At 32.7% G+C, this 144,179-nt stretch overlaps 15 protein-coding genes and 1 pseudogene across 17 annotated transcripts; 1 reads left to right on the top strand and 15 right to left on the bottom strand.

The window, feature by feature from the left end:
• The first annotated feature begins 12,624 nt into the window (after window positions 1-12,624).
• Window positions 12,625-17,580, top strand: LOC101205599 (auxin transporter-like protein 2). The gene is made up of 8 exons (XM_004147021.3): window positions 12,625-12,958; window positions 13,045-13,233; window positions 13,367-13,479; window positions 13,586-13,769; window positions 13,956-14,053; window positions 15,723-15,930; window positions 16,704-16,961; window positions 17,063-17,580. The coding sequence occupies exons 1-8, from the start codon at window positions 12,779-12,781 to the stop codon at window positions 17,315-17,317; spliced, it is 1,485 nt and encodes a 494-aa protein (XP_004147069.2). The 5' UTR covers window positions 12,625-12,778; the 3' UTR covers window positions 17,318-17,580.
• A 2,625-nt stretch (window positions 17,581-20,205) lies between these two features.
• On the bottom strand, window positions 20,206-22,583 carry LOC101216019 (hypothetical protein). Its single transcript, XM_004146980.3, has one exon. The coding sequence runs from the start codon at window positions 22,382-22,384 to the stop codon at window positions 20,447-20,449; it is 1,938 nt and encodes a 645-aa protein (XP_004147028.1). The 5' UTR covers window positions 22,385-22,583; the 3' UTR covers window positions 20,206-20,446.
• A 2,799-nt stretch (window positions 22,584-25,382) lies between these two features.
• On the bottom strand, window positions 25,383-25,736 carry LOC101205363 (chaperone protein dnaJ 11, chloroplastic). Its single transcript, XM_004147020.3, has one exon. It carries the CDS (start codon window positions 25,734-25,736, stop codon window positions 25,383-25,385), a length of 354 nt encoding a protein of 117 aa, XP_004147068.3.
• Window positions 25,737-28,912: 3,176 nt separating this feature from the next.
• Window positions 28,913-30,160, bottom strand: LOC101215777 (PI-PLC X-box domain-containing protein DDB_G0293730). Its single transcript, XM_004146979.3, has one exon. The coding sequence runs from the start codon at window positions 30,044-30,046 to the stop codon at window positions 29,090-29,092; it is 957 nt and encodes a 318-aa protein (XP_004147027.1). The 5' UTR covers window positions 30,047-30,160; the 3' UTR covers window positions 28,913-29,089.
• An 11,328-nt stretch (window positions 30,161-41,488) lies between these two features.
• On the bottom strand, window positions 41,489-42,397 carry LOC101215541 (dirigent protein 23). Its single transcript, XM_004146978.3, has one exon. The coding sequence runs from the start codon at window positions 42,311-42,313 to the stop codon at window positions 41,759-41,761; it is 555 nt and encodes a 184-aa protein (XP_004147026.1). The 5' UTR covers window positions 42,314-42,397; the 3' UTR covers window positions 41,489-41,758.
• A 4,690-nt stretch (window positions 42,398-47,087) lies between these two features.
• On the bottom strand, window positions 47,088-47,752 carry LOC101215304 (dirigent protein 4). The gene has a single exon (XM_004146977.3). The coding sequence runs from the start codon at window positions 47,750-47,752 to the stop codon at window positions 47,177-47,179; it is 576 nt and encodes a 191-aa protein (XP_004147025.1). The 3' UTR covers window positions 47,088-47,176.
• A 920-nt stretch (window positions 47,753-48,672) lies between these two features.
• Window positions 48,673-51,041, bottom strand: LOC101215057 (probable amidase At4g34880). Its single transcript, XM_004146976.3, has 5 exons — window positions 50,460-51,041; window positions 49,925-50,136; window positions 49,598-49,837; window positions 49,310-49,505; window positions 48,673-49,220 (listed from the first exon to the last, which is right to left on the bottom strand). The coding sequence occupies exons 1-5, from the start codon at window positions 50,997-50,999 to the stop codon at window positions 48,861-48,863; spliced, it is 1,548 nt and encodes a 515-aa protein (XP_004147024.3). The 5' UTR covers window positions 51,000-51,041; the 3' UTR covers window positions 48,673-48,860.
• A 3,218-nt stretch (window positions 51,042-54,259) lies between these two features.
• Window positions 54,260-56,870, bottom strand: LOC101214819 (probable amidase At4g34880). Its single transcript, XM_004146975.3, has 5 exons — window positions 56,242-56,870; window positions 55,455-55,666; window positions 55,128-55,367; window positions 54,837-55,032; window positions 54,260-54,742 (listed from the first exon to the last, which is right to left on the bottom strand). Exons 1-5 carry the CDS (start codon window positions 56,779-56,781, stop codon window positions 54,386-54,388), a joined length of 1,545 nt encoding a protein of 514 aa, XP_004147023.1. The 5' UTR covers window positions 56,782-56,870; the 3' UTR covers window positions 54,260-54,385.
• An 819-nt stretch (window positions 56,871-57,689) lies between these two features.
• Window positions 57,690-61,523, bottom strand: LOC101205119 (probable amidase At4g34880). The gene is made up of 5 exons (XM_004147019.3): window positions 60,830-61,523; window positions 59,673-59,887; window positions 59,366-59,599; window positions 58,912-59,110; window positions 57,690-58,293 (listed from the first exon to the last, which is right to left on the bottom strand). The coding sequence occupies exons 1-5, from the start codon at window positions 61,424-61,426 to the stop codon at window positions 57,904-57,906; spliced, it is 1,635 nt and encodes a 544-aa protein (XP_004147067.2). The 5' UTR covers window positions 61,427-61,523; the 3' UTR covers window positions 57,690-57,903.
• A 1,892-nt stretch (window positions 61,524-63,415) lies between these two features.
• LOC101204870 (protodermal factor 1) lies at window positions 63,416-64,813 on the bottom strand. Its single transcript, XM_004147018.3, has 3 exons — window positions 64,612-64,813; window positions 64,033-64,525; window positions 63,416-63,951 (listed from the first exon to the last, which is right to left on the bottom strand). Exons 1-3 carry the CDS (start codon window positions 64,766-64,768, stop codon window positions 63,597-63,599), a joined length of 1,005 nt encoding a protein of 334 aa, XP_004147066.3. The 5' UTR covers window positions 64,769-64,813; the 3' UTR covers window positions 63,416-63,596.
• An 8,517-nt stretch (window positions 64,814-73,330) lies between these two features.
• LOC101214573 (eukaryotic translation initiation factor 4B3) lies at window positions 73,331-75,741 on the bottom strand. Of its 2 annotated transcripts, none has more exons than XM_031881224.1 (2): window positions 74,454-75,741; window positions 73,331-73,802 (listed from the first exon to the last, which is right to left on the bottom strand). In XM_031881224.1, the coding sequence occupies exons 1-2, from the start codon at window positions 75,629-75,631 to the stop codon at window positions 73,796-73,798; spliced, it is 1,185 nt and encodes a 394-aa protein (XP_031737084.1). In that variant the 5' UTR covers window positions 75,632-75,741; the 3' UTR covers window positions 73,331-73,795. The 2 variants fall into 2 exon arrangements, with proteins under 2 accessions (XP_031737084.1, XP_004147022.1); XM_004146974.3 differs by having other exon boundaries at window positions 73,331-73,766; window positions 74,454-75,737.
• Window positions 75,742-78,943: 3,202 nt separating this feature from the next.
• On the bottom strand, window positions 78,944-122,685 carry LOC101204633. The gene is made up of 32 exons (XM_011650982.2): window positions 122,355-122,685; window positions 122,110-122,283; window positions 121,085-121,180; window positions 117,128-117,197; window positions 116,833-116,963; window positions 115,536-115,676; window positions 115,310-115,467; window positions 114,532-114,700; window positions 114,344-114,442; window positions 114,102-114,179; window positions 106,165-106,224; window positions 105,891-106,048; window positions 102,645-102,846; window positions 99,981-100,097; window positions 97,981-98,066; window positions 97,794-97,898; window positions 97,605-97,676; window positions 96,208-96,296; window positions 94,242-94,390; window positions 93,509-93,652; window positions 93,330-93,437; window positions 89,584-89,694; window positions 88,881-88,985; window positions 88,689-88,799; window positions 85,682-85,860; window positions 84,952-85,426; window positions 84,598-84,705; window positions 84,452-84,510; window positions 81,740-82,124; window positions 79,870-81,378; window positions 79,511-79,715; window positions 78,944-79,422 (listed from the first exon to the last, which is right to left on the bottom strand). The coding sequence occupies exons 1-32, from the start codon at window positions 122,463-122,465 to the stop codon at window positions 79,325-79,327; spliced, it is 5,862 nt and encodes a 1,953-aa protein (XP_011649284.1). The 5' UTR covers window positions 122,466-122,685; the 3' UTR covers window positions 78,944-79,324.
• Window positions 120,631-120,744, bottom strand: LOC116402317 (annotated as a pseudogene).
• Window positions 122,686-123,929: 1,244 nt separating the features above from the next.
• Window positions 123,930-125,822, bottom strand: LOC101214334 (eukaryotic translation initiation factor 1A). Of its 2 annotated transcripts, none has more exons than XM_004146973.3 (2): window positions 125,662-125,822; window positions 123,930-124,578 (listed from the first exon to the last, which is right to left on the bottom strand). In XM_004146973.3, the coding sequence occupies exon 2, from the start codon at window positions 124,555-124,557 to the stop codon at window positions 124,120-124,122; it is 438 nt and encodes a 145-aa protein (XP_004147021.1). In that variant the 5' UTR covers window positions 124,558-124,578; window positions 125,662-125,822; the 3' UTR covers window positions 123,930-124,119. The 2 variants fall into 2 exon arrangements, with proteins under 2 accessions (XP_004147021.1, XP_011649283.1); XM_011650981.2 differs by lacking the exon at window positions 125,662-125,822 and adding an exon at window positions 125,535-125,557.
• Window positions 125,823-127,798: 1,976 nt separating this feature from the next.
• On the bottom strand, window positions 127,799-130,664 carry LOC101204386 (extensin-1). Its single transcript, XM_004147016.3, has 2 exons — window positions 130,407-130,664; window positions 127,799-129,657 (listed from the first exon to the last, which is right to left on the bottom strand). The coding sequence occupies exons 1-2, from the start codon at window positions 130,576-130,578 to the stop codon at window positions 128,180-128,182; spliced, it is 1,650 nt and encodes a 549-aa protein (XP_004147064.3). The 5' UTR covers window positions 130,579-130,664; the 3' UTR covers window positions 127,799-128,179.
• An 8,096-nt stretch (window positions 130,665-138,760) lies between these two features.
• LOC101214090 (translocon-associated protein subunit alpha) lies at window positions 138,761-143,813 on the bottom strand. Its single transcript, XM_004146972.3, has 8 exons — window positions 143,567-143,813; window positions 142,935-143,102; window positions 142,794-142,844; window positions 142,111-142,199; window positions 140,746-140,823; window positions 140,401-140,604; window positions 139,173-139,244; window positions 138,761-139,082 (listed from the first exon to the last, which is right to left on the bottom strand). The coding sequence occupies exons 1-8, from the start codon at window positions 143,631-143,633 to the stop codon at window positions 139,029-139,031; spliced, it is 783 nt and encodes a 260-aa protein (XP_004147020.1). The 5' UTR covers window positions 143,634-143,813; the 3' UTR covers window positions 138,761-139,028.
• Between the last annotated feature and the right edge of the window lie 366 nt (window positions 143,814-144,179).

Below are 144,179 nucleotides of genomic sequence, written 5' to 3'. Positions count from 1 at the left end.
TAAAAGTAATGAGTTGAGTTGATAATTATTGTTTAAAGAGTAATTATATGATGAGTTAAATTTATGTGTTTAAAGTGTATAGTTGAGTTGATATTTACTAATGTGTTGGCGTACTGAGTTGAATTAAGTTGAACTATTTGGTGCTGTTGTTTTTATTTTTAAAATGAAATTGATTTTGTATTAAATTTTGTTTTCTATTTTCCAACTATAACCACATTTTTCTAAACTTTTCATCATTAAAAAATGCTTTGTTTTTTTATTCCACTCTTAAACACAAAAAATTCCCACAAAGTAAACATATACTATGCACAAATTTTGAATTCACTTTTTAACACTCAATTAGATAACATATCTTTTTGGAAAATTTTGATAAATCACTCTTGTTGCATTCAACTTTTAAGTTAATCAATTCCTATTCCTTTTTAATTAACTTTTTTTTAGTACAAATTAACCATTACTACTTTAATTATGATTATGATTGGAACTTTAAAATTTAAAAAAATACAAAAAATTATTCTTTGTCGCCTCATACCCCTTTCCTCTCTCCTCTCTTTTCTCCCTCCACCTTCCATCTCCATCTTCATACTCATCTTCCTCTCCCCCTACCTTTCCCTTTTCCTATCAACTTCGACTTCCACCTTGGTTAAAGTCGGTCATCGGAGGTAGTTGACAAAGCTCAAAGTTAGTTGTCAGAGTTGGTCACGTGAATGTCGAAGTCAAAATATGTTTTCGGAGTTGCTTGTGCAAAGGTAGTCATTAGATCAGTTAGTCACTAGAGTTGTTGTTGGAGTGGTTGACAAATCACAAAATTGATTGTCGAAGTTGGTCGTACAAAGGTGGAAGTCAGAGTATGTTGTAGTTGGTTTGTACAAATGTGGTAGTCAAAATTGGTCGTATGAGTTATCATATGTTTCCAGAGTATGGTAGCAGTGGTTGCCGATGGTGGTCAACGATTGGAGCTATTAAAAGCATTGAAGGATAAAGAATTGGGATGAGTTAAGAGTTAAGTTGAGTTGGTAAAACAATCAACTCACTCCATTAAAAGTTAGTGGGCTAAAGGTTGAATCAGTAAAAAATATCAACTCGTATAGGTAATTGGCAAATACTTCCTAAGTTTTAAAAAATAAATGCATTTGACATCCAATATTTAAAATCATATGCTTTTAGTCTAAGAGCTCTTTAAATAGATTAAAAATGTACATGTGATACTTTTTGAAAAAAATTGTCGTAAATGATAAAACTGCTAAAAATATTTACAAATATAACATAATTTCATAGTCTATCAATGTAACACACTGATAGACATTTGGTACATGATAGTAGTCCATCAACATCTATAACTGATGTTTGCTATAGTTGTAAATATTTTTTTTTCATTTTGTTATATTTGTAAACAACAGTTTCTTCTATTACTTTAACCAAATATCACTTCTCTTTATAATTATTTTTAAACTTATTTTTTTAATTAAAAGAAATAAATAAATTATTTTAGAAACATTTTAAATCTATTCTTAAAATCATATTGATAAAGAAAAGAGATAAAATTTATAGAACAAAATATATATATTTAAAAAAGAACTCAAACGTAAACACAACTAATTTTTGAAACTCAAGGGTGAAATGGTAATTTCCCAAACTTATTATTTTCTTGTACATAATATAATATTAAAATTGGGCCTTTGTTGGATGGGCCTTCACAAGGTTCAATCTTCTTTAAGCAGCCCAGCCCATCACAGAACACTCTGGTCTCAAGTCCACTCATTTTAAATCTATAGGAAACTCAGCTATATAACCCTAATTACAATTCCATTTGGACAAAATAATTAATATTGTTGAAATATATAAAGCCATACAAAGTCCATATAATTAAGTGTAACTTATATCCAAATTAAGTATTATCATTAAGGGTTCATTAGTTCCTAATTATGTGTTTTATTGGTTATAGAATTAATGGATATTTTGCAATGAATATGTTTAGAATCTTATTACACACAAAATTAAATTCTCGTAAATCTATAATTTTTCAAGAATGTTTAGTGACTAATTAGATATAGGATAGCCTACATTTATTATTACACTAACACTTCAAATAATAAAATATAATCCTAATTATGGATAGATAGTTTTATGTGAGAGGGTTACTAATTTAGTCAACTCAATCTCTAGTAAGGTATAATCCTTCATATGGTACAAAGTATAAACATAGCAAAATTATAAACAAATTAATTACTTTTTATTATATATAAATGTATAGGAGGGTTACTTAAGGTAGTGCTGGGAATGGAAGCTTGCATGGAGGTCCACATGCCCCAAAATCAAAAGTAACCTTTGGATTCATTGTTCATGGAGTTTCACCAAGAAAAATTAAGATGATCGGATTGAGCTTATATCCATACTCGACAACCTTAAGGTCTATATCATTTTGAACATTTGTACCTATTCCTATAAAAGAGTCATATAAATAGTCTCACACTAACACCCTCAAGGGCAATTAATCGTTTAGTTGTGTGCTTACTCAAGCTAAATATTCTATCTACGAACTTAGACATCATTAGTATATCTAGTTCGACACTACACCAGTGCAAGTTTTCTTACAAGTTAGATCCAAATTACTCTTTATTAATCAATGCATTATCTTTGAAACTCGTTAATGCGTCAATTCTTACACATGTGTAGATTTCTTAAAATGTCAAATTAACACACAAAAGTTGATGTGCTTGTATAAGATTTAAAATAAATTATAGATTTTTTAACTTTTAATTATGTATGGGTAGATTTCATACCTTTTAAAAAAAATGTTGAAATAGATCAAATATCCTAAAATAAAACTAAAAGTTCAAGAAGAAAGATTTATTTGATACAATATTGAAAATTTATAGATTGGATGCGTTTTTCGTTTTTAAAAAAGATATGTTGTGAAGTAAATAAAATAAAAAAACTGATATTATAGTTGATTATATGTAAAATTGAATTATACTTATTTTGGTTTTTAAAAAAATGTAATTTAACTCAAACTGAACACATAAATGATGGAATAAAGATGATTGATGAATTTAAGAGTGTTTCCAAAAAGCAAAGTGGTTTTTGGGAGAGACATGACATTAAAATAAAGGCAAAGGTATTAATTGCAATTGGGAGTTAGAGTTTTCCATATGTAACAATGTAACGTTGGGTTGGACCATTGCCATTTTCTCCAAGCTTTTTTTATTTTTAAAAAAACCAATATTAAACACGTAAAGTACCAACCTAAACTCATTCTAAAAGGATTTCTTAATTAGATTATCTTTTCGTTATTACAAAGATTGTAGTTATTAAGTATCCAACAAATACTATATATTAACCTTTTTAGCAATTTAATTTTTAACTATTTGTTTAAAAAAAATAAAGTATTTTCAATTATACAAGTATTATATATATATAGCCTTTTTTTTTCATTATATATGTATATACTTATAAATAAAATAATGTATAGCAGATACATTTTTTTAAAAAATTTAAAATGATATAACATGATAAACATAAAACATATTATTGATTAATCGCACAATTTATATGTAACGAAATCAAATAAATATCGTTCTTGTTTACCCGTATAAAAAACACAAAAAAAAAAATAATAATAGAAATATGAAAAAGAAAAGAAAAATTAAAGACTATCTCTCTAAAAAAATTCAAACTTTGATGGGAATTAACACTTTGATCTTCATTCATGTCCATGAGGAAGAGAGTTAAAAATTACAATGATTTTAGGAATTGAAGTGTGCTTCAAAGTTCATATTTCCAAGAACTTTGGTGGAAAAGAAGAACTTTTCCAATGTTTTTTGCTTGCATATAGTTAGATTGTTTGTTCTTCAATTATTTGCTTCACCAACTAATTAATCAATTATTTGTTATATTTAGATTCTTTTAAAATAACATTGTTATATATATATATATATATATATATATATTAATATTTTAAATCTAATCATTATACTACTTGCAACGGTCTTTTTCTTTCTTTAAAAATGAATTCTACCTGGTTCCTAAGTTTAAAAGTGTTTGAAAGAGACTTTAATTTTGTTTTAATTTAATTATTAGGTTTCAACATTTTACAAATTTATTTCTTTTATTAAATACTCATATTCAATAGTGAATGTCAACACCTATTAAGTAAAAAGTTCCATTTTAATTTGAATAACGACGAAAAATATTAAAAAAGATATTGTCAAAAATAGCAAACATGACAAAATATTCACAACATGTAGCAAAATTTTCAAATTCTATTAATAATAAACATTGGTAGCCACTCATATACTTTTATCAGTGACATTGATAAATAGTGATATAAGTCTATCAGTAGCTATAATTGATAGAATCTAAAATTTTGCTGTAGCTTGTATTTTAATTTATTTTACTACTTTTAAAAATGTCTCGTATTAGAACTTAATTAATTAATAATTCATTTAAATATATTTTAAATCTATTAACTTACTGTAACTATAAAAATGAAAAAAAATGTAAAATCTTAAAATCGATACATGAAATTGAAACAAAACTTAAACGTCAAATGTAAATTTAAGGATTAGAAATTAAAACTGAACTGCAAAAAATCAAAATTGGAGGACCAAAAAATGTAATTTGATTTGAATTTTGAACACAAATGGCCGTTTGCGAGAAAGAAAGGAAAAGAAAGAAAATGAAAGGAATAACCTTAATCCCCTTTATTCATTCTCATTCCTCATTTATTCCCCCACTTTTCTCACTTAATCATTTCATTTTTTAATATAATCCTTCTATTTCCCAATACAATCATTCTCTTTCTTCTCCTTCTTCTGTTTCCTCGTTTACTTCTTCTTCCTCATTTATTTCTTCTTCTTCCTCATTTATTTATTATTCTCTCCAAATTAATCATTTTATTTCTTCTCTTTCCCAAACAAATTAACTCGCCTCTCTTCTTCTTCATTATCTATGTGTCAAACGAATTACGAATTAGTCATTTTCTCGTATGTTGCTTATCGTTTTCATGAAGAAAAAATATTAAAAACGAAAGAAAAAATATTAAAAATGAAGGAAAAATAAAAACAACATAATACAATTTTTGTATTCTATTTACGATACAACTTGAATAAACATATTTTTCATAACCAAAAAGAGTAATACACCTTATTTTGTGCACTTGATTTGATGTTAAAAAAGAAAGAAAAAACTACTATACAAATGAGAAAAAACTACTCTACTTTTGAAAATATATTAGTTGTACGTTACATATAAAAAAAAAATATTTATACAAAATCAACAAAAGAAAATCAATACATTTTTTTTTGTGAAAGGTTGGATTACAGTACAACCTAACTAAAAAAATGAATTTGAATACAATTGTCGGTTGCATAGGTTTTATGGTACGAACAATTTACACAAATGCAAAAAATATTATCACATTTTTCATTTTGTACTGGATTCGCGAAAAAAAAAATCATTTTCAGGAAAAAAATTATGTATCTTTTCCCATATTAGAGTTAACGTACAAATAAAAAAATTATATAAATGAAAAAAAGTACAAATTTTTTTTGACATAATCCTTCTTCCAAACAAGAATTATAATAATCCTCCATAATCCTTTCACTTAATCATTCCCCCAAACAAAGATTATAAATAATTTTTCATATTCCTTTCACTTAATCATTCCCCCAACCAATGGTTATAAATAATTCTTCCTATTCCTCCACTTAATCCTCATTTTTTCTTATTCTTTTTTCCCCTATTCCTTTTCTTCCCTCCAAACGGCTCCAAAATATAAAAGAAAAAGAAAGAGAAAGAAAGGACAGGATGATGTGTGCATAAATTGGTCCATTTGGAAAGTAAGTTTATGGTTCTCTAACTTTATTAATTTGCTGTTCATAAACGAAACCAAAAAGCAACTTTGAATCATTATAATGTTGTTTTCTTTCTTTTCCTTTTCTTTTTAAGTTTATCTCAATGACCAAAATTGACTGTGGTTTCTTATGGAGTTAACATTAAATTCACTTTAATTTTTTTTTGTTTGAAGAACCCAATAAATTCACTTTATGACAAAATATTGAATTTGAATGAATTCATTCCATAGTCAGACTACTAAAGCTTTATTTGGTTACTATTATTATTAGAGAAATGGTTATTTTGGTCTTTCCCATAAGATTTTTGGGTGAGTTTAATTCCATATTTTATGTATTATTTGTTTGGATAAAACTACGTCATGACAAGTTAAAAATATTTATAAAATATAGTAAAATTTTAGATTTTATTAATGATAGTCTATCAATGTCTATCCATAATAGATCTAAAATTTTTGTATATTTTATAAGTATTTTACTATTTGAAATTGTTTTAATTAGTAAAGTTATATTCAATTTAATTTGTTTATAAGTTAATTCATAATAATGAAAGCTTATTTTTATTTAAACAACATATTATATATAAGGTAGAAATTAAAAGTAGTTTGAGATGGACGATATATATTGTAAGCTAGTTGAGCTATGCAACATAAAAAAAACTATATATACAATTAATTTAATTAAAAAAAATCCGAAGTTTTATATATGAATTTTTTTTTTAAAACTCAATAATAATTATAGGGTTGGAAGGAGAGCAAAACAAGTCACAACTTGAATTAGTTTTGAAAAAAAACAATTAGAAGAAAATTAAACAAACATAAACTATTTGAGTTAAATCATGAAATGAGATGAAGCAAAATTATTAAGTTTATCATTATGAATGAGTCAAAAGAGAAAAAGGTACACACAATAAAAGTTTTGTAAGGATATATAAAAGATTATGTCTCAAGTTTGACCTACATATGTATGTTTTGTAAGATACATATAAATAACAATGAAGTGTTTAAGTTTGTCTATGTCTTCAAAGGGAGACATTCAAATATAAAAACTTGTCCCTTTCTCACTACTCTTATTTTTAACCTAAGTCCCACAAGAAAAGAAATAATGAGTTTGTTTATAATTAATATATAATAATAATAATACCAATTCATATTCAGAAACTTTATACTTTTTCATTTATTTTTATTTTGTATATGTGTATTTATATTTATTTATGTTTGCTATGGGTTTAACATCATCATGTTATGGTATGTATGTATATTGTTTGTACAAAATAACTCGCACTGAACAAATTACCACGTGATTAGGGAAAAGAAGAAATCCTAACTAAATCCATGATGTATAATTTAGTTAGGATGATTAATATATCTCCATTTTGTTTGGAAACAAAAATAACCATCCACTTCTATTACAGCACTAAACAAAAGTAAAAAAATTAAAATAAAACAAGAAAACATTTCACTTTCAAGAAAATCTAGGAGTACTCTCTCAAAACTTTTATACAATGTGATGCATGGGAATACATCTTGATCATTCGAACTAGATGCATAAACTTTCTTAATTTTTTTCAATGTGAGACAAATGTTCTAACATATTTTGTCAAAATTCAACACATAGAAATAAGACATTTTAGCTAATTTTCAAAAAACAAAAACCACGAGGACCTCCGTTGAAAGGACAAAAATTTTACAATTGTAAACATAAATATGGAAGATCATTTGTCTCTTAGTGAGTACCAAACTCATGTCCTTGACATAGTAGCATCACTAAATACCCTTTTAATGATCACTAGCTAATTTATCTGTTGGGCTGGTTTCTTTTTTTAGAATCTTGCTAATTTATTATGATTTTTTTTTTTATCGTGCTATTTAAGCTCAAGAAGCATGCGTTGCTAGGGGGAATGCCGTAAATAATTTTGTTTTTTTTACTTGTTTTTCCATCAAAAGTTTAATAGAGTATTATGTTTGAACCAGAAGATTTTTTTTTCTTTTCTTTTTTGGTGTGGTGACAAATCCTATGAGCAATTCGATGCGGAGATTAAATTGATTTCAATTAGATATATATATTACACTGCTTTAGAGAGCCTAAAGTTGATTCAATTGAGAAGAATTTCTCAATCTTAAACGGAGCCTTAAGCATGGTTTTTGTGAGATAAAGTTATCATATACATCTAGGGAAAAAGCTCAAGTTTTTCATCACTAATAATCATATACTTAACAGAGTCTTAAGTTTTAAAGATCATTCTCGCATCTAGAAAAAACCTAAGTGGTCATATGAGTTACAATCTAGAGTTTACGGATGTCATTGTAATCTTGATAGCATACATATAAGAGTACAACCTTTGTAATTTTATTTAATCTTACTTGATTGATGTACCTCAAAATTATCATTTAAATATAAATTTTATTTAAAAATTGAAAGAAAAAAAAAAGAGATAAGGATGGAAATTAAAGAAGAATAGAAAAGGTAAAAAGATTTAATAATGAATTATTAATGTATATATAGTGTATGGTTGTATGAGTTCCCCACATATATAAATTTTTGTATGAATTATGAAACAAAACGTACACGAAAGGCCCATTTAATTCACTGCATTGCATGCAATAATAACACACACCACCTTTTTTATTTATTTAGGGGGTTTTCATTTGATATATTTCATTAATCTTAAAGCTAGAAAAGTAAATGTACATTATTCTGAAATATATTTATACATTTCCTTTCATCTTTTTATATTTGTCATTGCCCAAAGTCAGACATTTCTCTGCTCCAAATTAAAAACTTAGGCTTTTCAATTTCAATAATAATTTCTCACACAACCATACACACCAAACCAATAAACTTTAATTACTTGTTTGTACTACACACATCCATACTTTCATAATTTTATCTTATATATCATCTCTGCCATTTCTTTTGTACTGATAATTATTCCATTGTATTCTATCTGTGCTTAATTAATTTATGTAACCTTCCAGTTTTTTCTTTATAAAATATATTCATAATGTTTCTTTCTTGTTTTCTATTCTATTAAAAAAAAATTAGAAACCGAAAAATGTTTAGGGACTATTTTTTTTTATTATTTTTTTTATGTTATTGTTTCTTGAACAAAAGAAGCTTGTTTCTAACTATGGTTTTTTTAAAAAAACTTTTTGCAACTTGTTTAGAGCTTAAATGTAATTGAGTTATATAACATTGAAAATAGATAATTACGTCCAATTTGAATATAAGATAAAAACATATATGAAAAAAGGTGTGTTATTAAAGAAATAAATGCTCTCATTTTAATTTTTTTTGTTTCAATTTAAATTAGTTTAAGCATTGAAAATACCCTTTATTTAATCTGTTGATTATATTCGGTTGCATATTAATTTTCTCATTTAAAATAATATAGAAGAATTGTGATGAATAGTAAAAAAAAAAAAATACTATTTTGTGCAAAATTTTTAAATGAAGTAAAGTGAATACGATGAATTTTGTTATTTTTTAAAAAAGGGTTTCAATATTTTTCTATTTTTGTTTTCTGTTTTTTATTTTGATTATTAGATAAAAGTTTGTTGCAATTGATATATATAATAGCAATTTTTTGTAGTGTAGAGAAAGGAAAAGTATGGATTAAAAACACAAGGCTTTGCATATATATTTCTCCACCTTTTAATTATGGTCAATCATTGAAAGAAAATTAGATTGTTTTTGTTTGGTCACTCTTGCACCAGCAAAAATCACTTTTTAACTGGTTTAACAACTTAAACAATGTGATTTTAGATAAATAAGAGATCATCAATAATCGAGTTCTGGAATATCACTTCTCTCTAGTGATCGTGGGCTAAAATTCATTAACTAAAAATTACCACCTTATTTTGTATAGTTTTTTAAATATCAAAAATACATTTTTTCTAGTAATTTGATAGTTTTAAAATCACTTTTGGTATTAAACAAGGATTGAAAATCAATTTTAAGAGTTTGTTACTAAACATAAATTTTATTGTTTAAACATTAATTTATAAAATCAATTATACCTAAATCCTTTTTTTTCTTTTCATAAATCACTATTTTCGACCGTCACTTCCAAACACACCTTTAATGAATATGTTGATTTTGCACATATAAATACTATAAATCTTCCATGCAAATGTGTACATTATGCCATAGATACTTCTTTCAGGTAAAATCTTAAAACTATTTTTAAGGTGTAAATTTTCTTTCTCATATATCAACTTTATTATTATTATTAATTCATATATCTACAACTCTACGAAGTTGATATCAACTTAAAGGATTAATCAATATTTCTTACATCATATAAAAATAGATGAAACATTAAAAAATTGCTAACGTGAGTTTAGTAAAGAAAATAAGTATTTTAAATTATTCAAGTAAATATGCAAATCATATATAGTAAAAAAATATATATATTTTAAAGATATATTATTTTGAGGATGACTGATATATCATACACTATACTATACTAATTAATGACACGTACTATTATGTTATCAATCTAGATACTTCCAACCTTCGATTAATGTACTGATTTTTTTAAGATGATTATTATTATTGCTATTATTAATTGATTATTTCGTTAAATTTTTCAAAAATACATATGAACATCAATACTATATTGATATTTTTTTTTCAAAATTTTAATATTTTAATCCATTATAAGTGTTGTTTACAATTTGTGATGAGAATTAAAAAGTAGATATACTAGAAAATGATTCTCTTTCTAATTTATATAGACATGATATAAATTTGGTAACATTACAATTCAATTTGAATATAATGCCCACAGTATCTAAATCCTTGTACCCATTATTTATGGACAACAAACATATGGGCCCGTGTGACATATAGCATCACAGTTCTTAATACTAACTGTTGGCGTTTCCTCGTCGTTGTTGGTTGTTGTATTACATTGTTTACCGTCTTCATTGAGAGAAAAAGAATTTAAGCTAGCTAGACCTTACATGTAAGGCGGTCATTCAATTATGTACGAGTTTTATAACCCTAGATAAAATTTTGGAAGACTTCTCGGATAACCATTTTATTTTTTTAGATGTTTTTTGTTCTTTAAAATTAAATCTCTTACGAATTCATTGAAAGACTTTATTTATCTTTCAAAATTTTCAAAAAACAAAACAAAAAATTTTAACTTACATTTTGTAGTTTTTAAAATTAGTAGACAATAGAAGAAATGAAACACGGAATTTTAGAGGATGACAATATTTGATGTCAAACTAAACCATGTAATTCTATCATAATTAAAGTGAAAATTCAAACTTTTCTTAACCATTAAGATGATTATATGAACTATATATTCAGAAAATAATTAGAGAATTTATACTCTAAAGATCAATATGGTATTACGCCAAAATTAGACCTACGTTTATAAATTAGAATAATTAAGGATAAAATATTATTTTTACCTCGTAGAAGTCCATCTAATTCTAGTGTAGACTTTATCAAATCCATTAAATAATAACAATAATTTTATATAATATGCTTATAATATATTTCTCTCTTTTTTTTAGAAAATCGAGAATGATGTTGATTGTGCAAAGGTTTATTTTTTTCCTTTTTTATTCCTATTACTATTTTTTAGGTATGCTGTCCATAAAGTTTAAATGCTGTGACGTATTACAAGAAAAGAAATATGTGAAAAATTCCAAATACAAATAACTAATAAATAAAATTTTACAGTAAATTAGGCTCGGATTTAAAATTTTCAAAAATTTAGTTCGTAGAACTTTATACAAAAATGTAAAAAGTTCAGAACTGACTACCAAATGTACAATCAAACTAGCTAACAATTTTCGTATCAAGATATTTAATAATACACACTTGAGTTCTTCCACCTTAACTAAGTCATCTCCACAATTTAGAAGTACAATCATAGTTTATTATATTATTATATTACTGTTTTAAATATATATATGTATATTGTTATTGTGTTACTTACTGATTATACTGTTTTTTCTTACATTAATTATTGTCTCACGTCCTATGTTTTTGTACTATTAAATTAATCATATGGTCCTTCATAAATTCATTATGAGAGCCAACGACACATACATCTATTTTGAATACTAATTTCTTAAACAACATAACTTTATCATTCAAATATATCTCACCTCAAAGCAAAGGGAACAATGTTTTAACTGCTAAACCATGCTGATATTTAATATTTTTTTAAAAAATATAAAATAAATACGAATTCTATTTACAACCCTTAAAACATATTTGGAAACAGTACACTGAGGAGAGACAAATTTTCATATTTCTTCTTAATGTTTATATAAATATAGATTCCAAAATTTGATTGTAGGTACTAGGCTCTATATATTATATATAGCTAGGAAGTGACTTTTAATAGTGGTTATGTTCCCCAGTGGTCTTAAGAATCCCTTACAAGAGGAATCACTATGTTAAAACATTCAAAGATGTCGTATCAAATTTAATTATATTGATGGTTAAATAAAAAATGAAATCATAAATTTTATTAAAAAGTTGACTACCTAACAGCCCAAAAGCCTTTTTCCTTAACATAACATTTAAATCAACAAATATGAAAAGTGCCATATTTTATGCTTTATAAAGTTAGTTTTAATTCTTCTTAACGTAATTATCTTTTGGTATTTCAGATTATATATATATATATAAAGATTCATTATTTCCTCTTTTGATCTTATTATATTTTTGCAGCAGGTCCCTCTTCATTTTTTTTTATTTTTTTTTTTGGTTTTAAAGTTGTCAACTTCCCCTTTCTGATAGCAATGGGCAAAAAAGGGTATATGTTTCTTTATGTTTGGCAACGTAGCTTTCAGTCTCCTTCTATATAAACATCCTAGGGAGAAACCCCATACACATTAAAACAATAATCCAACGAACTGTCCATTTGAGAGAGAGAGACACACACACAAGAGAAAATGGAGATGGCGGAGGCAGCTGCCGAGACGACGACGACAATGACAACGACAACAGTGATAGTTGGGAAGAATAGTAATCATAACAATAATGAGCCAACCAACGCGAAAACGAAGCTCTCGAAGCTGTTTTGGCATGGGGGTTCAGGTTATGATGCTTGGTTCAGTTGTGCTTCAAACCAGGTAAATTATTATAAGGACCCTAATCAATTGAATGCTGATTATAGTAATATGGGTTTTGAATTTGGGTTTTTAATGATGATGAACAGGTTGCTCAAGTTCTTCTTACATTGCCATATTCATTTTCTCAAATGGGAATGGTTTCTGGAATTGTTCTTCAGCTGTTGTATGGATTGATGGGAAGTTGGACAGCTTATCTTATTACTTCACTTTATCTTGAATATAAACTAAGGAAACAGACTCAAAAACCTCAATACTTTACAAATCATGTCATTCAGGTCTCAACACTCTTCTCTTTAGACAGATTCTCCAGAAGTCATTTTCCTTCCCAATTAATAATAATAATATTACAACTTAAGCTTTAGGTTAAACGTTAAACAATACAATTTTGTTGTTATGATGATAATACAGTGGTTTGAGGTTCTAGAGGGGCTACTAGGGAGGCGATGGAGGAACGTGGGACTAGTGTTCAATTGCACGTTTTTGTTATTCGGGTCAGTGATCCAACTAATAGCATGTGCAAGGTAAGATGATGAATAGTATGGAAATTAGTTAAATCTTAACATATTGATATCATTATCAATTAATATTGTGGAGTAAAACAATATTTATATATATTTTGGTGTGTAGCAACATATATTACATAAATGAGAAGATTGAGAAGAGGACATGGACATACATCTTTGGAGCATGCTGTGCAACAACTGTGTTTGTTCCTTCTTTTCATAATTACAGAATTTGGTCTTTTTTGGGTCTTGCAATGACCACTTACACTGCTTGGTATCTTGCCATTGCCTCCTTCCTTCATGGCCAGGTAAATGCTATCAATATACCAAAATATCATACAGTTTATAGACCACTTGCTATCATCTATCGATCTGTATGATAATAAACACAAAGATGGTCCTATATTTCATAGATAGATTGCAGTAGTTACTATGTCTGTAAATATTTTGAAAAAAAATGTGATTTAAAATAAGGTTTGGTGGAACACATTTAGGTTGAAGGAGTGAAACACTCGGGTCCGACCAAGATGGTCCTATACTTCACAGGGGCCACTAACATTCTGTACACATTTGGGGGACATGCCGTCACTGTGTAAGTAATTAAAACCTATACTTTTAGTTTTTCATTTTACTCTTCATTTTTTCACCCCTAAAAAACTAAAAACTTTTCTTTTCTTTACACTTGAAACAAAATTGTTCACATCCTAAATTATAATTTTAAAGTTATAATAATTTAGGTTTGGAATGTAAGGTAGGGTAGATTATTTTAGTTTGGGAAGAAAATAATTAATTTTACAGAAAAAAAATTGTAATAAATAATATATGTAGGATAAAAAATTGAAAGTTTTGAAATAATGTGGAAGATAATTAACTAGAGATTACAAAATTTTATTGTAATACAAGTTAGTTTGAATAATATCTATCCTAAATGCATTCCTTAATTTCTAAGTTTTGAAAATGTTTAGGGTTTATCGTGGAATGTTTGAGTTTATATTGTTTTAGTTGGTTAAAATTTTGTGAAAATTATGAAACTAAATGAAATGTTGGAACTTTTACTTAGTTTATTTAACAATGAAAATTTAATATCACTTAAAGTGAGTATTAAAATTAAGAGGGTAACTTTTGAAGTCTTACATACAAAGGGAATATAAATGTAAAAATATAAGTGTTTTGTTTGTATTATTAGATATTTGTCTTTATGAGGTGTGATTGAAAAAAGTTTTAATTTTGGCATGGCGTCTCTCTTCCTTTTTTGATATTTTCTCTTCTCACTTCTTCTATCAAAAGCACTTTCTCTATTTGCTTTTTTACCCTTTTTTATCCATTCCACCATCTTCATATATTATCACTAACATTATCTTTTCCTTTACATATTTACTTTAAACGTTCTTTACTTTTTTACTTTTTTACTTTTTGTCTATGATAATTTAGTTCATTTTATATACTTTTAAAAGTGAAGTTTTATAAAGTCAAATTAGGAGGTAGAGTAAAAATAAACATAAACGTGTTTGAAAACTGAATTCAGATTTATTAAAATGAATTATATTGGAATATTTCAAATAGAATGTTGGGTAGACAATAGCCATAAAGAGTATTAAAAAGAACTAGCTCTACACGTGAACAATCAATCACTTCTTAAAACAAAAGCTTTTAATAATATGGTAGCATGCATCATATATGATGTCATTCATTTATTATTATATCTTGAACAACATTAAATGACACATAAAGTATTAAATATGAAAGAACTTTATTGCATAAACAAAATAAAAAATTGGTGTTTTAATGTGAAAGGACTACTCAGAAGAATGGTTTTGAAAAATGACGTCATTCATTTACTCTCTTGGCTAAGTACAAAATGTGAAAATTCAAACTAAATCTATATAGTTTTTTTAGTGGTTTTTTTTAAACTAAGAATTACTATTACTTTTATTATTATTCTTACTGTTTAAAATGTGAAAGATTTATTACAAACACCTATAAATGACACTTAAAAGCAAAAAAAAAAAGAAAAATCAATAAAATATATAACAGAGAGATAACATGACATTAATAGATGCTATTAGTGATAGCTTTCAACGTGAAAAATGTGTCATTGATAATTGTTAACAACAATAGCTTTTATGAGTAATAGTCACAACAGAACAAACTTAACGTTTAGAAAAATTTGATTGATAGATAGACTGTTTACTAATTTTATAAGTAATTTTTTAGAGTAAGGGTGATGTTTGGTGTAACTTTTTAAATTTATTAAATTGTAGAGAAATAATGGATGCAATGTGGAAGCCAGAGAAATTTAAAGGGATATATTTGATGGCTACGGCTTATGTATTGACATTGACACTTCCATCAGCGGCGGCTGTTTATTGGGCATTTGGAGATTTGCTTCTTAATCATTCTAATGCCTTTGCTCTTCTTCCTAAATCTTCCTTCAGGGATTTGGCTGTTGTTTTAATGCTCATTCATCAGGTCATTTTTTTCAACTTTATCATTTCATTAATTTTCTTTTTATGTCAGTTTTGTAGTTCTGTCTATTTATTACATCCAAGTGATTAATTATCAGTTCAATTGAAGTGGTTTTTTCTTATCAAACTGACTTTGATCAACTGTATGCATGAATTCAGTCTTTTTCTAATTCATGATATTTTTCTATAAGAAATGAGAATTAGGTTAGAGATGTGTTCGTGGGTTATAGATCAGGTTGGATTGTGTTTAAGCATTTTGTGACAAGGAAAAGGTAGGGACGTAGCATTTTGAGAAACGAGAAGGAGCAATGGTTGGTGACATGTATGAACCATCTTAGAGATGGGAGGAACAACAGACGGAGACATGAGAACCTAGGAGGAAAATCATAAAACCAGCCGCCTAAAAAGACCGAACTTGTTTTGTTACTAGATAATAAATATAATTAGAAACTTTATAGAAAAAAAAACCTCAAGTTTGCTTGATTGGTTTTTGGTGAGTGAATTGAATATTACCCCGTCCTTTTCAATAACTTTAAATATTTGTTTATTTATATAAAGGATAACATGATTTGAACCATAAATTTTTTGGTCGTCAATGTACAGTATCAACTGAGTTTTTTTTTTTTTTTTTTTGTGTGTGACTCCATTAGTTAATTGACAGTATAGACTAATAACCATTGATGATTGATATTTTCATCAAACAAGTGAGTTAGTAAAGTTGAATTGTTAGTAGTTATTTGTTTTTACTAATGGGGTTTGATATGTGGGGGCATGCAGTTCATAACATTTGGGTTTGCATGCACACCATTATATTTTGTATGGGAGAAAGCAATAGGGATGCACAAATGCAAGAGCTTATGCAAACGAGCCGCAGCTAGATTGCCTGTCGTCATTCCCATTTGGTTTTTGGCCATTGTTTTTCCCTTTTTCGGTCCCATCAACTCGGCCGTGGGTTCACTCCTCGTTAGTTTCACCGTCTACATCATCCCCGCCCTTGCTCATATGTTCACCTTCAAATCCCCTACTGCAAGAGAGGTTAGTCGTTTTCGTGTGTATCTGATCACTTCATTTGTCTATAAATCTAACTGCTAATTTAAGTTGAAAGGTTTGGATAAATTTATTCTTTTATGTTGCAGAATGCTGTCGAGCAACCACCTAAATTTGTGGGCAAGTGGGTGGGGACCTATACTATTAATGTGTTTGTAGTAGTATGGGTGTTGGTTGTAGGGTTTGGCTTTGGTGGGTGGGCGAGTATGACGAACTTCATACGACAGATTGATAATTTCGGCCTCTTTGCCAAGTGTTATCAATGCCCACCTCCTTTGCCTTCGCAGCAACATAACTTCACAATGGCACCCCCTCCGCTACACCACCACCACCACAACCACTAACCGTCGTCTTCTTAACGTTTCAATTTCCTTTCTTTTTTTTTTTTGTTTGGTGATGAAAAAGATAGAATGATTCAATATGCAATTATTTTTCATTTTATGAAAATTTAATACAAAATTGGGAGAGAACTATAGTGTAAACTAATGTCATTTGAAGTAGTGTGGCTCAAGGAGTTGCGACAAGTTATTTGTAAGAACTAATGATATATGATGAGTTGATATTGAATTAAATCATATTAACTATTTGAAAAAGGATTCCATGAGTTCTATTATAGTGCATGATGATATATCTTTTCAATTTAAGCTTTATATAATTCGAATTTCAATTATACTCTTTTAATTCATGAAAACAATACGTGATTTTGGTTAAAAGTTAAAAATAATCATGGAGCCTAAATTTAAATGAATTTTAATAATGATGAAAAAAATAGAAACTTAATTAATTATATATTCTTTTAAATTAATTAATATTAGACATTAAAAACAATTATTGCAAATAAGTACTTAGTGAAAAAATCTAAGTTAAAAGTGTATATTTTGAAATTTAAACTAAATTATATTATGTAAATATATATATAATCCACAATAGTACTAATATTATATATGTTACATAAACCATGCAACAAAGGATTGAAAGAAAATGTGTTCAATCTATAGTAACCCAGACATTTGAAGAAATTGTTTGCTTCCCAAGTTCAAATATTTATATATATATACCTATTATATTCAACTTTTCTAGTGTGTGTGTATAACTATATATATATATATATGTTTCCATGTCAGAAACAAAAAAGAGAAGAAAAAGAAAGCAGGAGAAATGGGTATGACATGACGTAACAAAGGTTATAAGATCTAAGAAGAAAACGATTGAACATTGAAACTCTTTCAGATGAAAAAGTAAAAAGTAAATAAAAAAGACAGTAAATAAAGGTTAGGTTAATTGATAGGAACAGCCCGCATTCAAATATCTTTTCAATCATATCCTATTTTCAGCATGAAATTATATTGAGGTTTTGATTTTTCGTTTATCCTCTCTTATAAATTTATGATGATTTCGTTATTAAATTGATGTAACACTATCACAAATATATAATTGTTTTTTGCTTTCGACCCCTCAATCATTTGACAATAAATAATTAATAATTTTTTACAAGATAATTTCAAATGACAAAGAAAGCATATGATTTTTTAAAATAATAACTAATGTAAGTTTACTTTTTTTTTTTCTAAAAAGAAAATTATTAAAAATATAAAAATTGACCAAATATTTAGTGTAATGTATTTGTTTTTTTAAAAAATAAAAAAATCTTTAAAAGTGTTGAAAGTTTGTTTGTTAATTTTTTTTTTTTTTTAAAGTTTAGGGCCTTTTAAAAGAATTCTCTATTAAGATTTGGATCAAAGTTTAGGAATAGTGTTTTTTTAAGAGTAATGATAAAATTAGGATGGTTTAGAAAAGATAATACATAAATGAGTTTGATGTACAAGCTATGGTAAACAACAAAATAGTTTTAGTTTTCAAAGAAAGTCATGAATCCAATCACAAATATTTTGATCAATTTGACTTAGACACGCGAGTCAAGTCGTGTACCTGATACATACACGACTTTAATGTCGAACCGTAAACTTGATCCACAACTTAAATACACGATATATATACGACCCGCTCTCTCAAGAGATTGATTATAAACAATTTTATTATACAAACTGTTATGAAAAATAAAGAAAGGAAGCTTAACTAACCTTAACTACTCTCTAGATTGATGATTTGTAATGAATTGAATCGGTAGATTAGCATAGAGTAGTATAGTTGAATTTGTTTATAATAAAGAAGAAGATATATTATTATCAAATCCCAATGCAAAGTTTGGATGATGAAATTGACAATATATGTTCATTACTTCTTGTTTCTCCAACCACTCTATATTTTAAAAACTCTTTTTCCCATATTTCTCAAATGAATAAATAAATACAAATTATTCCTATCTCCTGAATTTATTGTTCATTCGACCATTTTGAATCTGAGAGAATCCAAATATGTCAACTATTATCGAACTAGATATGAATATACAAACTTTTACAATTTTTTAGATGAGATCATGTATGTTGTTACGAAACTAACAATTAAACAATACAAAAAAAAAAAAAAAACGTATAGAGATCGATACATAGATACGTGTGATTCATTAATAATGTGTATGTCCATAGTTAGAAGAAGAACAACATTATTAGAAAGAATGTTTTCAAAATTCAATACGATACCACTGAATTAGTGGGTTTATATGTAATCTGCTTCTCTAAGTCCTATGATCAAAATTGTAAATAACTCATAAATAAATGCATATGCTCAATATGCAAATGGACTTATATTCTATTTGTCTCTTTGGTATAGTGTGTATTTTTTTTCTACCAATTTGTTAAAATAGTTTGCACCCAAAACACATATATAAGAGTTTTTCTTTTTACAAATTTGACAAAATAAGTTTTTAAAATTAGGCTTGTCCAACCCATGAATACGTCAAAAAGTATAGATACACCTAATATACCCAACACACACGATACACATAATAATCTTGATATACTTGATAGTGATCTTGTTATACTTTGATACACTAAAAAGTGTTATATCTACTTAATGAAAAAAAAATGTGAGTTTTTAATATCATATTCTCAATCCGTCACTCGTTGCAATTTCCTCTATTGACTTTTAATAATAACACCTCAAACATGCAATCACTTCCAAATTGTCTTTCCCAGCTTTATTCTCAATTAACGTAGAAGGAAGCATAAGGCAATTGATCAAGAAAGGGCTTCCCTCTTGAATCAAGGACGACAACCGCTAAAACTTCCAAGTTAAGAAACAAAACGATGACGAACAAAGAGACAAAGGTAGATTGAGATCAAAAGTTATCATATATATGGAAAAACAAGAGGAAAAGAAAAGTTACAAAAGGCTAAATGAACTGTTAGAAGGCTTTTTCTAATCCATTACCAAACTAGTTTACATACAGTTTTGTCAAAGATGAAAAACTTAAAAAATGAAACAAAAAAGAAGCAAAAAGAAAAAAAAAAAACCTCATTTTGGATATTTTTGAACAGTTATTATACAGATTTTTGTAAAGAAAAAAAGAAGAATCAATGAAATCCTCTTGAACCTCTTGACTGATAAAGCTCCAACCTACTTTTGGCTTCTGGCAATAGATTTTCCATGGTGGGTTCTTCCACTAAATGTGCCTGTTTAGATGACCATTCCAGCACTATAAGTACTTCTTCTTGGGCTAGTGTCTCACTATCAGGAACATGTAAAGCTATATAACAAAGCAGAATCAATGAAGGAATTTGAACCATTTGTTCACCAAAATATACTAATTGGATTAAGTGCTTTGTCCCTCCTGCTTCGATTATAGCTTTGCAATGATTGTCATGTAAGAAATTGTCTGTACAAGCAAATTTGTTAAGTGCAATCACAGCTTCCATTGAAACCTCAGCTTCCCTTTCGTCCAACAGCTTAACAAGTGGTCCGATTATCCTTGTTTCAGTTGCTCTAAACGTCCTAGCCAAATGACCAATGGCTTGAATTGAAGGTAAAAGCAGATCACAATTTGCTTTCTCGATGATTTTCAATAACTGTTCGACGACAGCCTTAGCGGCAGGGGAGGTGGGTTTGAATCCAGTACGACGTAGGTCGGAATTCTGTTCGGCAACTGCGGTGATTTCCATCAATGCCATGGCTGAATAGTACTTAACATCCTCAGGACCTTTCTCTAACAGAACAGCAAAACACAAAAGGGCTCTTGACTCTGTAATGTTTCGACAAATAGTAACATTCCCTTTGCATAAATGCCATAAAGCTCTAGCAGCCATGGCTTTCATTTGAGCTTTAGTGGCAGGATCTTCATATTCCCTTCCTTTAATGCTAGCTCCGGATAATGCAGCACGGCCAGGATTTTGAATGTGATGAGTAGTCTTCTGAATTTCCTGTGTATTGGATTGACCCGTAACAGGATTCTTCATAGCCATTGTGTTGGTAACTACGTTATGCATTTGGCTAGACAATTGATTCCCAGTTGGGTGATTGACACTATTAGCCGTCTGTTTAGGATCTTCTTCTTCATACCCATTTTTCACATTTTGATCAGAACCATTGTTATTAGCCATAAACACAGAATGAATCGACATTTGATGTTTAGTAGCAATGGTGTACCTACTATGTTCTTGAATGGTTTCAAAGGCAAGATGACTAACCAGAAGACGAATCACATTGTTTTGAGCAAAATGATCTTGACATTTAGGATGATGAGTCGCCATTTCCGAAACAGCCCAAGCTACAACAGATTGAACCTTCATATGCCCATCTTTTAGAATCTTAGCAAAAACAGAACAAACCCCACAATTCACAATCTGTTCAACGCTCTCTGAATCTCGACCCAGAAGTCCAATCGCTCTAGCGGCATGTTCTTGACCTTCCATTCTCCCTTCCTTAGCCAATTTCAGCAATGGCACAACCCCACCTTCTTCGATAATCAATTTCCCGTACCGATCATTATCACGAGCCAACGACGCGAGAGAAGCAGCAGCGTCGGATCGTTCCTCTAAAGTACCGGTATGAAGAATAGCGACCTGTTCCCAAATCAAACCCAAAATGGGTTCGTTGGAAGCAATGGGAGGAAGGCCAAGATATTCATCGTCGCGATCTTCAGCAGGGGCGGAGACACGGAGGAGCCAAGAGACATCGCCAATGGAATTTTCAAGCTGGGTGGAGGTTTTTTTGAAAGCGGCGGCTGGGATAATGGTGAACATACGTTTCATTATCCCATTGGCGCGACATTTGATGACGAGGGTTAATGCTTTGTCGAGAACTTGTTCGGTGTCGTCGATGATCCTGCGAGTGGGACGTTCGTAGAGATCGTTGCTGGCACGGGCAGCCTGACGGAGGAGGGCGGCGAGCTTTTCGGTTTTGGTTTTGAGTTCTATGCATTCTTGTTTGAAAGATTGAGCGGAATCAGCGTTTTTGGTAACCTGGTCGGCCAGTTGGATGGGCCTTGCCAGGATTTCCTTGACAATGCCGGCCATGGCCAGACTGAAATTTTGACGGAGAGTTCCTCTCTCTCTCTTTCTTTTTCTTTTTTTTGGAAAAAAGAAAAAAAGAAAGAAAGAGAGAGAGAGAGAAACAATGGCGGATTGAGAGAAAGAGAGGCCATGGCCGTCCCTGATTTTCGCTCATTTGTGTTCTTATTAAATCAAAATAATGCATTTCATCCTTTTTCCTAAAAAAAGACTTTTCATCCCACCTTCTCATCCTTTGGTCGAACCCGATTTTCAGACCAAACAACCACGAAATGAACCCGGTTTTGTAAACTTCCAACCATTCAAGAGTGAAACTGGCATCTCCTCATTCTTCCACCCACTCATTTGCTTACTTTTTTTACTTATCATTGTTTAGTTGATTAACACCTATAATGTTGATCAAGTTAGAACCGCCAGGTATAGGTTTACAATTTAGACATATATAGTAACAAATTTTGTGACAAAACAAAAGAATGAATTAAACTGTACGATGATCGATAACTTAGAGGGCATTACTAGCTTGTTATGTTTAAGTCTGTTATGAAACATTTTGTTGAATGACATATAAAGTTGTAGAAATGTGTTGCATATGTTTATATTTATTTTAGTTGTAATTGTGAATTGTGATTTAATTATTTGTTTAACCAAACAATTATGTTGGACACTTTTATTCTCTAAAGATATATCCTAAATATATCAATTTAAACTTTCAACCTTCGTAAGAGTATTCAAATAAAACATAACGGAGGGTTTAGAAAAAGAACAAAACTAGCTAATACCATCAAAACTATGAAAAAAATAGGAAGAATGACATACTAATCAACAACGTATTGCGAGATATATTGAACAACAAAGGAGGGTAAAGAAGAACTTTCTTCGAATAGAAGATACGCTATACAACTTGCATAATAACTCCTCGCCCATCTCCTCCAAATTAACCAAATAGAACTATATTAAACTTGCATATAGCTCCTCACCAATAAGAGCTTAGCTAACCCATATGTGATAAAATACATAATTGGCAACTCATTAATTAAGTAACTCACTGTATATTAAATATAAAACCATCCTAATGTATACGTGTGTTTTAGATAATTTCAATCATTTTCTAATTAAGTGTTACATGTTTATCTTTAAAAGTAGTCAAACACATGATTCACGTGGATAACTATTGTTGAATTTACTTATAGGACAATGATATCCCATGGGGCCATGCCGTTTCAATCTAGTCTCATTTTTGTGACATTTAACAAATTAAATATGACAATGAATGATAATTATATTAACTTAACTTTGTTGGTAGTTTAATTATCATCGTATCTATCAAGTTTAAAAAGAATATATGTTGATGTGAGATCACCAACTTTATAAGTAAATGAAAAAAATAATATACAATTTAATAATGTTTTGCGGTGGAAATGGTGTGAGAATGAAAATTTTAAACGGTAAAAAAAAAAAAAGAAAAATTCATATCAATCAATTTTGAGGTGAAATGATTGTGGTTTTAAAGAAAAAAAAGTCTCCTAATTATTTTTGTGATTTTTTTTAATTCAATTTTTTTATAAATGAAAGTTTTAGATCAAAAATAAAATTGAAAAATTAAGAAAAATGAGGAATTAAAAAAGTAGTATATGAAAAAAAATTCATATTGGTTTTTGAAACTATACAATTATGTAATTAGAATGATGCATTTGAAATTTTTTTAACGTAGTTAAGTTAAAATCAATATTATGAAATTTCTTTAATTTTCGTCAAAATAGAAAAAAATCAAATACAAATTTTTTGAACTTTTTTAAAATCTCGAAAATTTGTAGACGTGAGAAAAAACCAAATTTATCACCTATTGAAATTCCAAGGTTTTGATGGAAGTTTTCCACCATGGAAAAGATTGACAAAAATTATTGGTCCTTTAACCATTGCAAGTCATTGTCGTTCATTGCATTTTTGTCATGAACATAAATATTTTGTTTTTTTTATTATACTTGAAAAAAAATCTTTTACTTAATCTTGTTACCATTTTTTGGCTTGATTTTATTGCTCTCTTTAAACCCTAAATTTGTTTTGGACGGAAAGATTCCAAATCATAGCATTGCATCATGAGATTATTTTAGAAATCAGAAAGAAAAAAAAAAAAAAAAACTAAAGCATATAGGAATTGACACCCTTATCAACAATCAAATCACGATAAAATCACGATAAAAATATAATAGTATAGAAGAGAACGAAGAATGAAGAACTTTTCTTCTCAACTCTGGAAGATCTAAAATGATACGACACTAAAGACGAAAAAGAGAAAATTTGAACTTTTCATAGAATTTCTTATAAATGACAACTCACCAAGTAAACTAACTAATGAATATAAAATTACCTTAATACATCTATTTCGAATTCTTCACAATTTTAAAATAATCCTTATTTTGATCGTTTCTCCAACAAGTGCACGTCCACTATGCATGCAAGTAAACGTCGAAAAGTAGTCAACATGCATGATACACATCGAAAATTATACTAAATTTACTTTCTCGACAATAGTATTTCTATTTTAAAACTCATAAATCTAATTCGGGTCTTATCTAAAATAGATATTTATTTTAATATAAATAGAAAATGATGAGATATAAATAAAAGGGAAATTAAATTCTAAAATTGATCATATTTCTCAACCATACACAAAACGACATCGCTCTCTCTTCACCACCACCACCATAAAATTATTCACACCAGATATTAAATAACAATTATTAAAATTGTTCATTGATGTCGGAGGTTAGATCTTTCCGATCATCATCATCATCATCATCATCTTCTTGATCTTCTTCTTCACTCTATCTTTTTTCTTCATCTATTGAGCAGTCCTCGAATGGCGCAATCATAATCCCATTTCCAATTTTCTCCAAATTCTTCGATATTCAGATGGAATCAGATCTGTTTATATCCAAAACAGATCTCCTCAAAATATATATCCGCTTTCCATTTCTGGGTCACATTTCAAATTTCAATTTCACTACCAACATTGATCCGATTCCCAATTTCGCCGTGTGTAGTAACCGGAATAACCCGAGACAGGCGTCCGAGACGACAACCCCGAAACCGAAAGCAATTGAGCTCTGCAAATCTCCCTGTCGTAATCCGCCCTTTTATCCGGATCCGACAATGTTGAATACGCCGTTTGAATTTTAATAAACTCCTCCGCTGAATTCTCGGCCACAACGTCGGGATGACAGGTTCTCGCTAGCTTCCGGTAAGCCGCCTTGATTTCCCGGGAAGAAGCTGTCATAGGAATCCCAAGAACTTCGTAAAAGGAGGAACGGGTGAAGCGAACCCCGGTTGTGGATGCTAGGACTGAGGAAGTGGGCATGTGAAGGGAAGGGGAGGGGGAGGAGGAGGCGGGGGTTGGGGGAGAGGAGAGTGGGTGAAGGAAGTGAAAAAGGAGGAAGTCATTTGGGTATTTTTGAATGGAAGGGGATGAAGAAATGGAGGATGGTTTTATAGAGAACGCCGCGAGGGGAAATGTACGGTTCTATTTTTACACGTATTGATGATGGATATATGTTTCCAAGTCTTATCCATTTCAAAGGGCAAATTTGAGATTGTATAGTATAAAATAATGAAAAACAAGATTTAAATTAGATCATGCTAAAAATATCAATTTATTATAAGAATGGTTTAGTGATATTTATTTATAACCTAGTTTAACCATAATAATATATAATTCTATTATTGATAAAAGGTAAAATTCAATTTTCCATCTACAAAAAGAAAAGCTCAATTTGGCACAACCCAATTTGTAATTGAAATGAGTGATTGAATGAAGGTAAAAATATAGTTGATATTATTAATTTATAGGAATGAAATTCTCAAAATAAAAAAATATATTTGAATGGTGGGAAGTGGGAAGTAAAAACAAGAGATGGGAACATGTGAGTCAGCTTTCACAATGAATATGAGGATAAGGGAAATCAATTTATCCACAATACAATTTAGCCTTTCTATTTCATGACCCCAATTGTGTGGCTTTAAATTCTACCTCCAATGTTGGAATCAATGTACCACCTTATGTTTTTTTTTTTCTACATATATATATTATGCTTTTTCTAAAATTAGATAGATAACTATCCAAAAACATTATCTTAATATTTAATTTATTATTTTTATTTATTTGAAATAACCGGTAACAATTTAATCAAAATTAAGTCTAATATTTTATTGACAAAAAACAAACAAACTATACCCGATTAAGCTAATAAAAGAATGAGTTGATATTATAATTGAATTAATTACTCTCTATTGTTATCACTTTTGGAACTTTTTTATTCATCACTTCCTAGTGAGAGTGTAAATAAGTTGAGTTGGATTGGAAACTCAAATAACATTTTCAATATAACCTAATCCTAAAAATATTAGTTGAGTTGGGTTGTCATTTATCTCTAAGTATCAACCAACTTTTTCTTTTATCTCATTTTCTTCAATTAATAAAATGAATGATTATAACTAATGCATACATGGTTTTAAAAGAATTATCAACTAAAAGCTTAAATTTATTCATGTGTGAAAGCTTCAAGATTTGACGGATAAAACTATAAGGTTTTGGAGTATTATGAGAATGACCCATGCATGAAGAGTAATATAAAATTTGTAAAGGAATGTAAATATTGGTGTAGATTTGATGGATATTTGTATGAAATTGAGTTAAAGGATGTAGATAATAATTTAGGTAGTGGAGTGGGCGCGTAGATTGGAGCAGAAATAAGGCACATTTCATTTATGGCTTACTTCTGCGTGTGTGTGTGTGTCCACCGTCCACCGACGTTGCGAGTGAGAGAGGGCAACCAAGGACTCAAGAGCCCACAACTCATTACTTCCGCCGCGTTTGGCTAAAAACCAAATATCATTGCCGACTACCACCACAACTACAACAAAAATATCCAACCAATGGTTTACTTTACTTTCATTTTTTAGTATAAAATTGGACACTTGGGCTTTTTACTTTTAAAAAATTCTTGGATTGTATCGTTTTTCTTATTGCTACTGAACAAAATTGAATCAATATATACCCTTGTAAATTAACTCTTCTAGACTTTTTTTTTTAATTATTTAGAAAAGATTAAAATGTCAAATTTCAATATTTATGTTAAAAAAAAACCGAAAGGGGAAGACTGATTTTAGTTTAAAAACTGAAAAAGTGACTCATTAAACCAAAGTGGAAATAATAATAATAAAATTGGTGAAAATAATGAATTGACTTATCACCTCCCTATACACTTTTTTTTTGTTTAACAACCAAACTCAAAATAGATAACAAAATTTAGAGTTAGTTCTTGAAATTTATCAGTGATATATTATATCGCTAGTATAAGTTTATCAATGATAAAATATATCGTTGGATAGTTTATTGTTTAATTAATATCCATTAAAGTGCTACCTAATGCATAGTTTAGTTACTTGGATTTACCTTAAGTCATTCAAATTGATAAATGAAAAAAATAGACACTTATTCTCGATCTGATTTTCTCTTTTGTGTTAATCTACATTGAAGATATTTTAGCATAAATGTGAAATTACATCAAATAATATATAATTCAACAATCAAAATGGCCCAAAATGTCATTGGTTGGCCTTCCATGAATATGATTGTAACTTACACAGTTAAGTTGAAGTATATATTGAGGCTTCTTAGTGATCAGTTAACAAACTTTTCTTTTCTTAAAAACAGTATAATTCAACCTGAATTTAACTTGAAGAATGATCATTGTAATGTATAGAATGTAAACAAAAACAAAACTTTTGTATTTGGTTTTTTTTAAGTTAAAGATGATAAAGATTCTCATCCAAAAAGTATTAAAGAAATAGGGTAGATAAAAGAAAACAGAAAGAAAAGAAATTGAAATGACTCCAGTAGACAAGTTGGATGAGTAATGATATTGAAGCAAAAATCACATTTTGAGTTCATTGACAAATACCTAAAAGTTGTTGCATAACAATTATATCCTTTTTAATGTGGATGACATTAAAAGTGATCCAAACATACACAATCTCTATGTCTATACAAATATTCAAACTTTTTCGAAATAAAATAACTAAATAAATCATTATTGTTATCCATCTCACATTTGCTGTCTAATATATTAAAAATTTTCTCTAAAAAATTTAAATGCTACTTTCAAATCCGGAGAATAAAATGATATAACTTTTGAATATAAACAAAAAAAAATATATATATATTATAAAAAAACTAAGGAATTTGAAACTCATAATTCTCAAACCTTTAAATGCAGATTTTTTAATAAAAAATATATAAACCTTGTGCACGAACTTTCTAATTAAACCTACAAGCTAACCATAGTTTTATAATCTCTCAACTCTACTTCTAAACTGGTTCGAAAGTACTTAAGATATGGATGTCGAACTTGGCATGACAAACCCCAAATCCTATGTACACCCACAAACTACCAGAATTTGTGGAAGATTTTGTATTAGTCCCCTAAAAGTATATGCCCAACAATCTATATAAATTTCACTCAATGGACGTAGACGAGCTTCAAAAAATCAAAACTACTTAATCATAGGCATAACATAATTACCCTAACTAAGTACAAATAAGTATATACGCTTATTTTCTCACAAAAATATATCCAGATAATTAATCAAACAAACAAACACTTACACACATTGATGATATTATAACACAAAACACAAATTTTAAAGAAAAAATTAGGCCTTCCCTTCGATTCTTGCACTTGTAAGTCCAACACAAGCATCAACAAAATCCCCATCAATGAAATCCGTCGACAAAACCTGCAATTTATCGGCCACTCCTTTTGCAAAGCTCTGATTGATAAACAACCGAGCAAATTTATGAATCCTCCTCGTCACCGGTTTCACACACAATATCGGATTATCCGCTTTCGGCGTCACCGTATTCTCCACTCTATAAAAGTACTTCCTCTTCGTCACCGGTGGTTGCTCCGACAAGAATTTCAAGTTACTGTCAAACTTCGTCGACGGCAGATCCGTATCAATCCAATTATCCTTCAAATACCCACCTCCCCACAACGGATCTCCGGCCTTCGGCGCCGGCGATTTCCTGGGTTTCCAAATGCAAATCACTCTCTTCGGCAACAATTCCGCAATCGTCTTCTCAAACACCCCCTCATCGTTGTGAATCAAAAACTCCCCGATTTTTTCAACGATGTACTTGTCGAAATCCGGCGGATCCTCGTGGCCAAACTCTGTTCGGATCTCGACGATTACGATTTCAGATTGGGTTTCGGCCAGGAATTTCTTTATATCGGCGAAAACGACGTCGACGCTGTACGTCGAGAGGATTCCATGGCAGACTAAACGATTTTCTTGGATTCGAATGTCGAGGAGGCGCGTACCTAACACGAGCTGTTCGTAAATGGAGAGTGATTGACACTGGGCGAAAGGACGGGTGATGAAGGGTATTCCGATGACGTTGGTGGCGGAGTCGTGAGTCCCTGGCCATACGATTTGGTTCACGCGGGTTCTTTCGGTGCCGAGATTTGACATCCAGTTTTTCCTGTCCGGTGACCGGTATTCGGAACCGGGGAAATCTTCTCCGGCGTTAATTCGGAGGTCGGCTAGAACCTTCTTCTCCGTGGTAATGGATTTCCGGCGTTCCACTTGTTTGGATACCTGAGAACCCATTGTTATTTTTCAGAACTTCCCGATGAATTTTTGTTCTTTGAAATTATAGAGATTTGATGTTTAAGACAAATCCATTTTGGTTATTATATCTTTTGATATTTGGTGATTAATTTGTTTCATTTTTTTCAAAGTTTGGTTAAGCTGTTATTGAATTTTTTATTTTAAAATTTATTTTTTAGTGGAATTGAGATAGGGACGTGGTGGTTGTAATTTAATCTTATACGTTAAAAGTACTTTTTAAAAAGATGGTTAAAAATATCATTTAAGTTGTTGTAATGTTTAATTTTAGTTATCATAGCTTTAATAAATCCTAATTTTAGGATATGTTTGAGTTTAATATTGAAAACAAGTAAAAATGTTAACAGATAACAAAATGTCATTGAAAAAAATAATATATAATTAAGGATAAACAAGTAATAGTTCATACGTAAATTAAAATTTTAAAAAAAAAAAAAACTTGAAGATATATGGACAAACATTACGATGTGTATTTGCATGCTAAAAAAATTAGAGCTATATAAATATTTTAGAACTTATTTGAAGGTGTGGTTGGAACAAACAATAAGAAGGAGGCTTAGTTGGAGATGTAGCCAAATATTTGATATTCATACAAATAGTTGATATTGATTACATTTTGGAAACATTTGTATGGTTGGTGGGTACAGCCTTTGTTGTGTTATTATTATTGGTGGAGAGTCAATGTCAATGGTTATGGGCCACTTTGTTTATAGCTGTCATCATCATTTTAAATATAAATCAATAAGTTTTGTTACATTTTTCCTTTTCTTTTCAGTTTTTGTACAAAACTATTTAATTTTCTCCAACATTATTTTCACCATACCTAAGTTGTGATCTATATTCAGATTATCATACATGCCTTGGACTTTTCTCAATGGAGGCCCATAACAAACTCACAGAACTAATATATTTATAAAAAAAATCTGATTTGGTTCGATTTTAAATAATTATAGGATTAAGAAATGAGTGTTGGTTCAAATTGAATTACGTGTTTGTGAGTTCGTATATTACCCTAACTCAACAAATATATTCAAACAAACCCTCAATCAAAATAAATAAATAAATATAATACCCTTTATTTATATACAAGAAATCCTTATTAAACTTTAACTACAAGAAAAATGAATGCATAGGACACTAGTATCAACCTCCAAACTATGTGCATGCATGGTTTTAGTTTTGATTAGGAATAAGTTGCTTTTTTTTATTGTTAGCCAAACAAGAAAATCTGCATTTTGTTGTAAAAAAAATATGAAAATTCTCTTGGGTGTGCTTTAAACCTGAAGTCAGATGTGTTGTTTTGAATGTGAGTTGTTATGAGTTAATATTCTTTGTGTTGTTTTGAATATGGTTGAGTTTATAATTAATTGTGAGTTAGGAATTGTTGGGTTTTGTTGTGTTGATGTTCTTTTTTGAATGTAGGTTGAGAATTTTGAGTTAATTATGTTTATGATGTTGTTGTTAGTCTTTCGAATGTCTGTTAAAGAGATGTTAATTAGTGATTTTTATATTGCTTTTGTATATTGTTTTGAATGTGAATTGAGAATTTTGAGTCGTTTATGATGTTGTCTTCACGTATGTGTATTAAGGAAATGTTAGTTAATGATTTTTGTATTATTGTTGACTGTTGTTTTGAAAATGTGAGTTAATTATTTTTGTCCTATAATTATATGTTTAATGACTAATGTGATTTGCTACTCTTCCTTAATATATAAGTTATTTTGTTTTGTGACTTTTTTTTTGTAAGGATTGATAGTTATGACTATTTAAATTAACGTTTGGATGTTTCATATTGTTTTTAAAAATATTTTGCTTTTTATAGACTATTTGGAAATATTTTATCAAAAAATTTAGCTACAACTAAAGCTAAAAGAGATATATTTCTTTTATAAATAATTCTTTTTTCATTTTTTTGAAAAAAAGACAACATCTATGCCTACACGTTGGTAGAAGTGGTCACAAACTGTCACATTAACATCGACAAATAAACTTTTTCATGTAGTGTTTGCTTAACAGTAATTTCAACACTTCTGACTAAATTATCACATATTTTAAAGTATGAAGACAAAATCATTACAAATTATCAAAATTGAGACCGTAAATTAATATTTTTTTTATAAAAGTTCACAGTATAAGTCCCCCCCCCCCCTATTTTTCACCTTTCTAAAAGAAAAAACTATTTGTTACACATTCATGTTGAGTATTATTTAGTGTAAAAATTCAAGTTTTTACCCAAATTCGTAAAACTTTTAATGTATTTTAAATATCTAAATATTCTCACTTTTGTGATTATTTAATAGTATAAATTAAAACGAACTCAACTTAGAGAGTAGTTAGAAGAAAAAAAAATCAATCAAATTATTTCATTATAAAATAAAATTAGGAGATTTTTATTTATATATATATATAATGGGAGATAGATATTGACCAGACAAAAGGCAAAAGATTATTATTTTTAAAATTGATTTTATTATATGGTTATAAGCAAACCAAAAGTGTGTCATTTTCTTTGAAAATGAAATGTAATAAAGATTAGGTTAATTTCAAGAGGGCTACGTGTAGAACATACATAATATGATTCATCCAATCATTCATAAACATTCCTATCAAAGTGGTTGAGTTGGCTGCCCTTTTGTCACATTTAATTTACAAATATATATACACACATAAATAAAATACCATTTTATCTATAAAAGAAGAAGACCAAAATTTAAAATATAATAAAAATACTTTTCTAAAAATGTTAAAATTTGACCCACAAATGATAAAAAATTAACGCTCAAAATTAATTATATGATCAATACCTATAAAGCAAAGATATATATATGGATATATATGTAATAGAGGTACGATCGAATATGACGATTCATTGATTTATGAAAAACTAATGTACATATATGTCGGTTTATTTAACACATATATTAAATATAATCCACAAAAGCATAAAGTATCAAATTTATGACTACTTGTGTATATATATGTCAGTTTATTCTTGTCTGCTATAATTTCCTTTTGTTATATAATACTCCTACATAAAATTTCTAGATTCGTCACTGGTTTTGTCTGTAGTTATAGCATTTTTATGAAATTGAGTTATGAGTTTTAGAGTTAAAATTCATCTTGATATATATATATATATATATATATATAAATTGATTTGGTGTACCCCTTTCACATATATAAAGGGTTATACGTAACTGATTTTTTTAAGAGAATGGAGAGCTTTGGTGAAGATATCTGCAGGTTGATCAATGGTAGAGATAGATTGAAGACGGAGAGTGTTGCTTTGAAGATGATGACGGACAAAATGACAATCGTTCTCTATGTGTTTTGTTCGTTCATGAAATACATCATTGTGTGCAATCTGAATGGCACTGCGGTTATCACAATGGAGAGTAGTAGATGATGTTTGTGGGGCTCCCATATCAGTAAGAAGCCAACGAAGCCATAATAATTCTGAAGTGGCATCAGCTAGAGCACGATATTCAGACTCAGTGCTAGACCGGGAAACAACAGATTGTTTCTTGCTGCGCCAGGAGATAAGAGCATCACCTAAATAAAAACAATAGCCAGTGGTGGATCTTCTATCAGTAGGATCTCCTGCCCAATCAGCATCAGAGAATCCAGAGAGAACCAGGGAAGACTGTGAGGAGAAGTGGAGACCATGACCCAAAGTGCCTTTAATGTAGCGAAGAATCCGAAGAACAGTAGTGAAATGAATAGTACAAGGAGCGGCAATGAATTGACTGACTATGTGAACTGCGAACGCAATATCAGGGCGAGTTACAGTTAAGTAAATCAAGCTACCAACAAGTTGCCGGTACAAAGTAGGATCGTCAAGGGGAAAACCATCATAAGGAGTAAGTCGAACATTTGGATCCAGAGGTGTTGAGGATGTTGTAGAATCAGTAATACCAGATCGACTGAGTAGGTCAGAAGCATATTTTGCTTGAGATAAGTAATAACCATCAGACACGAAAGTGATCTCAAGGCCAAGGAAATAACTGAGAGGTCCTAAATCCTTCATCTCAAAGTGCTTTTCCAGGTAGCATTGCAATTCAGATATAGCTTGAGGGTCATCGCCTGTAATAATCATGTCATCAACATATAAAAGAAGGAGTACAATACCATTAGGTGTCTGGCGGGTGAACAAGGCTGAATCATGAGGGCTGGAAGTGAACCCAAGTTGAGTAATAGTGGAGCTAAAAGTTGCAAACCAGGCTCGAGGAGCCTGTTTGAGACCATAGAGAGCTCGTCGAAGAAGACATACTTTCTGATGTGGCGGAGTAGTACCAGGTGGTGGTTTCATATAGACTTCTTCAGATAGAGTTCCATTGAGAAATGCATTTTTAACATCCATTTGTAAGAGGGGCCACTGTTTTGCAGCTGCAATGGCTAAAAGACTACGAACAGACGTCATTCGAGCTACTGGAGCAAACGTTTCTTCATAATCAATGCCATATTCTTGAGAGTAACCTTTGGCTACAAGTCGTGCTTTGTATCGTTCTATAGAGCCATCAGAGTGCGTTTTGATTTTAAAGATCCATTTACAGCCAATAGGTTTCTTTCCAGGAGGTAAGTCCACATACTCCCAAGTATGAGTCTTTTCTAAGGCTTGAAGTTCTTCATTCATTGCTTGCTGCCATAATGGGTTAGTGCTGGCTTCCTTATACGAGGAAGGTTCAACTAAAGACATGATAGTGGAGAAACAATGGTAATCTTTAAGGTGAGAGGGAATTTCTCTTACCCGTGTAGATCGTCGGATTGGTGTAGATTCAGGTTCCTCAAGAGGGGCAGATGAAAGATCCGGGAGTGCAGAAATATGGTCCGATTGAGTGGGCTCAGGTATAGGTAACATGCAAGGTGTAGTGTCAGGTGTTGAGTCAAGTGAGGGAAAAAGGTCAATAGAAGGATCGGTGAAGAATGGGTGAGAACTTGAAAGAGATTCATGGAATGAAGAAAGACTAGAAAACATACGATGTTCCCAAAAGGTGACATGACGAGATATACGTAATCGTTGAGAGATGGGGTCCCAACAACGAAATCCTTTATGTTCAGTACCATAACCCAAGAAGCAACATAGACGTGCACGTGGTTCAAGTTTGGTATGTTCATGAGGATGTAATAATACGAAACATGCACAACCAAAAATTTTTAGATTGGAGTAAGAAGGGGAAGTACCGTATAGTCTTTCAAAGGGAGAAACATTTTTAGTGACTTTTGAAGGAAGACGATTGATGACATAGACAGAGGTGAGGGCAGCCTCGCCCAGAATTTTTCTGGACAAGCAGCAGATAGAAGCTGAGCGCGAACAGAGTCAAGAATGTGACGATGTTTGCGTTCAGCTCTTCCATTTTGCTGAGAGGTGTGAGGACAGGAGCGTTGAATCAGAGTGCCTTGCTGGGCAAGAAAGGAAAGAAGATGAGAGTCCTTATATTCCATCGCATTATCAGTTCGAAAGATTTTAATTTTGCTGGAGAATTGTGTGTGAATCATATTTGCAAAATCAACATATATTTGATATAAGGAAGAGCGATGTTTAAGAAAGTAAATCCAAGTAAAACGAGAATAGTCATCAATAAATAAGACAAAGTATCGATAACCATTAACGGTAGTACAAGGAGCAGGACCCCAAATGTCAGAATGAATAAGGTCAAAAGGCTTATTACATAGAGAGGTGGAATTAGGAAATGATAAAGCAGGTTGTTTTGCAAGTTTGCAATTTAAGCAATCAAAATGACTGAATTTTGAGACATTATTCAAATTACCAGTAGAAACTAAATTACGAAGTTTATCAGAGGATGCATGACCTAGACGAAGGTGCCACTGATATATAGTGGTATCGGTGACTGGTGCAGAGATGGGTGGAAACTCAGGAGATTGCTGAAGATATGTAAGTTCAAATAATCGTCCCACCTTCCGTCCCGTACCAATCACTTGTCCCGTTTGAGAATCCTGAACCTGACACCCATGAGAAGAAAAGATAACAGTTAGTCCGAGATCACAAAGTTGGCCAACAAAAGCTAGGTTGAATGTGAGTTTTGGAACATGATAGGTGTTTGACAGTTTTATGGTGGGTGTGTTAACAGTACCAACGTGAGAGATAGGCATATGATTACCATCAGCAGAGTGAATTGAGGGAAGAGATTGAACATGAATAGGTGAGGATAATAATGAAATGTCAGCAGTCATATGATTGCAACAAGCTGAATCAAGGAGCCAAGATGTACCTGGAGTGACGGCAAGAGCAGTAGAGTTGGAAGAGATCACCTGTTTCAGTAAGTCATGAAGATCATTTAACTGAAAATTCTGAGGTGTGGTGATATCAGATGAGGTAGCAGCAGCAACAATAGGTGGAGAACTGTATTTAGTGGAGGACTTGGGTTTATATGGAGCACCAGGAGGGCGGGGTGGGCGGGTGGGACAGTTGTCCAAGATATGACCTCGTTTGTGGCAATACCTGCACTCAATAGTAGGACAATTAGCGAACTTATGACCATGAAGTTTGCAATTTTTGCAGAAAATAGACTCATTAGCCGATCGTGAATGGGTGGTTGCAAGAGCGACATCAGAGGGCAGAGAGGAAACAATGCCAAGGCGTTTTTCCTCAAATAAGATTTCTTGAATGGCAGCATCAAGAGTCGGCAGAGGGTTACGATGTAACAATGCAGCACGGACTGATTCATACTCTGGGCGAAGACCCATAAGAACTTTGATGAGGCGAATATGCTCCGGTTTGATTTTTGCCTGATCTAACTGAGTCCAGATTGGTTGAAGAGTTGCAAGATACTCGTTCACAGATTGTCCTCCCTCCTGATTTAGACTAACAAGTCGAGAGTGCAATTGGTAATAGTGAGCAAGTCCAATAGACTGAAAACGTGTGGACAGAAAATCCCAGAGTTCTTTTGCCGTATCAAATGCATCAAATTGTGTGTGAATTGCTGGAATAGAGGTGTTACCCAACCAAGTGATGATCTGATGGTTTTTGCTATCCCAATCCTCAAGACGTTCAATGTATTTGTCGGTTTCTGCAGTCGTTTCTTGAACAGTGACATCAGATGGGTCTGTATCAATATTTTCAGTGGTGTCCATCGGAGGAGTAGGTTTGACTGGTTTAGTGATATCTCCAGTAACGATACGCCATAACTTTCAACCTATTAAAAAACTCCTCATTTGGTGGGCCCAAGTAATATAATTAGTTCTATCGAGAATGGTGCTAATGGGACGAGCAATTTCATGTTTCTCCATCTAAAGATAATTAGTTGTTGCTGGTTCACAGAATATTGGTTGTTGACGAAGATTTGCTGCTGGTTCGTCGTTATTTCTTTAGATCTAGGGTTCGAGGCTGGAGTTCGCGGCTGGGATTTCACTGGAATTATGTTACTTCACGGCAGTGGGTTACCAACAGGTGAGTGTCTTCACGGCAGGATGTCTTCAGATCTGATGTGAATGAAGACAAAACTTGAATCGGATCTGCGAACGGACTCGGATGAAAACAGACGTGAATCGAAACTGAGAGTGAATCGGAGCTGAGAGTGAATCGGAGCTGAGAGTGAATCGGAGCTGAGAGTGAATCGGACGAGATCGGAGTTGATTATCGGACGAAATTGGAGCTGGGTTCGTCGGACCTGGGTTATTGGACGGGGATGAACGCGTCTGATCTGATTATCGGACGAAATTAGAGTTGTGAACTGATGCGGGCGAAGGCTGACGCGCAATCGTCTGGGTTCGTCTGATCTGCAGTAGACCTACGCGTGGATTTTTTTTTTTTTTTTGGACGGAGGCGATGGCGGAAGTGTCTTCACGGCAGGCGTCTTCACTGCAGGAGGTTACAGCAGGAAGATTGACCGAGGGGAGATCTGGTGTTCGCGGCTGGGTTGCGGTGTTGACAGTAAATCTAGGGTTTTGGCTCTGATACCATGATGAATATTATGGGAATATTCTAGATCTTATTAATTTGTTGTGTAAAATAAAGAATACAATGGTACATATACACTTAATTGGACGACCTATAAGGAAAAGATCAAAATATTCTAATTACAATAATGTATTCCTAGATTATTGCTAAATGACCTTAATTACGATGATAGATTATTGCTAAATGACCTTAATTACGGTGATAAGATGCAATATTAGAAACGTATCAGATTGATACGTATCTAATATAATACTGATTCTCTGCACACTTTGAAATATTGGATGTTTCATGAACAATATAATTCATACAATTATTTAAGTGTAAGGGTCTAATTCAAAATTTTGAATAATTTTGATAGCTCAATTTTTTGTTTCGAAAGTTTAAAGGTATAATTGCAATTATTAATTAACCTAGATTAGATTTTGCAAAATCAAATGACCATGTCATTCGATGAACATATTATTAGGGGTATTTATAAAAATATATTTTAAATTTATAACTATATTTAAAAGGTTACAAATCAATATAAAATAATTGGATGATTTAAAATAAAAATAAATAAATTATTTACGAGGTGAGGAGAGAGTTTGAGAATAAAAGGATAGGAAGACAAGAGACAAAATTGATTCCTTCGAGAAAAGAACATCGATAAGGATCCAATCTTTAATTTTGTTCAACATTGTTTCTGTCAATTATGAGTGAACTAAATTCAAACATTTTGATGAAGATGTTTTTAGTGATATTTATAAAAGAAACATAATTTTAATTTACAACTACATTTAAAAATGTTACAATTTCTATAACATGTTTGGAGAATCGTTAAGAGATCAAAACAAGTTTTCATGAGATGAGAAAGAGACTTTGGGGAAAAATGGATGATAGAGAACGTATTTGCAAAAATAATTATATACCCAGAGGCTTTCTTTTGATGAGTTTTGAATATAGTTTTGGTTTCATTTAATTACTATATGTTTCAAAATGTCGTTATATTTTTATCTTATAGGATCAAGTTGTGTTTTTATTTGTATCTTAATATTATTTCAAGATTATAATTAATGCATACTTTAAAGTTCATTTGATAACGTTTTTGTTATTTGTTGTGTGTTTCTATTTATATATCATGAAATGTAAAAATCAAAATCAGAATATACTATATAAAATATGCCGGCTCCAAAATTTAAAATTAAAAAGATATTTAAATATACATATAAAATATAATAAAAATAAGAAATTAAGAAAATTAGAAAATCTTACAATTTCTCCTTCTTTATGGACAATGTATATATACACTTATAACTCCACTAAATCTTGCTATTTATACGTAATGATATTCTTATAATTGATAGATTTTGACAGATTTTGTTATATTTGTATTTTTTTTTAAAATAATACTCTATATTTACAACTATACCATTTGTGTAAATGAAGCTGTTTAGGTAGAAAGCCTTGGGATGAATTGTGACTCCAAAATGTATGGTTAAGTCATAGAGGGGATGATATGAAGGTTGACTACTTGGGTCAAGTGGCCCAATTACTTTGCCCTCTTTTCCATTCACATGTGATATAAAGAGACCCACAAATTTGGCCTCCACCTCCAATACTACAACTCAACCACTTTTTTTCACTTTTTTTTTTTTTTGTCTTTTTTTTTTTGAGTTCTTTTCAAAATAACAATAAAAAATATTTAAAAAGAAGGTAAATTTTCTAAATATTTTTACTCATTTTACTATATTTAAATATGCACTTTCAATAAACATAAGTTAATCTCAAAACAAATTCACAATAATATCAAGAAGAGTAAAACTCACGTATCTTATGAAGATAGGCGAGATATCCTCATTTTTTATTAATTAATGTGAGATCCTCAACATAATCTTTCAAAACAGTTACTCATTGAGTTTACAATCCTTGAGTCGGTTACCATTTTTTTGAATTGAAAATCCATCCTCACGGATTCTAACGTCATATATTAGGTCAAATATAAAATTTCACCTAAAAATAAATTGATATAATAAGAAAAACAATTCATCTATACAATATATCAAGCTTGAAATCTCCTCATAATTTGTCTTGAAGACCCTTTCTTTCAAGGGTAAAGTTACTCTTTGGTCCATTTTCTTCACTTTTACGCCTTGCCATACTTATGTTGTATTGCAAATTAAAGGGAAATACAAATGAGCATCAACTTCATCATGAGTGGTGTCTTCCAAGTCAAGAGAGCCTGCCCTTCTTCATCATCATCATCATCATATACAATTTTCTTAATACTTTCTTTCTTTCCTGCGGCCTTTATTCCTCTACTCAAAAACAAAAAGAAGAAAAGGCTCGTTAATTGTTAAAAAAAAAAAACGTACTTCTAATAGTTGTAATTACACCATTAACTTTCGATTCTAAATTAATGTTAAATTCTTAAACTTACATAAGTGTTAAAAATGGACTCTCAATTGAAATCAAATGATAAAAATCAAACCCTTAATTCTTTTTACGTTTGTTAACCATCTTCACAATTATATCAATTTTAGAGGGACAAATTTTAACGATGGTATAAGCTTGGGAGCTTGATGTTTACAATTAAAAATTCGAACGTGTAAATGTAGCTATCAACATAGTTTAAATATGTTATGTTATGTTATGACTTATTATAGAGGCAAAATAGACTTTATGGACCTATAAAAAATGAACAATTGCAAATATAACAATTAGATTCAAAAGTATTAGCATATATAACAACATTTTAAAAAATTATAAATATAACAAAGTTTGTTAGAGTCTATCAACGATAGAAACATATCACAAGTAGTTCACATGATAAATATTGATCTATTACTTACATAAGAGTCTATTGTTGATAAACTTTGCTACATTTGCAATTTTTAAAAGATGTTTGCTTACATGTTATCCATTATAGTTACTCTTAAAAGAGTACTTTTTTATTTAAAAGTTGAGACACGAAGCATTTAGTTAACGATAAAAATAATGGGTTAAAATTGAGTTGAGTTAGTAATAATTTAATAAAAATTCAAGAAAAGTACTTAAATTTGATAAGAATGAATTTAAAACGAAATGAACATACAAAAAAAAAAAGAATAAAAGAGTGGGAGAACTGCCAAAGCTAAGTGAAGTTGAGTAGGTTAGCGACTCTACTTGACTAAAATTGGTTACAATTAATAAATCATTTTTCTACCAAAATTTTTATTACATACAATTAATTTTATTTACATACAATTAATTTGAACCATCAAACTTAGCTTTTTCTTTTGCTTTACCTTTTTTGGTATTAGCATCATCTGTCTTCTCATTTTTTTAGCAATCACCAACCCCATTAATTTTACCATTCTCTATATATATATATGATTGTTATGACATATTTGAAAGTTTAATAATTTCATTGAAATATTTTCAAGTGTAGCAAAACAAACTTAAATATTGAAAGTCTATCATAAAGTTATTTAAACTTTATAGGTTTGAATGGAATCACTCCCTCCTCTTAATTGTGAAGAACATAGTAAAACAAAAAAGTATTGGGTTTGTTAGCTAATATTTGAACCCCATGAGACAACTGCATGTGTGAAAATCAACTAAGGGACCATTAGACCAAAGAAAAGATTATTGGGATGTAGTACACATGTACCTAAAACATTATAGTCTACAGTTGTATCTTAGCTTAATAATATGTTTAATATAGATCCTATGATTTTAGATATTCTCTAATAATTTCTTGATCATAAATAGGAGAAGAACAATTAGTATATTATCGTTGCAAATGGGGATTTATCTTAGTGTATAACTGTTACATTATAACCAACAATGGCATCACCAACACTGTTAAGCCAATATGTCCTCGCCTCTGCATACCCACGAGCGAATCGGAAAACTCCCGTCCCTCCAACGATTGGCAACTCACGAACGGTATGCATCACCGAATTCTTCCCCAAAACAACAACGGAACTGCCTTTGAACTTGCCGGCCGTAAACTCGTAGGTTAATGCCATCAATAGGCCCAGTTCCTGCTGCCCTGCGGATCCGTACAGCCCCTGCGCCCGACCCACCTCCTTGGACTTAGGGTCGGGTGATTCTGTCAAAGGGTCGTCGGCGATGAACAAGGCGCCGAAGAGGGTCGGAGATTTGCTGGAGGTTGGGGCCTCGGCGACCTTGATGGCGGAGGGGGTTTTCCCGCTGACGGTGTCGTGGAAGTAGAATTGGATGTTGGTGACGGTTTGTTTTTGAGAAACGTGTCTTGAGATTACGGGTTTTTTTGGGTTTAGGCTTTGAATCCATGGGAGGGTTGCGATTAGGAGGATGAAGGAGAATGATACAGAAAGATTTGCCATTGTTTTTTTGGTGAGGAATAAAGATTTTTACTCTCTGTGTTGTTTGTGGAGAAGAAAGAGTCGTGAGATGGAGAAGACGATGGGGTGAGGGTGGGGTTTTATAGTGAGAATTGACCAAAAAGTTCATAAAAAGAAAGGGCGTTTTTGGAATTATTATAAATGTGTGGGTGAGTATTCTATTTAAGTTTTAAATTGTTATAGAAAAGTGATTTTAGACCATTTATTAAGATTGATTTAACAAATTTCTTATATGTATGCAACTTTCTTCAAACCTTTAGTTTGTAGATTGAACGATTAGAAATGATGCATTAACAAATTTTTCGTTCAAATCGATTTCTTATAAAATTATGATGTTTATTCAAATTGAATATAATAGTTTCTAACTGTTCCATTATTAATTTTAGGTTTTAATTAATGTAACTAAATTTAAGGAAATTAATTTAGATATGATATGGTAGCATTTGTTAAAAAGGTGATATAAATATTACATAACAATTCATTTTGTTTTGAGAAAGAAAGAAAGATAGAGTCCATAGACAGTGATATTGTAATTCATAATATGAATTATTTCATATCGTCTCTAAACACATGAAACTAAACTTAAGAAAGACTTAAATTAAAATTAAGAGTTAATACCTATACTAGCTAATAAGGTACACATTTCTTTTCGATTGCTCGACCATAGAAACTCAAAGTTAAGTATGCTTAGCTCGAAATAATTTTAAGTTGGGTAATCTCTTGGGTTAGGTCGCAGGGGATATAGGGGATATTGAGAATCCTGAATTCTAGTTCAAATCATGGGTGGGCTTGGGGCATCAGATGGTCGTATCGAAGTGAAACCTCTTCCAGTAAGATGTGGTTCGAAACTAACTAAACAAAAGCTAGTATGTATGAATGAACTGATATCACACTTTGAATGAAGGGGATCTTGAGGAAAGAAATAAAAGTTACTATCCATAACAACAAAGTGCATCATACTTTATGCATGTGATTAATGAGGAAAAAACATGTTGAACGAACTCGTGGCTTGTGTTGGTTAGTGAGGATGACATCAACTTTCACTCTAGTAAGTCTTTAAGACAACTAAGAATGATGTTGCCAAATTGGAGATTTGAATTCCGAATCCTAAACTTGGGGCGTTACATACGATAAGTTTAAATTTCTTGCTTTTCTCTTATATATGTTGTTTTCAAAAAAGCAAAGAATTATACTAATTAATGTTAGAGATGTGGCAATTAATTTGTTTATGAACGTATAGAAAGAATCAAACTACAAATTTTTAGATCATTAACAAGCTATGGAGCAATTAGTTGGTATTTCGGTTTCATAGTTTAGTGACATGTAAGATTAATTAGTTTATATTAGTTTATATGAGGATATGTAAGAAGGGGAAGGAATTAAAACTATATCAACTTTCATTGTCCAAATTCTTCTACATATAGTAAAATTTCTTACATATATTTGGATTTTCCAAATAGGAAAGGATAGAATATATATCTTTCTTCTTTCAAATGTGGAATACATAAATGAATTTGGAAGTTTAATTCTCGAAATGGAAGGTTTTTTATTTTTCCATTTGAGGTTCCAAATATGGAAGAGGAAGCAAAGTTTTTCCCTTTTCCATATTAGAGAAGTTCTTCCATATTTGGATTTCTTTTTCATAAGCTTTTAACATCTTCGTGAAAAGATGATAACCGAAAAAAGTGAGTATAGCTTAAATGATATTTAGTATTGTTACAAGAAAAGGCATTTGCAAATATCCACATTCTTTTGATCGATGTCCTCTGCGATTTGATTGATGATAATTTTAAGAATGAACGAGAGTTATTATCACAACCCAACATGTGTTCTTTTGCATTGTATTGTCTTCATTCACGTGTTTCTTTTTTTTTTAAAAAAAACAAGAAGTCATCCAAGCATTTGGGGTTTCAAGCTAAGCACATTTAACTACTGTCGAACTTGGCTTCTAATTCAATGAGCATTCAAAAAATTCTACGTACCTTGAAGATGACTCTCATTCATATATGATCTCGGTTCATTCATTTCCTTTTCTAAAACCATCAAGACGTTGCACTTACACAATGACCATTAGATGGGGTGAATGAAATTCTCAACATTAGTCCATTTTGGTGTTGGCATAGTCATATCTGATTTTTTCGACCTTTCTACCAACAGTTCAAATGGCGTAAAAAAAAAAAAAACTACTTTTTTTTAGATGATCAAAATTATAGAAGTTGAACATATGCTTCAAATGTACTTTTGTTTACCACCAGCAATTGCCTAAACTAGAGTTTTGTAACTTAATAATTATATTCTGTTAATTATAAAATCTAACTTATTTTCTTTTTCTATCAACACAACTTAAGGGATGTACTAAAAAATTGAGAAATACATAAGATTAGATTTATGACGAGAAATACAAATAAATAGATATCTTAAAATGGTCAAACACATATATAATTTTTCAATCAAAAAGGTTACTTTCTATTATTTGTTTATTTTAGGCAAAAGATCCTTTAGACTCTTCATTATTATATTACAAGGCATTATAATATTTTTATATGGTTGACTATATATGGATCATAGTTATTGAAACAAGAAAATTGGAATCATGGAAAAAGTGTAAGAACAACAACTCAACTCAACAAGAAAATAGTTTCAATTTGGTAAAGGGGTAGGGTCCCAAAAATATTATGGTAGTTCACCTATTATTCCAATTTTGGAAAAATGAGGTAGGGTTGTTTGTCCAAATTAATTGCAAAAATACTTCATTCATTTAGAAAATTATTCACCTTCTAGAGGGTGTGTTTGACGTGAAGAATCAGTATACATTCTAAACACTAATTAAACCTTCGATCTTAAACCCTAAACTAATGTATTATATTTCGTAATATCTTTAAGTTTAACGTAATTCATTTAGAAAATGTACAATCTATTTTCTTATATAATAAAAAAAATCTAGCCACATGACATATTTTTATTGACGTACCACCTCGATTGCATAAGCATAGTTGCAACAATTTTTTTTTTTTTTTTTGTTGGTAGCACCTATTTTCTTTGCTCATACTTATAAACTTTTTTTCTTTGATCAAGTAATATTTAATAGCATTTTTAAAAGAGGTTGTCATGACTAACAATGACTTTAGTATACATACTATTAATAACATACAAAAATTTACACAAAAAGATATTGAAAAAAGAAAAGATAATGCTTCACAATATGTATGTAAGACTTAATCTAAGAAATAAGAAAAATATTATTGATAATGAAAGCAACGAACTCACTCAACTATTAACAATCTTTACTATGACTCTTGTAGGAGAGCCAAAAAAAAAAAAAAAAGAAAAAAAAGTAGTTTTATAGTTAAAAATATTAACTACTTAAAAGCAAGTTCATATCTGTGTTGAGTTTAAGCTAACCAAAATGTTACTTTAAACCCTTGACATGATTCAATAGAGACATTCTAGAATTTGATGACATTTTTCCGACTCATGATTGTAAAGAACAAGGCTGTGCATATGATAGAACTAAAAATAGGGTCAAATTTTTGTAATTAAATATTGTAATTGATCGAGGAATTAAAGATGCTCAATCAATTTGACATTTACATGGACCCACTCGCTATTATTGATATTATTATAGATATTGTTAGTGTTAGATATTAGAATCATGAATTTCTCATATTTATTATAGGGTAATTATAATTTATAGTAATTTTAGAAATAATAATTAAGTGTATAACAACATTTAAAAAATTGACAATATAGCAAAATTTGTCAATATTGATGATAAACTTCTATCGTTTAGGATTTATGGTTTATAGTCTATCAGTGACTAGACTCATATTTTACAATATGGTCTATAAGTGATAAACTTATATCGTTAATAGATTTTAACCGATTTTGTTATATTTGCTATTTTTAAAAAAGTTGTTATATATGTTAATATTTTGAATCTAATTGCTATATTTGTCACCATCTCTTTTGTTATATATGTTAATATAAGAATAGGACCTTGATGTTGGGAAATAAAGGCTCGAATGAAAAATAGGTACTTTTTTAAAACCAATGAAAATTGGCATTTTGCTTATGTAGTTCCTATGTAAAATTATCATTTTAGCTTTAAATGTTTTCTTCCTCTTCCCTTTGTGTTGTAATTTTTTTCTAAATTCTTTTAAATTTTTTTATTATAAGTAAAAGTAACTTAAATGGGAGTTTAATGAATTTTCCTATATTTTATAAGTAGTTTCAATATTTTGCTATTTTGACAATACCGATATTTTTGTTTTTTTTCTTATTTTATGATTTTTTTGTGTAGTTTTATTTTACATTTGTTTGGTTTTTACACTTTTTTCATTTGCATCCTTAATATGGATTTCTTCTTCCGTTTCTCTTTTTATTTTGCATTTCTACTCTTCATTTTTTTGTATGTTTATTTTAGTATTGAGCATCAAGTGTCAAAATATATAAAGTATAAGTATTGAACATTGAGTATTAAACACGATTATTAGCATTGAGGATAAAGAAGGATAAACGAAAATCTAATATATAACATATAAAACACAAGGCATAAAGCATAAAGTATGAAATATAAAATATTGTGCATGAAAGTAAGGTTTTGAGTTGCAAGCGCCAATAGTATTGATGGAGGAGTTAGTAAATGCAAATGATAGACCACTTTTAATCCACTTAAAATTTGGATAATTTAAAAAGAAAATCACTTTTCATTCAATCTTTATAATTTGTATCATTTTAGATTCGTATGAATCACCCCTTAATGCTGATATGATGAACCAATTTATTAAAAATGTCACTATCCTCAAAATCACAAATCAAAATCCAACTGCTCCTTTCTTCTCCAATTTAGTAATGAAACACAGTAACATTATACTCTATAATCGCATCGCCATTACTGACATTCAAGTAATGCGTCTTCAGCTTTGCAAACCCTCTAGCCATCTTAAACTTCCCTCTCCCGCCCACAACCGCCACCTCCCGTCGCTGCTCCGTCACCGGATTCCTCGAAAACACGCTGATCGAGCTTCCGTTGAACGGCCCCGTTGTGAATCCGTAATCAATATACATCGCCAAGCACAAGTCTGCGCCTTGGCTTGCCGATACGTACAGCCCACGCGCGTTTCCGATTACTTTTGATTCCGGGTCGGGTCCTTCCCGGAGCGGGTCGTCGACGGCGTAGACGCTGCCGAATGGAGTCGCTGACTGCTCGCCTATGGTTATGTTTGCATGCGCTACTTCGACGGCGCTGGGTTTTTTCCCGCTCAGGATGTCGAAAAGGAAGAAATGGAGATTGGTTACCTTCTCCTTTAACTGAACCCTTGGGACAGTTTTGGAGTAGTACTCGGAACGCGCAGATATGGCGGAGAGGAAGAGGACGAGAACCCCCATCGCTAGCTTGGTAATCTCCATGTTCCTTGTCATTTTCCTGATATTGAATGTTGTGGAACTGGTTCTTGATTCTTATACTGCGTGATTGAAACCGATGGTTCTTGCAATTTAATTGTATCTGCTGATTAGGAATGGTAATGAAGTTTTGTAATTTGTTATATTTGTAATATGAATTATGTTTATTTTGAAATGGAAAGTTAACAATAGCTTGGATTCACCTCTGGCCTTCCTTTCATGGAGTTTTCTATATCAATATTACCGTTGAAAGTCAATTCCAACTCAGTCTTTGAATCCATTTTACCAATGCAAATGCAAATGCGTTAAAAGTGAATTTGTCTTAATAAGATGGAAATGCATTGTAGAGAAAATGGATTTATATAATGAATATCATTTTGGTTATAAGAAAAAAGGTTGGTCAATCTGAGCATAATTTAGGAAAGACACTAATGGGCATGAGATATTGATTTAGCTGAAGGCTCTTTCAATATAGAACAGCATTTTGTTGGCAGACGATCCATATGGATCGGGAAACATATTAATTATACATATCTAGGTTCATTAGAAACGAACGAAGGATCAATGATGATCAATTCTCATAATTGTAAAAGATGGTTAGAGGTTATGCAGAACAGGTTTACTAGCAGGGCTTCCTTTCTTCATCTAGAGTTAGAGAAATTAGCCATAATGAAGTTTGGAATGAGGAAGAATTGTGTGGCTGTTGAGTACCCTGAACTCCACAGATAGATGTTGTTTCTTTTTAAGCGATTTGAATAATAAAATTAGTTTTTTATCTCAAGGGGGGATGGTTGTTGTGAAAGACAGTGTTGATGCTTGTTCAGTGCTTGTAGATGAATGAATGTTTGGTCAGTAAATCTTGAACCATTAGGCTACGTATTGCATTGCTGGCTAACTCACTGGAGCATGTCGTTCTTTCTACAGAACCTCTGGACAAGTTAAACAAGTGTACAGTTCATTTCACGTGCCAAAATATCAAAAGAGAATGTATTAAATTAATGGAAACATTTTACTACTTATTGAAGCGTGTAGCTTTATCATAAAGATAAACAATTGCCATTCTAATTGCTTCTGGTAAACTTATCAAAGTCTGTCCTAAAAAATTTCATCCGTGGTTGAATCACTTTTAATGTCTCCCAAGTGAAGGGGACTTTCTACCCATAGTCAAATGCTCAAACCCATATGCAATCTCTATCAACCTTGGCTCGAACCCTTTTAATCCTCCAAAGCCAATGCCAAAGGGAAGCCCTTGAGGGTTATATCCAGCTGGTACACTAACTCCAGGAAAACCTCCAATTGCAAGAAAATGAGAGATTAACCGACCAGGAGCTGCTATTGCATCAAGCTTATTCTTAATCATCAATCTCTCAAATCCCTCTTTCGACAGTTTTGCTAATCTGGCTAATGCTGCCTTTTCTGCACCTCCGATTCCTTTTGTTGCCTCTGCTTCTAGAAATAACTCCTGACCATACTCCTTTAGCTTTTCCTACTTATGACAAGATTGCAATGTTATGATAGTCCGCTTTTTGCTATGTTGATTGTAAAATTAGAACATAATAGATGATAATTGCTCACAAGTTTTGAGTTCTTTCTGTTGAATTCTATTGCATCTGACAGGGATCGAATTGGAGATGCAACTAGCTGTTTGAGGTATACATTTATAGATATTTTGAACTCAGCAAGCACTGCAGTCCACTCTCCACTTGAACTGCCAGTGATTACATGAAAGCTGTTGATCGTCAAATTGTCTACCAATATTGCTCCTCCTTGCCTTTCATGTTATTGAAGACAAAAGAGTTGGTTAAAAACCTCTAACATGAGTTATTAAGAAATGGTTTATGAAAAGTGAGTTTGATTTCTTACTTCAGGGTTTTGAAAACTTTCTCAAAAGCTCCAATGTAGAACACATCATCATGGCCAAAATCATACAATTTTCTCACGATTCCTATTCTCTTTCCTTTCAGCCCATCTTCCTTTAGAAATTGACCATATCCACCTTTTGGAACATATTTTGATGCTTCAATTGTTGAATTATCATATCTGTCTGGTCCCGCAATGGCATCTAGAACATAAGCTGCATCTGCTACTGTTCTACAAATAGGCCTGTTCCATCATAACTCATTCAGCAGAAAATACTTCCTTTGGATACTTAAATAAATAGCAACAATTCATCAGAAACAAATTGATTACCCTACAGTGTCCTGCCTCAAAGAGATCGGAACGACCCCTGCTCGACTTGTGAGACCTACTGTGGGTTTGATGCCAACTACTGAGTTGAGAGTAGAAGGGCACAATATTGATCCATCAGTTTCGGTTCCCAGGGAAACTGTAACCATATTTGCTGCAACGGATATGGCAGAGCCGCTACTTGAGCCACACGGTTCTCCCATTGTGTAAGGATTCTGCAAACATATGTACTGCTCTTAGTTTGTTGTGGATTTAAATCTAATTTTTGCTGTTTTTTAATTGGACTCTCTAATTGATTGATTTTTTAGAAAAAGATAGCTTAGAGGCTGATATTAACGAGATATTTTTAGTTAAAAACTTGAAAGGATTGTTTATTGGCAGAATCTGAGTAGTTCTACACTTTCAAAATCTTCTGTAATCATCCTATTATTTAAAATATATTTTGACATGTAACGTCCTACTGTGTGCTACAGATTCGTTTTTGTGTGATTTCACTTAGAAGCAGACAATTATTGAAGAATTTGGAAAAGTTGCACACCTTCCCTTGGCCACCCCTAGCGCTCCAACCATTGGGCTGTTCATAGGACCTGAAATCGGACCACTCACTCAGGCTCGCTTTCCCAAAGATAATTGCACCTGCCTTCCTTAACTTAGTCACCACACCTGCATCACGAGGAACAATAGAGCCAAGCAGAGCAAAAGAGCCAGCCGTTGTGTTGAGCTGATCCTTGGTTGCAATGTTATCTTTTACAAGTACAGGAATGCCATGAAGTGGAGACAAAGATCTCGGTGAGCTTCTCTTGCGCTCAAGGTCGGCTTGAGAGGCTTGGTTTAAAGCATCTGGATTCACTTCTATGATCCCATTCAGGATGGGGTTAAATCTACGCACTTGTTCGAGGTAAAACTCAACAAGTTGCGTTGAGGTGAGTTTGTTTTGGTAGAAAGCAAGTTGGAGGTCTTTCAAAGTTGCTTCTTCAATGGAAAAGTTGGTGTCAAAGCTACAACTCCCATATGATGATAAAATTGCCAACAAACCCAGAAGCATGGATATGTAAATGGGAAAGCTTTGGGCAGCCATGGGAGCTTAGTTCGTGAATCTGTTTATTTTATCAGTCAACGATCAAGTGGAGTATGCTCCACTCCTTTGTGGAAATATCTTTTTGAGAATCAAGAACACTTTAATTCTTAGACCCATTTTTTTTTATGGAGATCAAAACTTTTAACTTTGAGTTGAAGATTCATGGCCTAATAAGAAGATTCATGTCAAGTTGAAGTATGCTAATATATGTGTGCCATTTTTAAAAATATCATTTATCTAAAATTTGTAGTGTTAGCAATGACCAAAAATGATTTTTTCTTCAAGAGACACACCCAAATGAAATTCTAGAAAAAGTATGTTTTGACTCTCGAGTCTTTGATTAGGAATTGCTTCTATCCTTGGTTTATATTGATAACTACACTCACTACTACTATTACAAATCATTTTTATAGGTTTTTTTTTTTTCTTTTTTCTAGAGATAGATTATAAAAAAGAAAAGAAAAATGCTTTTATGAGATAATTAACCAAAACTTTTGGAAATAGAAGAAAAATTAGGGCATTTGCAAATATAAAAATATAGTAAAATCTAAAAAATTAGAGATATAATACAATTTACATTTATCTCCAAGAGTATATAAAATAATAGATTTTGTTATTAGTAGTAATAAACTTTTTTGATTGATAGATTTAATATGACACAATATGTAAATCTATCGTTGGTAAAATTATATCATTCATAGATTGTTTGGATGATAGAGTATATATTTGATACTCTATCTTCATATCATTGATAACACTACTAATAAAATAGTGTAGAAATCTATTACTAGGTATGTTTTAAGCTTCAGTTATATATCGTTGATCAGAAGATCTTTTCAATTGGCTAGAATCCGTTACTTGAACGAAACTAGTTGGAAGATACATGAGCAAAACAATCAACCTATTGATATTGGAAGAGCCAAAAGATTCTTCCAATATATCATTTCTGGGTCCCATGAAGTAGTTTAATTATTTCTAGTTGTAGTGGAAGTCACGTGTGTGGACACAAAGAAACCACCTATCTTCATGTAATTATGGGTTCTCTCTCCACGGTCTTTCAATTTCTCTTGCTTTTCACTTTGTGTGTGATTTTGGATTACAGAAGATTAATAAGAGTTCTCCAAGCTTTCTTCTCCTTTCTTTCTTTCCTGTATTTTTCTAGGTTTAGTTGTTTGAGTTTCTTTTAGGAGATGGTGAGATGAAGAGAAGTAGAAGGAGAAGATGAACACACATGATTTTAAAGTGTTTTGGCAAGTGCCTATGTCCATTGTGTTTGGGAACAAGATATTATTTAAGTTCAGTTTTTGTCATCATCAAATATCAAAGTAATACACGGTATTTATAGACTTTCCTATGACTCTTAGTTAAAACTTTAGTTAAATTAGAAGTTAAAATTAACAAATTTAGCTATATTTCTTTTACACATAACTATTTTAGTAAAGAGTTTTCCACGCTAATTTTTATAGTTACTTTGAAAAAAAATTGCATGGAATTATTTTTAATATTTTCTTGAGTCATTGAGAAAACAAAACTGAAGTAAGAAAAAGACATTTGAAATATATCATAGAATACATGTTATGTTAGTAGTGTATTGTGATCGAAATCTAATTGTCAACCATCGATAGATTTAGGTTGTGAATTAAGAGTACGCTAATGACAAGCCTCTAACTACGATTTTTTTAAAATAATAAAAGTCGTCATAGTTTAATTACATAATTCAACTAACCATTACGTAGTTCTTTAGTTTTGAAGTAGTTCTCTAGTTTTTCTATACGAGGAAATTCAATAAGAAGCTAAAATCTCACTTTACATAATTAATTATTTTTTATCTAATGATTAAATGTGAAATTATTTGACATGTTCTATGAGTCTATAACCATCAAAATAGATAAAGAAAGGATAATTAAAAGTTGTTCTTGAACTACAATCTAAATCTATATTTGCTACAACTAACTAACAATTAACTAATTGAAACAATTTTCATGAACTTTCCTGCAGTCTTTAAAATTTTCACCAATATTCATATTTTTTTAAATTGGAGACTTCACGTTTCTAATGTTATCATGATAACATTTTTGCTAATGGTAGGATCTTGAAATGATTTTTAAATAAAATAAAGTGAGCAATTAGAAGTGAAATGAAAAAAGAGTCGAATTTGTGATGATCCAAAAATTGGAAGGAAAATAATTCATTTTTATTTTTTAAAATGTTGAATGATCCTTTGCTGACCAAAATACACTCACGTGCATGGGGAAGAAGCAATCTCCTTTGTCTCCGTCTGGCTCAATCTCTCTTAGTCTTGCATGTTGGTGTCACTCTTCTCTCAGTCTCTCTCGCTTGGTGTCACTCTCGCCCATCTTCAGTTGGTCTCACTCTCCCACCACCCATCTTTAAGTCTCTCTCGAAGAAGTTTCTTGCCCATGCATGCTGTGCTGGAGTAGAAGAGGAAGTTGGAGAGAGCTCGTGCGTGAAGACGAAAGAAGAGGAAGTTGGAGAGAGCTCGTGCGTGAAGACGAAAGAAGAGGAAGCCAGAGAGAATGACGAAGACTGGTTGGACAAAAGAGAGAAAAAATCATAAAGAAGGATAATATTGATATATCGTCCTGGTAATTTCCAGCTTCTTTTTCATTTCTCTCTGAAACAGTATTATTATCAATTCCCTGATATAGGCTATTGTCGACTTTGTTCTTGATTCTCATATTGCATCATTGAAGCCCATTGTTCTTGCAATTTAATTGTCTCTTCTAATTAGGAATGGTATAATGAAATCTCGTTATGTATCAGATTTGTAATCTGGGTTAGGTTCCATTACAGTTTGTATTGAACTGGAAAGTTAATCACAACTTGGATTCACCACTGGTCTGCCTTTCATGAAGATTGTTATATCACTATACCATTGAAGATAATTCCAACCCAGTCTTTGAATCCAATTTACCAATGCAATGCGTTAAAAGTGAATTCATATCAATAGGATGGAAATTCATAGTAGAGTGAATGCCTTCAGTTCAACATTTTTTAGTATCACATTTGTTATACAACATTTTGTGTATCACAATTTTGGGTACCGCATTTTGAGTAACACAACCTTTGGATTTCGCTCTCACATTCTCTTTGTTTAACGTTAAACAAACATTGAGACATTGATTTTCTTCCCTAACATCTATATTTTTCCATCGATTTCATTTTCTCAACAAACAGGTTTAGCAGCAGGGCTTTCTTTCTACACCTACGTTAAATATTGTCAGTTAATATCTTAGAAGTTTTGTATTTAAATTAAGGAAATCATTTTATTACTTGTTGAAACATGTAGTTTCATCACAAGGATTAAACATTACAAGTCTAATAGCTTCTGGCAAACCTTAAGATTTCATCCATAGATGGATAATTTATTGTCTCTTAATTGAAGGGGGCTTTCTACTCTTAGTCAAACGCTCAAATCCATATGCAATCTCTATCAGCCTTGGCTCGAATCCTTTTAATCCTCCAAAGCAGATACCATAGGGATTCCCTTGAGGGTCATATCCAGCTGGTACACTAACTCCAGGAAAACCTCCAATTGCAAAAACAGGAGATATTAGCGAACCAGGAGCTGCTACTGCATCAAGCTTATTCTTAATCATCAGTCTCTCAAATCCATCTTTTGACAGTTTTGCTAATCTGGCTAATGCTGCCTTTTCTGCATCTCCGATTCCATTTGTGGCTTCTGCTTTTAGAAATTCCTCCTGACCATACTCTAGATTTTCCTACATAGTGATAAGATTTCATTGTTATGATAGTTTGCCTTTTGTGTTGTGCGGATTTTGTAAAATTAGAACAGAATAGATGATAGTCGCTCACAAGTTTTGAGTTCTTTTTGTTGAATTCTATTGCATCTGACAAGGATCGAATTGGAGAAGCAACTAGCTCTTTGAGATAGGCATTTAAGGATATTTTGAATTCGGCAAGCAATGCAATCTGTTCCCCACTTGAACCGTCAAAGATTTGCTCTAGGTTGTCTATCATCAGATTGTCCACCAATATTGCTCCTCCTTTCCTTTCATGTTATTGATGACAAAGGGTCAGATAAAAACCTCTAACATAATTATATAAAAAAAAGATGGTTTATGAAAAGTGAGATTGCTTTCTTACTTCAAGGTTTTGACGACTTTCTCATAAGCTTGAGTGTAGAAAGTGTCATCAGGACCAAAATCATAGAATTCCCTCACAATTCCTATTCTCTTTCCTTTCAGCCCACCAGCCCTTAGAAATTGGCCATATCCTCCTTTTGGAATGTATTTTGATGCTTCAATTGTTGAATTGTCATATCTATCCGCTCCTACAATGGCTTCTAGAACATAAGCCGCATCTGACACTGTTCTACAAATAGGCCTGTTTCATCATCACTCATTCAGCAGAAAGTACTTCCTTTGGATACAAATATAAATGGGAAAATTTCAATGATGACAAATTGATTACCCGACAGTGTCCTGCCTCGAAGAGATCGGAACGACCCCTGCTCTACTGGTGAGACCTACTGTGGGTTTAATGCCAACTACTGAGTTGAGAGTAGAAGGGCATAATATTGATCCATCAGTTTCGGTTCCCAGTGAAACTGTAACCATATTTGCTGCAACAGATATGGCAGAGCCGCTGCTGGAGCCACACGGTTCTCCCATTGTGTAAGGATTCTGCAAACATATGGCGCATATGGGTGATCTTTAGTTTGTTGTTGATTCAAAACAAATCTCTTTTCTTTTAATTGGACAGTCTAGCTTACTTAGAGATATTTTGAACTTAAATCACTCTGTTTGCTGAATCTGAGTATGTCAACAGCTCAAAATCTTCTTTTATTCAATCGTGAGAGATATATAAGTATTGGTATAATTGAATTTATCAACTGTAAGCTTTTAGGCGATCAATAGGTGACTTGACATGGTCTAAAAATAAAACTCGGTATCCAGTCCAAGAACACTCAATGCAAAAAGAGTAGCTCATCTATATTATATGGAGTGAAAATTTTCTTGGTTTTTTTAACATGGGATTCTTTATATCTCCAACACTCAAAAGTAACTCCATCTTAATAGATATATTGTGTATTTCCTGAAAAAATGAAAGAACCTCGAAATATTTTTAAGATAGATAAACTAAGTTGTAAGTTGCTCATTATCATCAATTGATTTTGAAATGAAACTCCGCGTTATCTAAAGTGATAATCTTCCTCTTTCAGAAACAGACAATTATTGAAGTTGGAAAAGTTACACACCTTGCCTTGGCCACCCCTAGCGCTCCAACCACTGGGAAGTGCATTGGACCTGAAGTAAGACCACTCGCTCAGGCTCGCTTTTCCAAATATGATTGCACCTGCCATCCTCAACTTAGTAACCACACCTGCATCACGAGGAACAACAGAGCCAAGTAGAGCAAAAGAGCCAGCGGTTGTGTTGAGCTTATCCTTGGTTGCAATGTTATCTTTTACAAGTACAGGAATGCCATGAAGTGGAGACAAAGATCTTGGTGAGCTTTTCTTGCGCTCGAGGTCAGCTCGAGAGGCTTGGTCTAAAGCATCTGGATTCACTTCTATAATCCCTTTTAGGATGGGGTTAAGTCTACGCACTTGTTCGAGGTAAAACTCGACAAGTTGCCTGGAGGTGAGTTTGTTTTGATAGAAAGCACGTTGGAGATCTTTCAAAGTTGCTTCTTCAAGGGAAAGTTCAGTGTGAAAGCTACAACTCCCACATGATGATAAAATCGCCATCAAACCAAGAAGCATGGATATATCAAGGAGAAAGCTTTGGCCAGCCATAGGAGCACAGGTGATGAACCAGCTTTTTTTTCTTTGGTCAGTCAACTAGGAATCGGATAGGTCCTTTCAACAACGTATTCGTCAAATTTTATATGCTCCACTCGTTAAAGGAAACATCTTTTTTGGAATGAAGAATATTTTAATGCTTAGAAAGAGTCTGTTGTCGGTAGATTGATACTTTAATCATTAATTTAAGCAGTGATGTGATCAAGTGTGTTTGGACGAAATTTTCAGCTATACTTGAAATAACCAAACATTTGAAATCGAGATAAGGTCGAATAGTTTTTAAACTGTTATTTGAGAATTATCAATTAATCAAAATATTCCCTTTAGAAAAAAAAAAAATTATAACCCACCAATATTTTATTTAGCAATTTTTTTTTTTTTGAGGCTTGAGGTTGAATTTTCTCTACAAACAAAGAATAAAAAATACCTTGGATGTCTAAATTTCCATGAATTATCATTATTGTTGATGAATTTTATAATGAGCTAAGATTTAGTTCATGAATTTTAAGTTTATAAGTATTAATCTAGTCTATACCATCTACGGTTTGTAAATATTTTAATGAAATTTTTTATGCATGAGATCACTATATTTCAACATTTTAACTATAACGGTTAAGTTATTTAAAATGTATTAGAGACATATACGGTAGAAGTTAAAATATTTATTAGACATCTTTTTAATTTCTTAAACTAAATAAATAATTTAACAAATACAGGGAAGAAAGAAACTAATTGAAATAGTCCAAAACTATGACATATTGAGAAATTATCTAATTTTGCACTAAAAAAATAGTTTCAAAACATTTTAGGTGTATTTGACCAAAAGATTTTAGAAGTATGAAGTTAGGAACTCAACTTCTTATTTGGCCTAAAGAATTTATGGATTTCACGGCTAAAAAATATTAATTTTATATTTTATCAACTACTTGCACTATAGAACTTCACAATTCTCAAAATTTTATAAGTTTAGAGTGTTATCTAAGCTATACTTATAAGTATGTATCTCCTTCAATCAAAAAAACAAGAAAAAGATATATTAAATAGAGATACATCATTAGATACACTCGTAGTATTTTTTTGCATTCAAACCTCTCTCAAAACAAACTAAAAAGATCCTCAAATGTTGCTGTGTGAAACTTGATAATCTATTGAATTTGAAAATGGAGGCCTTCGCATCATAGTGGCTTGCTCAAAAGCATAAGCAATCTCAATAAGCTTTGGCTCTGTGCCCTTCAAGCCTCCAAAACAGATCCCAAATGGCATACCATCGTCTTTGTCATATCCTGCTGGGACAGTAATTCCAGGGTATCCTCCGATCGCCAGAACGGAAATGCAGCCAGAACCCGGTGTGACGATTACATCCAACTCATTTTCTTTCATTAACTTCTCGAATCCATTTCGCGATAGATTTGCCATCGTTTCGATTGCCTTCTTTTCTTTCTCCCCTAACCCATTTGTTTTCTCTGATTGAATGAAAGTTGATTGTCCGTATTCTTTGATTTTCTCCTGCATGAGAGAACAAAAGAGAACTAAATCATTACGTCAAACTGTATTTAAGCTCTTTGATAACCCCTCTTAGTCTTTCAACTCATTTGTTATGGTTTTTGAGTTTATGCATTTGAAAAATCAATCTAAATAGACCTTTCATCATTCCTAACAAAACAATTGAGTTATCTTTTTTTTTTTTCAAATCTAAATAGAGCCTTCACCTTTCCTAACAAAACACTTGAATTATCTTTTTTCTTTTCTAATTAAAAAAAAGACTTTTTTACTAAATTTCAAAACTTGACTCATCCTAAAAAAGATAATAAAGAAATCTGTTATAAAATTAAAAAAACAAAGGAAGTGAACAACATGTAAACAAGGAAGATTGATGAATTTATGAATTTCAATAAGAATGTGTTAGCTACATCCATGAGCAAAGCAAGTAGAGGGAAATTAAGTAATACACCAGCAATTTGACAGGAAAACTTAGTTTTTTTCTTTTTTTGAAACAAAGAAATCTAAAGTGAGTTAGCAACATTCATAAATCAGTAGAGGGAGAAAGTAACTTTGTTTTTGTTCGGAAAAAAACCACTTGGGAGTGATTGTGAATATTTGAAAAAGAATTGAGAAAGTTCTCACCAATTGAGGGTGGTTGTTGTTGAAGGCAATAATATCTGCAAGTGATCTGACTGGGGAACTTATGAGCTCTTTCAAATAATCATTTAGCAAAAGCTTGAAATCAGCCAACATAACTGTTAGTTCACCACTCCTTTTGGAGCTCAATATTGTATCTATATCAGCAATTTCAAGATCGTCCACTATAACACCACCTTTTTCCCTACAAAATTTAATAAAATAAAATAATTACACCTTGTTACAACTCTATTTAATTTTAAGCTTATACACGCTACATCTACATCTTGATTTATTTGTTTCATTATAAACTTTTAGGAACGGTTTTAAACTCAACCAAAGTTTTGAAAACTAAAAAAAAGAAACAAAGGTAGCTTTTTGAAACTTGTATTGAATTCAAACATTTACTCATGAACGATGAAAACCATTATACATAAACTAATTTTCAAAGATTGTTTACCTTAAGGTATGAAGATGATTCTCAAAAACTTGCATTGAAGGGAACTTATCAGCAAATGGGGTTCTAACAACTCCAATTCTTTTCCCTTTTGATCCATTGGGATTTAGAAATTGTTTATATCCACCTTGTGGTATAAACTTGGAGCCTTGCCTTGTGACTTCAGCATCTCTTGGATCATAACCAACAATGGCATCAAGCACATAAACTGCATCCGACACTGTCCTCGTTATAGGCCTATAGATATGCAATTTCAAATATTAAGATTTTTCTCTTGTTCGTGAACATTTCTGACTAAGTATGGACTTACCCGACGGTGTCGTGGTGAGACATGATGGGAATGACTCCAGCTCGGGTAGTGAGGCCAACTGTCGGTTTGAATCCTACAACGGAGTTCCGATCGGAGGGGCAGAGAATGGAGCCATGAGTTTCTGTACCGAGTGAGACGGTTACCATGTTAGCAGCAACAGAAATGGCTGAGCCACTGCTCGACCCGCAGGTCTCACCAGAAGCCAAATAAGGATTCTACATCGTTTCACGAACACCAGCTTGTATTAGAATTTGAGTCATGATTAAGTACACCTACGCTTCAATCTATTCGTTTCTTTCCTTACCCACAAAATAATAATAATAAATAAAGAAAAAATAGCTTAAATGATTAAATAGTTGAATATATATATATATATATATATATATATATATATTAGAGTAAAATTTTAGGTTTTATTAACATTCGTTTGTTAAATATTTTAAAATAATAATTTGTTTTTAAAAATAACTACTACATGAAAATATTTTATTGGATTACTTGAACAAAGATTTAAAAAAAAAAGTAGGTGAAAACAAGAAAACTATATGATTATCATCAATGGACATTTAATATATTTATTGACAAAAAAAATTGTGCAAATTGTAAAAACAAGATGGACAGTCGTTGGCAATATATACCCTTCAAATTTTCAACGGTAAAAATTAAGTAAAAAAATTATACATGTACTAAAATTAGACCATCAAAACTTATATAACAGTAAAAACGGTAACAGTTGAATACATTTGAATCTCTAAATCCATTACATGGAAATCCAATTTCTATAATTATTATAAGTTTGAGGGTCTAATTTAACATTTATACAATATTTAGAGTGCAATTAGATATAACTACTGTGACATCATAGTGGCTTTTACAATTTTTCAAAAAATATTATTACAATTTATTTATTTAAATTATTAAAATGGATTTTTTTTAAAAAATTATAAAAAATAGCAAATTTGACAAAATGTTTACAACATATTACAAAATTTATAAAATTTACAAAAATTTTAATTTCTATCAATATTGATGACAGTCATAACCACTATTATAGAATCCAAAATTTTGTTATAACTTAGTTAAAAAATTAAAATTATTTAGGAACTAAAACGAAACCAATTACATTTATTTATTTACTTTTGTTTGAAAGAACTCACCACTCCTTGACCGGAACGTGCGCACCACCCATTGGGCACGTGACCCAAGGACCGAAACGAGTACCACTCAGTGAGACTCGCTTTCCCCAAAATCACCGCCCCAGCTTTCCTCAGCTTCTCAACCACGCCGGCGTCCCGAGCCACCACCGATCCCACCAATGCGTACGATCCAGCCGTCGTGTTCATCCTATCTTTCGTCGCAATAGTGTCCTTCACCAGCACCGGCACGCCGTCGAGTCCTCCAAGCGACAACCGTTTCACATTCCCCTCTCTCCGCCGCCGGTCCGCCCTGTCCGCGTCATCCCTAGCCTCCGGATTCACCTCCACCACGCTCCTAAGCACCGGATTTAGAGCTTCGATTTGTTTTAAATAGAAATCGACTAACATTCTCGATGTGAGCCTTTCATCGGCAAAAGCTCTCTGGATCTCCTCGATTGTTGCTTCTTCAAACGTGAAATTATGTCCATTGATTTGACTGACTGCGCTGATTCCGACGGCGATCAACAGCGAGATTACCGCGGGTAGAGATAGTTGAAATTCCTTCATCGGGAGATTTCTCTGGGTAGGTCTAAATGATGTGTGACTCTGTTTTCTCATGGGGTTTGAATGGCGTCGTCGAATTTCTTTTTATTTCAATTAAAGAATTTGAAACTACATCGTACTGATCTATTTCCATTATAATTTTTTAAAATCTTGCTTGCACAGAAAACAAATTCTAAAGAAGAAGAAGAAATTTAGTTTAATGTATTAATTATGGTGGAAGCAAGGTTGGTGATCCAATGGATCTTGTTTATTTAACGTGGATAAATTATATAAATTATTGTTAAACTTTGTATTTTGCTTTTAAAGTATCTAAGAGGTTGAAATCCTCACTCCTATTTGTACTTAATATATATATATATATATATATATTATAATATATATTATAAGACTATATATTATCTTGTAAATATTTTCACACGTTTGAATAGAAATTTCAAATGTTTTAATAATAGCAAACTCTATTATTAACTTTTACCCAAAGATTAACTTAATTATATATATATATATATATATATAACTACTTAGTTTAGCGGTAATTGAGATAACTTTTTTATAATATAATTATAGTTTTATTCATTTTCTATCCTGACGATTGTTGTACTAAAGAAAATTTTGTTTTTCCTTTCTATATTTTCTTTATGACCCTGTTACTACATCGAACTAATGTATATAAGTTTGTATGAAGACGAGTTATTAACCCCATTAGAAAATCTTAAAATATAAAGTAAAGTATCTCAATATAAACTACTATATTAGAAGACTATAGTATACTAAACACCGTGAACTAATAGCATACAAGTAAAGAGGTAAGACTGGTATGACATTGGACATTGAAGATGATTATAAAAGATAGTTTTTAATAGAGGTAGCCCCAAAACTAGGCGTTGTTAGAGGTGGTTGTTGAGTTTGATGAGAGAGGTGGTTGTCAAAGCATATCCAAAAAGTCTAGTTGGAAGATGGTTCCTAGAGTTTATCATTAGAGTTGGACATTAGAGGTGGTCGTCATTTATTTAAAATAAATTTGTGAAGTTGGTGGGCTAAAAGTTAAAGCTAAAAATTCAACTCAATCTCTAAATGATAAAGAGAAATGCATGAATCAAATAGACCGTATAGCAATATTTGTTATAAGATTAACATTACATAAAATTAGAAAACATAAAACCATGTATATATACATAAGAAAATAGGAGTGGAATGAATTTACATTATCTGTTTAAGACAATTTTATTCACTTTACAAACTCAACTAACTTAATTTTAAGCTTCATATGAGAAGAGCCCTAATGATTATCTTTTAAAGGTAATTTGAAGGAAAAAAAATACATTTATTGATTAATTTATGATCATTACAATATACTTAATCTCTTTTTCAAGTTTATTAATTATGATTCATGAGAGGATGCTACTCTTTAGAAAGAGTCATTATCCAACAATAATTTTATGATAAGTTTATTAGGTGATTATGAACTTCACAATAGCTACAAATAATAATGTTGATTTCATATTTCGAAAGCACACATAAAAGTGTATTTTGGAGGAACCACTTTTAAGGGTAACTTCTCAATACAGTACATATGAAATGCCCAACTCAAATCAACCTTCTCAGCTCAAACAAAACATATCCACTAAGAGAGAAAAGTTATTACCATCAGATAATTCCATACGTTCATAGATTGTCCGTATAGGATGAGCTCAAATTTGAATAAAAAACTCCACAAATTTTACCAAATGAAATGAGAATCAAGATCTTACATAGTAATAATCCATGAATAATAGCAGAAATGAAATATCATATATTTTTTTTAGAAAAAACATACATTTTTAGTCTCTAAATTTTTTAAAAAATGTGTGTTTAGTTTTTAAGATGTATAGTTATCAAGTTTTTAATTCCTAAATTTTCAAGAATAGGTCTAGAGGATCATCGAAATAATCTTCTTAATTATTTTTAAAAAGTATATGATGTTTAAATTTTTTTAAAAAAAAATAGAAAGAAAAGATCTATAGTTTAATTTAAGAAATAAAAAATACTGAAAGCCAAGAAAGATATGTGAACCGGATGCTCTTATTCATAAAAAATTGAGATCAAGAGTACACATTCTAGAATCTACCTACCAAAGAAACTTATTTCTCAAAACTTGGAAACTAGAAAATCTAACCAAACAAACTTATTTTTCAAAACCAAAACTTGGGAAACTAAAATGGTAAATTTTGTACGATGGTGACCGTCACTTGCAACGCTCGAATTTACAGGAGACGTGGCTGTATCCGCCGGAGTTGGCATGTTTGAAGTGAAGGGCAGTGAGGAGGACGGAGCGTTGAGAGCTCAATAAGGCCCAGTTAAAGTGTTTGACAACAGAGAGTGGAGGGTAGGGGAAATGAAGGGAATTATAGGAATTAAGAAGCGCTGTTATGGCTTCCCTTAAAAGGGTCTTATAAGGGTCCCCTCGTCCTTGTAGTCCCTTCTCTAGGGTCAGGTCTGTTCCGTATCGCTTCGCTGCTATTACTCCAAAAACAACGGCTACCTTTGTGTCTGGGTTCACTGCCCTCCAATAGCATTTGTAATCTGGGTTTGTCCAATTCCTGAAAACAAATTTCGTCCATATTCTTTAACGAACATATAACAATAATATAATTAACACAACCAATGTAAACTTCACTTACTCATGTTGGCAAGCAGAAGAAGCTTCCAAGTACGGCATATGCGGCATCTGACGCATCGGCGGTGGAAACGATGGAAGCGGCGGAAGTGGCGGCAATTGGGGAAGTGGCGGCAATTGGGGAAGTGGCGGAAGTGGCGGCAGTTTTGGAATGGGCGGCAGAGAAGGTGGAGATGGTGGTTTCGGCCCAGGAACCGGAACATGACGACTACAAAACGGCTTTGGTTGAGCAGGTTGAGATACCAAAGGACCAACAAGCGAATACATTTCCAGGTTCAACAACCTAAACACCAACTTAAGACTCCTTGGCGGGCTACCAGGTACGGTACAGTTTGTCCTCGATCCCGGTGCGGCTCCACTAACCTTCGCAGTGCAACCCCTAAGATCAGGCGTTCCATCCACTTTCATCACAAAGCTTCCTAAAAAATTTGTGACGTCGTCTCTCACATTAAAAAATCCTCCTTTTCCATCCCCACAAGCTAACGTAACTTTAACTCCTGCAACGATTAAACTTTTTACTTAGTAAATATCTTCAAAGTACACTAAAATACTATAACCGTTTACGTAAACTTAATGATCATACCATTGACGGGAAGATCGAAATCGAAGAAAGATATTTGGCCATCTTTACACTGATCACAAAAGACAGTGCCAGAGATGATGGCTGCTCCATACGCGGTGGTGGCGGAAAGAAGAGATGCGACAAGAAAACAGAGCTTGAACTTGAAGAGAAGATCCATGGGAAAGAGAGAATTTAAGAGATGGTTGAAAAATAGAGATGAAAATGTTGTATTTATAACAAAAGCGTCAGAGGAAATTTAATGAAGCCAATGCGAAAAAAAGAACCTTTCAAAATTCAACTTTCAACTGCCCAAATTAATGGGAGGGTTGGTTAATATTTGATTATTTCTGTTTCTCTATTTCTCTATTTCTCTATTTCTCTATTTAATTTTAATTAGATTTACATGTCCCCTTAAAAAGGACATATTAATTAAATTTTTGATATTAACGTGACCTTTTGGTGTTGATTTGATAGGTTATTAAGTCCTAACAAAGAAAGACACCCAAAAAAAATTTGGACACTCATACCCATTCAAATTTTACATTAGAGTTTTTGAAAAAAGAAAAAGAAATTTGGTTTAGATTTTGTAGGTTGTTTCCAGATTAATTTACTGAGAGTTGTTATGGAATTGTTTGAGTTTTAAATATTCAAAAATGTTAGATTTTTACTTTTGAGTTTTGAAATTTGTTTCTAATTCATTCATGAAAAGTTAATGCATTAATTAAAACTCAAAAGTTTAAAACTCCAAAATTTTTCATTTTGGATTAGTTTATCAAAAAAAACTATTTTTCTCAACTTTTTTCTATTAAAAATTTTTCATTTTGGATTAGTTTATCAATTTTTAAGATCAAATTTAAACATTATACCCTTCTAAAGTTGTTATAAAGTCGAGTAAGTTATTTCATAAAATTAGTCGAGGTACGTATAAGTTGGTCTAATGGTCGTTGATATAAAAAAAAATCTTATAAAGTTGTGTATTTGTTTCTTTATTCTTGTATCATTTGAGATTTCAAAAACAAAAGTAAATTTTTTCAAAACTGTTATCCATTTTTATTATCATTTAGTTTTTTAAACATAAAACTTACATACTGCCATCACCTATGCATTTATTTGTTTGTTGTTTATTTCCCTACCACATTTTCAAAATTCTTGGCATGTTTTGAAACTAAAAAGTAATTTACATTTTTTATTTTACTTTTGTACTTTATCAAGACTTCATAGGTTTCTAATAGAAAAAAAAATGAAAAAGAAAACTATTGCAAAGAAATGGTGAAAAAGCATATGAAAAAAAATCCAAAATAATTACAAAATATATTTTTGAATTAACTTGAATTTTGAAATTATTTATCCAAAGTGTATAATAAATCAACATACCCATTTTTTGTTTAAAAAAAAATTGAATTTATATAACTTTATCATTTCAAACTCTTAATTATTAATTAAATATTATAATATGTTATAGAGTTAATTAAAGAGGAGAAAAATTATCTTTTTAGTCCTAAATTTTAAACAATACCTTTTTAGTTCTCAAGGCCTTAAAAGTAGATTTGATTTAAAATGACACGTAATTATTTAAAATTAAAATATATAATATTATTTCATGAATTTTTAATTTTTTAAAAAAAACTGAGACTAAATAGGTATGATTAAACCATATTTTTCAACACTTAAAAAAAAACTTGAAAATGTAATATTATATGTGTTAAAAATAGTTAATGATGGCAGGTGAAGAAAACCTACCACATGTACCAATATAAAAATATGAATATATGATTTTAAATTTATTTGAGTAAGAAACAAAATTGTTTAAAAATCTATTGACTTATTATGAAATTGAATAATTTAAAAATAATGTTACAATAAAACACAGAGGTCTAAAAAGCTCATGTTTAAAGCCTATAAATATATAGTTTTACATTATTGAGTACCAAATAATTGTAAATATTTTTTCTATATTTTTAATTTGTATTTCCAAAAAAGGAAATTTATAAGTCTCTCTTATTTTTCTACAAATATTATCAACCTAAATGTAATTTAATGTATAAATAATATATACTTTCTTTTCTTTTTGCTTCAGATGGATTGAACTGCAATTTTTAGTAAAAAAAATTTTACTTCCCTTATTATCAATTGATTTTGAGATGAAATTTATATGATATTTGAATCCATAAAATCTAAATGAATATTCAATCCAAAAAATGAAATTGAGATTTGATTAAAATTGGTGAACCCATAGATGGATCATCTTTTAAAGGGGCATGTTGAGATGATGAAAAATATTGGAAAGGCCAAAGGGACATACATTCTTCATTATAAGATATTATATCAAATAAGGTTAAGACAAACAGTAGAGAAAAATGAGGTAAAATGGACTAAGAGAAACTAAAACACCAAAAGAAGACAAAACCTTACAAAAGAGGTCTTGAAGAGAATAACCACACCTTGAGTCCTTCCAATAAAAGCTTCACGCTTGTAAAGCTACGCTGGTAGCACTATGACACAAAGGTTTCACACCAAACCTTACGTCTCAACCGATTATTTTCACTCAAGTGATATATTTGTATCCCATGCATCCTGGCCCAAATACTTTTTTCGAATTTCACTTGAGCACAACACACAAATCTTAGAAATTGCACGAACCTACGAACTAATTAATACTATTACATGTTTGTAAACAATCACGAATAGCAAACCAAGTAATTAATAAAAAGAATCTGGAATAAATATTTTTCAAAATAGAGTATGTTTAGATCATGTCACCAAAATGTGTCTATATATGCTCTAAGGAATTTCAAACACCAGCGGCCGAAAAAAAAAATCTAAATGATAAGGGATCCAAAGATATACTACAAAAAGAAAAAGTGATCTCCGGACACTTACAATCGTTGGAAAATGACCAAAAACCTATAAATTATAAGGATCCAAGATTCTTTTTCGATGTTGTCAGTTGGGAGTGTAGTTGGAAAATCTCCGTCATGAAGAGGAATTTCCAATGTCGGTTGATATTCCTTGAACTTCTGATGGGGTATCAACCGATGTCAGAAGTTATTTTAATCCCAACGAGGTGTTTAATGGTATGAGATTCTTAATTTTTCTTTGAATATTCATTATTAACTTGATTATTCTTTTAACTTTTCATCTTCCAAACCTAAAATTTATAGAGCACAAAAATCAATAATAATTAAATAAAGGAAAAGTTTTCACATACAATAAAAAAGTAAGCAATAGAGAAGTGTTTTATTTACATTAAGACTGTTGTTACATTAAACAAGGATATAGATGTAGTAAATAATAATGTTTACATATATACTACAAGATAAGTGTTTAATTTACATGTAGCTTTGTGACTCCCAAAGGTACTTCTAAGGCATCAAATTAATTACCTACAATAATATAGTTAAATTGTGACATTAGTAACAATTAATAACAATTTGCAAGCATAACCAATATATATTAAGAATATATCAAAGAAAACTCTACACTAAAAGTTAGACAAAACTACAAATGAAATTTAAACGGTTCCAAAGACTAGAATCTTTGCTAAAACGAGTCCAAAATTAGTCTAAATTAAAACGATCAAATTTAATCCAAAAAAAATTTAGAGCAACATTATCATCTAAATCTTAAGCAAAAGAACATCTAAGGTGTCATCTCGGCCACATAACAAACAAGAAAATGCAATCCAAACAACATATAATATAATTAAAGCTATAACTACAAAGTTTAACAATTACATTTGAATCTACCCATTTATTTTTTCTAACTCAAAATAGCTTATCCATTGAAAACAAAAGAGAGGTCTTGAAAGATGTAAAATAGAGGAAAATAAAGTAGCTACTTTTGATTATATATATAAAAAAAATGTGTTCTTACTTAATAAGAAAGGAAAAAGGAACGATTTCAAGAATGGTAAAAAGATCATAATCGTGACAAGATCAAAAACTTATCTACAACCAATGGAGGATGAATTCATTTTACAAGCCATTTCTATCCACTATTGCAAAGAAAATTTCATGATCAACGATGCTGTAATTAACTATTTGACAAACAAAATAGAAATAAAAAATATAAATGGATAACAACCAGTCATTCTACAACGAGCTATTAGTACACCATAAATTTAAACAATGATATCATTGAACAACCCCTAGTTAATTCCAACACATCAAGCTAAAAACGAGAGTAAAATATAAAAATTTACCATTTGTCAAGAAGATAAAATGAATCCTTAATACACTTGCCAAGAAAAAAACAAAGATACGACATTAGAAGAGATCAGGAAGAGAAAAATAAACATTTTAACGTAGTTGAGCTACAAAAAAAAAAAGAAAATCGTCATATAACTTTCTGAGAGCTTGTGGAGAGCCTCCCATGGGAGCATTGTCACGGAGAAGCACACCATCAATGTCAAATGCAATGCCAAACGTAGGTCTGCAACGCCAAACATGAGATGTAAGAACTTGATGAAACTCGCTTGAACTTATGGTTTCTTGGCAAAACTCAACCGAATTTGCTTCAATCTTCGCCTCTTTCTCATCATTAATGTATAAATGAAACATGTAAAGAAAAAACAAATAGAAAAACAACAATACCATGGAGGAAGAGGTCGTGACAGAGATGAAGACGTAGGGAGTGGCAACAATGGCAATGACGAAAAGAAAAAGATGGAGTGGTTTGGGGTTGGTCTGCAAGAGAAAGGCGGTGGCGTTGTGAGGGAGATGAAGAGTGAAAGATTAGGGTTAAAGTTGTGAAAAGAAATGAGACCTGAAAGTTAAACCCTATTTTTCAGGTTAATGATGTTGAGAGTTAGGCGAGAACTCTCGATGCTCGGGTCGGGAGCTCCCCTACAATTTTTTTCCAACTAAATCTTGACACCGTTGGTACAAGAGTTATGTCTTACTCTCGACGCTTGCTATAATCTGTTAGTAGATGTAGTTTCTCTCGATGCACTATCTTTCAACAGCTTTGTTTTGTCTCTGAAAATTGCTTTTTTCGTAGTGATAATAAAAAATAAAAATGAGTAGTGATTAATTTCTTTTTATGAACTTTCTACAACTTTTACTTACATGTTTGATTCTTTGGTTCCACATGATTACCAAAAATAAAGAAAAGAAAAAGAAAAACCTCTTCCTAATGTAAGAGTTAAATAATCATATAACTACAAATCTTCATAATTTACCCTATTAAAAAAAGATAGAGAAACAAAAGAAAAGAAAAACTTGATAATTTATTTATATATAAAAAAGAATGGATCCAACTTTTCTTTCTCAAAAAATAAAATAAAAGTAGAATCTTGTAGGGGTTGAGAAATGGCAGTTTTGTTTCATACAATAGTTAACGATTTTAGAAAAAAATTCACACTTTTGATTCATTAGATTTAGTTTAGGTTGCAATTTGGTGATGAAATTTTTTGAGTTTAATTTTCTTTTGGTACCGTTGATCCTTACGTCAATTTTACCCTTAGAAATAATCATGGTGTGATTTGTAGTTGAACTTTATCATACCGAAGTTAGTTAGATATAGACGGTTGAAAATAAGGTTTAGTGATCCTTTGTTCAATAAAAAGATTATTGAAAATGTGACCAAATTAGTCAATTAGATGAGAATATGATAACGTGTAAACAAATAAAAATAATTACATTTATTTTTGTACTAATCGTTTTGAGATGAAAGGAGAAACATAAATTCACAAGACTATGTTTAAAGTAGTTAGATCGATATCATATCAGTGTGGAGATATGTTGAATATATCATTCTTGTTAGGCATTTTTTTTCCTTTTTACTTTCTTTTCTCTAGTTCCTTTATTCTTTTCTTTTTGATACAATTAGTCAAACATCTTTTGATACATCATCATCTATAAAGTAATTGTATTATATTCTTTTACTTTCGGTTAACTAATATGTAATTAAGTTGATTGAATATTGTTTCATTGACATAAAATTTATACCAATTGATTTCGACATATCAAAGGTTTGGTTCTCTAATTCCATGTATTAGTTAGAAAAGAAACGAAAAAAATTAAAATCGTCTAGCCTCCTCCTATTTAATTCTAATGCATGCTTATCTCCTTTTCACTTAGGTCAAATTTGTTATATATATATATATATATATATATATATATATATATATATATATATAATTCATTAAACACATTCTATAATTTTTTCTTTTTTTTGGATGATCTTTCAAACAAAAACTTATAATTTTTTTTTTCTTTTAAGGTTAAAATAACAATATTTACTTTAACTTTTAAGGCACAATTTGATACAATAAATTATACAACTTAACATAAAACAAATTTGGAGATAAAATTAGAATTTTCCCTCTATTAAACTTTTTCCTTTTTTGTCTTTCATTTTTACCCCTTTATTCCTAATATAATCCATGACATAAATTATTTAAAACAAATACTTTCAAATATAACAAATATTAAAAATATTAACAAAATATAACAAATCAACACTAATTCTCAATCTTTTTTAAAACTTTCTTTAACATATAGATTATGATAAATTTTAAAAATATATAAAAGAGTGTCATTTTAGCTCTCTTTTTAGAAAGATTTCTACGTTAGGTCAGTGGAATAAAAGTAACTTTTATTTTTAAAAAATATTTTAAGTACTTCTCCAAAGTATTCTTAGAGAAAAATGCTTTCACTTAAAAGAAAAAAAAACTTATTTTTTCTTAAAAAAAGATATCTGAAACTCATCCTTTTAATTTTAATAAATATGTTATAGCTTTTTAGGTATATCATTATTTCACATCTTGAAATCAATTTCTAATATTAGAGAGAATATTTATGACTCCCATATACACACATGCCTATGGCAATACTATTGTTGGCCAATCTGTCACAACCCTTCACTAATTTTTTAGTTACTTCCCCTCCTACAAATATGAATAATTTCCAAATTATTTCAATTTTAAGAAACTAATGGTCAAAACTCTAGCTTAATTTATTGGTTCATAAGTGTCCACTAACACACACCAATATATGTCGTTTACTAAGTGTGTTAGCTATGTCGATAGGTAAATGAAGAACGTATATCATTAGAAAGAATGTTTTTAGAATGCATTACGACGTTATTAGGGTAGAGTTTATATACTACAGTACTTGTTTAAACTATAGAGTACAAAACGTAAATAACTACATATGCTCCACACGGGTTGTTTGTAGCGTCATATAGTGAATCCAAGACGTTCCAACGTTTAAGGTTTAAGAGATGTGTTACATATAGAACCATATAAACCATATGCTAGTCACGTGTTATCTTTATATTTTGTACTATATTGTTTTTGAAGACAATTAATCACATTATTCATAAACTTTATAATTTTATATATAGACTTTTATTTGATAATTTTTGTCATATCACCTTTGTCACAACCACTTCTTGTCTACTTTGCATGAATACAATCACACCCCACTAAAATATTATAGAATATGAAGTGTCAAAAGGCAGAAATGGTTGGATAATGAATAGAATGTGTTTCACCATATTCTTAGAGACTAATCCCAATTACTTTTGCCTCTAATTATTCTGTCATATAGGTTTAGATTCCAATATAGTTTTATTATATTGAAGATTAGAATCAAGTTAGTTCATGACCATTTACTTGCATTTTCCACCACCAAACAAGTCATCATCCACCAAATCTCAAATATATCAAATAAAGTCTTGATTATTGTTTATAAATTAATACTAGTTCAATATCTATTTTCTACTGAGTGTTTATTAAAATATCACTTTAATTCATGTGGTATAGTTAATAAAATATCAGTTTAGTGTGATACTATGTGATCTTACAATATTTGAACGTTAAACAAAACTGGATTAAGCACAGCCACCCTTTAACACTGTTTTTTTGCCTTGATCAACCCATGAGGGTTATTTTGATCTCTAAATTTACTTATTTATTTCATGATTCATGTACTTTCACCCGAAAGCTCGGCTTACTAAGCTTTTTCAGCAGGAGCCATGAAGAAGTAATTTGATGATCACTTCTGCTGGGTAAAAAAAAACACAACTAGTAAATTACAAATCAATTAGTCGTATGATTGTACCATTCCGAATAAATCTTGTACATACATGACAAGGAAAACATAGACAGCAAGCATTTAAACTGACAGATCATTAAACATACATATAGCATCACACACCATTTATCAAGAAAGGAGAAATGAAAAGAAAAAAGAGCATTTCTAAATTTTCAACTCTAAGTACACTTGTACTAATAAAAAAATGGTCGAAACACGAATGCATTTGGCTACTTTAGCCTTTCATTAAGGTTTCGAACTGAAATTGAGCCAAAACACTAGTCTTCTAAATCTCTTTCTAGGTCATAATTTCAATTCAAGATTCTAATAGATTTCTACTTCTAAACCAATTGTTTAAGGATACAAGAGAGTTAGAAGAGAGCCCCATCTAGGAAACTTAGACTAATAATCAAGGGTAATACTGTAACTAGTATGAATATGGATGTTTTTGAAACCTATAAAGATCAAGGTTCTTTCGTAATTTAGACATAACTTTGAGGGCAATAGAAACAATTGCCAGGCTGAAAAGGCTGGACATGAGAAAGATATCCCACTGTTTCCAATTCATCAAACAACCAACTTTCAGACAATAATGCATAACCCCAGAACTATAAATAAAAAGACTAGGCAATCACATATGTTGGGGGATTGGGAAAGAAGAAATTATCACAATTTGTTCTGTAAAGTAATACAAGGTCAGAAAGCAGAATGAAACTCATAAGAATTTCTCAACAAAACACAAAACTGATTTTAGTAACAACAACAGTACAGTTAAACAGTATTTCTCAGGGACACCAACAAGAGGTAGAAATGAATCCAAATAAAAAAGGCCTAATTAGCACAGCTACCATAAACCTACCAAAATTGCACAATGTCCTGTACTTGATCCACATCAATAACACTCGCAGAACAAAAAAATTTATATGTATGGTTCGATCTGTTTTTTTTTTTTTTTTTTTTGGGGGGGGGGGGGGGGGGGACGAGAATAACTCACAAAGTAACCATAGAAGAACACAGTTAATAATTCAAGAGCTTTCAATAATGAATATCAGCAAACTTCAGTTCAACTTTGGTATCAGTTGCATATAATAGCTTCTTCAATTTTCCTCAGCAGGTCCATCTTCAACCAATTCAGCACTGAGACACCAAATCAAATAACTGAATCATCATGATCTAGAACAAAATATTCAACCAATAGATTCAATATTTTCATAGAAGGACAAAATACAAAGCTACATTATACAGATTTGCCAATTTTAATCTCTCCATGATCATGCAAGAATCGCTAAAAGAAGTTCAAAGTTTCAACATACATCGATATGGTTAATTGCTTCTAGTTCAAGATAAAATGGGGAAAAGGAGCAACCTTCGAAAGCAGGTTATATGAAAAGTATTTTCCATTTAGATCCAAGAGATAACAAAAAGCCCCTAAAACTATCATTTACACAGAGCTCAACTGGTCACAGGTATCTTCGCTTTCAAACCATACACGTCTGTTATCATCATTATGAGAGAAAAGGCATCATCATAAAGGTGCAAAATACAAGAATTATCTTGTTTATTTAGGTAATCAACACAACAGACATGTGTAATTGATGATTTCCATCTCAAATGTTGCTTGTTTAGTTTGCCTAATACGTCTAAATCTACATGAATTCTAGAAGAAAAAAAAAGCAGCAAATGAAGCAGTTTGTTCAAAGGACAACCAAGATCACATATAAAGCACCATAACGCACTAACAAATACAAGGGAACAACTACAAAACAAATGCACAGACTACTCACCAAAAGCAGCAAAAACAGAGTTTTCAAGTAAAACACAAACCTTTGGGGACGAGACTCCACAGACTCCGGCTTCCTCCAAGTCCTTCCCGAATCCGGAGACCGACCACTTCGAGCTCCAAAGCCTTTTTTTCTTTCAAACGAAGCTCCACTAGATGTCTCTGCCCTTTCAACCGTGTCCTTAATTTTCACCGATTCGAGTTGCTCATCAATTTTCTTCCAATCCTGCCCCTTTTCAGCCAATACCTCTTCCCTTGGTCTTGCATTTCCAAAAGGATTAGACCCCTTTGGCTTTACTGCAACACCAGAAGCCTCCTGATTACCATTGTTCAAAGGGATTGAACGAGGCTGCAGATTAAGCCTCGGCCTCTCACCAATTCCACTTCTAACCCCTTCAGATCTTTTGCCCCAATTCTCTGAATCAGCGCTACCACCATTTTCACCAATTCCACCTCTAGCCCCATCAGGCTTTCTGCCCCAATTGTCTGAATCGGCGCCACCGCCGCTCGTGGGAAATCCTCCTCTTCGCTCTCTGTCAAAACCGCCTGATCTCCGTCCTTCAGAAGGTGTAAAGCTCTTGCTTGATACCCAACTATCCGATTCATCGGCTTTCGACGAGTGCGAATCGAAAAAACCTCCACCTCCTCCTCTCTCTCTCCTCTCAAACCCATTACCCACCATAGGCTTCTTCCCGGCTCCCCAATCATCAATCTCATCAGCCCTAGAGGGTAACGATTCCCTTCTGAATTCTCTATCAGATCCATCATTAGTCCTCCTTGACTCATCAAAAACCCTAGAACTCCGTCGAGAATTCGGCGAATCTTCCGAGTTAGAATACCGATTCCCCCTGTCATACAAACTATTCTGACCCCAACTCTTGAACCCACCACCAAGACGGTTACGGTCCATTTCCTCCGCCGTTCTCTGACGAGGACCCGTGGGAAGCATCATTAGATCTTCAGCCGTAAGACCCTTCGGATCACTGGATTGAGCGGACGGCTTTGGACCCCCATAAGTCTGAAACTCCGACAAAGGAATAGACTGACCTTTCTTCTTCTTAGGCTTGGTGGCGGCCGCGGCGGCAAGGGATGGAAAGTCAGCACTGGGTTCCTCCTGGTGGCGAGACTGTTCCTCCTGGTCCTTGAGAAGCTCTGCCTCGTGCTCCTCCGCATCCAAAGCCCATGCTCCAGGCTTTCCCCACGGTGAGACAGTCGCCGCCATGTCGTCGGTTGAGTTTGTGGCCGGAGAATCTTGTTTCTTCGCTGTGTGGTTTTGTTGCGTTCGTTGGCAGCGAAAATAAGCGGCAACAAACGCCTCTCTATTTCCTTTTTATTTTCCTAATTTTATAGACACAAAAGAGTTATCATCCGACGGCTGAGATCTCGTTTCCCAATATTATCAACTGACGTGTACGTCTTTACCTCTTCTAATATTATTTCTTCTTTTCATATTATTATTATTAACTATTTCAAATAAAAAAATTCACAAACAAAATCCGTTTAGATAAAACATTTGTTTAAAATACATTTCACAAATAGTTTTTTCTTTTCTTTTTTTACTTTTTTTAATTAAACACTTTCTAATCCAAATACACTAAAAATCCAGCCTTGAATTATCTAAAAAAAGAACAACCTTATTTTGTAGTAAAAAAAGAAACAAATTTAATTTAGAAAAGTTTGCAAATATATCCATCAAAATCAAAATATTATGATATATATACATAGTATAGAAAACTGATAGACTCTTGTAACCGTTTGTGACCCAATATTAATAAATCATAAAGTATCAATAATACACGACATCAAAACACAAAAATTCATTATAATTGAATTTGTTATTAAGGATACATATTTTAGAAATTTTTTCAAATATAGAAAAATTGACAAATTATTTATCCTCATCCAACAAAACTACTAAACAATAATTTTTTAAATGTAAATATTTTGTCTTATATTTTTTTACAATTTTTCAATATTTTACCCATTTTTGACTATTTTCCTTTACTAAATTGAAATGTCATTGTATTTTTGTTTATTCTCTCCAAAAATATTACCAATTACAATTATTGTTTATGTTATTGTTTATGTTAGTTGGTTTGTTATAGTATGAGTAAATATAACCAACTTATTTTAAAAGGTGATATAATCTATCTTCTAATTCAATAAATAAATTACACTGTTAAAAATTATACTTGCTACTTCTTTTCTTTTTTTCTTTTTTAAGAGTGGGAATTTGAAATTCATGATTTATATAACTTTGAATAGTTTTATATATATAAACAATTCTCAAGTTATTGTGCGTAGATATGTATAATGTATATGAAAAAGTGCTCAAGTTTGATGCGTAATTAATGAAGATACCAACACAAACATATGGAGAATGTTTGATTCTTTTCTTAAGGTTTATAAGTGCTAGATGTTCATGATAGAAAGTGATAGGTTTTGAGTGCTGGTTAGTGATGAACTTTTATTAAATTTTGTTAGTTATAGATAGTTATATCATATTTATCTTAATAACAATGTATTTGAACAACATTTTCTTGAAGTTGAATATGATATTCATCTTCACCTTGTCGACGAGGAGGAGGAGATTGATGAAGGAGAGAAAATCAAAAGAATGGAAAAGAAAAAACAAGTGAGAAAAAGGTATAATATCGGTTGGATTTTAAAAAATAACGATAGTGATACACAATGATAATATTCTTCTCCTAACTTGAAAACACTTAGATGGTAAATATAGAAAATAAGATATTACTCTTTTTATGTTCAACTAAGATATCATTGACATGTTTACGATTATGATCATGTTATCCATGTATGTTGTGATAGACACTAATTATAGTCTATAGTCATCATCTACAACCCTAGAATTACAAAGAACAATTATAAATAGTATAGTGATTAAAAATGCTTAAATAGTTCTGAGTATGACATATAATTAATCCTATGTAATATGACGTAGTTGAAAAGAATATAAGATATAGTCAATTTTTATCATGACATGTCTTCTCTTTTTTTTTTTTTTTTTCATGAGATGATTTATTTTTTCTTTGTGTGTGGGTTGTTTCAATCATCGATGAGAACATAGGTCATGTTCTTAATGGTATCGAGAGAATAATCAAATCTTGTTAAAACTTTCTTGTGAAGATAAAAGAATCTCACGTTTAGAAAAACTTAATTAAGTTATTTTAATAGATCTTATAAAAAGCTTAAGAAGCATTATCGTGGAATTGAAAGGATCTCAAACTTTGCGGTAACCTAAGTTGGGACTTATGAGTACTTTATCGTAACTACTAACCAATTTATATAATAAAGTTTCTTTTCCACCTACACAACCAATCTATATGTATATTATATTGCACAAAATTGTTATTATGTATATTATATTACTTACCACTTTATATAATAAAGTTTCTTTCCCACAAACACAACCAACTTGTATCTCACTATCTTTGTTATTCTGTTTGTTAGTAATCATGTTTCAATTTCCCGTGTTAGATCCAAATTATTTTTATAGGGAGTTAATTATGTAAAAGTAGTAAAAGCAACGTTTATAAGCTTAGTATATATTTTCAAAAAAACAACCCATTTGACAACTATGCAATTTCTAAAAATTCAGCCTAAGAACACTATCCAAGGCTAAATGTCTTCTTCAGTATCTATGTAATTTAAAACATCCAAACAAATATTCAAAATTTATTTTTGTTTATGTCTACGAATTCAACTCTGAAAACCCAAAAACAAAATAATTATTAACTGTCTAAACAAATAGTCACAAAATTAAGTCAAAAGTATCATTTGATTTTCAATTTTAATTTTGAAATTCATATAATCTATGCCAAAGAAAAATAATAACTCACAATGCCCCCAGCAATTCGAAAAACAAGCAGAAATACGGATGAACTTTAATAGACAAAAGCACAAGGTTTGACAACCCAATTCATTGATATATCACCTACATCTAGAAATTGTTCGTCTAGAAAAGATACTTTTCCTAATAGAAATCAAGGAGTTACAATGTCATACTTATTTGTAAATGTCAACAAATACAATAAAGCACGAGTGTGCGACAAACTTTTAAAGAGATTTAAAACTTTTCTTCAATTACAATCATTCTATCTTCAAGTGAAGACGACTCCACTTAATTAATTTAGTCTTCCCTAAGTTTGATAATCCCTTCTCAACCAAACATCAAAATGATCTAGAACACAACGTCGAGATCAACAAAACCTTTGATTTACAATCTATAAGATTGACATACAGCCATGTCCTACGACCACCCCACAAACAAAAACTTCAATATAAGATACCAAAAGCGAAAACCCCAGCAACATACAACTTGACCTTATGTAGAATAAAACAAGTGAAATAGTTACGTAGAGTTTTTCCAATTAGGAAGAAATAATCAACAGGATCAAGATTTGATCCTGAGAAACGTGTAGAACATTACCTGAAATATCAGGAAATGCCCAAAGAGCAAAACCAAGACCTTAAACAAGAATTCTATTTCTAAATCTCTTAACAAAATTTTAAATTTTAAGCTTATAAATCATACTAACAAACTTTTGTGTTTTGTTACCCACTTTGATTTCCAAAGTTTTTTCTAACAAATAAGTTTTTAATTTTTTAGAATTCTTTCACTGTTCCCTATTTTCCACCACATTTATCTAGTAATTCACTTGTAATTATGTTGAAATTGTACAATTCTATTTCATTGTTCCCTACTGATCTCATCATAATGATTTACTACTACTGTTCTAGCTAAAACGAAATTAGATGCCTATACGGGAAACGCCGAAATATATACAAAGTTACTACAATTTCTCAAATCACTTTTGAAAAAGAGAGAAGTAGGAGAATCATGCCTCTTTTGACGAAAATTCGAAATCTCTATATGCTTCAAAAACATTGGTTCTCACAACTTTTCAATCTGCACCAAGCCAGGATAGACAAACGACAGTATCTGCTTCAAGGAATATACTGATTGTTTCAAGAATGCATGACCCTCAACACCTACAGTTAATTAAATGAGGGGTCAACAGAGGAGATTGAAAAATAAATAGTATCAGGATCACCTGCATTGTGCAATAATAGATCTTACCTTTCAATAATAATTTGACTTCCCTTGAGAAGTCTTCCACTCGGCCTAATACGGTTCGTATTCCACAAATCTGCACAACACAGTGTTCCAAGTACAGTGTCATCTCCATAATTTGCAACAGCAAACGGCAGAAATTCTGGACATCAATATCAATATGCTTGGCTTCAGTATCACAGAGCTCGCAAATGATAGCCATTGCTTGATCCTGTATCATAAACACGGTAAAACATCAGGATCTTGACAATCACTAACGTTTTCCAAGTGCTAGCAAAGAATAGAAAGAAAAAACTGAAGTGCAGATCACTAAAAATCCAATGTTGAAGTATACTAATAGGCTTTTGCAGCCATTACAGCAATACCTGCAACCCATGTAAAATTTCAGGCATTGGTAGCTCCGGAAAATGTGTGAGGTCAACATAACCTACATCTTCAGCCTTTTGAGCTGCCCCCTCAGCTTGTAGACATAAAAACTTCAAAAGAAGAAATGTAATTGTATAGATATGCATGGCCAGAGTATCAGAGAAATGTGTTGGACAAACTGGATCTGAATTTTCGGTGGTTTGATCCTTGACTATCAAAGACGTTGAGGGTGCAGTGAACTCGGATTTTGATCCGCAAGCGAGTGGCGAAAGAGCAAACCATCCACTTTTGCTCTGGATAAACGATGGTTTCTTGCAATGATCAAACTCCTCTTTGAGATTTGGAGGGCATGTGAAAGGAGCAACCTTTGCAGGAGATTCTCCATGGCGATGAGTAACTCGACTAACAAAAGCCAGCATGTGTATGCATTTCTCACGCAGCTGGGAATCAATTTCTTTAGTTGCCTTTGCCCAAGAGTTCCTATGTCTTGCTAGCACGCACATCAGCATGAGAGTTTGCTCTGTCTCCCTGAGAGCACAGAGAGAAGTTTTAGTTCTTTGAGTCCGTGACCTTTTCTTGTCGTGCTCATCAGGGGAGAAGTCTGGTGCATTGAGATGGTAGGAGATCAGATAAACTTTCTCTGAGAAAAAGTAGTTCATCACATTATCAAGAACATCAAGATAAGAACCATCTCCCAAAGATTGCACTACAGCAGTGATAACAGCTAATCCAAGTTTCCAAATTAGTTGGTGATTTTGATTGTTATAGTTGGATTGCGAGCAAATACTGTCATCCAAAAATCGAGTAAACAACAACTGAAGATATGACAAGAGACCAGATGATATGAGCATATTAGCACCCCCCCGTACACGAGCAAGGGTCAAGAAGAACTTCATTAATACAGGGACAGAAGACAAACTTTTTTCATCCTGAAGCTTCAGAAAAAGATGTTGCAGCTGAAGATGCTTTTGTAGGACGGGAAGCCATGTCTCAGAGGACAAAAAATTTCTAAGTATCAAGTCTAGAGTAGTCAAAGCCAGGGTGCAGTGCTCAGCATTTGTGATAAAGCTACATACTATAGGTAAAAGACCCAACAATACATTAGAAAATTCAGCTAAGTCTTTTACATATTCGGGATTACGTTGTCGATCTGAAAATGAATTAAGATCATGACATTCCAAAGAAGAAAGAACCAACTTCAGCAAGAGATTAATTGTCTTATGAGCTCCAGCAACCGGTTGGATGCAACTCAACTGTTTAAGACCGGAGCCTGAGGTCTTTAAAATAAGTGCACAAACAGACAGAGGCACAACTTTATCTGCAGATCTGATAAGAAGAGTTACCAATTCCAATTGGGCAGTAAGAAAAGAAAGGACACAATTGGAGGCACCCAAACCAAATGCTAATGATTCAATAGTCACGTCGAGATATTGCCACATGTCTGCAATGCAATATCTAACAAGATGATCAATGATCTTTCTTCTAATTGTAGTTTCTTTCTCCAATGTCTGCACATATGTAGATTTAACATACAAATTAGCAAATAATCAAAAGCAAAAGTGTAGAAATGCTTTTATTCTCAAAATTAAAGACAAAAGGAACAAACATGCGATAAAATGAGAGGAAGGCAAATTGCAAGATTGCAATCCTATTTTTGGACTTTAGAGGACAATAATTATGTGATGGATATAACCAAATTTCTAACAAAATCATGTATTTAGGAATTAGTATCTAGTAAAAAAAAAGAACAAAAAGATATGATCCTAGTCTGATCAGAAGGCTAGTTTAATTTGTTCACATTTTTTTATTCTTTCTATTTGTCTCCAAGTTTCTATTAATGAAAAAGTTGTCAGAATGCTCCAAACTTACATCATCGGCCATCAAAGTTAATATGGTTATCAATGCTCTCAAAGCAGTAAGCTTTGATCTGGTGACCAATATCATTGAGTTTACATCCTCCATGCAACTAAGCATTCTTGCTGCAATCGACTTAGATTCTTTCCATTCTGAATAATCCCATAGATCTAATCCCAAATCTGCCTGTATGTGCACGAGGTCAAACAAGTGTGCATCTTTGATGGCCACAAAAATATCATCCTCATAGTTCTGTTTGTGAAAATGGAAAATTTCAGAATCAATAAGGTATAGAGAAAGCTCTCTAAAAGCTCCGGAGCCAATACTACGGCCTTCAAGCTCTCCCTGTAGATGATAATAAAGATCGCTCAAAATCAAATTGTTCAATTCATCACCTCCACTGCACAAGAAAATAAACAAATTATAAATGAAAGGAATGAAAATGGAATAAATAAAATAAATGGTAGTAGTAGTGGTAAAATAGAGAAACAAAAATAAAACAGAATAGGCGTCCAGTGAAATGCATGTGAAGATACCATAAAGCTCTCCCTCTACTGTTGGGGCAATTGACCTCTTCTTACAAGCTTTATCCGTTAAAAACAAAGGCTAGAGGTATTTATAGAAGTGTTGATAAAAGATTAAACTTAATATTAAATCACTAAATGACCTAAAAGCTTAAGTTTATAAGTGAAGGCAAAATTTAATATTACAACACTTTCACACTTACCATGTGAAATGAAGGTTCATTGAAGATGTAAATTGGCTGTTCATTTCAGTAGGCTTGCAGATTGAAGATAAAATTTTAGGTAACCCTTGAAAAATAAGGGCTGCTATTTAAAATCTGCAAGCCTACTGAAATGAACGGCCAATTTACATGCATTATGCCACCTAAAACTAAAGAATCAAGAAAACAAATCTTGATTTGACAAAAAAATAAAAAATAAAACTCCACCCAGTCAATTAAAGAAAATAGTAATCAAAATAAAGAAAGACCCTCGGCTAATGGTAAAGTGCCTACGTCACAGGCTATGAGAGTAGGAAGTTCTCTAATTGATCTCTAGTAATATCGTAGCTTTTTAGTTGATTGGTTAGGTTAGAGTTGATATAATTAAATTTATGACCCATCAGCTTAAGCTCGGTCAATTGGTGATTTAACATGTTCAAATCCCTATAATATCATTTACTCCCCAATTAATTTCTACTTGTTGTGTTTTACAGTGTTAGATGATATATAATTAAATTCACATTCACCCATTAGCTTAAGCTTTTAGGTCAATAGGTGATTTAATATAGTATCGAAGCTCTAGGATTTTCAGCTTCCGCCGCTGGATGAAGACGAATGTAATTATATATCATCTCACATTTAGAAATTTCAAGCCTACAAGTGAGGGAGAGTGTTGAAGTGTTGATATAATTAAATTTACCAAAACCCATACGATATAGGAAGAATTGGGTTAATCTAGGTTAATTTCCGTTTTACCCTCTACTCATTATGAACTCTACAAATATGAGTATTTCTCCTTTTGTCATTCTAATAATAAAGATTCACAAGAAATGGATTCCAAATTGGCTGGTTAGGAAAAACTTATGAATCAAACCAGACAAGGAATGGGTCGAACCTACAGCAATTGGAGTTGGGTCACATGTTGGATTGGGCTAAAAATATGAAAAGGTGAGTTTCATCCAGGTCGGGTAGGTCAGCTTCAAGGCCTGAAAAATTGCACGGACATTCATCTCTTCTTTGCTAAAGAAATCGTAGCTGTAATGCACACTTGGCAACCAGTTGCAAACAACACCACATTCATCGGAAAAGCTTTAACGGTGCCTACCATCACCTTCAACCAACTTCATCATCTTCATTCTTCCCTCAGATCATGTTGCAAAAGTTCCACGTTTGAGGCATTAAATTTTTATTCCCTTCCAGCTTCCATGCAATCGACTGAAAGTTCGAAATTAGAGTTTTAATTTTTTTTGAACTCATTCACCCATGCTACGTTTCTTCAATCACGTCTTCTCTGCTCGAAATGTTTCAATTTTCTTCAAGTCATGATTTTCTATTTGAAAAGATTCCAACCAAGATTCTTTTATTTGTAGAGTTTTAATTTTTTTTTTTGAACTCATTCACCCATGATTCGTTTTTGAATTGATAGTTGATCTGAACTTTGAGTGAGTTTTCCCAATGAACATTGGGTTCCTACTCTTTTCTTTATTTTCTTCAATGCTACAGGATCAAAGTAGTCATTTTGCTCGATTCCTAATCCTTTCTTCAATTTTCTTCTTTCTAATCTTGATTTTAAAAGATTCCCCTGAATATATGTGGGTTGTTTGGCAACAAGCACAACACCCAAAGCCCCCTCTTGCGATCTATGTCACCAAGAGTTTCCAGTCTTCCACCAACTACAATCAAAGTTGGCCTAGACAACTGCTCTGTTAACAAACTGATGTAGCCTCAATAGCCTCAAAGAGTAATCATCCAAGAATCAAATTTATGAATCTTTTATTAGAATGATAGTGTGCTTCATACAAAATCGAACTACCACACAAACCTCATTTTATCTCTCCATCTCTCAGAAGATAGCAATAGACAATTACAAAAGAGGATTCCAGTACAAAATATAGAAACAGATTAAAGACTAAAAAAAACCTTAGTAGTTTAGAAGATGACAATTATTTAGAAGGCCAACTAAAAACAAATAATGAACATAAAGAAAAGAAATAGTATCCTACCTGTAACCACGCTGCAAATATTGTGATGATAATTCTGCAAAAGCAGGCAAACTGATAAGCTGCAAGAGAAATCACTGCAATTAGAAACTGATCTGAAGCAGTTGTAAAACCTTAATTTGAGGACGAAAGACAAACAGCCATTCAACCTTTTGCAACAGTTCATGGATCTTCCCGAGCATTGAAACTGACAAGCTTCCCCCGTCACCAGTTGCTAATTTGGACATCACATGCACAATGAATAAACTGGAAGCAACCTACCATCAAGTACACGACTTGTTAAGCTCAATAGACAGATACAGCAAGGAGCTCTAAGAAACATACGCTCTACCAAAAGCAAAATTGGGTGAAAAGGTTATATGGAAGACGAATTCCAGAATGTAAAAAAAAAGATAAAAAGAAAGAAAAACAGAAACCAGAACTTGGTGTATGATAGAATTACAGATGTTTTGTTGAAAACACATAAAGATATTAGAAATAAAAATAAACTGAACGAAAACCACCTTTGCACGGTGATATGTTTCATTATCAAATTCACAAGAAGCAAGCAGCTTGGTCAGCTTGCCTAAAAGGAAGCCATCACATGCAGCTGATAACATATTCTTGACATCAGAGAGACTCCTGGATAATTTCGAATTTTCACTGCTCACATCATCGGGAGCTTTGTCCTTTGGTCCAGTCTGTTGTTCTACAATCGACTCGCCATGTAGCATCTTTTTTTGCAGAAAAATGTCATATGACATTATTTCCACCATGGATGAGAGTGATAGATATTTGTAAGCAGAGTTTAGAGCCTGCATCGCAGCAATAGTTTTGGGGGCACAAGCTTCTCCAGAAACGAAGTGGGAAACACCGTCTGTCAATTGTTCCAAAACCTTCTCTGAAGTTTTCATCCTATTCAAAACCATTATAAATGGGCCAGCTGTCTGCCAAAGTGCCTTGATAAAGTTGAGTACATTCAGCTGTATCCGGAGGTCGCTGAAAATGAAAGATCACAAACACATTTAATGTTAAGACAATAGCAATAAATAACACAAGGAATCTAGCACCCAACAAAAAAGACACAAGACCCAATTTAAAATGTAAAAATAGGATTAATCTTTCGATAATTGGGAGGGATTCTTTTAGGGAATGAACCTTTTGGCTTGCGTATTGCTACCTTTAGATATTTTTAAAATGTAAAAATAAGAGTAATCTTCTGATAATCGGGAAGGATGCTTTTAGAGAATGAACCTTTTGGCATGCTTATTGGCTTCCTTCAGATATTGTAAGAGCGCATCAATAATACTTGATTTCTCCAATCCTGATGAAGCTTGCAAAGAATCTTTAGTTTGATGAGTCCCACCACCACTGACATTTAGTTGGCCAGTCAAATTTTCCTTGCTAGCTAATAAAGTAACAAGGAAAGAAGGCTGTAGAGAAATACCAAATTAGAATAAGGCCACCTAGGCATGCACTCAAAAAAATAAAATAATAAACTCCCCATGTATTTAGTAACAACAATATACAATGGTCTAAAAAGTTCCAATAAGAATTTGTGCCCACCAACTTGTCGGAAACCTTCTAACCAACACAACTTTTTTATTTCTGAAAAGGAAACACGCTTTTCATTGAAATAATGAAAAGAGACAATGTTTCAATGTACAAAGTACAAAGAGTTTAGTACATGGGAGGACCGGCATGTACACCTAGGCATCTCAATTATGTGGACACCTCTTAAAACCCTCATCACATTCAAACAAAATACATGGAAAGAAACAAGAGGAGAGCACGGGGCCTAACAAGGACCAATAATCAACACTAATTACAAACAGCACTAACAATTCATCCACACCAACTTATGGTGCTCTTGATGCCTGTTTATGAAGGCTGTTTATGGTGCTCTTGATGCCTGGGTTGCATGGGAGCAAGTCTTTCCAATAGCATCCCTTAAGCATGTATCGGCTGCCCTTGAGAAGGAACAACAGTGGCATGGAATTGTATAGGTAATCAAATGGATGCTAAGCAAAGGCCAGAGAACCACAATGAATGTCTATGGGCAGTTAATATGAGCTTTAGACATGGACCATCGAGCGGAACCACACTAATTTGGGGTCATGATGATTGGTTCGGATCTTCATTCAGATCTTTGGCAATTGTGCAGAAGCATGATAGCAATATACTACCAAAATAAAATTCTAGAAGACCTCGTAAAGCGGGATAAAAGATCAAGAATGGCACAATGTAAATAAAATATGGAAATAAAAAAGGAGCATTAATCTCATACAAGCGCAATAACCTAAAAGCGGCTGCATGGCTTCTATGGTTGAAGAGACATATTGATCCCTTATAATTATTTTTAGGTTTCCATGCCTACTTGCAAAGCAAAACTTGATGTTACTACTTCTCCTTTCAAATTGAAGCATGTGGTATTCAAAATCTCAGTTTGAAGTGGGCGCTTTTCATCAAAGTGTTTATATTTTCATCAAAGTGCTTGACTCAATCCAACATACATGTAAGGCTAGTATAATTATCTAGGAAGCACAAACACTGACACGTGAAAACAACCTACCAACGATCACAAAGGAGAAACAACGAAAGAACCAAAGCAACAAAGAATTGGAACGTTAGTAAAGACCTTAATACAAAGAAAATATAAACACTTTGATGAAAAGTGTCCACTTCATACTGAAATTTTGTATTCCACGTGCTTCAATTTGAAAGAAGGTGAGGAACACCAAGAAGAGGCAATCGGCTGCTTCAAAACTATCCACCCCAATAATTCTTTGCCCAAAGTTCTTTGTCCTCCATTGATAATCATAAAAACAAAGACAAAACATCCACAAAGATAACTTTTAAGCTAACAAACATCAAGCATAAGATTTTGCTTTCTCTTGTATGTGAAAAAATAACTTCTCATAAAGACAAATAGAGGTTCAAAAAATGGGGAGGACTGCAATCAACAGTTAAAATATCAAACAAAGACCAGACCACAATCAGCAACTATAGACTTCAAATGATCTAGGATTTCGCAAGACTGGATATGAGAATGAATATCTGTGGATATCTTTTCAACTTTCGGTTCTTCCTCGAATTGAAATAAAGCACTAAGATTGGTCTCTAGAATCTCAAAATGATCATGCCTCTCAAGCTCCACTGACTGCTCGATATGAGCCAATTTCTCACTACTGACACGGAAAGAAGAGTCGAAAGAAGACTCACCATTCTTTTTCGAGGGAGTGCTTGGGTAAAGTACGGTGTACCTCTAAAAACTTCTCCTTAGAGTTAGGCAAAGAAAAAACAGAATATTTAAACCGTGGAGGAAGAAGAGATTGTGAATTTCACCTGATAGAAGGGGCTGGAACAAGTGCTTGGGTGCATGGGTGCAGCCTGGCGAATTAATGTAAACATGGGAATCTAAAGCCTTTGAGATTTGAGAAGACATTTGTGATGCTTTGAGATTTAAATTATTGTTGTAGGATTTAAAAGAAATCAGAAAAACCAAGGGACTCTTGAATTGGCTTTGTTTATCCCCTAATTGGACTTTATTGGTTGTTTGGTTCTTTGTTTGTTGGATATGATGTGGGTGCTGAGAGGGTGACAACCTAGTTGAGATGCCTGGGTGCACCTCCTGATCCTTGTTCAATTTATTTTGTTTGCTCGTTGTACAATCCTCTTGTACAATGAGCTTTTGTCTCATTGTTTATCAATAAATGAGGTGATTGGCGCTAAGGGGGTGTCAACCTAGTTGAGATGTCCGTGTCTGCTTCCTGATCCCCCAAGTTCCCTATTTTAGACTTCTTTATTACTCTCAGTGTATAACTCTCTTGTACTCTGAGTTCTTATTAATAAAGAAGTTTCTCTCCGTTTCAAAAAAAAAAAAAAGCATGTTTTGAAAACAAACTTCCGACCAACCTCTCCTTTAAACTGACCGAACGACACTAATTTAGTCAATCAGATTGGTTTTCAAAGTTCTTATGAACACCCCTAGTCTTCGACATAAAAGAAAAACCATCTACTAATAAATAAATAAACCTTACAAACATAGATGATAAATATACACATATGACACACCTTATAACAAAAATATCAAGAAAACCCAAGAAGTTTAAATTGAAGTGAAAACAAGAATAAAGAACATATTATGACCTCCCGGGTATTCATTATAAGAATACACAAGGAAGCAAATCTACTTAAAAATGAATTCATATGTGATCCCCCAATGTCTATAACCACAAAATAAGCAGGTTCGATAACCAACCTGATAAAGTGCTGCTGATGTCAACATGTTAACTACAGCAACAAAGAGATCTTCGTCCCATGCAGATTTTTTAAGAAGTATGCACTCAATTGACTGCCTCAACTCTGCTATCTAAAGCCATGAGAACAAAAAAATGTCTCAATAGGAAACAGAAATATTCAAGTGGAAACAGCTCAAGATGGAGTACTATACTTGTTCATCATCAAGACTAAAGCATGCACTAGACAAATGGGGTTGCACATCGTCTGTTATAAAAAATAACATAGACAGTACCCTTGCTGCACCGACTTGTACACTCTGCAGAAATATCACAACCAATAAATTTTTAAGACAGAAAATAAACAATGATAAAAAATAATAAAAACTAAAGGAAAAAAAATTTCAGTCATACTCATACGTTTCATGATTTGAATTAATAAAAGCATAAGGTGTAATGGAAAATCTAGGCTATAAGCAGACTAAAGAACTGCTTTTATACTTGCAATAATAATTTTTTATGCAAAATTCACTTTTGTCCATTCAGATTTCAAAAATGGTAATAATGGTCTCAAAGTTCATTTGACTATTAGGTAACTAATGGACGGATGATTTGGCAATGAACTTTCCAAGAACACTTCAATGAACTGGCATTTAAAAGAAAAAAGAAGCTAAACTTTTTCATTGATGGACTGAAAATAAGCTAATTCTCAAAAGATACCAGCTCCTCTAGGGAAAGGACTAATGCAATAAAAGAACAAGGAAAGCAAAGAAACAGATAATATAATGATAAATGAAAATAAGACTACAAGAAGGATAAATGAAAAGCTCTCAATTAAGACCAATATTTGGATTTGGATAAGATCACCATCATGAAGTTTTCAAACAAGATGATTCGAATTGACCAATCGATGCATACCACATTTCGAAAATAAGATAACAAAGAAATGACCGCTGCTGCTATAGGAATGGGTTTTGTTTTCAATGATATCAATGCTTGATGAAACACGGCAGGTGCAGCTGACGAATCCTGAAATGAAATGTCGATCATACACCCAATCTAACCAATTTCCAATTAATCAAGCACAACAAATTTATGGTATTAACTTGGAACTTATAGAATATAAAGGAAAACAATAATAGATTTCTTAATAGGTCGACCACTTAGTGCAATTGCATTTCAAAATAAGCAGAAGGAAATTGAAAAATAGAATTGGTAAAAGAATGTGAATAAGCACCATCAAATGGCTGAAGCATCATCCATTTAGAGTCTTTTTTAAATTCTATCTTCCTTCTCTGACTTTTGTTAGAATTTGTGGCTTGGCCCTTTTTTTATATCTGTGTATTCTATTTAATCTCTCTCATTGTACCTTTGTAAATTATCAGAAAATAATGAGAGTAACAATATCCCAATTTTTCTCCCAGTACTCCAGTTTCCTCGTAAGCCTCATTTTTGTGTTTATTGCTTTCAATAATTTTAATTACGAATTTCTTAGGGGATGTTTTGTTCACCAACTCAATGTTTGGCCCACCCACTTAGTTGTTGAGTTGGATATTACAAACTCACCCAACTCAACTGGTTTCTTATTTTCCCCTATGTTACCAGTGACTCCACTTGCCGCCCACAAAACTTCAACAAATAGAATACCACGCTCTAGCAACAAACTCCAACAACCTTTAACATTTCCAACAACAAACTTTGACTGCCACCTTCGGCAACAACCAGCTCCACACAACTACCTTTAGTGGGCAACTCAATTGATAATCTCCAACGACAACTATAACCCCAACATGATTTATCATATATTAAAGAAAAGATAAAACAAAACAAAAAAGCTATACCGTGAAAGGTTTTCAAATATACATTTGAAACTACTAGTTCATAGTACTTAATAGTCATTTTTTATAGTAATTATTCATTAAATAGAAAATAAAACTTTCAGTGGCAATCCAACCAAACAAACGTTGGATGATTTTGTACTTAAAAGATTAGATTTAAAACTTTCACCCACAAACGTAAGTTTTTAGGTCAATTGGCAATTTAAGATGATATCAAAGCAAGTGGTCTAGAAAGATCTTGTGTTCAAGCCCTTGCAATGTTTTTTTTTTTTAATGAAGACAAGTCTCTTTATTAATAATAAATGAGACTAAAGCTCAAAGTACAAGAGTCTTATACTAAAAGAAAAATAAGAAAAGGACAAATATCATTCAAACAAACTAAGGTTTAGTTAGAGGGAGATTAAGGCCCAATGAGATAAAGCACAGTTATCTGCAACTGATCTCTCTCCCTCCTTGAATGCGGCTTTCTAATTTCTAACAAACAGATTCCATTTCCAATCAAGTCGTCGAACTCAATCTCCTCCTATGGCACCATTAAGGCCCCATTCTTCTTCTCCAGCACCGTTAAGGAACCTTGAATGTGATTCAAGGCTTTGAACGGATTTCTTGAAGAGGAGGAAGAAGTTTTAGTGGATTCAAACACATCAAGTTCTGTAGGGAAGAAAAAAACATCTAACGTCTTCATCTTCCAAAGCTTGCTTAACCCTCATTTCATCAATAGGGTTTTTGCCTAACCTCTATTGTAATTTCAATGGTAGGGGTACAAAACCACATAAATTGGTCAGGTTAAGCGCTTTTATGGCAATGTTTTCCAACCCCCCGAAATACTCTCCAACGGCTTTGAAAGTTTTTCTACACCAATAGTCCAAACGAAGGCTTCTAATTCTCAACCATCCACCAAAGCCTTTCATCACCAAGGGCTGGCTGTGTTTAAATCTATCCCATTTTTCGAACTTAAGGTGGAACCACCCCATCTCCCAGGTTCATTGATGAAGTCTTCAACCAAGCCCTGGTCTAGACTAATATGAGTGATTTCATCGAACAGTGGGTTGATGGTAATTCTTGTTCGGAAATAGATTTCCAGCAATTTTCGGATTTCTCTCCAATCATCCAACGCAAGAGTCTTGAAACGATCCAAAGATGTTCAAACTTTGCTCAAATAACCTTCAAATTTTTTATCACCCATTGGCTCTGTTTTGCTGTCTTCAAAGCAGAGTCCTGAGAACTTTCTCCTTCATCATTGGTGACGGACTGAGAGACAACTATAATGGCACTCTGCTTTACTTTCTTTTTATCATAGGCTAAGTTACCCTCTAATTTAACTTTATCTGCGAAGCTTGTATTCTTAGCCCGTGTTGGATTAAAAGACAATTTTTTGTGAATACCAACTTATATACTATGTTTTCAAAGGAAATTCTCCAGAATTTGTGAAATACCAGACACCCTTCTCTGTCTTCTCCCGAACACACACTAATGAAAGAGTGTCCACCTAACAATGGCCAAAGGTCACAACATAATGCCCATCCCTTCTTTGCCCTGAACTTCAACAACTCCAGTCTAACTCTGCCTGTTTCTGGAAGAAACAACCTTCCCAACCTCTTAATAACATCAATAACGCTTCCAGGAACCAGCTCAGTTGAGCTTCAGATACTGATAAACCTCTTTGAGCTTCCACTTCTTCAACAAGGAAATTACATCTTCTGAGCAAATGCGATAATACAATTGAAGAACTTTGAAACCTACCACTTCCATTGAAATCTGGCTTCTAAACTTCTCTGTGCAATTAAAACAAAAACTCACCACCAGAACTTTAGTGATTGGTTTGAGGGTAGTCTTCACCAGAGGGCTAACGGTGGTAGTCTGGGTGCAGTCACTGTGGAGCTACCGGAAAGAGAAAAAATTAAAAAGGGAGAAGGAGAAAGGAAGGAGGGGGGAGGAGGGAGGGGAGAGGTGAGAGCCGTTGCAAGGTATTTATGAGGGTATATGGATAAGAAAATTGTTGGAAGAATTGAGATTCACTCAAATAATGCCCATGCGAATTTACTGTGATAACAAAGCAGCAATTTCCATTGCCCACAATCAGGACGAAACATATCAAAGTCTATAAACACTTTATAAAGAAAAAGTTGGATGCAGGAGTAATATGCATACTCTATCTTCAGACAACATAACAAATTACAAATGTGTTAACTAAAGGCCTTCCAAAGTGGCAATTCAACAAATAGATTGACAGGCTGACAATGATTGATATCTTCAAACCAGCTTGAGGGGGAGTGTTGATTATTTCCCTTTTTGTATTATATTTGATTGTATTGGTTGTATTATATTTTCCCGATTTACTTTTTTCCTTCTTCGTAATGGGTTGTTCTTCTATTTAAGAACACCCTTCTTCCTTTGCAAAATATAATAAAACATTATTTTGGCACGTACTTTTCTGTGATTTTTAACCATATATGGCAACCATTTTTGAGTTGCAGCAAAAAAAAAAATCAATAAAATGAAAAGAGATTAAGATTTCAAAATTCAATATTTACAAGGAAATATTAAAAAAAATACAAGACTATAATGGTTGTAGATGAATACAAGCTAAACAAGACAAAAAGCCAACAAACAACAAGCCACCAAACGTTTCGGTTTTGTTTCTTGTGAGAAGAAATAATAATAACAATAATAATAATAGGTTCCTTGACTTGATATACTCATTAACGATGCATAAAACTACTAGAATGGAACAAGTTATATGAACCCAAAGGTTGGTTACAGTAACAAAGATTCTAAGAAATAATTACATTTCAAAAACAAAAATATGATGCAATCATGAAATACCTTTGAAAATGCAGAAAGCATGATGAAAAAAATATCCAGGACAGAACAGATGGCATTCTCTAAACCCTCAATCTCCCTTGGTTCAGAAAGACGGCTAATATATAGTTTCTGATGAACATAACCCGTGTCAAAAAATGAATAAGCTTAAAATATACACATACTACATTTGCTAGACAGACCTCGAGAGCTTGTCTAGTCGTACAAACCACTCGAAAAAGAGTGTTATGGATGGAAGAATCAAAAAGAAGCATATTCTGGACAAGTGGCCCCAGTTTTCCAGGGCCTGAGCTTACGAGAATGCATCTCCTCATCATCTCAAGCACCTGCAACAGAATGGATAATCAGTCAGAATAAACAGAAATGGAACAAATATTTGAGCCAAGCCTTTCCCTAAACAATTATAACAAACTTGACAGGTAAACTACGATTGCATTCCAATACTCTTTTTTATCTCTCTTTTTTTAATTAAGATACATAAATTTTTCTTTTTTGTAAACAAACAAAAACTTTTTGAAATTGAAAAGTTGCAACCTTTCAACTTTCTACAACAAAAATAATAAAAAAGTGGACACTCCAACCACAAGCTAACATATATATGTGTTGATATTACAAGAAGGCTTTTTTCTTGATATAAGCATAAAAATAAAGCCCTATCAATTTGATAGAAATATCCTTGAGAAAAATGTTTGGATCATGCCAGGCGCAAAAGATACCAACGGCAATCAGTTTAAAATATACTAGATGTGAAAGACGAAACACACACACACAAAACCCTTCAAACTTCAAATTTTACTAGAATAAACAACGAAATTGATACAGTCAACTGAAGGTAAAAATTATATAGTCCGCACTGTTAGAGACTTTGACAAAGTAACAAAGCCAAGAAAACATCTGCTATAAATGAGAGCATACCTTCAAAGTTACAATCCAACGAGTATGCTTAACTTTGTACTTCCAATACTCATGATTAACTAGAATATACTGAAGACAGAAAGCAATAAGTGCTACAATAGCATCATTTTCTAGTCCAGTCTCCAGTAGTTGCATGGTAAAGTCCAGTACTGAAAAGTTCAAAAGTTCAAAAGCATAAGACCATGCTAGTATACACCGTACGTTAAAGCAAGTGAGGACATCAACAACACAAGGTTGCTAGAGCATTAAAACTAGTAAATCACCACTTGACCCAAAAGCTTAAGCTAATGGGTTATGGTAAATTTAATTATATCAACCCTTTTAACACTCCCTCCATTTGTAGGTTTGAATTTTTGTAGAAGACCCAATACGTGAAATCAATATTAACAGAAAAAGAAATTATATTACAGGCTGATCATAGTATATCTTGTGCTCAAACCATGATAAATTAAGGATATATTTAATTTGAGTTGTCAGTGAAAAGTGGAAGTGGCACTTTTACAATTGTTTTTTGAATGGACAGGCCAATATAAAGCCTACATATGAGTTACAAGCCCTCGAGCTCAGCTGGTGCTTTGACAATTGTTTATGCTATCATTGCCACAATACTATACAGTAAATGATCTTATTCAGATGGTAGGATGGTAGATGGAAAGTCAATTTAGAGGAAAAAGACATTTCAGATGGTACGATGGTAGTTTCAAATTATGAAATTAAACAAAACTTTGAGTAAATGATTGTACGCATAGAAATCTATGGTATCTTATGTTTTCATTTTATTGAAACCAAAGACTTCATTAAATCCAAAAATTTAAAACCTAGGAGCAGTTTAAATTAAACCCACTTTTAATTTTCTGTGAGACAAGAATATGAAGACTTGACACAGTGGGGACGGTATTAGATAACATAATTAGATTCTATCTCAAACCAATTGGCAACGAAAGGAATAGCTCATCTAACTTATAAAGATAGTGAAGTCCCTTGATTCTTCCAATGTTGGATCCTCACCATGCTCCATCGAGATGGTGCCTCTTTGAGTTCACAATTCTTTCATTGGATCCTAATTTTTAATTTTTCGAACCAAATGCCTATTTAGACTTCATGAGCTCTTATGGCATGTCAATCACCAATTAATCCAACAGCTTAAGTTGATGGGTGAAAGTAAATTCAATATTATATCAATACTCTAACAAATTGTCCGTCTTAAAGTATATTTTTTCTATTTTTGTAATCATCATTTCAGTTTTGTGTCGATGATAATTTTAGCTCTTTTGATTCTTTTTGGGCTCTTGTGCAACATACGACCTTTTCACGGTGTACAACACAAAATCATTTTGTAATTACAGTCTTCTCATGATTATTAACAAGAAGAGGCTTATTGTTTAGTTTTTTTTTTTTTTTTTTTTTTTTTGGGGGGGGGGGGGGGGGGGGGTCATCCCCTCGCCCTTTGGCTGTTTTCTATTAGCTGATTTATATATATATATATATAAAATTTTCTGTTTCTTATAAAAAAAAAAATCATTTCTGTTTGGAGTCTCTTTTGTATTTGTTCTTACATAGTAAAGAGGCACATATCCATTTCAAAGAAAAAAACAGCTTTAAGAAATGTTTTCATTCCAAAACAATTCACCAATTGATCTAGCAAAGTTTCGTTTGCGAGCAGTTTTTACTTTGAGTTGAATGGTGCTTGCACTGAATTCATTGAACTAAAAGCACACGATAAAAGATCAGACGGACTACTGAAATAGTATATTTGTGAATATAAAAGCTTATCAGTTCTTTGTCCTTTATTATAATTTTACTATTCACAAATTAGGACTTCTATGTAAGTATATCTGTACACATTAAACTCTACTGTACACAATGGAGAATTTTCAAAATTTTGCTTCAAAGCTAAGAAAGTGAAGGGCCAAAATGAAATAAATCATATCAACCAGAAATTATTAAAAACTAGAGCCAAACATACGTGATATCGACAGTGGGGAGTCAGAATCGTTGTGCTCAACATCAATAAGCAACATCTTCGCGAGCTTTCCAAATTGAAGCCATGACTCACTGAAAAAAGAAAAGAAAAAGGAAAAATCACCGCGTGCAAATAGAATAAGGTTGATGTTAATTAACAGTGGCCAAAAGAGAATTGGCATTCCTCCATTCTAATTAAAATAAGATATTGGAAACTATTATAAATGACAAAACTTCTAGAAATATTTACAAATATAGCAAAATATCATAACCTATTTTGTAATAAACCAAGATAGACTACTATTGTGTCTATTTGTATAATGACAAAAACAAATAGTAGTCTATCTTAATCTATCACATTCTATCTATTACAGATAGACTATGATATTTTGCTATATTTTGTAAATAGCCCTATAAATAAACCAGGACAAAAATAACCAACTTCTGTATGGCATGCAAAGGAACTCAAATATTAGAACACTCCACAAGTATCAAGCATTGTATCTTCCCTCAACGGTTTAAATTTTTTTATTCTACCTCAATCTTTTATTTTCTCTTAATTTTTTAAATAGAGCTTGCTAACGAAGTGTTTTTATGCAACAATTTAAAACCTTCGTAAAATATCACTTGTAAATGGTTTTCATGCATTTTGTATTATTAAGCCAAAATAACAACAAATAAATCGTATTCTGTTCTTGAAAAATTCAGACTGCCGTTATAATTCAAGTTGCAGCTCTGTCTAGGGTGTCAGTTTGAACAAAGAAGCTATTTTACTTTGGAAAAATGCGGTGAAAGCTATTTTGGCAGAAATTTGGTTTGAAAGGAATCAAACAGTCTTCCATGATAAATCCCTTGGATGGATGGATCGCTTTGAAATCACTCACAGAACTGCCTCCTCGTTGTGTACTCTTTCAAAGCTTTTCGGCAGCTACTGCATTCCAGGACTTACCTTAAATTGGAGCGCATTTATTTTTCCAGCTTGGTTTTGATCTTTGTTATTATTATACTGGTTTGTTCTCTCTATTTTGTTTTGGTTATATTTCCACTGTATTAAACTCTTTAATAGTCATGACCTAGTGAAGATTTCTTCACATGACCTAGTAAAGAGTTGTTGCTCATGTGGTTATGGATACGATGAGGTCGATAAGGGTTGTCAACCTAGTTGAGATGTCCGAGTGCAACTGCAGATCCCTAGCTTTTTCAAAAGCTCTTGTATAATCCTCTTATACTTCGAGTTTCTGTCTCATTTTGACTATTAATGAAGAGACTCGTTTCTGTTTCAAGAAAAAAACAAGTGGCAGCTCCTACTTTCAAGTTGCCGCAACTTAGCAACAAAAAAATAAATATTTTAAAGGAAAAATAAATAGAATAAAAAATAAAGAAAACGAAGGAATGCTTCACCTCAGTGCATCATGGCCAGCAACATTGAAGATATTGGCCTTAAGCGCCACAGGAGTGACAATAGCAGGGAAACTAGAAGTAGAACAGAAATGTATTAGAAAAAGATCGAATGGAGAAATTCATTACAAAATATTGTGAATATTTACAGCATTGTGAAATGAAAAACAACTTTAAAAACTTTAAGATTACCATTTCAACATCTTTGACAAAATATTTAGACCTATGGCCATCACTGCAGCATTACTTGAATCAGGAGATAAGTTTCTCACGAGAACACAAATGACCTCAACCAACCTGGTGAAAAATACTAAATTATACGGATTGATAACAAATAAGTAATGGAACTTTACACAGAATAAAAAGAATTTAAAATCACCACAAATTCTTTTCTGTTGGACGAGCTATGTCTGCAACTTCAGGATTCGAAATGTGTGTACCACCCATCAAAGCAAAACAGACAGCCTATATAGGACATTCTAACTATTAACAAAACGAATTGGACAGAAAATGGGCATATTTGGAAAAATAGCAAGTGTTTCTCTATGACTATATCATAATTAATATTTATTTTCTCATTTTTATCTTTTTTTTATATTGTAAGTTTTATTTCTCTCATTGTAATATTTTGTTTAATGAAGAAGCATATATGCTTTTTATACTGAATAATTCAAAAATTAGCAACAAAGATGTATGTCTGGCAGATAATGTAACTATGCACATAATACTGACAAGTAAAAAATATTTTTCTAAACTGACAAATCTAGAAGCAAAAATTAATAAAATATCAGGTTTTGCAAACCTAATTGAAGGATTTGGAAAAGAAAATATTGTTTTTCCTAGATGAACAAAATTCACAATTGATAATGCATTGTTCTCTAGTAAATCAAAGAGAAATCTACAAAGCTTTAGAGACATACATTGCAAAATGGACCATCTAGATTATATTATACTCATGCAACGATGAACCTTCCACGAATCCATATATATTTGTTATTTGACTTGACAATATTTCAAAAGATATTTATATATTGCATAAATCCCCAACATGAACTTCTAGATTTTGTTTTAGATCTCGCTATAAGGAACTTTGTTTGCAGCTCAAAAGCTTTTGCTCATTCGTAGTAGGTTTTGTTTTAGATCTCTCTATTAGGATTTTTGTTTTTGGTCCAGAAGTTTTTGGTTCTGTTCTTTGTGGGTTTTTATATTCAGCCTAGAAGTTCTTCTTACGCCCATGCATTCTTCGTGCGTTTTCTTTGTTTCCAATCTAGATCTACTGATTTGATTCGAAAGTTTTTCTTTGCAAATTCAAGTTGTCCGTTGTTCTATCACCTTGAATTTGAGGGAGAAATTTGATTGCATCTGATCATGTGTCTTATTTTACATTTGGTACATCATATTTTGGACTCGCTGAATGTTTTGAATTGTTGGTGGTTCCTTATGCGATGCTTGAGGCATGAGGGAGACGTTTAAGTGCTTTTGGCTGTGTTTTAACTTTTTATGATGCATATAAAACACATAGCTAAGCGTACTCAAGGTTTCTACTATAAGTGCAAGATGATGGCTAGAGCAATATAAGTCTGAAAGGTTCAGATTTGATGGTGAGTCCTCAATGATGTACACTCACCATGACTTAGAGGTAGGATTTACTGGAAACAACAGTGAGAACTTCAGATTTGCTACAGAAGTAAATGTTGTTTTGCTTTTGTCGCTGGTGAATGATATGTTTCATGGGCTTTATCTGAAGATGCCAATGGTTTGCCTACCTTTTGAATTCTTATCACAGCTCTGGAATCGGATTTGATTACTGTCTACACATAGTCATTGTTGTTAAATAGATCGAGCTTCTCAAGAATAACAATGAAGATCAGGAAAAGGGTGTTATTTTCATTCGTTTTTTAACAAAAGATGGCTAGAGAAATGAGTTGCATATGCTGAAAGTCATGACTGAGCTATTGATAATGATGAAACAGTTGCATTCCTATTGCACGATTTTGGTCATCTTGTAGATTGTGATTCCAATGTTCAGAACACGGTCATAGATTAATTGATAGTTAAGCCTCAAAATGTTGGCTGTTTGTTTCTTCAAAATTCAATCTATCAAAGAAGAAGTCTCATTTCATGCCATGTTTTTATCCACTCTAGTCTCTTCTTTTATTTGATATTTTGGTCAAGTTTTGATTTTCTAATCCTAAATTGGCAAGTTGTTGACAGCTTATGTTTCGTATAATCTTTGTAATTTGAGCATTAGTCTCATTTCACTATTTCAATGAAAAGATATGTTTTCATTAAAAAAGAAAACAGTCAACAGAGGTGAGCCCAAGAGTAAATACAGAAACGTTAAAACCCAATGCATGAGCAACAAGTCAAACAAAGTACCGTATTAAAGGAAATCATCCGACTCAACAAGTCAAGTATAGCAACTTGTTCATCGTTATTCAAATACATCCCTTGAGCCAAACGCATGAGCAACATGAGCATCCCTGGTAATTTATACTGTAAACAATAACGTATGTCAGAAAATAAAAATCAATATGGTTATATGAAAATGATAACAGAGTTCAAAAATATAAATGGAACGATTCTTTAAAAAGTCACAACCCACCTGAACCTACAACATGCAAAACAACGTGAACTGATAATTTATTGCTATTTTTCAATTTTCCAACACTTCGGGAACATGAAGGGACATTCTAGGGCACACGACTACTGAAATTCAAGTTTTAAAAAAACAATGGCTGTCACCAATTAAGGTCCAATACAGTCTGATGCAGTTCTTCCTTCTTAGCTCCAACCACCTTGTCCACAATCCTTCCCTCATTTTTTTTTTTAATATCCGTGAGTGTCCAGGCCAACTTATATGCACCTCGCCTAATCTCACAAGAAAACTTTTTTGACCTTACAACATTTAGATGTCAAGAAAACTAGTAGGAAATTAATCCAGGTAGTTGGCCACCATAGATTGAACCTTGACCCCTTAGCCAAGTATTTAGACGGTCTCCTTTTTACCACTAGGCCAACCAAGATAGTTTCTACCCTCTTCAAGAACATAAAAGTAGGCATTGCCCCCCCCCCCCCCCCCCCCAATCGTCTACCACCAACTCCAGTTCATCCACATGAACCTTGAGAAATGTGACACTATAAAATCTTTGAGCAAGCTCATCTAGGAATAATCTTTTTTAGCATAAAACCAAAACCCAAATGCCAGGACATATGCCTCAAGATTCAAAATTATCAGAAAAATATGGGATTTATAACAATTGATTGCGAAAGTTTTCGAAATGCCAAGCAGCACAATATTTTCAAGAAAATAAAGACACGAATAAAGATTGACCTCTCAAGCTTCAGCGGGAGAATGGATGTTCAAAAGATTTTGGACTGAGTAAAGAATGTAGAGTTTATTTAATAAAATAAGGCTGAAATCGCAGCTCCCGAACTCCAAAGTGGAGCTTTGTCATGGTGGGATCAATTACAAAACACCCAGGGATTTTACAGTAAACAACTAATCAATTAATGACCAAAGATGCTCCAATTGATGCAGAAACATTTATACCAGTTAATTACCAACTAATCCAGTACAGTCAATATTACGATAGCCATCAAGAGACTTGTTCCTTGTTTCAGTAAAAAAATTGCTATCAAGGAATCACTCCATCTTGGATTACACATAAGAATTCCACCGATTAAGGGCAAGAAGCAATAGAACATTACAAGATTTGTCAAGAGTATATGTGAGGACATTAAGAAAGTTGTTAATCTACGCATATTGGCTTAGCCTGCAAATTTGATAACTTTAGCCTCTAAGTTTGAACTTCGAAGAGCATGGTGCCAAAACCTCTTCGAACTTACCAAAAGACTACTTTGGACAACCAATACATTTTCCAAAGAAGGAACACAATGGACCTTTTAACAAGCAATTCTCAAGCTAGTTCTTCAACTTTGCAAACCAAGAAGAATGAAATTCCAACAAAACAATTCACGTATGAAAGGTTTTGAAGGAACAATTGCAACAAATATCTAATCCTTCTTTTTTTTTTTCCCTAAAACAAAGACGAGTCTCTTTATCGAAATAATGAAATATCCTGGAAAATATCTAATCATTCTAATCATCATTCTCCTGGAAAATGTTATAGGTGTGAACATCATGGACTCCTCTCAACAAATGCCCTAAGTGGATCACTATACTCAGCAAGTTCCTTCTCTTTCAACCCGATCAGTCCCTCAAAGATCCTGTCATCCATATTTTAAATATTCTGTTTTTTCTTTGCCTTCCTCAAAAGTAAGAGTTTTGAGAGGCTCCCCTTGGCAAACTCCGAGCCTTCCATCCAAAAAGTAATGTGATTCAGATTTTGATTCTCGTTTTAGTGTGAGCAGTGTCAAAGATCAGTTGAGGAAGCTAAATGGGTTAGAGGATCATTCTTTGAAGGACCCCTTAGAAACTGATCTCAATGATTTGTTTCAGCATAAAGAGAAATTGGAAACCAGACCTCTGGAAACCCCTCACTCTAAGCATTTCACAATTCCAGCCCATTTAAAGTCGATAGTAAAAGAATGCAAAATTCCAGCCCATTTACGTTTGGACACCAAATACGACCTTGTGGATGAGGAAGGAACTTCGAACAACCCTTCCAATCCATGAAATGAATGAGGAACATTTGGACACCAAATCTGACCTTGTGGATGAGGAAGAAACTTCAAGCAACCGATGGTGACAACCTTTGTGTCCTTCAAAAGATTTTCTTGACACCTAAAACTGAATCCCATCCCAAAAGACACTCTCCTTTTGAACTGGACTTTAAGTGGAAATTTTTGTCAAGTTATAATTGATAATGGTAGTAGAGAAAACCTAGTATCTAGGAAGTTCAACAATGCCGTGAACTTAAACCAACCCTAATGTCTTTTTGATCATTTACTCTAAACATTATTGAAATAGCCATTTATAATTTGATTACAGATGTGAAATTTTTGTTGGCAATAAGGACCAAAAGCACCAAATAGATGAACCAATACAAGTAGAAAAATAATATTAATTCATTTGTTTACCTCCCAACGTACAAGAACAGTATTTCCACCAACCACTTTCAAGACACGTCCACGTGTTTTACAAGGAATCAACATTCCTTCCATTCCAGGAACAGGTAGTGGCTGTTGAGTTTCCACAATCTCTGGGATATGTTCTACCAAGGTACTGCTATTAATCTCAAACAAGGATGATATGCCCACAGACTTATCTAGAAAGTCAAACCTATTGAAATTAATCAATATATAAGATGGAAAACAACTGCATGGCAATTGAGAAAGACTAAATCTAAAATAATAAAGGATAGGTGACGAGGTGATATAACGTAGATATATATAGTGCTAGCAGACATAAAGAAACTATACACTCATAAAGGAAATGAAATGTAAGGTGGATACTTGCGGGCAATAAAAAATCAGGCAAAAAAAAAAGTACAACAGACTGAAGTTGTTAACAACAACACAGGATAAGTCCAAAACTGGCTACTAATCACAAACACTTGAACCTAGTCATAGCTCAAACCTCCTAAAGAGATCTCCACCCCTCTAAACCTCCTCCTGTATCTCTTGGTTTCAAATTTCACACAACAAACCAGAAAAATAATCAAAAGAAAAACCTAACTCTCCTTAAGAAACCAAGTACAACTCTGTTGATTTATCCCACTGGTGGATTTACCATAGGCCCAGAGGACAAAACTTTTAACCTTCTCTAGACCTAGGTTCAAGCCCTATACTTAGATTGTTTTTTTTCAAAATATTTTTGTTGTATTATGAAGCCCCCGTCAACAAAATGTATAGATCCGCCACTGATTTATCCCTGAATTTGTCTTATTATTAATATGTGCAGTAATTAGAATGTGATTATTATGATAGAATTCTTACCTTTTCTTTTTTAGGTCTTTATTCTATTTAAGTAAGACTTTTTAAATAGAAATGAGACTTTTCATTAATAAAATGAAAGAGACTATTGCTCAAAATACAATAAGATATAATAACCCACAAAAACTAGAAAACAGGGATCAACAGATGTACCAAGCTATCTCAACTAGACTGACACAACCATAGTATCCTCGTCATATCCCAAAGATACAAAAAGATTATGCTGATGAAAGAAAAGCATTCCAGTTTAGAAGTAAAAAATTTAAGCAAGACTCTTGTAATTATGTAAAGGAAAATAGCTATGTTTCAATAAAATAGTATTTTTTACATCGTATCGAAGCACATAAAACCTTAAAATTCCCTACCCTATCTGCAACCTTATAGATAGCACCATTGCTCCACGTACATCGACAAGCTCACAATATAGCTTGTAATAGATTATGCTTTCTGTTCAGCTAGAAAGAATTGCATACAAACTTCAACATTCTATGGATGTGTTCTTTTCAAAGTAGAAATTCTACGAATTCTTTTTTCTATAAAAACAACTCCTTTCATTGAGAAAAAATGAAAGTGGTTCCAAGAATTCTAAGAGTTCATTTGCAGAATTACAATGATAAGCCAACGACCTCATTATCACTGGAATTCTTAATCTGAATATAAAGTCGAGTAACATCACAAAGCCAGCTCTTTTCCTTATCATCTATAGTTAGATCCTCAGTCACAATCATCCATATCAGTACTAAGTAAATAAAGTTGAAGCGTTTGACGCCCATCATAGTAACTAGATCCATTTAACTAATGTTCCGTTATCTTTGATGCTAGGAAAGTGACATTAGATACTTACTATATGCTTCATCTCATCCATTATGAACTAACACACAGGCCATGGATCTCAAATCCAGAATGAAAGCAAAACAGAATCGAAACCACATTGAAAAGCACGCCAAAAGCCAAAACAGGCACAAACCTAGGAACAAAAGGGTTATTTTCCAAACATCACACCCAAGTAGATTTTGATGGAATCAAAGGCACAAACAGACCAAAAATTAAGATCTAAAACGAACCCAACGGGGGAAGCTAAAATGAAGCTCACGTGCACTCCCATGCACCATTGAGTGGCAACATACACGGCAGCAGCAACGCTCTTTTAGAGTTGGGCGGTGTTGACAAAAAGTCACTTGAACTCAATGACCCAAATGTAAACCCTAAACTTTGTGAGAAGTGCAAACTCTAACATAACCGAATAGGGGAAAAAAAACTAAAACCCTAGAGGGCTTTGATACCATCTACTATGTGCTTTAGGAGAATATACTCTTTTATCATTTATTCAAATAAAGACACACATTTATAGGAAATGTACAATTATAATAAGGACAACTATACATAATAATATAAATACATATCATAGCATTCCTTACATCAAAACAAAAACAAAATAGAGAAGACAGGCAACACTAAGTAGAAAGTTTAGAAAGCTCCAATAACTAAGTGGAACATTATAGATCTTGGTGGTAGTAGCAAATATTCAAACTAAGAGGAACATTTCTAAACTTCATCAGCCTCCATGAAACTCTTCAACATATTTCACTTTTCAAATTTAATGACAATGCTACCTAAATATTGACCAGCAACCTTGGCTGACAATGGGACATTTGGTAACTCTTCATCAAGGAACTATAGGAAAGCTTTTTTGAGGTGGAGAGATGGAGAAGGTAAATTCTCAATCTTAAGCTTAAGCTAGTAAGTAAAGTAAATGTAATTATATACCACTAATACTCCCCCCTTCACTTGTGAGCTTGAAATATTTGAAAGCCCCAACAAGTGGAAATCAATTTTAATTGGGGAGGAAATAAACAGTGCAAGGGTTTTAACACATTACCTCCCCGAACCACTTACTCTTATACCATTTCAAATCACCGATTGACCAAAAAGTTTCAGCTAGTAGGAAAGGTAAATTTAATTGTGTATCACTAGCACTCAACATGTGTATGATATTGGCATATTGCATAAAAAATGCTTCCCAACCCAAAAGCCCAGTGACGTCAAGTTGATAACTATAGCCTCCTAGTTTATTTATCTAACCTCCTCCCCCACAGGGCTTTTACACCCTCCTTGGTGACTAAAAGACAAATTATCCCTCAATAATGCTCTAATCGAGGTGATCCAATTAATCAAAACTAATAAAAACTTTCATTAGTGAAAAGAATTAAGAATTTCATATTCAACATGTGGGAAAAAGAAACGCCCGACTTTAATTCTTCAAACTCAGAAGAAAATGTAGAAATTCAACATGATATTGCACCCAAAGACTTAAAATTAAAAATTTTGAAGTACAGAGTTTTCTAGCAAATTCAAGGCTAATAAGGACTAGAGAATAGAGACACTGCTTACACGCATTTTGCTGGCCAAGCTCCTTCACAGAGAGACGACAAAAAACGAACAAATTCCACAAGCCTGAAAGGGAATTCACCTTCTAGGTCATAAAGTAGACACCGAATAGGACCATCAGTGAAACTCTCTTTGTCCCAGAACTGAATGCAAAGTGACTCCTGCAATTTTCATGAGCAACACAATATGGACAGAAAATTATCAGCAAATAATATAACAAAAACAAGAAGCAGAAACTACAGAATCATCTTAATTGCTGATCATTATACATCCAAACCTCCCCACGGTATATATTACACAGAATATCCAAAATTGAACAGAAGGTAGTGTCCTCCATCTGCAATACGAATAAAGCCAGATGAAACGAAGTGTATTGATGAAATGTAGCATTTAGAGATTGGACTCTTAACATTACTCAAAAAAATGTCTATAACAATTTAATTCATTCATCAATGAAATTGTTTCATATCCCAAAAGAACATTCCACAACGAACAAGAACTTGTATTGATCTAAAAAGGGCAACCTAAGAAACAAGATAAGAGAAACCCATCCAAAGGGTGCTTCATGAAAGACTATAGGGAGAGAGAGAAGAAGAAGAAGAGGAAGATTCTTGTGGTTTGAAGCCACCACCAAGAAAGAACCCTCATGGATTAGTCTAATGGTAAAGAAGGGGCATGAAATTGATTTTTTTTTTTTTTTTTTTTTTTGAGCAAAACAACAACTTTCATTGAAAGAATACATCCGGCATACAAAAATACCCAGTCCACCAAAACACCCCACCTAAAAGGAAGGATTCCAACTAAGTAAAATGTTACCAAAGAAATAGTCACAAAGGGTCTTTAAAATCGAAAGCCCAAAGAGACACATGAAATCTAACAAGGAACCAAACCTCACTATGATTCCTTTCCCTACCACGAAACACCCGATCATTCCACTCCCAAAAGATCAAAACATTTTTTTCATTAACCTAAAAGGTTAGATTTACCACCTTGAAGATTTGATTTGTTTTATTAGTTTAATTGTTTTTCAAAAATATCAAAATATCTCATTAACCAACTTTCATTTCACTTGTTTAATACAAAAGAAAAAAGATGTGGTTTACGCAAAGGACTTTAGAACCATCAGTCTCACTACCCTCACAAGGTGGAAGCAAAAATCTTAGCGGATCGTCTAAAACAGGTTATGGATTCGATCATAAGCCCATTTCAAAGCGCATTCATTAAAGGAAGACAGATTTTAGATTTGGTCTTAATAGCAAACGAGGCAGTTGAAGATTATCGAGCCAAAGAGAAAAGGGGTTGGATTATGAAGCTAGATCTTGAAAAAAAATTCAATAGACTGGATCGGGGTTATCTCAAACAGGTATTGCATTGTAAGAAATTCAGCTCTAAATGGTCAAAATAGATGTTGGGCTGCCTGAAAAGCCCTCAATTTTCTATATTCATCAACGAAAAACTAAGAGACAGAATTGTGGCTTCGAGAGCCATTCGACAAGGATACCCTCTCTCTCCTTTTTTATCATTTCTGCTAGTCAGCGAAGTTCTAGGAGCCATTATCAATAAGTTGCACAATAATGGACATTTTAAAGGCTATACGGTTGAAAAGGAAAAGTTACACATTCTCATACTCTAATACGCTAATGATACAATCCTATTATGTAAATATGAAGAGGCCATGCTCCTCAAGCAAAAGGAAGCTATTAGTTTGTTTGAATAGTGTTCAGGCCAGAAAGTTAACTCAATAAATCTGCACTCAGTGGAGTTAACGTGGGGAAAAAAGAGTTGATCCAAATGGCAGGAAAATTAGGATACAAAGCGAAAAAGATTCCTTTTCTATATTTAGGTCACCTTTAAAGAGCCTACCCAAGACAAAAAGTCATCTGGTAACCAGTTATTGACAAGGTGCACAAAAACTAGATAGATGGAAAAGATTCAGTGTTTCAAGAGGCAAAAGACAAACTCTATGTAATTCAATTTTGGCCAGCCTTCCAACCTATAGCTTCTATTGTTTTTTTCCTTTAAACGGAGATAAACTTCTTTATTAATATAAAACTCATAGTACAAGAGAATCATACAATGAGAATAATAGAGAAGCCTCAAAAATAAAACTAGAAACAAACGCTTAGGAGGCGCACCCGAACATCTGAACTAGGATGACACCCCCTTAGCGCCATCATCATATCCCATAAACAAACAAAGAACACACAAGTACCATATAAATCAAAAGACAAACAGCCACAGGAAAACGAAAACAAAACAAAACAAAACAGCAAGAAATGAAAGACCACAGGAGAAATAAGAAGAAACAAAAGGGCCCCTAACTACCAAAGAAAAGTACTGGGGTGGGGAGATACAACCCCAAAGGTCCCCAAATACGTAAATTTCTATAGATAAAATACCTGAAAAAGAGTTCCTCTAACAGCAGCAGCAAAAGCTGTAAAGATGCAGAGGCTTGAGTCTTTTGAGGATAGCATGAAATTAGCCCTCATTAAAGTGGTTGACGGATGAAAGCTGACCAGCTTAGATATATATTTTGAGTTGAATAATCCTTGAACTCTACATTCAAAGAGCACCAGGCTGCTGCGTTCCTCTTTGGCGTATCCAAAGTATCAAACCAACCCCTTCCTTTGTCGTGAAAAATGCGTTGATTGTACTCAAACCATATTTCTGCCAACGGAGCTTTTGAAATGTTTATCCAAATTAGCTCACTTTCTTTGGCAACAAAGGGCCCCTCAACAACCTAAAAACATTGGAACTTAAGGATCCGTTGAGTGCCCAATCTACTATAAATATAGAGAAAATACTTCTCCAGCAAATAAAGAAGTAGGGCATAATATAAATGGATGTAATAAATCTTCACTGCCCTCTAGGCATAGAGGGCACATCAAAGGTAGCAAGCACTTGTTGGGATTTTCCTTTGCATGATCAACAAGCAGTTTAGTAGACCAAAACGTCATAATCCAAAACAAAATTTTGACTCTCTTTGGGTTGTGGTCTTCCAAAGGGCTTTATAGATAGCTTTGTCCAGCGGAGAAGATGGAGAAAGATGGATCAAAACGGATTTGACTGAGAAATTGCCCGATGAATCTAATGACCATGTTCTGCTATCTTCCAATTCTATCACTCTCTTAGAAGAAAGAAGGAGAAGCAAAGATAAGAAGTCCAAAATTTCATCATCTTTCAACGGTCTATGAAACACTATAGACCAAGAGATTTTAACAATGTCCCAATGGTCGGCAATTGAACCATATGGGAACAAGGCTATTTTGAATAGCTTCGGATATTGAATATTAAGAGGGACTTCACCAGCCCATGACTGCCCAAAATGTCAATCTTCTTCCATTGCCAAACTTAAAAAGAGGCCAAAACTTCCACCTTTCTCCATGTTCTTGAGATGTTAACCCAAGGGCTTCTTAGGCTATTCCCAGATTTGCTCGGAGTAAGTCAATCAAAAGTGTCACTGCCATGAATACTTCTTATCACTCGTCTCCACAATGCAGTATCCTCCTTCGTATATCACCTCCCCTATTTAGCAAGAAGAGCCATACTTTGAGTTTTTATACCACCCAAACTGAGCCCCCATCAAACTGAACTATACAAGGTTTTTCATCCAGCTCTAGATATATTGAACCTTTTCCATTTGTCTAAATTTTTGTGTACCCTCTCAATCACAGGTTGCCAAAAGTCTTTATGCCTAGGATAGCCTCCCAAAGGAAGACCTAAATACAGAAAAGGAAGCTTTTCAACTTGGCAACCTAATTTTCCTGCCATTTGGAGTAAATCTTCATCCCCCACATCAACTTCACTAAGTGCAGATTTGTCCCAATTAACTTTCTGATAAGAGCACCATTCAAACAATTTAATAGCTACCTTTAACTTGATGAGCATGGCCTTATCATCTTTACAGAATAGGATAATATCATCGACATATTCAAGAATGAGAATGTGACCCTACCCTTTCCAACTATGAAGCCTTCAAATTGACCATTGTCGTGCAGCTTGTTTATGATGCTCCCAAAACTTCACTAACAGGCAGAAACAAAAAAAGGAGAGAGAGGGTCACCTTATCGAATTCGAGAGGCCACTATCCTTCCTCTTGGTTTTTCATTGATCAAGATGGAGAATTGAGCGCTTTTTTAGGCAACCCAACATCTACGATGACCATTTAGAGATGAGCTTCTTACTATACAATACCTTTTCAAAGAAGCCCTAATCCACTCTATCAAAGGCTTTTTCAAGATCTAATTTCAAGATTCATCCCTTTTTCTTTTTAGCACGGTAGTCTTCAACTGCCTCGTTAGCTATTAGGACCAGGTCAAATATTTGTCTTCCTTAAATGAATGCACTTCAAAAAGGGCTTATGATTGAGTCCATAACCAATTTTAGACGATCCGCTAAAACTTTGGCTCCACCTTGTATATGAGACTTGTAAGGCTAATGAGTCTAAAGTCCTTTTTGCATGAACAGCATCTTCTTTGTTTTGTAATAAACAAATGAAGTTTTCTTGAACACAAGCATTGAGCTTTCCATTTCTATGAAAATCATCAAACAAGTTTTTGAACCTTCCTTTTAGCTTCTGCCAATTCTTCACAAGAAATTCCATGATGAAACCATCCAGTTCAGGAGCATTATTTCCACCAAGCTCCAGTAGCAAATAAACCATTTGGTGGCATGGAAAAAGGTCAAGCCTTCTCAGTTTGATGGGGGGCTCGGTTTGGGAGGCACCAAAACTCAAAATCTGACTCTTCTTGCTAAATGGGATTTGAGATACACAAAGGAAGATACAGCATTGTGGAGACAAATAATAAGAAGTATTCATGGCAATGAAGCTTTTAACTGGCAAACGTTAAGCAAATCAAGGAACAACCTTTAAAGCCCTTAGGTCAACATCTCAAGAACACGAAGGAAGGTGGAAGTATTGGCCTCTTTCAAGCTTGGTAACGGACGAAGATTAGCTTTCTAGACAAACTCTGGGGCAGGTGATATCCCCCTAAATATTCAATTCCCTAAGCTTTTCGTAATCACTTGGTTACCTAAAGGTTTAGTCGTTGCCCATTGGGACACTGCCATGAAGTCTTGGTCTACCGTTTTTCATAGATTTATGATGAAATTCCAGATTTCCAATCTACGCTACTCCTCTCTCTAAAGAGTGACAAATTTGGAAGACAATAGAGTATGGCCTTTAGACCCATCGAGCAGATTCTCAGTAAAATCCCTTCCAACTCACCTTGCCCCATCTTCCCCAATGGACAAAGCTATATACAAAACCCTTTGGAAGACCAAAACCCAAGGAGAGTGAACTTATTAATCTGAATTATGGCTTTTGATCTCTTAAATTGTTGATTGATCAAGCAAAGAAAACTCCCCAACAAGTGCTTGCTGCCCTCGATATGCCCTCTTTGTTTGAAGGACAGTGAGGATTTGTTACATTTATTTATTTTATGCCCCTAATCCACTAACTGTTGGAAGTATTCTTTCTATTTTTAATAAAGTTTGGGCTTTCGATGGATCTCTGAGCTCAAATATTTTCTGGCTGTTGAGGGATCCTTTGCTCTCAAAGAAATCGAGACTAATTTGGGCAAACATGTCAAAAGCACTATTAGTAGAAATCTATTGGAGAGCAATCAGCGCATTTTTCACGACAAGGAAAGCAGCTGGGTTGACACTATGCACATGGTAGAGAGGAATATTGCAGCCTGGTGTTCTTTAAATGTGGAACTCAAGGATTACTCAATTTGGGATATTTGTTTAATCTGGGCGGCTTTTATCCATCAACCACTCAAATGGGGGCTAATTTCCTACACTTCTAAGAAGAACAAAATTTTGCATCTTTATGGCTTTTGCTTGTTTAAAGCAACTCATGCAGTTTTGGTAGCTATAGGAGATTATCTGTTGGGAGGCATTCTATGCTTTTCCTTCCCTGTACTTTTATTTTTATTTTGGTTCCTGCATGCGTTTCTTTGTGGCTGCTTGTCCCAAATTATTTAGTTTGTATTTGTTCTCAGTTTCTGCTATTTTGGGACATGATGATGGCACCAAGGGGGAGTCTACCTAGTTGAGATATTCAGGTACATCTCCTGATCCTATCTCTCTCTTTTTTATGGCTCCTCTTTTATTCTCATTGCATAATTCTCTATAAAGAACCTTGTATCCCTTTAAAAAAACCAACTTTAAAAAATTAGTAAATATTTGGTTTTTTTTTGGAAATATCAAAATATTAGATTTTTTTAATTTCTCTAAAAGATTGAAAGCTTTTTTCATTCATCTAAAAGATTTGATCCCTAAACATCTCAAATCACATCACACCCCAACAAGCCACGAAAAACGACCTTTCTCTTTGAAAGGCAGATGAAGGAGAAACTTCTTGATCGTTGCACATTTGCTCCTTTGGCCAGCATAGCTAATACCATACTTCTGAAGAAAAGAGCACCACACAGCCCGCGCATACTAACAGTCCCAAAAGAGATGATCAAGGTCTTCCTCCTCCTTTTGACAAAGAAAACAACAAAGAGGACAACCAAGTGAAGTCCTCCTCCTAACAAGCCGATCAAGAGTATTCACCCGACCAAGTAAGACTTGCCAAAGGGGCATGAAATTGATAAAGGGCTAAGAAGTCATGAGTTCAGTTGATGGTAACCACCTATTTAGAACTTAATATCCGATGAGTTTCCTTGACACTCAAATGTTGTAAGATCAAGAAGGTTGTCTTGAAATTCAAATATATTAGCCCAAAAGTACTATATTCAAATTGTTCAAGGCTTTTTCTAAACCAGTCATAAGTGTTAATAGGATAGCTTTCATTATGCTTCTTGGACTTTTATTTCATCTATTATTGTATTATTTGTTGTTTTTTTGTTTTTTTTATCATTTTCATCCCTTTTGGAGCTTGTATCTTTTTTACCACTAATCTCTTTTCATTACATCAATGAAAAGTTTTATCAATTTTTAAAAACTGAGAGACCAATAAGAAGGTATTAAATGTTGGCCGTCATGTGTTATCAAAAACTCATTAAATACTAAAAATAGCAAACAATTTGAACCAACAAGAATGTTGCCACGAAGTTTTATCAAGAAGTAAGCATGCTATTTGACTCTTTCCTTACCACAATGAGGAGGGTTCAAAATAACTTCCCCAAACAAAGAGTAACACCCTCTATTTTTCATTTTTAAAGAAACCACAAACTTTTCATTGATAAAATGAAAAGGGATTGATGCTCAAATTGCAATGAACAAAGAGACAAAAAATTAATATTACAGCCTAGTGGATTTCCTAATATCTTTTGCAATTATTTATCGTGTATTTTGTGTATATTTATTATTTAGATTTGTAAGATGTCTTTCCTTGTTGGTTGATGGTCTTTCTCCTATATAAGAAAACCGTGGTTGTTTAAGAAAAATAGGAAGAAATTCAATAATATTCTTCTTACCATAACACGCCATCTATCTTCGACAAACTCCCTCCATCACATTTTTTATAAAAGCAACAACTTTCATTGATAAAAAAGGAAAGAATGAAACAAAAAACAAAACTAGCCCTCCAATCCATCGGTCACATAGATGTTGATTCTCTTCTCTTCAAAATGAAGGTTGCGTGTGTCTTTGCAAAAAACCATCAATCCACATATTTACCAAAACCTTGCAAACCGTCCAAACTTTTTTACCTAATTCTCAGAGATGTTCAGGGTAATTCTAAAGTTGACTTTTGACTCAAAGAGGTAAAAAATGGTTTGTCACCTTTATTGATGATCATACACATCTATCTTGGATCTATTAAATGACAACAAAATCTGACGTGAAAGATCTTTTCAGAAATTTTTATAATTTGGTTGATACTCAATTTCAAACCAAAATCAGCATTTTACACACTGATAAGTAACTAAGTACTTCAACAAAGACGTTGATCGAGTTTCTAAAGAAAATAGCATTTTACATCATTCTACATGTCAAAATACTCAACAAAATGGAATTGTTGGGCGCCAAAATAGTCACTTACTAGTACCCGTTCCATAATTTTCTCAATGCATATTTCTAATTATTTATGGGGGAAAATGGACTTTTTAAGAAACAGGAACTGTACCAGCTTTTTTCCTTTTTTAAAGTTTAAAAATAAAATTTAATTTTAATGATAACAATAAGAATAATAATAATAAAAATAACAAAACATCAACCATTCTATGCAAGGATCACATTAAAAAGTATAAACAGAACATGTACCTGAAGATTAATTTCATAGGATGCAATAAACGCAGAAATAAAGGTTCTCAAGACACTTCGATAGCCAACAATAAGTCCCTACAAAAAAAATACACAAACATATATATAAAGCATAGTACTAAAGAACACACAGATTAACCAACCTTACACAATAAAATATAAACTAAAATGAGTCATTATCATGCACAAATTCATTCATTAACTAGATAACAATAAGAAGACTTTGAGTATGGGATGCATACTTCTGATTCCTTCAGTAAATCGCTGTGAAGTACATCAAGAAAATAATTGAATGCTGCAGAATCAAAAGCTTGACGTACATAACCAACATGATCAATCTCCTGCCAACAGATAATACGTCAAAAATGATGTCATATGAAGTATCCAATAACCACCAAAACAAACCAGCACTTTTCATGGACCCACATACCAGCAGTACATTGTGTTCCTCTTTTCCGGGAAGTGAGGATATTAGGCACAAAACAACTGCCCATGTTAGTAACAAAGGACCTGCTTCTTTTATTTCAAAAGCATTCAAACTAGATACTATTGCGTCCATCTCTTGAAAATCAGACAACGTAAAAACTGAGGCACCATGCCTGAGAAATGAAAAAGTATTTCATGAAAAATGGATGATAAGATAGAGAGCGAGACTTGAATAATTCAACAAAAAGTTGAGTTTCGTATTAAATAAATTAGAAAAAATAGAAGAGCCAGCAACGACAAAAACAAAGAATAAACAGCTGAAATAAGCAATTCCCACATGTCACTGCCCCTAATTCTTCTCAATCGGGAAAGGGGCATTTAATAGAAAAAACAAAACAAAAAACAACTTTCCATTTTTCATTAATTTATGAAAAGGAAATGGAAAGGTAGTAAAATGTTTATGTTTTATTGAAGTTGCCAATAGGAACAAAAAAGACAATGCAATAAAAAAGAGACACCCAAAAGTACAAGATAAAACAATGTAGAATAACTAATAATGCAATCAATAACACAACTGAAAATCAACCAAAAGTTCTGGACAAAAACATTCGATAAAACATAAACATTCTATCAGCTTTACACTTTTTCCAAATCATTGTACTTTAACACTTTTCCAACAGTGATACAAACTATAGGGTTCGTAGAAGAAAGGTAAGACATCCTTATTTAATTTCCTGCCTATAAATCCAAAATATATAAGCTTTAGTAAACAAGATGATAACCTGAAAGTTGTTTGATCATGAACCATCTGGAGAAGACTTTCTAGGTCCAATGTTTCCATGAGGATAAATAATAATCGAACTTTAACTTGACGAGAAGAATGTATTGCAGCACTTGATATTGCAAGTATTTCCATGTTATAAGAACCAGATATGATTCCCTGGACCGCTTGCAGCATTAACAGAATAATAGAATACTTACAGAAATACAAAAAGAAGAAGAATGTACCTTATAAAGCAGACACAATGCTTTCCATCGATCAGCATTGCATCTAATAAACGACTCATAATATGCAATAAAAAGAATGTCCAAGATTAGATTATCTTCTGTCAAGGTCTCTTCAGCCCAAAATGTGAAAAGGTCAACATCCTACATAGCATTTCCAATGGTTAATATCAAGTTAAAACATATAATCATCAACAAATGGGGTAACAGTCTTTATCCTTTTTCTCACAAGTGGCCAAATATTGTAGTGGCAGAAGTAAACATCCAAATGACCTTCAAAGCAAATATACCAGCAGAAACAAGAAAGAGATATGGACTCTGATCTCAAGGTAACATGCCGACTTCTTTTAAACATACGTAAGTCAGACAACAAAAAATCTTAACCAACCCTTAAGCTAATTATTAATATGCCCTTACTAATTAAGATGTCCGGGTGCGCCTCCTGATCCCTCTAGGACTCCCTTGATTACTACTTCTTTATAGCTCTCTTTGTATAATTCTCTTGTACTTTGAGTTCTTATTAATAAAGAAGTTCTTATCTCCGTTTCAAAAAAGAAATAAAAGGTCTTGTTTCTTGTACTTTGAACATTAATCTTTTAATTCAAACAACGAAAGCTCTTGTTTCCTATTAGACTTTCAATTGCAGCACTTTTAATTCCAACGATGAAAGCCCTTACTAATAAATAAACTAATAATCCTAATATTTCCCCAACTAAGGGTCTTACACTCTCTTCCTCCTGCTTTTGTAATTGCACTCATCAGTCATCAATGAAATTGTTTCTTATCAAAAATAAATAAATCAAATCAAATATGCTAGCAAATCAGAGATATATATTAATAAGACACAAACAAAAAAAGAAACAAAGGCCTTAGGAGGAGTCCCAAGGCCAAATTGGAGGGAAAAGACAAATGATTTCAAGTCTAAATTAAGTTTATTGTAAGAGAGAGGATCTTACCCCCAAAAAAATGTGAATATAGCACTCCCAAACCTCCCAATAACCTAAAGTTTCAAATTCTAAAATAGCTCTTACAAAAACCTATAACTTCTCTGATTACCTTCATGATATTATATTCTTTTTAAGAATTAAACTACAATTTTCTATGGTGTGCCACCAAGAGAAAACGTCCAAGAGGACTACTGGAATTTAGTTCATCACATGCTTTAGGACAAAGTGCTGCGAAGAAATTAACTCCTTGAAGTTGCTCAATCAGAATATATGTGTAATCCAACTCTAAACTTAACAACTGTAAAGCAACAGTAAAGGAGAAAAGTAGACTGCAATAACCATTATAACCATACCATCTGCTCGGAGTGGGAGGAGGACAGAAGACTCTGCAAGACTGATATAAGTTTGTTTTCTAATCCATCAGTGACCAGTCTTAGTGCTGTGTCAAAAATATCACCTTTTTTGGAACCATTCCCAACAAATACTACATTAAGATCATCAATAAAATCAATTAGAAATTATGTAAAAATTAACATCTATACGAAAAAGTAGTCCTAAAAGAAAAATCTCATGCAAAAACCAGTTAAGAGAGGAAAAATGAGCAAACTCAAAATCAGAGACAGTAATCACTCATCAAAAAGAACTTACAAGCATGCAGGAGTATACGTCTTGTACATTTCAGCAAGCACTGCCGTTCAATGTAATATTCAAGTAGAACCTTCATTATAATAAGAAAACCAAAATAAGACAAGGACAATAACTTAGAACATATGATCAAACACATACCTGATATTAATTTGAGGCCGCAGTTTTTTACGGAAAAAACTTCTCATTAGTCTAATTCTTTTCTTATAAGAAACAAATAAGTACATTCCAACAAGATAGGAGAAAACATTCTAAGGGCTAGGGGATGAGAAAACTCTCCCCAAAGCACGAGTGAAGGCTTATTGTCTAAGTGGGGATGGCGTTTTTCAAAAGCATAAAATTCCCTTTGGTGTCAAGTGATCAGATGCATTCATGAAAGTAGTACTTTCAACTGCCATTCAAATGAAAAAGAACCGTGAGTCTAAGAAGTCCTTGGATTAGCATATCAAGGCAATGGCACAAAATTGATTCTTTGGCTCTTTTCAAATTAGGTGATGGCAACATAATATTGTTTTGGAAGCACCCTTGGATGGACACATTATCACTTTGGAGTGTACATTTCCAAGATAGGTTAGGATCCACTCAATCCAAATGGGTCTGTTTTAGATCATTGGGACTCTTCAACCAACTCTTAGTCCATCTATTTCAGAAGATTGCTTAATGATGAGGAAATATTAGATTTTTGGACCTTGTTGAATCAGATTTCTTCTTATTCACAGCCAGCCTCCTTTCCGAATCAAAGGTTTTGGTCCCTTGAAACCTCAGGTTCCTTCTCGGAAAATTACTGGTTAAGCATCTTTCAACATCTTCTCCTTTGGAAAGTTCTTTGTACAAAAGGCTTTGGAAATCTAACCGTCCAAGAAGGATAAATAAATTCATATGGATTATGCTGTTCGGAAATCTAAATTGTGCCTCATTACTTCAAAGAAAGCTTTCCTCCCATGCCCTCTCACCTCACACCTGCCCCCTTTGTGTTGATAACATGGAAAACATCCAGCAACTTTTATTTGATTGTGTCTTTGCATCTAAATTTGGTTCCGCCTTCTCCAAGCATTCAATTTTTGTTGGGTTTTTTATCATGTTTTTAAGAACAATGTGTCTCAAATTCTTGCTGGTCCAAACTTGAAGAGGAAGACAGCTGAATCGTTGTGGACAAACGCAGTAAAAGCACTTTTAGCTGAAATTTGGTTTGAAAGAAACCAAAGAGTATTCCATAATAAATCATCGACTTGGTTGGAACGCTATGACTCTGCTCGTTTGAATGCATCTTCATGGAGCTCATTATCTAAATATTTTCAGGATTACTCTTCGCATGAGATTGTTTTAAATTGGCCAGCTTTTATAGCCTCACCACATTGAAGTTCTAGATTATCATGCCTTCCGAATCAGCCTTCTACTCCAAGCAGTTTTTGCTCAATCAAGGATTATTCTTTTTGCTTTGTATTCGACTTGTTGCCTTGCTTATGATTCTGTGTTGGATAGTTTTTTCTTTCATCTTGTTTGGCCTTGTATTGTGGCCTTTGATTTGATATTGTCTTGCTTTTAGAAACATGGTATATGGGTTTTTATTTTCGCTTTTTGGATGTGACGAGGGCGTTAAGGGGGTGTCAACCTAGTTGAGATGCCTAGGTGCGTCTGTTGATCCTCCCCCCTCCCCCTATTGCTCTATGTATACCCCTTATGTACATTGAGCTTTGTCTCTCTATTTTCAATATTAACAACAGTGAGACTCGTATCCTTTTAAATAAAAGCACGAGTGAAGGAGAGCCTTTCAATTGTTAGAAATCATCAAATGGATGTAATTACAAAAGAATTTGGTATAATTTGTGCACCACCAAAAGGTTGTATGTTGAACATATGCCCAAAAAAGAAACAAAAGAAGCAAACTTATCTACAAAAGTTTTACTATTTATTCTATTCCAAAGGAACCACAAGAGAGACCACATAGCACGTCTCCAAAGAATCTTTCCTTCACCGCTGAAGGCAGGACTGTCAAGCCCATCAAGCATCCAATCATCCAATCATCAACCTTGTTCGGAAGACAACACTCCAAGCCAAAAGTACTAAACAGAAGAGTCCACCCCTTAGTGGAAAATTCACATTGCAAAAACAGAAGGTCCAGAGATTCCTCATCTTTCAAGCAAAGGTAGCAAATAGAGGGGGACCGGGAGCTATTTTTAAGTTTCCTTTGAAGCTTGCCGTAGGTATTCTCTATAAGCAAGAGACCAGAGGAAGAATTTAACTTTTTTGGGAATTTTTGCTTCCAGACAAGATTATCTAGAGGGAAGGTGATGGGAGAGGTTTTCTTAGCAATATTTAAGAAAATGGTTTTAGCAGTAAATTTTCAAAGGCATCAAGCTTCTACTTTAGGCAGTCACGGTTTCCCTGCAGTATACAAGAATAATGGACTTGCAGATCGCAGCCATATCACCCCTCTCTCTATCAAAAATATGCCTTCTAAGGCCTAAATCCCATGGCTGGTCAGAGCCACACTAGCAATCGGCTGCCACAATATCTCTTTTAAAAGAAATGATAAAAAATGTCCGAGAATTTCAGGTGCAAGAAGTTAAATATCACACAACTATCCACCCAAAATCTAATTGCTTTCCCGTCACCCAAAGCAAACTCAATGAAATTGAAAAAAAATGCTCTTTGTTCTTGGATTTTTTAAAACAGAAACGAGCATCTTCATAAATAAAATAAAATGAGGCCATGCTCAAAGTACAAGAGAATTATACAAGTGCTAGAAATTCTAAGGGACAACAAATCTGGAATCCATATACTTCCAAATACCAATGCTCAAAATCCGAAATTCTAAGGGGCCAATGCTCAAAATGCTCTTTGTGCTTTAAAATTCCAGCCCATAATCTTATACTTTATTCCCTTAGACCGATTTGGAACCAACACCATAGATAGCACCCAATAACACGTCTCCAAAAAACATTTTCTTCCTAATTGAACCTCCAAAGCCATTTCATAAGGAGGGTGTTGTTCTTTTGGCAAAAAGAACCAATCTGAAATCCTAGTTAACAAGGAATAAAAGACTAGCTCAAGGACACTCACCTGTTCGCCCAGCTGCTAATCGATCAGATGCTTCCTATTTCTTATTCGTTTATTGGGGAAGTAGGATCATAGGAGCCACCATTCTATTCCCAAACAAAGTCTATAACGATCCTATCCAAACGGTTGATGGTATTGACTAGAGCTTGCATAAGGGAGAGGAAATTTTGAAATAATCAATCAACCTAAAAGCTTAAGTTGATGGGTGAGGGGGAATTTAATTATGTATCTCCAACACTCCCCTCACTTGTGGATTGAAATATAAAAAATGCCCAACAAGTAGAAATCAATATTAAATGGGGAGGAAAAAATGATGTAAGGGCTTGAACACATAATCTTCCTAGACCACCTGCTCTAATACCATAATCACCAATCAACCTAAGAGCTTAAACTTATGGATGAAGGCGAATTTATTTTTATATCATGTAACAATTTTGTTTGCCCCTAAACAGCCTAAATCTTAAGTACTTAGATGTCATTGTTGTGTTAGCAGGGAAGCCCAAAGGCTGTTCCTGACTCTCTCAAGGGAGATGCCAACCATCTCTCCTTTAATCAAACACAGCTAGATGCCATTGTTTGAATACATTTCCTTTAAACCCTATTTTCAATACCATTAAATAATATATGATAGTTCATTACCTCCATGGTATAAAAACTATACAAGCTCTAGTGATTTAACTTCATAAAACATTAATCAAAAAGTACTTGAGCATATAACTTCAAGAATATATGTACACCACCAAACTTTAATCGTTCGCCCACCTACTCGCTATCATCGTAGACTTAACAAGTTAACATATGATCAAATGTTGAATCTTCACCACTGAACAAAATGTAATACCTCTCTTGAAAGTTGTCAATTAAAGATACGTATTAGAATCATTGGAAGAAGCTACCAACCATGTGAAGAAGTTCCTTAAATGGGAAGTTCTCATGTACATTCTCATGTTCAATGGTTCTTGCAGCCAGAATGTATGATTGAACCTCATCCAAACACTGAAACCCACAGATAAATGTACATCATCAATAAATAAAATGATAATATTATATTTTTAACAAGGAGAAAAGAAAATAACATGTCAATTAAATATTTTAGAATCTCACCCTTTTCATTCACATTATACCTCAAAAATGAAAACCCAATTTTGTCAAATAATTATAAATTATCTTGTTCTTTTTCTTATCAATACCTTGTATTTCTTGTTTAAATCGGGGTGATATTCCCTCTAGGCTTTTCTTATAGTCCCTTTTCCTTTCCTTTACTTTGGTCTTTCTCACTCCCTATATGAGTCAGTATTTTTAAAACTCAAGCCGCAACAAAGTGCAACAGTCTTCTAGGGCTTGAGCACATTCCGCACAAAAAAGGTTGGTTTTTTGTGTGAGGTGCAATATACATGAAAGTACTCCATAAAGAAAAGAAAGCATAATTGACGACTTGACATAGAAAAATGAAGGAAAAAAATGTTACCCTAAACACGAGTTAAGGAATTTTGCATATAAGCTTCATAGAAAAAATTCTTTTATTTTGTTAATAAATAAGAAAACCCCTAATTAGTATGGGTATTTTTAATAATGAAAAATCCCCAAGGCCAGCCTTGGAGCTTCACAAAAGACACGTCTAATGTGCACCTAAGGCAAAGCCCAGACCTGCACTCGGTGCCTGTCCGCACACCCTTGAGGGAGTGCCCTTTCACTATATCATTTCTTGGTGAACAAGTTCATCTATTTCAAACGAGAAGTTCGTACATTATCAAAATAGTACTAAAAGAATTCTCATATTGTCGTGCTTACAACTAGAGTAAGAAAAGAAAATGAATTAGTAGCTTAACAAATATAGTGCTGTGAGCTGTGACATGAACAACAAAATGGACAACATTCAAATTTTCAAATATAGCAACTAAACCATACAAAGCGTGAGGACAGACCAAATAAGAGCTCAACTTGAGAGCTTTAGCTTTAAGTTCAGGTTGTATAGATAGCGTGTGAGCTCCAATTTTAACTTCCTGAGAATTTAAAGCCACCCTTGATTTCTCATTCGGTTTCTTGAAGAGTGAAACTGTACCCACGAACCAAGCATGGTTGGCATCCACCTTTTTCATCTGAAAAGACACACCCAGTTACATGTGCACTGAAACAGTAGTACATAAGATATGTAGGGGATGAATCTTACCAGCGTAGGAGGAAGTTCTGTAGATGAGAGGGAAACATTTTCGAGCTCAGTAAGAAATGGATGGAAAGGATCCCACCAAAGAAACGAGTCGACTGAAGTGGAGGAAGTCATGCGAGAAGTTCAAGTGAGAGCTTGGGAGCAGAAACCTAACAAGGAAAGAATAAAATGTTGGTGTGATTCTCTCTTCTCCTCTCGCGCCTCTGAGTTTCAGACAGCTTATTCAGCAATTGCCACGGAGCGGCTGAAACGAAGAGGAAGAGTCATTTGTTAAAACGGAGAAATTTGTAGTGCTTTTGGTTTTCGCGCCTGCTACCTATTGGGGGTGCTTCGAATCCAAAAGTTGTTTAGGTTTTTTCAAATATTAGGACTTATTTTGGATTTTAAAAAAATATATACATATATATTATTTTTATCGACAAAGAGGTAAATTGTGAAATCGTATAGCCGATACACGATTTCGGACCAAATCATCACATGTCTTACAAGGAAGTTTCATTTTCCTTCTTTTTTTGACTTACAAGCTTTTCCATTGCCACAATTGTTGCTCCATCATCAACACGGTCAAAAAGGACATATATATGTATGCTATCCATTTTAATTTCTGAAGTCTTAGCTCATAAGATGTAGATTTGTGAAGATTGTTTCGATGTTGTGAAATATAGATCTATCTTTAGAGTTGCTTGACTTTGAACTTGAAGTTTTGGATTTCCATGAAGTTAAACTTAGATTGTAAACACATTTTATTTAAAATCTGGACTTGTGTGAAGATTTGGATTTGGTGTGAATATGCTTTAACCATTGAAATATAGATCTAATATTGGGCTACTTTTGGAATGAAAACTTGGGTCGTCTCATATTTGGACTTTATGTACGTATTTTGGACATTCTTTGAAAAAGAGAGTTTATGGGACGTGTTGATTCTACACTCTAGCTTCAAAGAGCTCCAAAGGGGAACGCAACATAAGGACAAAATAGGCACCATACAAGTCACATTCATTGTCACCAAATGTAAATGTCAGATACCATAAAGCTTTAGCATCACCCGGAGAGCACTAAGCAAACTATATCTACTACTAATATAACATATGATAAATTTGAACCTACACTAACTCATCTACTGTTAATTTGATTATATCAAGGTAAAAACAACATCCACATTCGTGTGGATCATTTAGAAGGAAAAGTGAAAACAGTTTTGCACAAAGCCCTCAGATCTCATATCTCATAGCTTAGTTCATCCTTGACAATGTTTGCACTGAATTCACTAACTAGCTTCTACTCATCTCTAACCACAAAAATAGAGAAGTTTTTGTTGTTAAGAAGGGAGATATATGTGCGCATATACACATGTATGTATGTGTTTGCAGAGTGAGAGAGCGAGAGAGAAAGGGATGATTGTGGTTGAGGCAAAAGCTAGTATTAGAAATCAAAGAAGATTGCTCCACAGCATGAGTTTGTTGCATCATTGGGCAGAGGTAATTTTAGGATGCAAGGGGAAACCTGTGAACAGACTCTGTCCACGTATAATTAAAACATAACATATAAATAATGTTATCATGGCCATTCCAGGAATTATTTTTAATGTAGATTTTTTTTTTTTTTTTTTTTTTTGTATATATCATCAATACCGGATTTTATGCAATAAATACCAATTCTCCAACAGAGTAGAAGAGTAAATGGTACAACAGAGGAGCAAATCCATGCAACCAATCAATCATCCACACAAACACAACTCTAAACTTTAAAAGTAAAGGTTACTGAAAATCTAAATCTTGTCGATATCTTCATCCTCAAACTCAATATAATTATCACCAGCACCATCATCCTCATCATCGATACCACCAGCAATACCCTCATTGAGACGTGTGCTCTCGGGAAGTTCCCCATATGCCTTCAACAGCCTGGCTTCGTCAGGCATATACTTGAGGATAACATCAGCTTTGTCATCCTGGTAATCACGAAGACCCACAAGAATTATATCACCAGCTGCAATCCAAACTTTTTTGTGCATCTTCCCCCGGATATGACAAAGACGCTTTGTCCCATCGATGCACATCGCCTCACATCGACCATTCCCTAACATTCTGAGAACTTGGGCATACTCCTGACCATCTTCCTTAAAAACAAGTTCACGCTTCTCATCATCTGCTTCGTTCTTTCCTCTCTTTCTGTTCTTTCCTCCCTTTCCCTTGTTCTTTGGCATGTTTACAAGGTGATCAGGAACCTGCCAAGCCAAGAATCAGGCTGTTTTTAATGTATACTCTAAATAATATAAGGAACCTTCTATTGTCAATTTTAATATTAATGACCGTCATCGTTCTAATTTAATATCTATGCATTGAATAAAAAAACCATCTTAATCCCTATAATTGTTTAAAAGACCATCACACAGAAGGCAGACTTCACTCCTTTTTGTGTTCATTTACCTGAAGGCTGAAAAATTGATGTCTACAAACGTGAAGAGTCACGTGAAATAAGATAAGTAGCATGCAAATTTTAAGTGAACCAGAGTAGGCTTCTAAGCTTAAAATAGTGGGCAACCAGAGTAAGGCCTAAGTCCGAGGATTTGAATATTAACAAAATTTGATTAAATTTAAAGGGTTGTATCAAATGAGATAGTCTAGAAAAGAACAGACTACAATATTCTTGAACTACAGAACACAATGTTCCGAGATTTTTCATTCTCTAGCAGTCATCCTGAAAAACTCAAAATAACAAAAAATAGTATGGCCGATAGATATTGAATTTTAGACAAATCATCACTTCAAATCTAAATTGTGCAAACTCAGATAAAACCAGGAAAAAAATCACGGCACCTTTTCGAGCAGAGTCTATGTAAGATGCCGTCAGCCAAAAGAAAAGGCAAACGAAAAGGTGAAAAACGCAAACCCATCCATAGAACTTAGGGCAAATATCAACAATCTAACCAATAAACTTCTAATTCAACAGTATGCAATTCATCCAAGAAATAAAATTTCAGATTCAAAAGATTTAATGAAATGAAAGAACAGATTCAAACAACATAGAAAAAAAAAGACTATAATCAAGGATTAGCTATCGAGATGTATATGTCCTCATACTTTATAAAGAAAAGCCAAACAAATAAATTTTCAGATGCATATATTCCCAGAAAGAAAAAGACTATGCTGAAAGCCCAGTACAAAATATAATTCGTAATACCCCAAACAGATTCACCAAACGGAAACCAAACTTCCTAGGTCTGCTGAGATACCAAGGGCGAACACCGAACGAAAATCGGAGAATGAAGAGGATCTTCTAATAAATGGCCTAAGAGAAAGAAACGAACCTGAGAGAGAGAAAGATCTAGCGCGAGAAGAGAGAACGATGAACCCTAAACCAGCTGAGAGAGAACGCGTTCAACAAACGACCGATTCAAATAAAAATGCGCTGAAAATTGCTAACGGAACCCTAAATCTAAATTTGAGTGGCTCTGTTTGGGGAAACCGAGAACCGAACCGAACCGAAAGTACTGGAAAGTTCGATTTAAGTACGAAGCAAAGTCGGACCGGATTGATTCGGTTCATCTTCTTGAAGTTGGAGGGTTATTGTTGATATGACCAACTCGAAAAATAAAAATAAAAAACAAAAACCATATCATTCAATCTAAAATTTAAACTAATCCAACTCTATTCTTAAAATATGGATTATTCGAATGGTCGAGTTATTTTTAAACCTTCACGTATGGTCACATAAAAATTAATTAGAAAAAAAAATTGAAGTTGAGTATGGCTTCGGTCTTCGATTTTGGCCAACGTGTGGCATGGTTAGCCACTTTTTAAATGTTCCTATTTTTTACCTTAGTTTGTCATTGAAAGCTAGATCAGGGAAAACACTGTATTTTTTAAATATTTTTCTTATGTATCCTATTTTTATCATTACTGTGAAATATTACATCATTCTATAATCTTTTATTTGTTTTAGAGTACAATCATTTATTTCTCTTTTTTAACCTACACCCGTTTTCTTAAAGAGCGTTTGGAGCATGGGATGAGTTATTATAATATGTGATTATAATAGTTTGTGGGTTATTATAATATGTGGTTATAATAGTTTGTGAGTTATTACAGTACGTGTTTAAAGTACAAATTATTATAGTTTAGGTTGTATAATCTAGATAAATGAGAAATAGTTAAATGAGAGAGTGGGAAATATGGACATATAGGAGAGATAGAGGTGAGGAATAGTGAAAGGAGAGCGAGGAATAGGAGAAATAAGAAAAAATGTAGAATAGTCCTAATTCTAGGATTATAATAATTTTTGGGGCAAACATTGAGTGAACTAAAATAAACCACTCTACTCCTTCATAGTTTGAGGACCAAATGACTCGTTAGAGTTGTACAAGCTTTTATGAATTGGGGTATTTGAACCTTTGACTTATAAGATGGAAATGTCATAACAATTACATTGTGTTAAGCTCGTTTTTTGTTTAGCAATACAAAGAAGAACAAGAAACCAATGGGTTGTTTAGGGCAAAGACTATCTAGGACTGTAATAACCACATCTTGCTACCGTAAAAACTATTTAAATAGTTTTCAATTAGCTACACTAAACACTATTTCAAAAGTCTCAATTTGCTATCGAGAGTTATCAAATTAGTAAACATATCAAAACACCCTAGACGTTGGTTCCTAAGAATACGAGCAATGTAATTACAATTTTTGTGAAGAGAAAAAAAAGTCTAAAACACATCAAAGGTTCCACATAGTTGTTGAAATAGTTACAATCTTCCATTAAGAAAATAACTAAAACTATTTAAACCATTTCTCTCTCGAGAGCAGCATTGAGCTGAACAATAGTTGTGAACATTAGAGCATGCATCAAAATCATTGGTTCACCATTGGAAATACTAAGAATCGCTCTAAAAAGCCCACCACTCGCACACGGTGAAAGAAGCATCGGAGTTAAGCTTGTACGAGGTACCTATGGTGGCTTCTTAGCTATTGCTGCAAACATCATCAATAGTCGAATAAAAGGGCGTTTAGGACTATAACAAACTCGATCTTCTCTTAGCAATATATGTATGCATCTGCTCAACAAACTCCCAATCCCACCTGATTTGGTCAAACTGCATTTTATAAGCCATTGGACCCATCAACTTACGTTGGTTCCAGATGGCAATAACAATCTATGTGAAAAAGGAGAAGCAAAGTTTGCATAGTCTGCATAGTTTGTGTTCGTATATGATAGCACAAGGAACCAAACTTCTCCATACATTCTTCATTTGTTTATCCTATTTAACATGGAGTTCAGTTTCAAGATAGTTTTTGTTTTTTAAGAGACGTTTATGCACAGTTTAGGAGTACTATATACTTTTTCTGTTTTTTATATAGCATAGTTTGATATTTTTATTTCCAGTTCATGCAATTTGAGATTACAACTCTTCAGGAGCAGGAAGAATACGAGAGATAGAAAAACAAATGATATTTAGGGGAAAAAAAAGATAAATAATATGCCTTTTTCATTATCATTTCCTGGATAAACAACCATAGCATGCAAGAACCTCAAGGTGAAAGTTTTCTCAAACGAAAAATCTGTTCATTGACATTTACAGAATCCTGATCTCAAACTGTGGAACAACAACCATAAACAATCCACACAATTCCAATTTTTTTATAGAAAAATTAAAAACAAAACAACAATTCACTCCTGCTTCTTTTTCTCCCTTCTGATTTGGTTCAATTTGTAAGTCAGAAACTGGAGCTTTATTTGTAGAACTTGAAAGTTACTAAACTTCCACTGCACATTAACCATCTCTTTCATTGCTTATTAAGAAAAAAGCAACAATGCTGCAAGACAATGACATTCTAAGGATGAGAAACAACCGGTGGATGTTTAGGGAACCCTCCAAACATGTGGTGGGAGAAGTACTTTGGTGGGGACTTGGGAACAGGAGGGAATTGAGGGATAGGTGGCCATGGCTTCTTAAAAAATGGATGATGGGGAATTTTTGGAATGTGAGGCAAATGCTTGAAGAATGGGTGTTTATGCTTGAAGAATGGGTGTTTGTGCTTGAAAAATGGATGCTTGTAAATGGGAACAGGTGGAGGGAGGGGTTTCTTATATATGGGAACAGGAGGTGGAAGAGGCTTCTTGTAGACTGGCACTGGTGGAGGATTAGGTTTCTTATAAACAGGAACTGGTGGTGGAAGTGGCTTCTCATATACTGGTGGAGGATTAGGTTTCTTGTAAATAGGAACAGGGGGAGGACAAGGTTTTTTGTAAACAGGAACCGGTGGTGGAAGTGGCTTTTTGTAGATTGGCACTGGTGGAGGCTTAGGTTTTACATACACAGGAGGTGGAAGTGGCTTTTCATAAACAGGCGGTGGATGTGGCTTTTCATAGACTGGTGTAGGTGGAGGAACAGGTTTTTTATAAACCGGAACAGGAGGTGGAAGTGGCTTTTCATAGATCGGAGTAGGTGGAGGAATAGGCTTTACATACACAGGAACAGGCGGTGGAAGTGGCTTTTCATAGACAGGTGTAGGCGGAGGATGAGGTTTTTCATAAACTGGAGTAGGCGGTGGAAGTGGTTTTTCATAGACCGGTGTAGGTGGGGGAAGAGGTTTTTCATAAACAGGAACAGGCGGTGGAAGTGGCTTTTCATAGACAGGTGTAGGCGGAGGATGAGGTTTTTCATAAACTGGAGTAGGCGGTGGAAGTGGTTTTTCATAGACCGGTGTAGGTGGGGGAAGAGGTTTTTCATAAACAGGAACAGGTGGTGGAAGTGGCTTTTCATATACCGGTGTAGGTGGTGGAACAGGTTTTTCATAAACTGGAACAGGTGGTGGAAGTGGCTTTTCATACACCGGCGTTGGTGGGAACTCTTTAGGTGGAAATGGAGAGAAGACTTTAGGTGGCAATGGAGGGAAGGAGAATGGGGGAACAAAATGCTTCAAATGTGGATGATGAAAGTCAGGTATAAGAGGGAGTGGCAAAGGAAATTGAGGGAACTTGGTAAGAGGAGGGTACTTGAAAAATGGCCAAAGGAAAGCTGATGTACAAGTTCCTGGTGAAATCTTGATTTTACCAGGTAACCCAAAAGTGTGTTTCTCATCTGATTTGGATAGTAAAACAATCTTAGAGGATTGAAGGTCATCATGAGTAGGGCAAGGGTTGGCTGCTGCACTATAAAGTTGTGCATAACATTCTTCCTTCAACTTTCCATCTTCCACAATGGCATTAGGCAGCAATACAGTGAACTTTCCTTCTTCATTCAACTCTCCAATCCCTCTTGTTTTGAAGTTCCCATCACTTGATTTGCAATCTATGGCTACTTTCAGTCCTGCACATAGTAAAAAGTGTACATTTCGTATCAGCACGATTGCCTTTTGGTAGAGTGTTAGATATAATTTTCAAATGTGTGCACTTATTCAAACATCAGTTTATAACATGGACAATTTGAGTAATGTATGATCTTCGAAGTCTAAAAATCTAAATTTATTCATCTACCATAGTTTAGATGTTTAGTTGATACAATAATTATTTCATAATTTAAATTAATACAACTCTTTAAGTTTAGAGGTATAATTTGATATTTTTCATCCATCAATTTAAGTCTTTGGGTCAATTGGCAATTTGGCGGTCTTTGACGATATGCCCTCCACCCATCCAGTGTCACTAGCAAAAACTTTTTTCATTTAGACAAGTATTTTGTGTCGCTTAATTGATGAGAATCTGAGAGGTAGATGTTTGTTACAAAGATGCCTAAAGCTTGTTGAAGTAGGTTTAACATTGGATTTTAAAAGAGGTTTAGATTGTATAGATCAAATATTAATGAAAACCCAAAGACAGTGACTACACAATATTTAGATACTAAAACAAAACATTTAAAGTTGAATGATTAAAACAGAAAGTCAATGGAGGCCAAAATGAAATAAACTAAGTAATCAACCCATCCATTCTCATGAGTAGTGCCTATACTATAAAAGACATGTTTTCATCACTTGTAAAGCTAAAACAAAAAGAGAAATTAAACTCTCCTAAGAAATAGCTTTCACCATAATCATAAAACAGAAAAAAGATGGCATGAACCTGACAAAGCATGGCTAGTTTTTATGTTACTCTCTTTGCAATCAGCACATTCACCAACACCGACGACCTCGACCGACTTTACATCGGCATTGCACAATGTTGCAGCAAAAACAAAGGACACCAAGAAGAAGCACAACAAGGGTGCCCTTCCAAGCAGAGGAGGAATCCTCATGTCAAAACCACAATCTTAAACCCGACCCAAAACAAACTCTTTTCGAGACCGAGCAGAAGCTATGAGCTTCAAGGCAATGTACAAGAAATGAAAGAGATGAAGGTCATTATATAGGAGCAAATAAGTGAGTAAAAAAGATGAGTTTTGAGAGCTTGTTAAGGGCATGTCACATGAGATAGGGGGGACCCTTAAAGAAAGGACTAATTTTGCAATATATGAGAAAGTTTGGCCATACAAAGCTAGGAATAAACTCAACTGCCATTTGAAAAGAAAAGGCAAAAGGAAAAAAGAAAAACTCAACTGCCATTCTCTTTCATTTATTGAGTCATCAAAATGGTCTATGCTTCCACACCTTTCTAAACCTACTACTAACCACATCACATTAATAAGTTCTTAAAAGTGCTTTTGAGATCAAGGGAAAATGGTAAGGTAATTAATGGGAAGTTGATCCACAAAGTACATTTCCATCAATCACACAGAGGGACATTCATTCTTTACAGAAGAATGAAACTAAGAATTATGTTTTTTTTTTTTTTACAGAACGTTAGTTTGATTATAAGTTTGTGAGCTGTTTGGTTTTTGAAATTTATAGTTTTTATTTTGTTAAAGAAATTTTAGAATCTCCGCTCAAGTTCTAAAAACAAAAACAGATTTTTTAAAAAACTATGTCGTTGATTGTTTATGTTCGATAACTATTTTGATTTTGTTTATTTTCTTCAAATTAATTACTAAATAAAGTATCATGTTTGGTAATTCATTTAGTTTTTGTTTTTGAAAATTAAATTTTTAAAAACTAGTGATCTCATAGCTAATTTATTTTATTCATGTGAAGGAAAACTTAGATTTAAAACTACCAAGGAAAAAAAACATTTATAAAAATAACAAAATAAATTAAAATATTTACAAATTATAGCAAATGTTTTAGATTTTATTAATGATGATAATCAATGATGTGACTGTCTATCAAATGTTTAATAGTGATAGAATCTCAAATTTTACTGTTAAATATTTTATAATTTTTTTTATTTTTTACCGTTCCCTTTTAAATTTATTTTAGTTGATTTTGATTTTAAAAACACCCATTAATGAAAGTATTGTTTATAAGCTTAATTTTTAAAAATCAAATAATTACACAGTACAACCAAATAGTTACTATTCAAATTTTGGTTGGATTTTTTAAAATATTTATTAGAGTAATCAACAAACTAAAAATAAAACTTATTTTCTTTTTTTACAAAAAAAAAGAAACATTCAAATTTCTTTCCACATAAAAGTTAAAAACAAAAGAAAAGAAACAGTTAATATAAAATACTGATTCCAAGTTGTAATTTCAATTTCAAAAACAAAAAAACAAAAGACAAAAACTCTTAACTGATTATCAAAAAATAACACAAATTATTTTAATGAGTGGAAAATATAAAACAAAACATCACGTGTAGTCCGATTTCTCTTTTCTTTACTTTTTTTTTTTCTCTATTAATTTCATAACTCTTTCTTTCCTATAAAAATACACAAAAAAAAATTATAAAAACCACTCGTGAATTATATAATCATTTACCATTATTCTCAAACTTTCAATACAAACAATTGAGTTCCTAAACATCTAAAAGCGTTAAAATTTGACCATCAAACTTATCATAATCGTAAAAAATTGACTCACAGATGATAAAAATTAAATTCTCAAGCTTATATAATCAATTCAATTTATACAATTATATAATTTTTTGAGTATCCGAACTTTACAATTTGGATGAATTTGATGGGTTTGAATTTTAATTTTGAAAATTAAAAATTATAATTAGAATCACAGCGGGTGATTTTTGTAAATTGCCTGAAATATAATAATCTCTATCTTAGACCAAAAAGAATGGAATGATAATAGACATATATCATTTTCATTATCTTATATCATATTACGTTGATTCTTTCATTTTCCTAATATTAACTTATTTATTTATTTGTGGAGGGAGACAAACTTAGACATTTAAATACTGTGAGAAACAGAAGAAAAGAAGAAGAAGATCAAATGATGGAAACAATTTGCAATAGTGACAATGTGGTTCAAAAATGTAGTTGGAAGTTGTTGAGGTTTTAATTAGGAGGATGGCAATGGAAGTCTCACATCTAATTAGAAAAGTGAAGGGCCACGGCCTATCATCTCCATTCATAAATTTAAAGACATTTTCAATAATATTATGGAGCAATTTGGCTTACCAACAACTAATTAGGTAATATTTACTTAACCCTAATGAAAACAGGTGTAATCATAATGGAATTTTATTGATGGATCAATTGTAATGAATTCTAATCGTAATTAGATTACTTTTGATTATCGTGTTTACTAAAATTATGAATTTTATCAAATTTATTGTTTACCGTATCTCTACCCTTTATCTTTGAAGGTCAAATAGTAATGGTAATAGTAAAGATGTTAAAATTGGCAAAATTTTTAGCTCTAATAGTAACAATAATGGTAGTTATAACGATATGAGGTAATTACCGGGTATAGTTGGATTGAGTACTCTCAAATCATTAATCAGATTGTGTTGTTTCATCATAGATTTAGATGTGAACCTCATGTGTTAGTGCAAATGCAACACACAAGTAATCAAATGAGACCCACTTTGTAATTCTTTTTGGTCGGGGTGAATGTGACCCTTAACTTCAATAGTAAACACAATTGAAAAGTTTATACATTTATCAAGTAACTCTATCTTCATCATTTATCTACTTTTTGTGATCGAGCAACTCACCCATCTCTTGTCTATTTTTTACATTTATGGAGCAACTTTATCATACAAAGTGTAGAAACATTTTCAAAATCTAAAATTAAGAAAAGTAGTTTTGTGTTTAGTTAACGATAAAAACACTTTGTTGAGTTGCAAATAATTATAGAAAAGTAAGTGAGTGATGACACGAATAACAAAGTGAGAAATGTGAGTTGACGTGAATAACAAGACAATAAATCTCTTTAATTATTGGTTAGCAATCGTTGATTGGTTTTTTTACCCAATCAACTCAACACTATGAAATTACTCAAGTTGTCAAACACTTGAAATAAAACCGAAAAAAAATTCACCACCTTATTGCTTTCAATTTATATTAAAAATGCAAAAGATGAATAATTTGAGTCACACCCTACCATGTCCACTCTCTTCAACTTGTATGTCTAAAGTGAGAGATTTAAACCTATATTCATTTGGTCAAATGTGCATATAGTTAAACCGGTTGAGTTATATTTGAATTGACCACTACACACTCAATTCGACAGTTCATAAAACATAAAGACAAAAGCAAATGCAACCATATATAATTGTAGTTGGAATGCCTTGAACCGGGTGTGTATTGTGCTTTGCTAGCAGATTGTGAGTGCAAGAAACCTAAATTGTATACATATGATATATGCCATTCACTGTTTTGAGTCTACGATTTTGAGAAATGTCTTATATAAACTCACTATTCCTATTAACGTTTGTATCTATATATGTTCCCCTCAAATATCTTTAATTGTTCTCTCTCTACCCATGAATGTAGTAAATATATATTATATTGTCGGTGAACCATGTAAATTCTAAAATCTTTTTTCATTGTTTATGTTTTCTTTACTTAATTTCATTTCTCCCATCACCATTGTTGTAGGACACAAATCACGTCTCAAAATTGGAAGGTTCTTCAACCTCCCACCTTTGTATTCATTAAACTCAAAATAGACAAAAACAAAAATCATCACCAAGTGGGCTTCTACATATATTAATTCCCATTCATTAAGGTAAAAAGCAACAAGTACTTGGGCAACGGCAGACACCTATATGTTAAGATGTTTTTAAGGCAAAAATTTCACAATAAGATGTAGGTGTAGATGAAAAGTAGAAGCAGAGTATAAATGCTTTCACCAACTAAAGGAAAAAGGTGAAAAAAAAATGATAAGACATTGTGATTAGCAGCAATGATAGAAAAAGAGGAGACTATAGAAAAAAAGGCCAACTCTAGTCTCGTGATTTATCACTAAACATGTCAATTGTGGTTTACATTCTCCAATTTTCATTAAAAAAAAAAAAAGCAATTGAACGTAACTCACAATACACACACCTCCATGTATTTCATTCAACCACAATGAATATACATATATTAAGCAAATAAAGAAAAGTTTGTAACGTAATCATAATTTGTAATTAGACATTTGAATGAGTTGAACAAAGATAGATATAGTCTATGATCGTATATCCAAATATTTTTATAACTATCATTCATTAAGATAAAGAGAAAAAAAAAAGGATGGAACAAGTACTAAAGCAACGTGGCATAACACCTACATATTAAGATGTTTTTAAGGCAAAAAAAAAAAAAAAATGATAAGAAGACGTAGGTGTAGATGAAGGAGAGTAGTGTAAATGCTTTCACCAACTAAAAGAAAAGGGTGAAAAAAAAATGATGAGACCATGGTGATTAGATTAGTAGTATAGTAGCATTATTATAAAAGGGCCAAGTCTCTAATGATTTTTGTGAATGAATAATGAATGAAATGTACCAAAAGTGGTTTTCAGAAGAGGTACTTGCTTGAATTGAAGCATGTTCTAAGTTTGTGCAATCTTAGCTAATTTTGAACACTATTAATTACCAAAGGATTATTAAATGAAATTGAAGTCCTATGCTATTATTTAATGAAAAGCCTCCAAAGTTGGCGAGATTTGATGACACTCCAATCCACTTTCCCCTAATTGTTTTCAATCTCAACTTGACCTTTTAACAACACTTTGTGGAGCTCCAGCTGTTCACAACAACAAAGTACTCTTTTCTTTTCTATCTTTTATTTGTTTTTAATATGGTGATGCATTGTACACATAATACATATATTTTAATATTTAATTTTTACTTTTATAAAACTAGAGTTTCAATTCGTGAGATGGTTGAAAATATTACTTACTACAAGTTAGAGATTGATAGACATTTATCAGTGTCTATCATCAAATATTGATAGTCTAGATATTGATTATCAATGCTAACACAGATGGATAGGTTCATCGGTTCGTTTTATATATTTGAAAACAACCAAAAGAAAGTCAACAATAAATAATTTAATTGCAAAATTATCTATAAAGGTAAAAGCATAGTATGAACAAAGGAAGCAAGTAATGTAAGAGTACTCGAGATTTTTTAACCACGAACATGTACATGTGCTTCCATGTGGTGATTATGCGTGACATAAACTTATATTGTGATTTTACAAAACTCATTTGAATCAATGAGCATGAATGTTTACGTATAAGATATATATAAACGTTTTAAAACTTTACACAATAAATATTGTCTTGAATTTAAATATTTGTAATTATATAATTACTTAATTAAATATAAGAGAACAACTAATGTAATCCTAAAATAAATACAACATCACTGTTGTATTAACTAATTATTTAAGTTTAAAATAAAAATAAAGGAATGGTTTTGTATTAAACATGATTAAATTAATTTAATTAGTATAAATGAATAAAAATATCAATCATTAGTAATAAAACTTTATTTCAAATACTTAAACATAACATAGAATATCTCTGGAAGATGAATTAGTTGAAATTTATTAAGTCTAAATACTATTTTCATAGTAATAATTAATTAAGCTTAACAGTAATAATAAACAGAAAATAATTTACTAATTAACTAGACTATATTTTGATTATTTATATTCGAGATAAAAAATTTCCCATATATAAAGGATGCTGAAAAAAGCCAATGTCATATAAACTTGAAAGTTTATGTATAATAATATTTTGAATTTTAAAGAGTGATAATGTGAAACAAACAAAAACATTAATATTTATTTGAAATTTCATGACAAAATCTATAAAGAGAACCCTCCCGAGTAGATTAGATCTCACCTAAAACCATATTGTTGGACTATTATTGACTAAGGACCATAGTCCTTAAATAAAGTGAAAGGGTATCAAGTAAATTAAATCACAGTTCTTGTTGAGAATAATTTCATTCAAATTGAACTTTGTTTAAGTCGATTTTAATTTTAATTTTTGTATGGTTGAAAGAGATGACAAGTTCATGTTCATTTTCAAGCTATGTTACGATATGATTGAAAATTTGCTACCTAAATATTTAATTAGCAAAAGGCAGTTTGACAATGATGGGAAATTAACAAATATACAGAAGCAAAGTAACAATACGAAGAATGTGAAATTTTACTATATTTTAATTCTATTATAGTTTGAAATTTTCAGAAAATGAAAGGTCATAATCACTTAGAATTATTAACAAATGTCCAAATTTAAACTATAAACATTAAACCAAATGTTTATTTTAATGCCAAGGGCCCCCCATCCACTACAAATAGATATCAATAACCAGCATTAACAAGTACATTAATAATCAACACTCAAATTTCCACTACAAATAGCAAAGTAAAGATTCAAATATATAATATTACTAATAGGAATTAACAAATATATGATAGCTAATGTAAAAATATAAAGTAACACGTTAAAGAAAAGCAAGTACATAGATAAATTTAATTTGTTTAAAAGATGAAAAAGAAAAAATAAAGTCACAATCACTGAGAATTATTTGGCTATCATGGGTGATTTTAGAATGGTCTATCATTTCAAAATTATGCTATTACTTTTATAATATGAAAATAATGTTTGAAAATGTAAAGTTAATCTTAAGGATCATTCGCGGCATCTAGTCAAGTTTTTTAGTTGTGGACAAACAATAGGTTTGAGAATTACTTCAATTTTAAATTGTTGAAATAAGAACATTTTTGAAAAAAGAATTAGTGATCTTTTATTTGCAAGTCCATCTTCATGAACCAATCAAAGATTATCTAAATTACTTTCAAAACGATACAAAATGGAACTTTAAAGTCTATTTGGGAGGCTAAAAGGTAAGCAGGATTACAATAAAATGTTAGGATCAAAGTTAGAATGGGATCATGAAGAATGAATTGGTGGAAAAGAGAGTTTGATTCAAAACGAAAGGAATGTAACAGAATGTAACAGAGGTAACAAATCGAACTCAAAACCCTGAGTCTAAACATGGCTAGTCATTGTAATCCAGTAGATTCAAATCTCCCAAACATGTCTTCAATGGCCATGTTAAGCAGATTGGCGTTGTAAATTTTGGAAAACCAATCAAAAAACGTGAATCAAATGAAACCATCAATCTTGATTAAAAAACAATAATAATAATAACAACATGAAAACCCTACAACGACCTCCCCACCCATAAAACAAAGAAATAAATAAAATAACGGTAAGAAGAGCACAAGAGATGTAGGTGCAAGCAAGTGCATAATTGGTTCTATTTGATTTGACAGCTCAAGAAATTAAAAAATAACACAAGAAACAGAGGGTATAAAGTAGGCAAAACTAATAAGAGCTACAACAAAGGTCAAACCCACATGCTATACTTTAGCCATTATTTCAACTTCAACAATTAAAGATATACTTCACCCATTATTTCAACTTCACCAATTAAAGATGTACTTTACCCATTATTTCAACTTCACCAATTAAAGATAAAATGATTCACAAATAGGTATGGAGGGAGTCCATCTAATTCAAGAATCACAACCGTAATTGTCATTTGACTAAACGTCTACCTACATGGTTCTACTAAGCAACAGCTTCACATGTATCTCGCTGGTGTTTGTTTCCTCAATAATCAAATCCTATAACGAGCATAACACTTCTCTTTTTGTTTTCTTTCTTTGAGTATAAAAATCTGGGAGTTGGGAGTAACGAAACTTGAACCTTTAACCTCTAGATTGAGACTGTCTAAGGTACAACTAACTGTACCCATAAAAACACTTAATCCCACAAATGGGTGGTATGGTAACTACATGGGTGGAATTGAAGAAGCAAAAAAGAGTCATCCATTAGATTAACTTTAGAACAGAATGGTAAATGGTCAAAAAATTAGACTAAATTAACAATTCTATCGGATTCATGTACGTCCTAGATCAATTAAACAACGCTTAATTATGAACAGATGAGGCAGATAGTATCTATCTATAGAAGGAACAATGAAACGTTATCATCAAAAAGTAACTTCAGATTAAAAGGTAAATGATAAAAGATTTGAATAAACTAAAAGATCTCTGTTGACTCTATCCATGTATGCAAGGGTTGAAAGTGTTATGTATATCTTAGACCTGTCGAACTATGTTTAGGTTAGCTAAGCGTAAAAACACTGTGGTATCTATAGATGGAATAAAGAAAAGTTATCAATCAAGATGTAACTTAACAACAATTAAATGGTCAAAAATTTGGATTAAATTAAAAGATCTCTATAAAATAACTCAACTTCTCCAAAAGTCTAAACTAGCCTACTTTCCAAAAACTAATATAAGATGCGCCTCTTAAACAATTCAAATGCTTAATTGTGAGTTACAAGAGACTGCGTATCTGGTACGTGTCGAGTGTAAAGGCAGAAAAAGGTGTGATCTACTTCTTTTTCTTTGATTTATTTGACAATGACCCGGAATATGCAGCAGTGCCCTGCATTATAAAAGAAAGAAATAATACAAGTTTCAGTAAGCAAGGGAGACAGAAACAACATCATATTTAATGGCAGGTCAATGAACGTACCTCCAGCCATTCGTCTAATGAAGCATCTGAGGACTTGGTTCCAACTTCCACCTTAGGAGCCCTCTTGGTTTTCTAATAAAATAAAAGAAGTGTTATAAGGTTTGCTTAAATTGGGTATGTGTAGGCGATGGGGTTGAATGTTGAAGCAACAAAACATTCAATAGCCATTAATTCATGATCATGAGAGGTTAAGAAATTCAGGATGCCGATCTAATTACCTATAAGAAAGAATTATATAATTTTGCTTTCAAAATAAAAATAAAATAGCATTCCTTTTAATTTTATTATCAAGAGATCATTTTCCAGAGAAAGAAAACAAGCACAAAGGTAGGGAAGACAAGAAGTTCTCACAACGTAAACCAACTAGATTGCAAAAATACTTTTCAATCAGCAGCTATATTTCTTTATATAGAAAAATAGAGAAATTACAATTAGTCAAGGAACTAAAACAAATTAAAACCCACAAGTACAAGAATCACGACCAGTTTTGCTGTAGAAGAAAGCGGCCAGTAGTGTGAGACAATGCTCTTTTGAAACTCACTGATCCTTCTCAAGAATTATTTCATACATTAATCGCAAAAAAACAGAATTTCTTTTCCAAAAAAATATTTGGGATCATATTTAGAGCAAGTATTGTTTCTATTGTTTAAAAAAAGTAAAACAAAAGCCCATTAGAAAAATAGAATTTAAACGTACTTAAAAATCAAAATATAACTGTGAGAAAATCAGCTCACGCTTTTTTTTTCTTCTTTTTTAATTTTATCAGTTGATAGGAAACTAAGAAATTTACAACGATGAAAACTATACAAAAAAGGGTGATAAGATATCGACACATGAAGCAACAGAAAACGCAAACAACATATTGCAATTGCATTGTAGGCAGATTTAGGGCCCACTGGATTTACTATAGGAAAAGATGTTTTTCAAAATACTCATTTTTGTTTGAACTTTTTTGTGAAAATTGTTTACAATACATTGCAAAACGGTTTCAAAAGCTATTTTGAGTGGTTGTCAAATACTTGAATGTTTTCTAAAAGGACATTTTTAAAATTAAACACTTGAAAATGTATTCCAAACACACTCTTACTGATCACATTAGCTAGTTATTTTGTGTGTGGTTAAATATGCTGCATGTGAATCTTCAAAGCACTGGCATCTGGCATTTGCTGCTTGATTGAAAATAAATAAATAAATAATCCAAAAGTTCAGTTTTAGCAGGCTTGTGTACCTTGGAAAGATTCTGTATTTGACCATGAATCCATAAACCAAGCAGCACGATAAGTGCAATTCCAAGGGTAACTAGAAATACAGATTCAATGCTAAGAAAACCACCAGCTTCAGCAACATCAATGGTACCATTGAAGAAGGTACTTTGATATGGATGCTGATCTATTTCATAGATAATGGTTCCAACGAGATCAAAATTTCCAGACTGCACAAAGAGAAAAAAGATGTCTTTTTAGCCATTTATGCTATCTTATACTACAGTCATAAAGCACAGACAGAAGAGAAATAATCTAGATAACAATAAATTTAATTTCAATGTAGAGGACTATCACATCGACACAAAAACCTGGAGATATTTGCTGACTGCAAAAAGGTATGGGAAAGTTGCTTGTGACGATGCTGGTACTGACGCATTGTTAAAACCCTGTGACCAAAACATAAACGTGAATAAATAACACAAGGGAATTGACAAGATGCAAAATGCGGTAGCAAGTAATATGCATTATGTACAAACGGGCACATAAGAAATTTTTAAAGAAAGAGAAACAAGGCATCAATTATTAAAAGTCTACAATTACAAAAGAATCTGGTGTAATTAGTTCACCACCAGGAAGGAGTATGCTGAACAGAAATCCAAGAAGAATTAAAAGCATACCTATCTTCAAACAGCCTAGTAACCTACTATTCCTTCTGTCCAAAGGAATTGGTCTGGAGAGTCAACATTCTTCCTGAAACTTTTGCTGATGCAGTAATGTAAATTACATGGTATCTCAGGTCTACCCTATTTATCCAGTCTCTGAAAAAATGGTTGAGGTGGATTCTAGCACGTCTCAACTTAAAGACCTTGGCCTCTTGGGGGCTAGGGCCATTCTAATGTAAATATTTTCTGGTTAGCCTTACCAATGTGGCCTCTACTCTACCATAGACTTGATCTTTAACGCAATATTTTACCAAAAATTCAAAAGCTTCATATAGTTGGGCGCTCCTAGGAAGAATAAGAACAAGGTGTTGCAAAAAACCCCTCCAAATTTCTAACTAAATAGTTGGAGTTGTTTTCATGAGCATGCACAGAAGGACCTTCATTGCTTTTTTGTTCATTGCCCATTGATTTCTTTTTCTAAAAGAACAAAAATATGTTCACTGATAAAATAAATGTACAACCAGCTACACAATTTTTGTAATTATAAAAGCTTTTTTAGCAGCCTTGATTAGTTTTTGTAGTCTTTTGGTGGCTGGGTCTCCTCTTCTCTACTTTTTAATTTTAGACTGAACATTTCTTCGTATTTATCGGGTTGTCATTTTAGCACGAAATCTATGTTGTGCCTCGTGACTAACTACTGTTATTGTATATTAAATTAATAAATTAAACAGCAACACCATCTCCTACTACGCTTCAAAGCTCAAGAAAGGTGAATTATGTTACGGATTCTAACAGTAATAAGCTAAAGCAGGAACAATCTGCAAGAGCTAAAAAGGGGATCCTTAAGAAATTTAGTTTATCTCACGGCTCTAACTCAAACAATAATTCATCCCCCTCATATACAAAATAGGTAAATGATGCTATATTATGCATACTTGAACCCAATGAGTAAAAGTTCTGGAATTTTGTTGGGATAAAATTGTGCTTGCATATGGCAGACCAGATATAAGTTATGCAATGAATTTTGATGGGGAAAAGGAACTCGTATACATTAGCCATGCGGTCACTTACCACTGCAGAAAGATTTTGAATCAGTAATCGGTGATCAAAAGTGTAATGAACACTCGCCTTTATTGCAATGACATTCAAGCTAGAATCCCCTGTTTTTTCACCAAAAGAAACGAAGTAAGAAACATAGCAGAAAACTTCAAACAAAAACCCAGCAGGGACTCCATCATTGCGAACACAAAAAGGAAAACTTCAAACAATCCTTTCAAGACAAAGTTTTCAAACTGCAGATGCAGGTCTCGATAAGGGGGACCTCACTGTTTTTTGTGCAGCCATGCGCTTGTAGCCATCAGAATTACAAATAAAACTATAATGAAAAAGGTACTACTACATGCAGAGAACGGAGATTAAAATAATAAGTTAAACAATTAACAAATTGGAATAAAAGGAAGAATCAAGAAATACAAAGTGGAAATCGTGCATTGCTCTGAGTGGAGACAACACAACAATAATTAACTATAATTAAAGCCACTTAAGTCAACAAATGAATTGTAAAACTGTCATCTCTTGCCAACAAAAGCTTAGTAGCAAAAGCTTAGCTCAACTCATATCTGTATGTATTGGTTCAAATCTCCCACCCCAATTTGTAATCAAAGAAAGAGAAAAAAAAAAACTGCCAAATGTTGCTGATAATACAAAAATAAGGACAATTCAACGCTTGTAGTTGACAGGTAAGGACCAATTACCATTATTTTTCACTCCTGCTAATATTTCAGTCTCTTCTCCGGCCACTACTACTGCATTTAGAGAAATTTATAAATTAATAATACTATTCTACATCATACTCAAAAGGACATATTTGTGTTCAACTTAAATGGAATACTCACAACGTGCGCTATTTTTGGGGAAAACACACACGGTATCAATCCCTGGGGCAGCGCTGAAGCTCCCATCACCATAATCTAGTTCCTCCTCCCCAACAATCCCCAAGTCAGTGGCATCATCAACAGCGGCCTCTTCAGATTCCGACTCCGCATCCGATTGGCATCTGACAACTTAAGAAGCAAAATACACAAAATACATAAAAACAAAGCACGAATTGAAGTATACAGATCCACCACATCGCGGAAGATGGATAACAACTTTAACAAAAGAACCTAAACCCAGCAATTAACCAGAACAAAAACATTAGAATGGCGCGGATCAACGAACCCAAATATCGAGCTTAATTTATAAAGTTGATATGGATACGCTAAAAACGCTGCCCAAGCAATTTTGAAGAACAAAAAATTCAAAGATTATAGCTGAAAATTAGCGAATCTAACACGCACAAGATCCAACAGAAAATCGACGAAGCTGGAGCGCCAAATGCATAAATGAAACCGGATCTCAATGAAATGGAGAATTAAAGCCGCAACCATGCAAGCGAGATCGAAATTCGATTAAATCTAGAGCTAACAGTTTAAACATATGCAGGTGGAAGAAAATACTTAGAGATAAAGAATTAAGGAAGCAAAACCTTGGAGAAAAGGCGAGGCAAGGAGAAGGAGCGCAAGAAAGAAAATCCTGAAGGCCTTAGACGCCATGATTGAGAGCTTGGAAGAGTGCCGTAGCCTGAGTGCGTTTCTTAGGAAGAAAATCGGTGAACAACGCGTGGATTTCAACACCACACCGAGCTAGCTTAGGTTCTCGGGTCAAATCCCACCTCGCGCGATTTTAACCTTTTCGCAATTACATTTTTTCCCCCCAGTTTTCTAATAATGATGATTGGAGAAATATATCTTTTTAGTCTTCAAAATTGTGAAAATAACATTGTAAAACAAATTTTCATTTTAGTTTCAATTTTTAAAAAGTCACAAATAATTGTAAGTAATTATATGATATTTAAAGTTAGAATAATAATTTTATTTTTAGAAAGACTCCCTCTAAAACTATTTTTTTTTAATTTGGCGCGGAAGTTTGAATCAAATGGTCGTGTGTTTGTCTTTGTTTGGAGTGTAAGATTTGAAAATTTAGGCCGTGTTTGTTTTGAATTGCTCGGTTTAGTTTTCTTAATCGTATATTTCAAATTTATCATATATTAATGTTTTAATCATTTTTTTTCATATCTTGTATTTCTAACTAATTTTTTT

Source organism: Cucumis sativus, chromosome 2 (genome assembly GCF_000004075.3).
Source record: "Cucumis sativus cultivar 9930 chromosome 2, Cucumber_9930_V3, whole genome shotgun sequence".
NCBI lineage: Eukaryota > Viridiplantae > Streptophyta > Magnoliopsida > Cucurbitales > Cucurbitaceae > Cucumis > Cucumis sativus.
Note: the sequence above shows the minus strand (reverse complement) of the source record. Positions and strands in the feature narration are given on the sequence as shown.

Coding starts and splice junctions, on each gene's coding strand:
- LOC101205599 (XM_004147021.3), top strand. CDS start 12,779: ATGGAGATGGCGGAGGCAGCTGCCGAGACGACGACGACAATGACAACG. Junction 12,959..13,044: donor TCAGTTGTGCTTCAAACCAG/GTAAATTATTAT, acceptor GATGATGAACAG/GTTGCTCAAGTTCTTCTTAC. Junction 13,770..13,955: donor CCTCCTTCCTTCATGGCCAG/GTAAATGCTATC, acceptor GAACACATTTAG/GTTGAAGGAGTGAAACACTC.
- LOC101216019 (XM_004146980.3), bottom strand. CDS start 22,384: ATGGCCGGCATTGTCAAGGAAATCCTGGCAAGGCCCATCCAACTGGCC.
- LOC101205363 (XM_004147020.3), bottom strand. CDS start 25,736: ATGCCCACTTCCTCAGTCCTAGCATCCACAACCGGGGTTCGCTTCACC.
- LOC101215777 (XM_004146979.3), bottom strand. CDS start 30,046: ATGGGTTCTCAGGTATCCAAACAAGTGGAACGCCGGAAATCCATTACC.
- LOC101215541 (XM_004146978.3), bottom strand. CDS start 42,313: ATGGCAAATCTTTCTGTATCATTCTCCTTCATCCTCCTAATCGCAACC.
- LOC101215304 (XM_004146977.3), bottom strand. CDS start 47,752: ATGACAAGGAACATGGAGATTACCAAGCTAGCGATGGGGGTTCTCGTC.
- LOC101215057 (XM_004146976.3), bottom strand. CDS start 50,999: ATGGCTGCCCAAAGCTTTCCCATTTACATATCCATGCTTCTGGGTTTG. Junction 49,838..49,924: donor TTGAGGCAGGACACTGTAGG/GTAATCAATTTG, acceptor ATGATGGAACAG/GCCTATTTGTAGAACAGTAG. Junction 49,506..49,597: donor AAAGTTTTCAAAACCCTGAA/GTAAGAAATCAA, acceptor ATAACATGAAAG/GCAAGGAGGAGCAATATTGG.
- LOC101214819 (XM_004146975.3), bottom strand. CDS start 56,781: ATGGCTGGCCAAAGCTTTCTCCTTGATATATCCATGCTTCTTGGTTTG. Junction 55,368..55,454: donor TCGAGGCAGGACACTGTCGG/GTAATCAATTTG, acceptor ATGATGAAACAG/GCCTATTTGTAGAACAGTGT. Junction 54,743..54,836: donor ACAAAAAGAACTCAAAACTT/GTGAGCGACTAT, acceptor ATCACTATGTAG/GAAAATCTAGAGTATGGTCA.
- LOC101205119 (XM_004147019.3), bottom strand. CDS start 61,426: ATGAGAAAACAGAGTCACACATCATTTAGACCTACCCAGAGAAATCTC. Junction 59,888..60,829: donor CACGTTCCGGTCAAGGAGTG/GTGAGTTCTTTC, acceptor GAAACGATGTAG/AATCCTTATTTGGCTTCTGG. Junction 59,111..59,365: donor AATCATCTTCATACCTTAAG/GTAAACAATCTT, acceptor TAAATTTTGTAG/GGAAAAAGGTGGTGTTATAG.
- LOC101204870 (XM_004147018.3), bottom strand. CDS start 64,768: ATGGATCTTCTCTTCAAGTTCAAGCTCTGTTTTCTTGTCGCATCTCTT. Junction 64,526..64,611: donor TTTCGATCTTCCCGTCAATG/GTATGATCATTA, acceptor TAATCGTTGCAG/GAGTTAAAGTTACGTTAGCT. Junction 63,952..64,032: donor TCTTCTGCTTGCCAACATGA/GTAAGTGAAGTT, acceptor ATTTGTTTTCAG/GAATTGGACAAACCCAGATT.
- LOC101214573 (XM_004146974.3), bottom strand. CDS start 75,631: ATGGCGGCGACTGTCTCACCGTGGGGAAAGCCTGGAGCATGGGCTTTG. Junction 73,767..74,453: donor GTGGAGTCTCGTCCCCAAAG/GTTTGTGTTTTA, acceptor TTGGTGTCTCAG/TGCTGAATTGGTTGAAGATG.
- LOC101204633 (XM_011650982.2), bottom strand. CDS start 122,465: ATGACTTCCTCCACTTCAGTCGACTCGTTTCTTTGGTGGGATCCTTTC. Junction 106,049..106,164: donor GTAATATATACCGTGGGGAG/GTTTGGATGTAT, acceptor TGAAAATTGCAG/GAGTCACTTTGCATTCAGTT. Junction 79,423..79,510: donor AGTCAAATTATTATTGAAAG/GTAAGATCTATT, acceptor AATTAACTGTAG/GTGTTGAGGGTCATGCATTC.
- LOC101214334 (XM_004146973.3), bottom strand. CDS start 124,557: ATGCCAAAGAACAAGGGAAAGGGAGGAAAGAACAGAAAGAGAGGAAAG.
- LOC101204386 (XM_004147016.3), bottom strand. CDS start 130,578: ATGAGGATTCCTCCTCTGCTTGGAAGGGCACCCTTGTTGTGCTTCTTC. Junction 129,658..130,406: donor AACTAGCCATGCTTTGTCAG/GTTCATGCCATC, acceptor TACTATGTGCAG/GACTGAAAGTAGCCATAGAT.
- LOC101214090 (XM_004146972.3), bottom strand. CDS start 143,633: ATGGCGTCTAAGGCCTTCAGGATTTTCTTTCTTGCGCTCCTTCTCCTT. Junction 140,605..140,745: donor CAGTCAGCAAATATCTCCAG/GTTTTTGTGTCG, acceptor CTCTTTGTGCAG/TCTGGAAATTTTGATCTCGT. Junction 139,083..139,172: donor CATTAGACGAATGGCTGGAG/GTACGTTCATTG, acceptor TTTATAATGCAG/GGCACTGCTGCATATTCCGG.